We start from the raw sequence: 134,213 nt of genomic DNA on the forward strand, positions 1-134,213 counted from the left end.
TTTAGCTGCTGGGATATTTGCATCAAAGGCCTACAGCCTCATAGCCCCTGGTAGAGGAAATGTCAGTGTCTAAGTTAGGGTTCTAATTTTGGCTACAAATACTGAGTCTGTCTGTGGAGACAGAAGTAATAGCTAGGCTAGGAAGCACTGGGCTTCCTCCAAAAAGATCTGACTAGGTGGTGTAGTGTGGGTGAGGCATTAAGGAGACTTTTCAATCTAGAGTATCTGGAGACTTCAGTTAGGGGCTGGATACAATTTCTGCCCTGTTCCATTCAACAGCTCTCCCTGCCCCCTTTTCATCTTGTCACAGCCCAGTCACCTGCAGGTAAAATCTTTTTTTTTTTTTTTTTTGTCTTTTTAGGGCCACACCCGAGGCATATGGAGGTTCCCAGGCTAGGGGTCAGATCGGCGCTAGAGCTTCCAGCCTACACCACAGCCACAGCAACACAGGATCCGAGCCACATCTATGAGCTACACCACAGCTCATGGCCATGCCTGATCTTTAACCCACTGAGCAGGGCCAGGGATTGAACCTGAGTCCTCATGGGTACTATTCGGGTTCATTAACCACTGAGCCACAATGGGAACTCCTCTTTTTTTGTATGTAAAATCTTAATCTGCCTCATATTCCCTTCCCAGCTTACTTTTTTTTATTCCCCCTGAAACAGTCCCCCTCTCCTGTGAGTTGTTTTTTTTTTTTTAATTGAAGTATACCAGACCTATGGGAAAGTGCACAAATCCAAAGTGTGCAGGTCAACAAATGATGACATAGTGAACATAGATCAAAAATTATATCACTGGAGCTCCTGCTGTGGTGCAGTGGGATTGACTGTGTCTTGGCAGCTCTGAGATGCGGATTCAATCTCTGGCCCACACAGTGGGTTAAGGATCCATCTATGCTACAGCTGTGGTTTGGGTTGTAACTGGGACTCAGATCTGATTCCTGGCCTGGGAACTCCATAGGCCTTGGAATGGCCAAAAAAAAAAAAAAAAAAAAAAAGCATTAAGACCACTACCCACCCCAGAAGCCTCCTTCATATCTTCTCCCAGGCACTACCCCACCCTCATTCCCAGAAATAATGTCTCTATCTAATCCCATAGGGTTAGTTTTGCCTGCTCTTGAACTTTCTCTAAATGAAACCATTCAGTAGGTACTATTTTGTGTCTTGCTTCTCTGACTCAATATTATGTTTGTGAAATGCATGCATAATGTGGTAAGCAGTAGCTCATTCCTTTTCATTACTGCATAGTATGCCATTGCAGATGTTGATGAAAAAAATTAACCAATAGTCAACTGAAGAAAGAAATTGAAACTTTTTTTTTGTTTTTGTTTTTTTGCCACTCCTGCAGCATATGGAGGTTCCCAGGCTAATCAGAGCTGTAGGGTCTAATCAGAGCTGTAGCTGCTGGCCTATGCCAGAGCCACAGCAACTTGGGATCTGAGCTGCATCTGCAACCTACACCACAGTTCACGGCAACGCCAAATCCTTAACCCACTGAGCAAAGCCAGGGATCTGAACCCACAACCTCGTGGCTCCTAGTCGGAATCATTAACCACTGAGCCACGACGGGAACTCCAAGAAATGGGAATTTTATTTGGGCCAGCCTGAGGCTTGTAACTTGGAAGAGTCTTTCAGAAAGCTCTGAGGACTGTTTTGCCCATTGGAGATTAAAACACAGTTATATATGCTTTTGAGACAAAGGTTTATACATCAAATGACGTATTGACAGTTTACACAATTCAGATTTGCAGTACAAATGGGGGTTCCTGTCGTGGCGCAGTGGAAACAAATCCAACTAGGAACCATGAGGTTGCAGGTTCGATCCCTGGCCTTGCTCAGTGGGTTAAGGATCCGGCGTTGCCCTGAGCTGTAGTGTAGGTTGCAGACGAGGCTCGGATCCCGTGTTGCTATGGCTCTGGCATAGGCCGGTAGCTGTAGCTCTGATTCAACCCCTGGCCTGGGAACCTCCAAATTGCCGCAGGTGCAGTCCTAAGGAAAAAAAAAAAAGACAAAAGACAGATTTGCAGTACAAAGCAAGTAATGGGTCATCATGATCCCTTACAAGATTAAGAAGGAACGTTATCTCCTAAGGAGTTCTGGTTAATGCAGATGCATAATACACCCAAAAGGGAAAGGAGGAGGCCCAAACAAGCAGAGAAAAGTTTTAGGTTTAAATTTTTCTTGTTGGAGTTCCTGCTGTAGTGCAACAGAACCGTTGGTGTCTTGGGAATGCTGGGAAACATGTTCAATCCCTGGCTGGGCACAGTGGGTTAAGGATCCACCACAGCTGTGGCTTCGGTCACAAATACCACTTGGATCTGATCCTGGGCCCAGGAACTCCATATGCCGTGGGAGGCCGAAAAGAAAAAAAAAGTTAACTTTTTCTTACCTTGTAATACAATATAAATTTTATTTCACCACCATTAAATGCATATCCCACAATTTTTTTCCATTATTCTGTTGGTGGACATTTGAGTTGTTCAGTTTGGTGTTATTATGAATAATGCTGCTGTAATAATTTTGTTTCTGTTCTTTGATACACTTATATTTCTGTTAGATATATACCTAGGAACAGACTTACTGGGTCATAGAATAGTTTATGTTTATGTCTAGTGTCAGTAAATGTTACTAAATATTTTCTTTTTTAAATTACATTTTTATTTTTATTTCTTATGTCTTTTTTTTTTTTTTTTTTAATGGCCACACCTGTGGCATATGGAAATTTCCAGGTTAGGGGTTGAGTAAGAGCTGTAGCTGCCGGTTATGCCACAGCCACAGCAAGGTTGGATCCGAGTTGTGTCTGTGACCTACACCACAGCTCAAGGCAACACCAGCTCCTTAATCCACCAAGAAAGGCCAGGGATCGAACTGGCGTCCTTGTGGGTCCTGGACGGGTTCATTACCACTGAGCTCCACTAACATGACGGACGCTCCACTAAATATTTCCCAAAGTGCTCATGTTAGTTTATACTCCTGCTGGTAGTGTCTTAGAATTCTGGCTGCTCCTTATCCTTTGTATTGTCAATCTAAAAATGTTTAAAAACTTTAGCCAGTTTGGTGGGTGCACAATGGTATCTCATTGTGGTTTAAATTTGAATTTTCCTAATAAGCATATATTTTCATGCATTTACTGCTAATGGATATCTGTTCAAGTCCATTTTCTATTAGGCTTTCTGTCTTATTGCTTTATAGGAGTTCTTTAGGTATTTCAGATATGAGTTTTTGTTGATTATAGGTACTGCAAATATTTCTTTGAGTATATAAATATGGAGGAGCTCAGTTTGGGTTTTCTGAAACCTCAGGGCAACTGGGACAAGACTTTATGTCTGTTTTGAGCACTACTGTATTCCTAGCACCTAGCCTGCAATAGGTGCTATGTTGAATGAATGATGGATTAGATGGATAAGACTCATCCAGGTAGTTTGCCCTGGGTTGTGCTGATCCCTAGGGCAAACACCAAGAGGGGCTGGAGGGAGCAGATTTCCTTCCAGCCCAGCCAGCTGTGACCTTGGGAAGGAGAAGACACCCAGCCTTTCCCTACTGAAAAAGCAGAAATTAGCTATTAGAGTCTGTGAAGAGAGAAGCACGGATGTAGGGAGCAGAGGTCACAGATGAAAAGACAGGAACTAGCGGCAGGTAGCAAGCCAGCTGGATGCTTCTGGAGAGACTCAGGTGGAGGTGGAGGGGGCGGTGGTGTCAAGGAGACTGTGTGGATCTCTGGGCATCACAGCAGACCTTTGTAGAAGAACCTCCAAGGTCATATAGGTGCTCTTCCTGTTTCTTCCTTTTTTTTTTTTTTTTTTGGCTGCACCCATGGCATGCAGAAATTTTGGGCCCAGGGACTGAACTCACACCACAGTGACAATACCAGATCTTTAAACTGCTAGTCCTGCAAGTAACTACTCCTCATGCTTACTCTTACAGTTTGTTAGCCAAGAGAGTTCTTCTAGGAGTTTCCGTTGTGGCTCAGTGGGTTAAGAACCTGACTCGAATCCATGAGGATGTGGGTTTGATCCCTGGCATTGCTCAGTGGGTTAAGGATCCAGCGTTGAGGAAAGCTGTGGTGGAGGTTGCAGATGTGGATCGGATCCTGTGTGGCTGTGGCTGTGGCTGTGGTGTAGGCTGGCAGCTGCAGTATGGATTCAACTCCTAGCCCCCAAAGTTCCATATGCTGTGGGTGTGGCCCTAAAAAGACCAAAAAAAAAAAAAAAAAAAAAAAAAAAAAAAAAAAAAGAAAAAAAGAAAAAAGGAAAAGAAAGAAAAAAAAGACAGAGGTTTTCTACACTTCTCCTCTCCAAAGGAGATGCCTTGAGACTTTGCAGGGTCTCTTTCCTACCTCCCCATTAAAAAACTGTTTTTTTCAGATCTGGCTTTGACTTCCTCATGGCCTGTATGCCCATTGTGAAGATGGGTGACCAGAGGTCACTGCCAGCCCCTTTGTCTCCAGGAAGTCTCTCTCCTGGCCTGTTGTGTTCTCTAGCAGTATTCTATCACTGTCTTTCTCCCCAGAGTCTTCTCCTTCTCCTTCAGCTAGAGCTGATACCAGATCAGGTCAGAAGTCTGACCAGCTCCCATTACTACACGGGAGAAGTTACCCCCTTGCAGCATCACAGCAAACTCACGGCATCCCCTCCCCAGGTCTTCCCTCTGGAAGACAATGGACTAGCAGCTGCTCCAGAATTTTCTATATAGGATAAGCTTGGGGTAGCAGTTTAGTTGGAGGAGGGTACAAGATGTGTCATGAAATGGCCTTTCTATAGCATGCGCAGTATCTCACTTAGAATAAGAGATTGTTGGTGGGGGTGGAGGATTTGGGGACCGGTGGAGGTATTTATCACTGCCAGGGGCCAGTGGAGGAGCCAGTGAGGGAAATACCTCCTTGGGTAGCCTTCTTCAGTCTTGCTTGGCACGTTTCTTTTCTTTCTTTCTTTCTTTCTTTTTTTTTTTAGGGCCACACCTGTGGCACATGGAAGTTCCCAGACTAGGGGTCAAATCAGAGCCTATGCCACCGCCATGGCAATGCTGGATCCAAGCTGTGTCTGATTCCTATACCACAGTTCACAGCAATGCCAGATCCTTAATCCACTGATACTAATCAAGTTCTTAACCCCCTGAGCCACAAGGAAAACTCCCACTTATCTTATTTTGTTTTTGTTTTTTTTTGTTGTTTGTTTGTATTTTGCTTTTTAGGGCCACACCTGCAGCATATGGAGATTCCCAGGCTAGGGGTCAAATCGGAGCTTCAGCTGCCAGCCTACACCACAGCCACAGCCACACAGGATCCGAGCTGCGTCTGTGACCTACAGCACAGCTCTTGGCAACAATGGATCCTTAACCCACTGAACAAGGCCAGGGATCGAACCCACCACCTCATGGTTACTTGTCAGATTGTTTCCACTGCGCCACAATGGGAACTCCCCCCTTTTCTTAATATGTTTCATGTAGCCTCTATCCTGAGGTCCTCCAGGTCCCCTGACCTTCCTTCAGGGACAGTTGCTGTCCTTCGCCCAGATGCTTATCCTCAAACATCATAAAGTTCCATAGCCCTGTAAATCCTGGATCCTCTAACCAGCATGGTATAGTCACAAGACTAGCCTGACACGGCTGGAAACTTTTCTGTCTTTTGTTTCTGCTGGGGAAGGGATGCCCCCTCCCATTTTTTTCCCCTGCTGTCTCTCTCTCTCAGAGGTCAACTTCTTTCCTGCTGCCCAGGGCTAAGGTGATATCCCCTTCCGGCTTTATTCAGTTCTAGGAGGATGTAGTGATGGGGCGGGCTGGGGAAGCGTGGCCATCTGTGCTCGTTGCTCTCATCATCCTCTTTGCTTCTCTCTAACTGAACCCCCCTTTACCTTTTTAAAAAAATTTTTAAATTTTTTGTCTTTTTTCTAGGGCTGTACCCGCGGCATATGGAGGTTCCCAGGCTAGAGGGCCAATCAGAGCTGTAGCCGCCAGCCTACAGCAGAGCCACAGCAACGTGGGATCCGAACCGTATCTGCAACCTACACCACACACAGCTCACGGCAACGCCAGATCCTTAACCCACGGAGCAAGGGCAGGGATCGAACCCGCAACCTCATGGTTCCTAGTCGGACTCGTTAACCACTGAGCCATGACAGAAACCCCTGAACCCCCCACCCCTTAACCAAAGTCCCCTGTAGACTCTCCCTGGATTCCTTTAAGCTGGAGATTCCAGATATTTTGGAGCTACCATGCTGAAATTACTGGGTATAACCAGAAAGACTTAGCAGCAAGCAAAATAGTCTGGCGAGCTAAAACTAGGGAGATGAAGTAATCTTTGAGAGGCAGAGTTGCAGAGTGGAATGTGCCACAGCTTTGTAATCACATGGGTTTGAATCTATGCTCAGTCACATACAAGGTATGTGACCTTGAGCAAACTCCTTCATCTCTCAGAGCCAGTTCTAAATAAATGGAAACACAGCTCTCTTTCTTAGAGAAGCTGGGAGGTTTAGTGATACCAGAACATTTGGAATATTGCCCACACAGAGTAGGAATAGTATGATTTCACCAAAGAGGAAGAGCCACAAACAAGCATTAGGCATCCGGAAGTTCCTGTTGTGGCTCAGCGGAAACGAATCTTACTAGCATCCATGAGGACACAAGTTCAATTCCTGGCCTTGCTCAGTGGGTTAAGGATCTGGTGTTGCCATGAACTGTGGTGTAGGTTGCAGTCACGGCTCGGATCCCGTGTGGCTGTGGTGTAGGCCAGCAGCTACAGCTCTGATTGGACCCCTAGCCTGGGAACCTCCATATGCTGCGGGTGTGGCCCTAAAAAAAAAAAAAGACAAGAATTAGGCATCTGGAAGGGGCAGCTCAGGCTCTCTCTGGGACTCACATTCAAGTCTAGACTTCACAGAGTATGAGGGCCCTCTCAGCTGCAAAGTGTTAAAGATGGATGGTCTCTGTCACATGGATGTGGGTGGGGGGACAGTCCAGGGGATAGCACCCCTGTGGTAAGTCATCAGCCAGAGATTGAGTAAGTTTTATTCTGCTAGAGACAGGATGCAACAAGGTCAATTTTTTTTTTTTTTTTTTTGCTTTTTCGAGTCACACTTGAGGCATATGGAGGTTCCCAGGCTAGGGGTCCGATCAGAGCTACAGCTGCTGGCCTACACCACAGCCACAGCAATGCAGGATCCGAGCCTTGTCTGTAACCTATACCACAGCTCATGGCAATGCTGGATCCTTAACCCACTGAGAGAGGCCAGGGATCAAACGCACCACCTTATGGTTAATAGATTCATTTTTACTGGGCCACAACAGGAACTCCAAGAAGGCCAATTAAAAAAAAAAAAACATTTATCAGAGTTCCTGTCTTGGCACAGTGGAAACAAATCCGACTGGCATCCATGAGGATGCAGGTTTGATCCCCGGCCTTGCTCAGGGGGTTAAGGATCCGGTGTTGCTATGAGCTGTGGTGTGGGTCGAAGGCACGGTTTGGATCTGGTGTTGCTGTGGCTGTGGCATAGACCTGTGGCTACAGTTCGGATTTGACCCCTAGTCTGGGAACTTCTATATGCCGTGGGTGTGGCCCTAAAAAGACAAAAAGCCAAAAAAAAAAAAAAAAAATTTATGGCCGAACCTGTGGCAAATGGAAGTTCCTGGGCCAGGGATTGAATCTGAGCTGCAGCTGTGACCTACACCACAGCCGCAGCAATGCCTGATCTCATATCTATCTATCTATGTATCTATCTTTCTTTCTTTCTTTAAAGGCCGCACTTGTGGCATATGGAAATTCCCAGGCTAGGGGTCAAATCAGAGCTGTAGCTGGGCTACATCACAGCCACAGCAACACGGGATCTGAGCCGAATCTTTGAACTACACTGCAGCTTGCGGCAATACTGGATCCTTAACCCTGGAGTGAGGCCAGGGATTGAACCCTCATCCTCATTGATACTAGTCGGGCTCTTAATCCATTGAGCACAGTGGGAACTCCAATTTATTTATTTTTAAAAATTTTATTGGGGTACAGTTGATTTAGAAAGTTGTGTTAGTTCCAGGTACCGCAAAGTAAATAAGTTATACACACATCTGTTCCTTCTCAGATTCTCTTCCCATGTAGGTTTTACATTGTATTGAGTAGATTAACCCACTGTGCCAGGCCAGGGATCAAACCTGTACCTCTGCAGTGACCCGAGCTGCTACAGTTACATTCTTCACCCACTGCTCTGTGGTGGGAACTCCAGGGAGATCATATTTTGCAAACCAGATTATCTTTTTTTTTTATTCTTTTCAGGGCCGCACCCATGGCATATGGAGGTTTCAGGATAGGGGTCCAATTGGATCTACAGCTGCTGGCCTACACCACAGCCACAGCAATGCAGGATTGGATCCATGTTTTCGACCTGCACCACAGCTCACGGCAACACCAGATCCTTAACCCACTGAGTGAGGCCAGGGGTCGAACCCAAAACCTCACGAATACTAGTCTGGTTGGTTAACCGCTGAGCCACAAAGAGAACGCCCAGATTATCTAGTTCCAAACGTCTCTCTGTGTTTACTGCCCTTTGATTATCCTCTAGCCCAGGGTTTCCTAAACAGGCCTGGTAATAGGAATCGCCTGTGGGCACTTCTTTCAAAGTACAGATTTCCAGGCCTCTCTCCTGGAAATTCTGTTTCCAAAGATCTGGTGCCAGGCCAGGAAATCCACCCTTTTTATAGTCCCTGGATGACTTCCACGATCTGACCAGTCTGGGGAACAAGTGCCCCAACCTGATGGTTCTCAGTCATGGCTTCATATTAGAATGTTCGGAGAGCGGTAACAATATGCCTTTGTCATATGAAAACAAATACTGAATATTGGGAAGGCTCTGGAAGCCTTCAAAGACATGGAGATGCTTTAATTGACTCTTCCTGTGTGGATTTATATTTTAACTCATTTAATCCTGTTACTCTCTGAAGTAGGCTGTTGCAATGTGACAGATCAAAATCAAGTTAGTGGATTGGAGAAAAGTAGATGTATTAAAAAGTTAATTTGGGAGAGTTCCTCATCGTGGCTTAGCGTTTAACGAGCCCGACTAGTATCCCTGAGGATGCGAGTTTGATCCCTGGCCTCGCTCAGTGGGTAAAGGATCTGACGTTGCCGTGAGCTGTGGTGTAGATTGCAGACCCAGCTCAGATCCTGAGTTGCTGTGGCTGTGGCTGTGGTGTAGGCTGGAGGCTACAGCTCCGATTGGACCCCTAGCCTGGGAACCTCCATGTGCTGTGGGTGTGGCACCCCCCTTCCAAAATAAAGGCAAAAAAAAAAAAAAAAGTTAACTTGGGAGTTCCCATTATGGCACAGTGGAAATGAATCTGACTAGTATCTGTGAGGATTCAGGTTTGATCCCTGACCTCCCCCAGTGGGTTAGAGATCTGGTGTTGCCGTGAGCTGTGGTATCGGTCGCAGACACCACCCGGATCCTGCGTTGCTGTGGCTGTGGTGTAGGCCTGTGGCTGTGGCTCTGATTTGAGCCCTAGCCTGGGAACTTCCATAGACCACGGGCACTACCCTAAAATGCAAAAAAAAAAAAGGTATTTTGGTTGGTTAGGGAAAAGCAAATCAAAACCACAATGGGATACTGATTTACACTCACTAGGTTTGTCATAAAAGAAAAAAAAAAAAAGCAAAACCCAGAAAATATAACAAGTGTTGGTGGAGAAATTGGAAACCTTGTACATTGGCTGGTAGGAATGTAAAGTGGGGCAGCTGCCGTGGAAAAAGCTCAATGTTTCCTCAAAAAGTTTAACAGAGGGGAGTTCCTGTCATGTTGCAGCAGAAACGAATCCGACCAAGAACCATGAGGTTTTGGGTTTAGTCCCTGGCCTCGTTCAGTGGGTTAAGGATCCGGCGTTGCCGTGAGCTGTGGTGTAGGTCGAAGATGTGGCTCGGATCCCGAGTTGCTGTGGCTCTGGTGTAGGCTGGAGGCTACAGCTCTGATTAGACCTCTAGCCTGGGAACCTCCATGTGCCACGGATGTGGCCCTAAAAAGACAACCCCCCAAAAAAGTTTAACATAGAATTACCACGTCACCCAACAATTATACTCCTAAGTACATCCTCCAAAGAACTGAAAACAGAGGAGGAAAGCATTCTAGTTAGAAGAAATAGAGTGAAACTGCAGGCAGGGAAGGGAGAATGAGGGATTTTTCAGGGAACAGCAGAGTTTTCAATATGTGACTGCACCCATATAAAGGGGAGGGTGAAAGACGGAATGCAATCTGATTTGTTACAAAACTTAAAACTTATTTTACATGGACTTATTGTTTAATGTGTTAATTTTGTTCTCCCAACTCAACTACAAAGTCCTTAAACATAGAGTTTTTTTTTTTTTTTTTTTTTTTTTTTTTTTTTTTTTTTTTTGTCTTTTTGCCATTTCTTGGGCTGCTCCCGCAGCATATGGATGGTCCCAGGCTAGGGGTCCAATCGGAGCTGTAGCCACCGGCCTACGCCAGCCACAGCAACACCAGATCCGAGCCACGTCTGTGACCTACGCCACAGCTCACGGCAACGCCAGGTCCTTAACCCACTGGCAAGGCCAGGGATCGAACCCGCAACCTCATGGTTCCTAGTCAGATTCATTAACCACTGAGCCACAAAAGGAACTCCATAGAATTTTTTTATGTGTTTATTTATTTATTATTTGCCACCCAGGCAGCATGTGGGAATTCCTGGTCCAGGGATTGAACCTACACTGACAGCAGCAACCAGAGCCACAGCAGTGAGAATGTAGGCGCCTCCACCTGCAACCTCATGGTTCCTCGTCAGATTGTTAACCATTGAGCCATGATGGGAACTCCTATAGGGCTCTTTAAAAATTCCCATGATGTTTGCTAATGCATTCTACTTTTCAAAAAGACAATTTTGAAAGAGCAGTTCTAGGTTTATAATAAAATTGAAGGATATGGAGATTGCCCATCTATCCCCTGTCCCTGTACGTGCATAGCTTTCCCCATTATCAACATCATTGACTAGAGTGGTACATTTTTCATCAAGGATGAATCAATGCTGATACATCATAATCACCCAAAGTTTAAAGCTTACCTTAGGATTCAATTTCGGTGGTGTATATCCTATGGGTTTGGAAATATATATATATATATATATATATATATATATATATATATATATATATATTTTTTTTTTTTTTTTTTTTTTTTGCTTTTTTTTAGGGCCGCATTCATGGCATATGGAGGTTCCCAGGCTAGGGGTCGACTTGGAGCTGCAGCCACCGACCTACGCCACAGCCAGAGCAACATGGGATTCAAGCCACGTCTGCGACCTACACCACAGCTCACGGCAATGCTGGATCTTTAACCCACTAAGCAAGGCCAGGGATCAAACCTACAGCCTCATGATTCCTAGTCGGATTTGTTAACCACTGAGCCATGATGGGAACTCCGGGTTTGGAAATATTTAATGATGTCTCCCTATCATTAAAATATCATTCAGAATATTTTCTCTGCCCTAAGAAAAAATCTATGCTCTGCCTATTCATAAACCTCTTCTACAACCACTGATCTTTTTATTGTCTCCATGGTTTTGCCATTTCCTTAATGCCATGTAGTTAGAATCATACAGTAGGTAGATTTCTCAGATTGGTTTTTTTCACATAGTAATATGCATTTAAATTTTCTCCATGTCTTTTCATGGCTTGATAGCCATTTTATTATTATTATTATTATTGTTTTTCTTTTTATGGCTGCACCTGCAACATATGGAAATTCCCAGGCTAGGGATCAAATTGGAGCTGCAGCTGCTGGCCTAAACCATAGCCATGGCAGCACCAGATCTAAGGTGCATCTGCTACTTATGCTGCAGCTTGCAGCAATGCTGGTTCCTTAACCCACTGAGCGACACCAGGAATAGAACCTTCGTCCTCACAGATACTAGTCAGGTTCTTAACCCACTGATCTTCAATGGGACTGCCTTCTTATTTTTATTCATTTAAATATTATTTATTAGGAGTTCCCAGAGTTCCCATTGTGGTGCAGTGGAAATGAATTTGACTAGTAACCATGAGGTTATGGGTTTGATCCCAGGCCAGGGGTTGAATCGGAGCTACAGCTGCTGGCCTATACCACAGCCACAGCAATGTGGGATCTGAGCCACATCGGTGACCTACACCACAGTACACAGCAACTCCAAGTTCTTGAGCCACTGAGCCAGGCCAGGGATTGAACCCCCATCCTCATGTATACCAGTCAGTTCATTTCTGCTGAGCCTATGAAGGGAACTCCTTCACTCACTCTTTAGTGTTAATTTACGGTACTACGTTGATGACTCCCAAATATCTTTGTCTTAGACTTTTCTTCTGAGCTCTAGATTTGGATGTCTCAACACTTTTTCACTCGTCATATCTGAAATGGAGATTTGTCACCTCCTAGATATCTACTCCTTCATGTTTCCCCAACTCAGTAAATGTAGTCACTCTCCCATTTGTTCAAGTCACCTGGCTGGATGTCCTTCTTGACTCCTTCCTGTACTTCTCCATCTCCCTGCCACCCATCAGTCACCAAGAGCCATCCATTAACTCTACCTCTTACTAAAGACTTTTTTTCCCCCCGAGATAAAATTCATACAACAAAAATTACCATTTAAAAGCATACAATCAGGAGTTCCCATTGCGGCTCAGTGGTTAACAAATCCGACTAGGAACCATGAGGTTTCGGGTTCAATCCCTGGCCCCGCTTAGTGGGTTAAGGATCTGGCGATGCCGTGAGCTGTGGTGTAGGTTGCAAACGCGGCTCGGATCCTGCATTGCTGTGGCTCTGACGTAGGCCAGAGGCTACAGCTCCGATTAAACCCCTAGCCTGGGAATCTCCCTATGCTGCAGGAGCGGCCCTAGAAAAGGCAAAAAGACCCAAAAAAAAAAAAAAAAAAAAAAAAGGCACGCAATCCATTAGCATTTAGTATATTTAAAATGTTGTACAACTATCACCTCTATTTTTATTTATTTATTTATTTATTTTTGTCTTTTTAGGGCAGCACCTGTGGCATATGGAAGTTCCCAGGCGAGGGGTCCCATTGGAGCTATAGCCGCTGACCTACGCCACAGCCATAGCAACGCCAGATCCAAACCACATCTGCAGCCTATACCATGGCTCACCATGCCGGATTCTTAACCCACTGAGCAAGGCTGAGGATCAAATCTGCATCCTCAGGGATACTAGTCGACTTTGTTAACTGCAGAGCCACAACGGGGACTCCTATCACCTCTCTTTAGTTACATTTTCATCAGCCCCAAAGAAAACCTCTTAACCATTAAGCAGCCACTCCTCCCTCTATCCTCCCTGTAGCTCCTGGCAATCACTAGTCTGTTTTCTGTTTCTATGAATTTCCTCATTCTGGACGTTTCGTAAAAATGGAACCACACAACATGTGACCTTTTGTGTCTGCCTTCTTTCACTCATCATCCTGATTTCAAGTTTCATTCATGCTGCAGCCCGGGGATGACTAATAGTCCACAGTATGGGCACAATGCATTTTACTTATCCACTCATCCATTAATGAACATTTGGGTTGTTTCTACCTTGTGGCTATTGTGAATGGTGCTGCTATGGGCTTTTGTGTACAAACTTGTCTGAATACCTGTTCTCAGTTTTGAGTATATGTTTAGGAGTAGAATTGCTAGCTAATGTGGTAAATCTGTTAAACTTGTTGAGTAAACACTGAACTATTTCCACAGCAGCTGCTCCTTTTCACCTTCCCACTAGCAAGTGCACAAGGGTTCCAATTGCCCCACATCCTCACCAACCCTTGCTATTTTCTTTTCTTTTTTTTTTTTTTTTAATTATGGCTAACTTAGTGGTTATGAAATGTTATCCCATTGTGGTTTTGATGTGCATTTCCCCTAATGACTAACTTAAATAACTCTTGAACACACCTACCTTTCTCCATTCCACTGCATTGACTTGATTTCTCAACGGCTACAACGGTCTACTACACAGGGTAATTATTAGGATTAAATGAATATACACACATGAATCTATCATGTAGATACAGATATCATTATTTAGAACAGGGCCTGGCATGTAGTAAGCACTGTATAAGTATTAGAAAGAAGGAATAAAAGCAAAAATGGAAAGATGGGAGGAAGGAGGAAAATAGAAACTTTCAATTTTTCTTCCTTTTCCTATTATCCTTAAATCAAGTTCCAAAATTCCTATCCCGACTTACAAGGCCCCAAAAGGCCTCCTTTCAGTTTCCTGAAGCCATCACACTTTCATTTGCATACTCTATTCTGTCTGGCACAACATCTTCCATTCCTACCCCCCATTTTTTGCCTTACCTCATTTTGGTTTTTGGCTATGCCCAAGGCATGTGGAAGTTGCTGGGCAAGGGATCGACCTGCGTCACAGCAGTGACCAAAGCTGCTGCAGCGATAATGTCCTATCCTCAACCCAGTGCACCACAAGAGAACTTCTGTCTTTTTTTTTTTTAGGGCCACTTTTGCAAAATATGGAGATTCCCAGCCTAGGGATCTAATCAGAACGAAGCTGTTGGCCTATGCCATAGCCACAGTAACGCCAGACCCCAGCCACATCTGTGACCTACACCACGGCTCACAGCAGTGCCTGATCCTTAACCTACTGAGCCAGGCCAGGGACCAAACCCACGTCCTCCTCGTGGATACTAGTTGGGTTTGTTTCCACTGAGCTGCAACTGGAACTCCAAGAACTCCTTTCTTAACTCTTTAAAAAAAATTTTTTTTTGGTCTTTTTAGGGCCGCATACAAAACATATGGAAGTTCCCAGGCTATGGGTCAAATCAGAGCTGTAACTTCCAGTCTACACCACAGCCATAGCCACACCAGGTTTGAGCCATCTTCAACCATGGCAAAGCTGGAGACTTAACACACTGAGCAAGGCCAGGGACCAAACCTGTGTCCTCATGGATAGTAGTTGGGTTCATTACTGTTGAGCCATGATGGCAACTCCCAATTTTTAAAAATTTTTTAATTATAGTTGATTTACAATGTTCTGTCAATTTCTCCTGTACAGAAAAGTGACTCAATTATATATATATACATGCTGTCTTGTTAAATCTTATTCAACCTTAAAGTTTTAGCTTGTTCATGACCTTCTCACCACAGAGGCCTTCCTTACTTCCCCAACCACACACTAGGGGTACATAAAATAAGACCTTGTCTGTTAGACCTGGACAAGAGAGCTCCTTGCCCTGGGCATCACGGTTTAGAAGGTACAAAGATTACAGCCACAAAGAACTAAATCTAGGAGTTTCCATCGTGGCTCAGTGAAAATGAATCTGACTAGCATCCATGAGGACGAAGTTTCGATCCCTGGCCTTTTTCAGTGGGTTAAGGATCTGGCGATGCCGTAAGCTGTGGTGTAGGTCGCAGAAACAGCTCAGATTTCACACTGCTGTGGCTGGAAGCTGTAGCTCCAATTAGACCCCTAGCCTGGGAACCTTCATATGCCACAGGTGTGGCCCTAAGAAGAAAAAGGACCAAAAAAAAAGCTAAATCTATGAGGTGTTTCTGTCACTTGGGATTCAGCACTCAGTGCTGGCACAGAGCACCTGGTCACCCTAAACATACATTTCTGGGAGTTCCCCTCGTGGTGCAGCGGAAATGAATCTGACTAGGAACCATGAGGTTACAGGTTCGATTCCTGGCCTTGCTCACTGGGTTAAGAATCTGGTGTTGCTGTGAGCTGTGGTGTAGGTCACAGATGTGTCTCGGATCTGGCATTGTTGTGGCTGTGGTGTAGACTGACAGCTATAGCTCCGATTTGACCCCTAGCCTGGGAACCTCCATATGCTGTGGGTGTGGCCCTAAAAAAGACAAAACAAACAAACAAGCAAAAACCATACATTTCTGAGGCTAACACAGTTCAGGCCCAAAGAAGTATTTCTTTCTTTCTTTTTTTTTTTTGTCTTTTTTTTTTTTTTTGTCTTTTTGTCTTTTCTAGGGCCACACCCGCAGCATTTGGAGGTTCCCAGGCTAGGGGTTGAATTGGAGCTACTGCTGCCGGCCTACGCCAGAGCCACAGCAACTTGGGATCCAAGCCGTGTCTGTGACCTACACCACAGCTCATGGCAACACCAGATCCTTAACCTACTGAGCAAGGCCAGGGATTGAACCCACAACCTCATGGTTCCTAGGTGGATTTGTTAACCAATGAGCCACGACAGGAACGCCAAGAAATATTTCTTTACATAAATTGCCTTACATGTCTTCAGAAAAAAAACCTGACAACTAAAATGCCCTGAAGGTTTGTGGGTTGCATCACTGTGAACTTTGGAGACAGACCTAGCTTTGGAGAGCTGCGAGGAATGGAGCTGTCAAAGTGCTTAGCTAAGGGAAAAGAAAATTGACTTGTCAAATCCTTCCTCTCAGATAGCATGACTGCAATAGATTCCTGCATGACATGTTATTTCCCAGGAGTGCTGAGTGACTGTTTTGTTTTTTTTTTTGCTTCTCTTTGAGTTCCAATTTCTGGTTCTGGAGGCACTGATGAATTAGTGTAGTAGTGTTTGCAACATTGCACATAGGGGCCGAGGACCATTTTGTAGTTTAAATCATTTATAGCATTTTTGCATGTGTAGGTTTAGATGTAACATAGGAAAACATGGCACTTATCCTTTTTATTGAAAATGATATGGACACTGAACATAACAATTGCAAAATTTTTTTTTTGTAGCTTTTTAGGGCCACACCTTGTGGCATATGGAAGTTTCCCATCTAGGAGTTGAATCGGAGCTACAGCTGCTGGCCTATACCACAGCCACAGCCACACCAGATTCGAGCTGATTCTGGGACCTACCACTGCCTACGGCAATGTTGGATCCTTACCTCGCTGAGCGAGGCCACGGATGGAACACGAATCCTCATGGATACTAGTTGGGCTCTTTACTGCTGAGCCACAACGGGAACTTCCGCAAATAGGTTTTTTTTTTTTTTTTTTTTTTTTTGCTTTTTAGGGCCACACCTTTCAAAATAAGGAAGTTCCCAGGCTACGGGTCAAATTGGAGCTACAGCTGCTGGCCTACACCACAGCCACAACAACGCCAGATCCAAGCCATGTCTGTAACCTACACCACAGCTCATGGTCATGCTGGATCCTCGACTTACTGAGCAAAGCCAGGGATTGAACACGCATCCTCATGGATACTAGTCAGATTCCTTTCTGATGTGCCACAAGGGAACACCCCAGAACTAGTTTTTAATTAAAGTATTTAATTAGGTTTCAACTTTCAAAAAAAATGAACGAAGCGTCTAATTCTTCAGTAGGAACTTTGTTTCTCTTATTTCCTCTGGAAGAAAAGAATACTTGGTCTAGAACATCAAGTTTTCAGCAATCCAGGTTCAAAATCAAGGGGCTTCAGCCAACATTTACTCTTTTCCTTTCCCACTCTCTTTGCTTGGGAATATTTTGTTTTCTTTCCAACCTCAAGGAGTGAGGTATGAGTAAGAAGCTTGAGCTTGATAGGAGTGCGCGGTATACTTGTGAAATCTGCTGGAGCTCTTTCCAGGTGGATTTGGGGAGTGGTAGATGGATGGAGGAAAGTCCCAGATTCTCTGTTTCATCCTGCCCAGCATCTCGGGATTCGTGTTGCCCTGACCAGCACTTTCAGCTGCTCTTTCCAGAAGCCTTCAAGAGCTATAGGGCTGGAGTATCTGTGTTCTCAGAGTCCGGATTTGGAGAAGTTCCCTCTCAAGGCCTTCCCTCCCACTCCGGGGCTCAGAAGACTATCCTTTCTTTTTTTTTTTTTGGTCTTTTTAGGGCCACACTTGCGGCACATGGAGGTTCCCAGACTAGGGGTGTAATCAGAGCCACAGCTGCCAGCCTATACCACAGCCACAGCAACGCCGGATCCTTAACCCACTGAGCTAGTCCAGGGATCGAACCTTTGTCTTCATGGATGCTAGTCAGGTTCGTTTCCGCTGAGTGATGATGGGAACTCCCAAGACTATCATTTCTGATGCCAGAAGACAGCGGTGAGGCTACATGGGGAGAGGGTCCCCTGGTCATTCTTTCCCCAGTTGTCCTACAGATCATTAGAGACTTGGCTGTCCCCAATTTCAGGAAGGGAGAGCTGAATCCCGAAGCTGAGGGTGGGGCGGTAAGGAATATTGGCAGACAGGGGGAGAGGTGTGACTAGGGAGAGGTCAGCCAGGGGAAAAGAGAGCTTGAACTAAGAACTAAATCCAAGAGTCAAACAGCCTTTGACCTTGAGATCTCCTTGGATCAGAATGAATGAGCCATACACCACAGATTCTTGGGTGCAGGCAGTGTGGTATGGTTGAAAAAGCACTGGACTTGGGGATTTGGGGGCTGCATTTGAATTCTAAGGCTGCCCCTTGAGAACTGCATGATCTTGGGCAAATAATGTTTCTGAACCTCAGTTTCCTCTTCAGTACTATTGCACAGGCTTTGGACTCAGATAAACTCTGCCCTTAACCTTGCATGACACCATCACTTAACCTTTGAGCCTCAGATGCCTCATCTATGTTTGTTTTGTTGTTGTTTTGGGGCCACACCCGGAGCATAGGGAAGTTCCCAGGTGAGGGGTAGAATTGGAGCTGCAGCTACTGGCCTATGACCTATGCTGCAGCTTGTGGCAATGCTGGATCCTTACCACTGAGCGAGGCCAGGGATCAAACCTGTATCCTCGTGGACAATTGTAAGTTTGGTAACCCGATTAGCCACAATGGGAACTCCCATCTCACTTATAAAAACAGGGGCAACCTCCCACTCCTGGGCATCTATCCAGAGAAAACCATGACTGGCAAAGACACATGTAGTCCGATGTTCATTGCAGCACTATTTGCAATAGCTAAAACATGGAAACAACCTAAATGTCCATCGACAGAGGAGTAGATCAAGAAGATGTGGTACATATATGCAATGATATATTACTCAGCCATTAAAAGGAATGAAATACTGGCATCTTTAGCAACATGGATGGACCTAGAAATGATCATGCCAAGTGAAGTCAGCCATACAATGAGAAATGAGACACCAACATCAAATGCTTTCACTGACATGTGGAAGCTGAAAAAAGGACAGACTGAACTTCTTTGCAGAGCAGATGCTGACTCACAGACATTGAAAAACTTATGGTCTCCGGAGGAGACAGTTTGGGGGGTGGTGGGATGTGCTTGGGTTGTGGGATGGAAATTCTGTGAAATTGGACTGTGATGATCATTATACAACTACAGATGTGATACATTCATTGGAGTAATAAAAACAAAACAAAACAAAAAAAAACAGGGGCAACCTTTGGAGTACTAATAAGATAACTGATGGGAAGTTGATTTGATCTATAACAGAGAACCAGGGAATAACAATAAATTTGGGGCAGGTGACATGGGTTTGAATCTGTCCCCGGCTAGATATGTAACCTGTCTAAGAAGCAACTCCTCCTCTCTAAGAGGAGCACTGCCTTCTCACGGGGTTCTTGTGGGGCTCCCACGAGATAAGGTGTGGAGGCACATGTACAGTTCTGTACAAATGTGAAGAGTCCCTTTTGTTCTTTGGCTCACCCTCTCGCAAAGGCTGAATAAGTACTGAATTGGCCAAAAGAGGGAGGGTGAGGGAAGGAATGTGAATCTTAGGGGGAGAAGCAGAAAACCTCCAATAATCCCTTGTGTTTCTCACACTTCCCATTAGGCCTGAGCTCCTAAGGAATGGCTCACAACCATAGTGGGCAGGGGACATGGGGAGGGAAACAGGGCCCACTGCTGTCACACCCCAGCAAGGCATCGAATGTCCTCATCAGGAGAGGAAAAAAAGAGGGAGTCTTTTAAGTCCCAGCTCCCTCTGTGTCTCCCTCTATGACCTCAACTCCCTTGTGAGACACAAAGCACAGCTCCCAGCCATGAGCCAAGAAATGCTGCCTTGCATTCAATGCCCCCCCCGAACCCCCCCACCCCCCCCACATCTGACTGCCACGGAGCAGATTCAAATATGCTCAGGCTTGAATTCCAGAGAAAAAAGACAGGAACTCTGCGGTCCCCTGGGGGAGGGCAGCTGACCCCTCCTCCAGCCCCACCGGCCAGGGCCGAGCCCCTGCAGCCAGTTCCCCCCCACCCCCACCCCGGCCCCATGCCCTCCACGTCCCTTTGATAAGTCTGAACTGGGACAGGATGCCAGGGCCCTGCTGGTCTTGGGCTCCAGCAAGAGCCTGGATCATGAGTGCCCTTCTCTTGGGAGCTCAGCCTGTGCAATGTGCCAGGGAAATGTTTCCACAGATTAGTGCCTCCTGGGGTGGGACAGCCGTAGCAGGTGGCAGGAATGGGGCAGGGGAGGGAGCAAAGCCCAGGGAGCCCTTGGGAGGAGCCCAAGGACAGAGGCTTTCTTCTCCAGGCTCCAACCTCCAGAACCAGGAGGTCTGGGGGTTCCTTCAAAGCTTCCTGTCTCAGCTGCACCCCTCAGTGACCAGCTGATGCTGCATGGATCATTTTATTTGACCAATCGTTGTGGTAATTATGGTAGTATCTTAGTTTGACTAAGTCCTGCCCAGGTATAGAATAAACTGGCAGGTAAAGGGAGGGATGCAGGGGCAGGAGAGGAGAGATGAAGAGCCAGCTTCATGAACAATCCAAAAAAGGGAGTTCCTGTCATGGCACAGCAGAAATGAATCTGACTAGGAACCATGAGATTGCAGGTTCAATCCCTGGCCTCGTTCAGTGGGTTAAGCACCTGGCGTTGCTGTGAGCTGCGGTGTAGGTCACAGACATGGCTTGGATCTGGCGTTGCTGTGGCTGTGGTGTAGGCTGGCAGCTGTAGCTCCGATTTGACCCCTACCCTGGGAACCTCCATACGCCATGGGTGCAGCCCTTGAAAAAAAAAAAAAAAATCCAAAAAAGGAGGGAAGAGAAAGGAAAGAAAATCACACCAAGAAGCAGTGTATAAGCCATGGAGAAGGCAGCCCAATAAGTGTGCCCTAAATAAAATACTCGTAGAAGGTAAAACTTGGTTGGTACTTTTCAAATCTGCATTTACTAAATCAGGCCTTAACGAGTGGAAGACAAACCAGCTATCTTCTAACATATGGACAAGAAGGCAGTAAATGCCCATCTGCTGAAGGATGGCACTGTCGGCAGGAAGGGCGAAGGTGGGTTCCTGGTGGCCTTCACTTCTCCCTGGCCTTGTTCGTGGGTGAATTTAGGGATGATCAAGGCAGGTGGGCAAGGTGGTTTTGACCAGAAGCTTCATCAACACCGGCTTTCCCCTTGGGTTAGTCCTGGCCCAGCATCAGGCACCCCTAAACCAGCAGGCTCCCTGACCTCACAGTTCATGCAGGTGAGGAACTGGCCTGGGGTCTGTGTCAGCATCCTGGATAAACTCGAAAATGAACTTCACTTGCCTCTCGTAGGCTTGGACTGAGATTCTCTCATTGATTCCATGCACGCTGAAGGAGGAGAGTCCATTGCTATAGTACAGGTGTTATTACAGAGCGCCACGCCCCCCACCCCACCCCGGCCCCATTCCCTGAAGCCACTGTCCTTTGACCCTCCAGGGGTAGCATGTGGGCAAGCTGGGAGTGGCTGTTTGTAAGAAGTGAGGTTTCACACGACCTGCTTGGTCATCTGTCCCAGGATCCATGCCCATGGCAAAGAACATTAGGGGAGGATAATAATAAACTCGTAGTTCAAGATCACCGCTTGCTCTGGAATCCATTAGATCATTTCAACATTATCTTTGTAATTCTAAGGCCAGAGTCCCAGCTAGACTTCTCTCTAAGCCAGCTGCCTCCCCCTCATTATTAGGGGCACAAGTGGTTAGGGAGGGCATCTGCCCAGAGTATTACAGGGTTCTCTACTTCACCTAGGAACTCCACCATCAGGTCCACAACCTCCTCCACACAACACAACACAACACAACACAACACAACACAACACAACACAACACAACACCAAACCATACATGTAACCTCAAAGATGAAAGGAAATAAAAAATAGCTCCCTTTCCCCTGTCCCCTCAACCCCATTAAAAAACAAACAAAAAACTGTGAAATCTGTTCTTCTTTTTCTTTTTTGGCTTTTTTTTTTTTTTTTTTTTTTTTTTTGTCTTTTTTGCCATTTCTTGGGCCGCTCCTGTGGCACATGGAGGTTCCCAGGCTAGGGGTCGAATCGGAGCTGTAGCCACCGGCCTACGCCACAGCCACAGCAACGCGGGATCCGAGCCTCGTCTGCAACCTACACCACAGCTCACGGCAACACCGGATCCTTAACCCACTGAGCAAGACCAGGGACTGAACCTGAATCGTCATGGATACTAGTCAGAGTCACTTCCGCTGTGCCACAACGGGAACTCCTAAAATCTGTTCTTAAGCTCATATTCAAATTGTTTTGTTGGCAACTGACTTACGACAAAGACATCAGAGCTGGACGTGGTAAGGAGTAGAGAGGAAATGGACATCATCCCCTCATACCCTGGGACTAAAAATCTGCTGAAGAACCCACAGAGAGTAATTCACACACAGCAGTTGAAATGTGAGCATGTCTTAGATTCCTACAGTATGTTTGCTTTTGAGAATTCAAAGCATGGACCCACCTTTGACCTCAAATGCGTCTGTATTTCACTGACTGGTAACTGCCAACTCTGGAGTCTCCCGTTTTTGGGGAGAAAATGAGATCATAGGGGACGTACTCTCTCAAAGGGAGGAAGGGGTGGGGACAGCACCCATGGCTTCTGATTCTACCAGGTTCCTTTCAATCATCTGATGGTCTCCATCTCTGAAAAACAGTCACCCATTCCCACAAGTTTCGGGGAGTGGTGAGATTGTGGCACTGAGGAATGTTGGCCAGTTGGGTTCTACAGTGTCTTTTAGTTTGTGCAAACCCTGGCTTTCACCCATGCTGTGGACTGTCAAGAGAACAGGGGCGTGGAAGGGACAGGTCATATGTAACTTCTCTCTCCCCCAGGCTGTCCAAACCTGTTCCACATACTCACAAGCGGAAGCTCTGTGGCTGCAGGTAGAGGGGGTTGAACAGGTAGATGCCAGTGGTGAGGTTCGAATAGTGTCTGCTGTCTGTGTTGCCAACACATGTACCTGGAAAGGGAGAATCAAGAAGAGTGGGCTTTTGGAGTTCCCGTCGTGGCTCAGGGGTTAATGAATCTGACTAGGAACCACAAGGTTGTGGGTTCGATCCCTGGTCTTGCTCACTGGGTTAAGGATCCAGTGTTGCTGTGAGCTGTGGTGTAGGTCACAGACTCAGCTTGGATCCTGAGTTACTGTGGCTCTGGTGTAGGCCGGCAGCTACAGCTCCAATTCAACCCCTAGACTGGGAACCTCCATATGCCGCAGGTGGGGCCCTAAAAAAAAAAAAAAAAAAAAAAAATTGAGACCTTTGGGTGACCAGAGAAAATATCTGGCCCTTCCTTGGGAGAATGCAGCTGTGAGTGTTTGTCCTCCAGGCTACCCACTCTCAAAACCTTTCTAAAACACTTTTTCAGCCAGGAACATGGGAACATGGGATCTTCTTCCAAAGGTGTTCATGAGACATCCCTTGAATGGTCCAAAACTAAGTGCCTGCTTTCCGTGATGACCATGGAGGCCAACAGCTTCACTTCGTACCCATAGCCAGTTATTCTAGAAAGCTAGCTATCCAGAAATCCAAGGACCACTTCTTTATTGCTTGAGCTTTCTTGCATATCATCCAGGTCAGAAATAAATACTCCCTGGGGGGAATGTGACTGCTATAAAGTGCAGTCCTCCTAAAGTGGAATGTATTTTCCTGTATCCTTCTTTTTTTTTTTTTTTGGTCTTTTTAGGGCCACACCTGTGGCATATGGAGGTTCCCAGGCTAGGGGTCCAGTTGGAGCTGTAGCCATAAGCCTGCACCAGAGCCACAGCAACTCAGGATCTGAGCCTCGTGTGTGACCTACACCACAGCTCACGGCAATGCCAGATCCTCAACCCAGTGAGCAAGACCAGGGATCGAACCCGCGTCCTCATGGATGCTAGTCGGGTTCGATAACCACTGAGCCACGACGGGAACCCTATTTTCCTGTTATTCTTGTCCTCTGAAAAAGGACTCTGTCTTCTTAGAGTCAAACTTCACATTTGGAAAGTCCTAGGAGACCCTCCTGATGGTAGCACGTCACCCGACTCCCCATCAAGGGCTAGGCCTTGTTCCAGTAGGAGGGTTCTTGGAAAAAAAGACCCCTTGGAGCATCAGTTGAAGTGTGTGGGATGACTTGGGATGGTAACTTGTGTTTTGTTCTACTTTCCACTCTTGGTTTCACATGAGAACTCAGCCCCTTCACCACTTCTTGCTTTGGGGATTTCTGCCAGTTGATGTCTGCCTTTCTTCATTCTGCTGAAAGTCTTAATTCTGCCAATGGGATTATGGCAGGTGCCCTGGAGGGAGAAGGTAAGGTGGGGGGTCTTTGAGGGCCAAGAGAGGAGAATGCGGAATGTGGAAGCCAGGATTCCTAGATGGTGAGGACCCAGGCCCTGCTCTGTGGCAGAAATCCAAGGAGTGGCAAATCTCAGAGAGCTATGCTTAGGGAGGATCTTGGGTCTAGACGGGCCAGGGAATCCGAGGAAATCTGCAACCTGAAGTGACCTTGTGGCCAGGATAACGGATGTCTCAGAGGGAACCACAAGGACTGATGACCATGGGCTAAGGGATCCTAATGCTACACTATTGCATAAGACCCCGAAGGCCTGATTGAAGGTGGGAGTGATGTTTGGAGGCCTCAATAATGTCTGAGGTTGAGGAATTCTCATTGTGGCTCAGCAGTTAATGAACCCAACTAACATCCATGAGGATGCAGATTCAATCCCTGGCCTCGCTCAGTGGGTTGAGGATCGGTGTTGCTGTGAGCTGTGGTGTAGGTCACAGATGTGGCTCAGATTGCACATTGTTGAGGCTCTTCATAGGTGGGTAGTTACGGCTCTGATTGGACCCATAGCCTGGGGACCTTGAGATGCTGTGGGGGTGGCCCTAAAAAGACAAAAAAATAATAATGCCTGAGGCTGAATTTCTGAGGAGTCGTACAGATTTAAGTTGATTAAAAAACCAAGGCTGTTTTTTTTTTTCTTTTTCTTTCCACACCCGAGGAGTTTGGGGATGCAGAATTTCACAGAAATCCCTTTAAGGGCCATGACTAGCACAGGGGTGGGACCTAAGTCTTAGCTTGGGAAATGAGGGCATTCATGATTAAAGCTAGCTAAAAGGGACATGGGCACAGGTCTTTACATTAGAGCATCTCTTCCTCATATCACAGACATGAGATTCTCAAACTGTGGTTAGCCGGCCTTTGGTGTCAGATTCACCTGGGCTATTTGTTAAAAGGGCAGATTCCAGGGTCTTCTCCAGAGCTGGTTAACCTTAATCTTTGGGAGTGGGTCCAGATAATCCGCATTTTATTAATTTCCTTAGGCAATCCTCTTTTCCTCCTAATTTTTTTTTGTTTGTTTTTGTTTTGTTTTTTTAGGGCCACACTCGAGGCATATGGAGATTCCCAGACTACAGGTTGAATTGGAGCTGTACCTGCTGGCCTACACCAGAGCCACAGCCACAGGGGATCTGGCCATGTCTGCCACCTTCACCACAGCTCCTGGCAATGCTGGGTCCTTAACCTACTGAGCAAGGTCAGGGATCAAACCCACAACCTCATGGTTCCTAGTTGGACTCATTTCTGCTGCGCCACAACGGGAACTCCTCCTCTTAAATATTGAGGACCACTGTCTATACAGCGAAGATTTGGAAGGTATGCTGGTGAACTGGGGAAGGGGCATAGGGGCATGCTACTGGGAGAGGTGAAGGGGGTCCATGCAGTTGGTTCAGCCAGGAAGAGTTTCTTGGCTGCGGAGTCTGAGCTCTATTGCTGAGCAGTCACCTAGAATGGATCAGAACCAGATTGGAGGGAACCTGGCCCCTCTCTGTGGCTCCTCCAGAGGAGGGGGCATCTGGGTCTATCCCCTCCTCTGTGCCAGGGTGGCTGGTTTAGGTCAAGCAAGGACCCGGGCTTGGCTGACCTAATTTATTGTTTCTGCTCTTATCCTGTTTGCTTTCTCACTTCCACTCAGAGGGGAAAATACAGTTCCAGTCCCATTAGGAGAGGAAGCAGCCAGCTGTTTCCAGGCTGAACAGCTGGGGTGGGGGTGGGGCAGTGGACACCAGATAGGAAACAGTTCCAGCCCCCGCCTCCCCCCAGCCACAGCCGATGAGGTCATTACCTGGGACAACAATGTTGACTTCCGGGAAGACAGACTGTATGGTCTGGCGGAGCAGCTGGTAGCCCAAGGCCTGATCATCATAGGGGCTAATGGGTGGGGGGTCAAAGGCATTCAATACATGGAACTGGACCCGGTCGTCTGCCACAATGTCCTTGGCTAGTTTTAGGACCTTGAGGGAGGACACAAAGGGAGTTTGATTTTGTAGTGATCTGCTATCCAAGGACCACATGGATTCAAGCAATCCTGATTTCTCTCCAGCAAGGCAGAGCCCTGGGGTTTACAGAGGAGACTCGTTTTTTATTTATTTATTTATTTATTTTTGTCTTTTTGCCTTTTCTTGAGCTGCTCCCATGGCATATGGAGGTTCCCAGGCTAGGGGTCGAATCGGAGCTGTAGCCACTGGCCTACGCCAGAGCCACAGCAACGTGGGATCCGAGCTGAGTCTGTGACCTACACCACAGCTCACGGCAACGCCGGATCCTTAACCTGCCGAGCAAGGCCAGGGACTGAACCCGCAACCTCACGGTTCCTAGTCGGATTCGTTAACCACTGTGCCATGACGGGAACTCTGAGACTAGTTTTTCAGTCTTAGTACCTCAATTTCAGCTGACGGGTTGTAGGAGATAGGAGAGCTGGGTCTTCCTGGAAATCTACAGCGTGGTGGATTTACCTTAAATGTCTGGGGGGCTTGCCTCACAGCCACAAGGCAGGTGCGGGGTAGGGAAATCAGCAAATTGCATCCTCCCCCATGGGTTGTGATCCATGGGCTGGGTGCAAAGGTAGAGGAGACAGCATGGTGATGTCATCCATCTCCAGGCCGGTGGATGGATAAGGATGACCTCACTTCAGCCTGGGAGCCTCAGACAGGTGGTGACAGGGTCATACACTTTCTTCTCTCTGGGCATCCTTGCTTCCTGTTTGTAACCAACAGCAGTGGAGCCAGGAAGATGAGCTCAACAGACAAAAAGTCAGGAGTTGGGGGGCTGGTATTCAAGGTTTCTCTCTGTGCCTCTTTTCCTCAGGAAGGAACCTGAGGAAGCTTCTAGAAAAGTTGGTCTAAAATGACTAGAGTTGAACTCAGCAAAAGTCCTAGTCCCTGGCAGGATGCAGACCAGACCCTGAGGATCAGGTCACATGGAGCCATGTAGGAATGGACCAGAAGGCTAGCTAAGGATGGCTCTGCCCAAACCCACTCAGCCATCCAGGGAAAACCTTAGCACTATGTCGACCCATTCGCGCTACAGTTGCTTTAGAATTATCTCTGCCCTAGAAAGGGGAGCACCTCATAGCTGGGGGGCATTATCTCAAGAGGACCCCTTTTAGGTCAGTGTCCCCTAGAAAAAGCATGCTATTAGCTGAGTCTGGAAAGGAAATGAGGGTTCCTACCTCTGTCTTAGAAACCATCTGAGTCAAACCACATTTCCTGCTGGGGGGGCTGGGGGAGGGGTCAACTTATCAGAGTTTATTTTCACTCCGGCACTTATGTCTCAAATGCTCTAATACAAAAATTAAAATATAGTCTGGATATATTCTTTTTTTGTCTTTTCTTTAGGGCTGTACCCGTGGCATATGGAGGTTCCCAGGCTAGGGGTCGAATCGGACCTGTAGCTGCTGGCCCATGCCACAGTCACAGCAACGCAAGATCCGAGCCACATCTGTGACCTACACCACAGCTCCTGGCAAGGCCGAATCCTTAACCCACTGAGTGAGGCCAGAGATTGAACCTGTGTCCTCATGGATGCTAGTCAGATTTGTTTCTGCTGAGCCATGACGGGAACTCCATTGTCTGGATATATTCTTGATCCACTGGGAGGTTCCTGGTCATCCCCTATAAGGTGGGTTGGGACTGTGCCTTCTGCCCCCTGCCCCAAATTACTTAAAGATTCCTGCCTCCAGAAACTGAAGAGGGCAAAGAGATTGGACTTCCTTCAGTGACAGCCACAAGAGCCCAGGTGTCCCACAAGCTGCTAGGCTAGGTCCAGACTCAAAGACAGGGGTTGTGTCTACCTCATTTTTATATTTCTAGTGCCAAGAACATAAGAGGCATGTAATGGGAGTTCTGCTGGGGCACAGTGGGTTAAGAATCTGATTGCAGTGGCTCTGGTTGCTGCAGAGGTGCCGGTTCTATCTCTGGCCTGGCACTGTGGGTTAAAGGATCTGTTGTTGCTGCAACTGTTGTGTAGGTCACAGCTTTGGCTTGGATTCAATCCCTGACCTAGGAACTTCCATATACATGGGTGTGGCCATTAAAAAAAAAAAAAAAAAAGGCACGCAATAAGTGTTGGATACCCAAAGTTGTGGGGGTTTTTTGTTTTGTTTTTTTCTTTTTAGGGCTTGTGCCTGCAGTATATGGGGGTTCCCAGGCTAGGGGGTTGAATTGGAGCTGTAGCTACCAGCCTATACCAGAGCCACAGCAATGTGGGATCCAAGCCACATCTGCAACCTACACCACAGCTCATGGCAACGCCGAATCTTTAACTCACTGAGCAAGGTCAGGGATCAAAATTGCGTCCTCGTGGATGCTAGTCAGATTGGTTTCTACTGAGCCACGACAGGAACTCCTGGATACACAAAGTTTTAAAGATGCGAACAAGAGTTCCCTGGTGGCAGTGGTTTAAGGATCTGGCATTGTCACTGCTGTGCTGCAGGTTTAATCCCTAGCCCTGGAACTTCCACATGTTGTGGGCATAGCCAAAAAACAAGCAAGCAAACAAAAAACCCCTCAAGAAACAAACCATAAAGATGTGAGCCAATAAAAATAATAATGGGAGTTGTCTTATTAAGGAACTTGCCCAAGGTTGATATAGTTGCTGGGCTGGGTATCTGAATGTGATCTGACTTCACAAGGATGATGCTTTACTGCTTCCAAAGTATCTACAGGTTGAGGCATCATGGAGTAGAGCCAGAAAGAAGGTGGACACTTAAGATGGATTCCTTAGCGGTATGAATTTTGACCCAGGATTGGAAGGAAGGATATGAAACTGATGGAGAAGAGGCAAGAAGACAGTCTGAGCATGGAGGGGGCATGCACAAAAACTGAGGGCTAACACCAAACTTTGTGCCCCAGACAGCCACTTAGAGCTGTGTGACCTTGGGCAAACTCCTCGACTCTGCATCTCAGCTTGCTCATCTGTTAACAGAAGGATAATAGTAGCACCGACCTGGTAAGGTGGCTGTGACCATTACTGGACTATATGTGATGTGCTCAAGCTGGTCCCTGGCACACAGTCAACACTCAGTGTGGGTTAGCTGTTATTCACCTGTTTAGAATAGAGGGACCATCCTAGGCAATAATCCAAGGCACAAGGATGAGACTAAAAGAAGGGACTCATCAATGGTGGGAGGGACCTCAAAGGGCACTTTAGAGGATATTAACCCCTCATTTCTCAGAGCTCCTATAGACCTCCTAGCACATCCCTGTGTTATGTTGTTTTCTGTTTTACGCGAAGCTATACTTTCCTCTCAAGTGAATGATAACTTTAAAAACTGGTAAGGTCTTTAGAGTCAGCAAGACCAGCTTCATCTGGCATTTCTGTTGTGGCTCAGCAGAAACGAATCTGACTAGTATCCATGAGGATGCAGGTTGGATCCCTGCTCAGTGGGTTAAGGATCCGGCGTTGCCGTGAACTGGGGTGTAGGTTGCAGACACAGCTCAGATCTGGGGTTGCTGTGGCTATGAAATAGGCCAGGGGCAACAGTTCTGATTCGATCCCGACCTAGCCTGGGCACCACCATATGCCATGGGTGCAGCCCTTACAAAGACAAAAAAAAAAGCAGCTTTGTCCCGCTGAAAGGACATTAGAACATTCATAACAGGCTGTCATCAGCTTGTGCTTGAATAGTTCCAGTGGCAGAAAAGCTCACCATCATGTGCTTTAATCCATTCCACCTGTGAACAACTCTTACACGAATGTCTTTCTAATAATAAACTGAGATACGGCTTCTTGGAGCATCTAACCTCCCCCACCTCTCTCTCTCTTTTTTTTGATATTCTGTATAGTCTGCAGGATATAATATAGTGCTAGACATATCCGAATTGAGCCTCTGTTGAGATTATAGGTCTGGGCTCTTGCTGCCTGCATGCTGTCCCCAGGTCTTTGCTGCTTCTTGGGTCTCAGTATGAAAACCCCTCAGAGAGGACTGACCACTATCTTTACTTTATTAATTAATTAGTTAATTAATTTCGCTTTTTAGGCCACTCCTGCGGCACATGGAGGTTCCCAGGCTAGGGGTCGAATCAGAGCTTCAGCTGCCGGCCTACACCACAGCCACAGCAATTCAGGATTTGAGCTGCATCTGCAACCACCTCCTCTCCTAAATCACTTTGTGACACATCATTCTACGATTTTCTTTGTGGTTCCTTCTCCTCAAAAAAAGACCACGTTGTTCATTTATTTGATCACTTGCTTATTGCTATTTCGTCCCCACTAGCTCATAAGCACCTTTAGAATGGGAATCTTGGCTGCCTTGCTCACCATTTTCCCAAGTGCTTGGAAGAATGTCTAGCCTGCAGTAGCCACTCAATAAACATTTGAATGAATAGGGAGTTCCCGTCATGGCGCAGTGGTTAACGAATCCAGCTAGGAACCATGAGGACACAGGTTCAATCCCTGGCCTTGCTCAGTGGGTTAAGGATCTGGCGTTGCTGTGAACCGTGGTGTAGGTCGCAGATGCAGCTCGGATTCCGAGTTGCGTGGCTGTGGTGTAGGCCGGCAGCTATAGCTCTGATTAGACCCCTAGCCTGGGAACCTCCATATGCCACAGGAGCGGCCCTAGAAAAGGCAAAAAGACAAAAACAAACACTTGAATGAATAAATGAAGAAAGGAATTTCCTACAAAACACTCAAGCTAGGTGGGCGTTCAGCTTCAGAGAAGCTCATTACCATCTAAGGTGCCATCCTCCAAAGCTCTCCTTTAAGTGGGGGCTCCCTGAAACATCTCCCAGTGGCCTTATTTCTACTTCCTGAGGCCCATTCAGAACAAACTTTCCTTTCTACATGCTTTCCTGATACATTTCTCAAGGCTCTTATTCCTCATAGGTGACTGCTGAAGACCCATCTATACCCACAACATGGGAGAGACCAGTTAAAGGTGGAGAGAGAGGGCATTTGGAGTTCCTGTTGTGGGTCAGTGGTTAATGAACCCGACTAGGATCCATGAGGATGAGGGTTCTATCCCTGGCCTTGCTCAGTGGGTTAAGGATCCGGGGTTTCCGTGAGCTGTGGTGTTGGTTGCAGGTGCAGCTCAGATCCTGAATTGCTGTGGTTGTGGTGTAGGCCAGCAGCTACAGCTCCGATTAGATCCCTAGCCTGGGAACCTCCATATGCCAAGGGTGCAGCCCCAAAATGACCAAAGAGGGCACTGGGGGCCATCTCTGTCCTCCCTGGGTCCATCCCCAAACTCTGCACACTTGGCCCTCTCTATTTCTCTGATGCACAGAATCAGGACATGAGTGACAGGAGTGACCAGGACACAGAGGTGCCATGTACTTTGGGGATGATGGGGGCTTTCCATTCCTCCCCTGGGGCAGGTGTGCAGGGTGGGCTGAGGGATTCCAGAGATTTCATCAGCTAGGCCGGGACGGAAGGCCACTGTGGCAGGCGACAGGAGAGCCGGGGAGCGTGCCAGCACCTGGGGAGATGAAAGCCCCCGCTGGTGGAAAACAGCCCTCGGAAAGGGCATGGAGTTGGAATAAGGCTGGAAAAAAACTGGTGGAAAGAAGCTCAGTTAGGGGAATTCAGTGATTTCCTGGCCCCTGAGCCCCCAGGGAGAGGACAAAGGTTGGCACTGGATGAAAAGCAGCAGAGCCCAGGGCCTACACTGTCCCAGCTCCCTGCCAAAGCTGGGTGACTCTGGGCAGGCTGTCAACTTGACCCCCACCCTGTGTGAGGATACCCGGCACTCCCCAAGGGGAAGACTCTAGGGAGAAAGGACCCCAGAAATCTAAGCGTGGCAGACCCTCGACACATCTGCCCCTTCCCTTAGAACATTCATTCATCCTGCAGTTGTTCGATTGCCTCTTTTGATTTTTTTTTTTTTTTTTTTTTTTTTTTTGTCATTTGTCTTTTTAGGGCTCCACCCATGGCATATGGAGGTTCCCGCTAGGGGTCTAATCGGAGCTGTTGCTACCAGCCAACACCAGAGCCACAGCAATGCCAGATCTGAGCCACATCTGCAACCTACACCACAGCTCACGGCAACGCCGGATCCCTAACCCACTGAGCAAGGCCGGGGATCAAACCTGAAGCCTCATGGTTCCTAGTCCGATTCATTTCCACTGTGCCATGATGGGAACTCCCTCTTTTGATCATTTTTTAAAGGATCAGATTTACCTTTTGAATTGTTTTTAGCTCGCCCTGATGTTTAAGCTGGCCTTTCCTACATCTCTGTGTATTTTTTTTTTCTTTTTGGTCATAGCATCCCACATCAGTGGCTTGATGTGGGATCTCAGTTCCCAGACCAGGGACCAAACCCAGGCCATAGGAGTGAAAGCGTGAATCCTAACCACGAGACCACCAGGGAACTCCCATGGTCTATGTATTTCTTCTCACCCTTAGCTTTCAGCTCAAATGTCACATCCTTGAGGAAGCCTTGCCTGACCCCTAGACAAGGTCCGATTCCTTGTCATATATTGTGCAATAGCACTCAGCCCCCTTTCCTCATAGCACTCTGCATGTTTTGCATTTACACATTCATTTTTATAACTTTCACTTTTTTCTTTTTTCATTTTTATAACTTTTAAATTGATGTTCATAGCAGACCACTGCAAGGCTCTGTCCACAACCCTCTTTTTTTTTTTTCTTTTTTCTTTCTGTCTTTTTAGGGCCATGCCCATGGCATATGGATGTTCCCAGGCTAAGGGTTGAATTGGAGCTATAGCTGCTGGCCTATGCCACAGCCACAGCAATGCAAGATCCAAGCTGCACCTGTGATATACACCCCACAGCTCATGGCAATGCTGGATCCTTAACCCACTGAGTGAGGCCAGGGATCGAACCTGCATCCTCATGGATACTAGTCAGATTTATTTCCACTGAGCCACGATGGGAACTCCCCACAACTCTCTTTTGTCCAAACTTTACACACCATTCCTATGGGATTTTATTAACTGTAGAGGTTTCAATCAATAATACTCCAGCCTCCACCTCTTAGACCTGAGGTATTTATAATTGCCTATTAATATAAGCATCTCAAATTTCTTTTTCTTTTTCTTTTTTTTTTATGGCTGTGCCTACGGCATGTGGAAGTTCCTGGGTCAGGGATGGAATCCAGGCTGCAGCTGTGACCTATCGCCAAAGCTGTGGCAATGCTGGATCCTTAACCCGCTGGGCTGGAACCCATGCCTCCACAGCAACCCAGTCACTGCAGTCAGATTCTTAACTTGCTGTGCCAAAGTGGGAACTCTTCAAATTTCTAAACCATTATGTTTCTGTGTGAATTGGCTCTTCTTCCTGAATTCCCAATCTCAGTTAAAGGCATCAGCACCTGGTTAACTACCCGGGTTTAAAACCTTGGAGCAGTCCTGCCTCTCCCTCACCCCACATCCATTACCCAGGGTGTCCTGCTGGACCCATCCCTCACACCTCTGGTGGTGCCTTCTTCTCCACCTCATGACCACAGCCTAAGTTCAGACCTCCATACCCACTGCCCAGATGTTGCAACAGCTCATCTGTTTCTTCTTACTCCAGTGCTTCCTCAGCATCACCTCTAGCCCTGTCTCCCTGAAAGAGAATCTGAGCCTATCACAGCCCTGTTTGAAGACCTCTGACAGTCCTTGTTTGTCCACAGATTAGAGCCCAAACTCCTTGGCATGGCACACAAGGCCTGGATCCCCAAACTACAACTTCATTTTCATCTCTCATCACTTCTTCCCAGTTTATCCTACACTTAGACTTGACTTTAGCCTTACTCTGAGTGCCTTACTTCTGGCAAAGTCCTATTTGTCCTTTAAGTTCCAGCTCAGATTTCTAGTGATCAGAAAAGACTTTCTTTCTTTTTATTTCTTTATTTTTTTGTTTCTTCCGCAGCATATGGAGTTCCCGGGCTAGGAATCAGATCTGAACCACAGTTGTGACCTAGGATGCAGCTGTAGTAAAGCCACATCCTTTAACCTACTGTGCTGGGCCGGGGATTGAATCTGCATCCTGATGCAACAGAGATGCCATGGATCCCGTTGTGCCACAGCACAAGACCTAGTTGATCCTTAGAGGTAAAAGCATCAGCCCTCTTCTTTGCCCTGGTCCTCTTCTTTGTCTGTCCCTCATTGTCACAATCCTAGTATAGTGTGGTGGCTAAAAGCACAGGCTTTGGAACTTATGCTGGATGTATAATCCTGGGCATAAGTTACTTAACTGTTTTGTTGGTCTGTTTTCCCTTTTAACTGAGGATAATGTATTTCCTACCTCATTGAGTCGTTATGGGGATTAAAAGACTGTGTGTATACCTAAGCAGAGGGCCAAGAGCATAGCAAGCCCACTATATGCATTTGTTACTATTGTTATCATCAATATGTGTCATTTATTATTGTTATCTTTCATCTCCCACCTCCAGACTCCAAGTTCCCCTGAGCCAGAGATCTCCTATCGTAGCCAAGCACCTGGAACATAGGAAGCCTTTGAAAAGTCGTGGAACAAATGAGAGACTGGGCCAGCTATGGGACTGCAGGTACACCCGAGTCCTGGCAGCCACACCTCAACTGATTCTGACCCAGTGGTTGGGAACACATGATACGTACCTCCTGGACAGTCTGTGCGGGGTGAATCCGGAAGTCGACGATGGCCTGGGCCACAGCGGGGATGACATTTACCTAGAGAGAGAACCACAAACCGTGGCTTGAGCTGACCTCACATCCCCCACACCTGATCCCTGCCCAGGAAATGCCAACTATCACCAGTAGAGGGAGAGGAAGCTACTGCGTTTTTGCATTTGGAGTGGAGAAGCAGTGAGATCCTGCTGTGTAGCACAGGGAACTATATCTAGTCCTTGGTGATGGAACATGATAGAGGATAACATGAGAAAAAGAATGCAAATATATGCATGACTGAGTCACTTAGCTGTGCAGTAGAGATTGACAGAACACTGTAAACTAACTCCAATGGAAAAAATAAAAGTCATTAAAAAAATACCAACCAAAACAGAAAAAGTCCAAGGCTTAATTTTTTTAGTCAGCCTGTCTTCTCTGCACCCTTGACATGTGGTCATGTTCAATGCTAGAGGTGTGTCTCAGCTTCAGGCCAGACCATCTTGCTTCTTGGTCCTGGAGGGGCTCACAGAAAGCTGCTCAAAGCACGACGGCTTTTGAAGTTCCCATCGTGGCTCAGTGGTTAATGAATCTGACTAGGAACCATGAGGTTGCAGGTTTGATCCCTGGCCTTGATCAGTGGACTAAGGATCTGGTGTTGCCGTGAGCTGTGGTGTAGGTTGCAGACCTGGCTCGGATCCTGCGTTGCTGTGGCTGTGGTGTAGGCTGGTGACTACAGCTCCGATATGACCTCTAGCCCGGGAACCCCCATAAACTGTGGGAGCAGCCCAAGAAATGGCAAAAAAAAAGACAAAAAAAAAAAAAAAAAAGCAAGACAGCTTTCTCTGTGACCGCTCAGTCACCTGTGCTTTGGCCATGTGCAGTGCCACTGGCAATCCTCCTTGTGTGCTCTTTCCCAGGGCACCTGGGACATTTTTGCAGCGGTCAAGCATTAGTGCTTCTCAGGATGGGGCACCCAGAATCTTTGCAGGCCCGGTCATGGCATGTTGGATCCCTCAGGGGGTGATCGTGGTGTTGGTGATGATGGTGGTGGTGGTAGTTTCCCAAATCCAATTGCAAAATTTAACTCTAGTCTCTGCCCAACCAGGAAGAACCAGGACCGATTGGAGGAGAGTTAAGCTATGGACGGAATTCTTCCTCAGAGGCTGAGGGACAACAGATTCCCCAACTGCGTATCTTTCTTTGAACTGGTAGGAGGCAAACAAGCACCAGTCTAGGGAGACAGGCGAATGGGGCTATTACAATTTAGCTCTGTGATATTGCCTTTTTTGGTTTGTTTGTTTTTTTAGGGCCACACCTGTGGCATATGGAAGTTCCAGTGGCATATGGAAGTTCCCAGGCTAGGGATTGAATCAGAGCCACTGCTGCCGGCCTACACCACAGCCATAGCAACTTGGGATCCAAGCCAGTCTGTGACCTACACCACAGCATCGCCGGATCCTCAACCCACCGAGCGAGGCCAGGGATGGAACCTGCATCCTCATGGATCTTAGTTGGGTTCATTAATCACTGTGATTCTGAATAATGACCATCTCTTTGGGCCTCTGTCTCTTATAATTGGGACAAGAACACTCAAAGTGCTGGGAGGAGGATCCAATGGAGTAACAAAGGTGAAAGTATTCTGAAGAGACAAGGACACCATTCAAATGCAAGGACACGGCATTGTGAGTTTGGTGAACACTCCAGGCAGCTGGTGGAGATGGCTCGGGTCTGGCTGACACGCTGGACACACCAGTCCATTATGCCAGAAATTCATTCTAAGGCACTGTTCACTTATCCTCATCCTGGGCTCCAGGTCACCAGAGCTCCACAAGGCCACATTGTACTCTAGGTGAATGGCGCTCCTCGAAGTTGTGCTGGTGGAACTGGTAGAAATGGGAGCGGTCCGGCTCCTTTTAAGATTTCAGAAAGGCCGAGGCCCAGGTGAACTAGCATGGCTGTGCTTGTTCCTTTAAACAAGAGTAGCCCCTTAGTGGGCCAGCCCAACCGGAAGCAGACCAATTTACTGAAAAGTAGTTCTTGGAAAAAACATTTATCAAAGTATTGGTTCACCTGAAACTTATTTCTCTAAAAGTAACCCTCAGATAGAATTTATGTTTGCTGGAGTTTGCGTTGTGGTGCAGCGGAAATGAATCTGGCTAGTAACTGTGAGGTTTCGGGTTGATCCCTGGCCTTGTTTGGTGGTTTAAGGATCCGGCATTGCCATGAGCTGCGGTGTAGGTCGCAGATGACGCTGGGATCCTGCATGCTGTGGCTGTGGCATAGGCCTGTAGTTGTAGCTCTGATTTGACCCCTAGCCTGGAAACCTTCATATGCTGCGGGCTTGGCCCTGAAAAGCCCAAAAAAAAAAAAAAAAGGGATTAATGTTTGCTAAGGCCACCCAATATTCAGTGTGTCTGGGGGAAGGACAATGTATACGTTTTAAGTATTGTATATATCACAAATGTTATCGATTTTAAAAATGGCAGGTGCATTTCTCTCATTCTACTCAGGGTAACACTAGGGGGAATATATTAATCATTAAAGTTGTAGGTGAATAAATATTTCAAAATATGAGGTAGAATAATAAAAAAAGGTGGAATTTCCTGGTGGCTTGGCATTGTCACTGCTGTGGCATGGGCTTGGTCCCTGGCTTGGGAATTTCCACGTGTTGTGGGTCCTGTACCAAAAAAAAAAAAAAAAAAAAAAAAAAAGAATAAAAAAGGTAGAAGAGAGGTTGGGAGTCTTTTGTGTACGTGATCAAAGTGCTAAGTAAACATATTACATATTGAATCAGAATAGATCACAAGAATTGACTCCCAAATAATGCCTCTTCACATCAGTATAATTTTTTTTTTTTTTGAAGGGGTACAGACCCAACGAACCTGAGGGAGAATCCTAAAACAAACATATATGAAACTGGGCCAGCAATTTCAGAGGGTTTATAGATGTCCGCTAGAACCCGGCTCTTGAGGCCTACTCATCTGACACAGGACAGTTCAGCATGGGCCTTTCTACTATTCAGATAATAACCACAGAAGGAAGGAGGAGCCAGGAGATATAGCCAAGGGATATAGGCGTGCCTAGGCAGTGAGGAATAGATACGTGGGAGGAACCAGGGGGAGTGTTACCTTGATTCCTGAGTTAAACATGGTGAGTGCCGTGGTGGTCCGGACCAGGGCATTGGTTATGTAATTCCTCTCCATCAACCTAAAGCAAAAGGACCAAGGTCACTCCTTGTCCAATGGGAAGAAAGAACAGGTTATAGGATTCACCCGTTTCCTAAACCTTGCAGATCTTGAAGACCAGGAGGGATGTCCTATATGTGAATTAGAGGTAGTGTCTGGTGGCTGAGGGATGGTTAGTTTAATTAATTAATTAAACATTAATTCCAGTTAAGCCAAGGAAAGGAGACTGGAGAGGGGGTGGGTGTGGGGTGGGGGGTGTGAGGGATGGAAAGATAAGACTTTACCTGCTTACAAGGGGCCGAAAGAGCCACATGTTGCTCAAGAATAAATTGGTAGGGAAGGAAAACTGAAAGGGAAAGAGGCAGGTCAGCAGGATTCCAGAGGGGTCAGCATAACAGGGTCACTGTTTCTGAGGCCCGGCTCTCTACTAACTTTATTAGTTTTTTTTTTCTTTTTTGGTCTTTTTAGGGCCACAACTGTGGCATATGGCGTTCTCAGGCTAGGGGTTGAACTGGAGCTGCAGCTGCTGGCCTGCACTATAGCCATATCAACACAGTGTCCAAGCCACATCTGCGACCTACATCACAGCTCATGGCAATGCTGGATCCTTAACCCACTGAATGGGGCCAGGGGTCGAACCCATGTCTTCCTGGATACCGGTTGGGTTTGTTACCACTGAGCCACAACGGGAATGCCTCTCCCAACTTTAGAGCTGCTTTGAGGGCTCTCAGCAGTAGTCTCAATGGGGAGTGGGAAGCAGCTCCCTCCAGGTGCTGGGTGTTAGGTCTCAGCTTCTCAGCCCGAGCACCCAAATCCCCAAGGAACAAGCCAGGTCCTTGCATCGTGGCTCATCCACTGGCTGGGATGGGCAGGGCGCTGGTCAGCAGTGGGACCATTTCATTATTCTAAAGGCAACTTCTCTGCCCCCCTTTCTTCCTCTTCCACAGCTGACCAAGGGTCTATAGGACTCCTCACACCTCATTTGCCAGTTCCTGCAATGCCATCTTCATTGGTCCATCTCCAAACATGTTTGGCATTGGTGTCTGTTCCAGTCTGGAAGAGAAATGGAGTTCCCAAGACTTACCCAACTCAGTCAAAGACCAGAAGTCTGGGAGTTCCCATTGTGGCTCAGTGGAAATGAATCTGATTAGGAACCATGAGGTTGAGGGTTCAATCCCTGGCCTCGCTCAGTGGGTTAAGGATTTGGTGTTGCCGTGCGCTGTGGGGTAGGTCACAGATGTGGCTCAGATCCTGTGTTGCTGTGGCTGTGGCGGAGGTCTCCCGTCACCTCCCCATCACCTCCACCAATCCAACCATTCCAAGATCTCTAAGCACAGGTGGGACTACCTTTACTCCACCAGCAAGAGCTGTCCCTGTCTAGCAAGTCCAAGGTAGGGAACCCCCACTTATCACACCTACCACTCTCTGCAAAACTGTCAGTCTCTTCTCCTAACAGTTGAGTTCCTGGAGGAAAGGGACTGTCTGTTTTTTCTACCACTGTACGCCCATCACTTGTATGCCCAAAGCCTTGATCATGGTAGAGAGAGAGAGTCAGTTACATATTTAAGTGAATGAATGTAATTCTTCTTCCCACTTTGCAAGAAAACCAGCCAGGGTCTGTTACAGACCCTGCGGTCCTTACCCAAGCCAGTAGCTTTTATCTTGGTCCTCTTGTCAGGACAGGGGAGAATTTAGACAGTTCTTTTCCAGCTTGTGATCTCTGACTTTGGGCCCAAATGCTGGACTATTCCAGCGACCTAACTTAGTTTTTGTCTGCTGGTCCTTGCTTGCTCTGTGGATAGATCCTCTTCTGACCTCTCACTCTCTGACCTCCCCGGCTCCCCCTCCCCTCACCCCCATCGTGGCTTCTCAGCCCAGCTTCGGGACAGGAAGCTTAGCCTCCTCAGATACAAAGTGGGAAAGTACCGGGTCTTCCAGGCTGAGTCTGGCGGGGGAGCAGGCCTGGGAATTGCTTACCGGTTGACAGCGGCTGCAAGGATACCAATGCTAGTTTCCTTTGGAGGAGCTGAAGAGTGGCCTGGAGTTGTGTTTACTTGCAGCATGAGGTTAATTAAGCCCTTCTGGGAGACTGCAACCCTGTAGGAGAGAATCAGAGAGGGCCCTCCTGACTTCCTCCTGCCCTGAATGATCCCATAGGCCCCCAGGTCCACTTGTGCAGTGGTCTGGTGGGCCAGGAAATCAGTTTCACGCTGCTTAAATTTTTTTTTACGGAGTTCCCGTCGTGGCGCAGTGGTTAACGAATCCGACTAGGAACCATGAGGTTGCAGGTTCGGTCCCTGCCCTTGCTCAGTGGGTTAACGATCCGGTGTTGCCATGAGCTGTGGTGTAGGTTGCAGATGCGGCTCGGATCCCGCGTTGCTGTGGCTCTGGCGTAGGCCGGTGGCTACAGCTCCGATTCGACCCTAGCCTGGAACCTCCATATGCCGTGGAGCGGCCCAGAAATAGCAACAACAACAAAAAAGACAAAAGACAAAAAAAAAAAAAAAAATTTTTTTTTACACTAGAGGAAGAAGGGAAAGAGGAGCTCAGATCTGGTCAAAGCTCAGGATGATTAAAGCAAGAAGAAAGAGCTGTCCATGTGATTTGACAATCCCATTCCCAGGCATATATCCAGACAAAACATTCATTCAAAAAGATACATGCGGAGTTCCCATCATGGCTCAGTGGCTAATGAATCCGACTAGGAACATGAGGTTGCAGGTTTGATCCCTGACCTTGCTCAGTGAGTTAAGGATCCGGCGTTGCCGTGAGCTGGGGTGTAGGTTGCAGATGTGGCTCAGATCCCACATTGCTGTGGCTCTGGCATAGGCCGGCTACTATAGCTCCGATTAGACCCATAGCCTGGGAACCTCCATATGCCACAGGAGTGGCCCTAGAAAAGGCAAAAAGACCAAAAAAAAAGGAAAAAAGATACATGCACCTCTATGTTCATCACAGCACTATTTGCAATAGTTAAGACATGAAAACAAATGTCCATTGATAGAGGAATGGATTAAGAAGTGTAGTACATACATACAATGGAATACTACTCAGCCATAAAGAGGACAAAAGAATGCCATTTGCAGCAACATGGATGGAACTAGAGACCCTCATACTAAGTGAAGTAAGTCAGAAAGAGGAAGACAAACACCATATGACATCACTTACATGTGGAATCTAAAATAAGGCACAAACAGTACTATCTACAAAACAGAAACAGATCATGGATATGGAGAGCAGACCTGTCGTTTCTGGGGGGAAGTGGGAGAGAGTGTGATGGACGGGGGGTTTGGGGCTGGTGGACACAAACTGCAACATTTGGAATGGATGGGCGATGGGCTCCTACTGTACAGCACAGGGAACTCTGTGTGATTGGGTCACTCTGCTGTACAACAGAAACTGAAGAAACACTGTAAATCAACTTTAATTAAAAAAAAAAAGTTGGCTCAGCACGGCTTATAGATATCAGGCTGAGGTCACCTCTAATGGAGTGAGAATACCTTCCAAGATGAGGGGGTGGGGTACTTTACTTACATGGCAAAGGGGTTCTTAAGGCCGGGAATGAAACCATCAAAGATGAAACTCCCCTCATCCACAATGAAGGCTAGCTGGACGCCCCTTGCCTGTAGAAGGGCTGAGATCTTCTGAGCCCCGTTGACCCCCATCACCTGCAGACAATGAACCAAGGGCCACAGTCCTTCTCAGCTAGACCACCAGGGATAGCTCATGGAGCCCCATTCAGTGAGCTGGGGGCTCCAGAGCCACCCCGCCCAGTCACAAAACTGGAGTGTCAGACCCCGAAGGGCCCAACTCACCTGGGGTGTCTCACAAATGAAAAAACTGAGACCCAGAGTGTGAAGTGATTTGCTCAGGGTCAAAGTTAAAGTTAAGTGGTATTGGTGGAAATAAAACATACGCTTTTTTTTTTGCTTTTCAGGGCCACACCTGTGGCATATATATGGAGGTTCCCAGGCTAGGAATCTAATTGGAGCTACAGCTGCCAGCCTACGCCAAAGCTACAGCAACGCCAAATCCAAGCCTTGACTGTGACCTATATCACAGCTCATAGCAATGCTGGATCCTTAACTCACTGAGCAAGGCCAGGGACCTCATGGTTCCTAGTTGGATTTGTTTCTGCTGCACCATGACGGGAACTCCCTAAAACATGTTCGTTGATCTTCCTGTTATTTCTCTTTCTCCTTCATGGCAGTGGTTTTCAGTATTTAGTTGATGGACTCAGTGCCTGCCTCAGATACTACCAGGGAATTTGTTAAAAATTCAGATCTATGCATATGAAAGAAGCCAATCTGAAAAAACTACATACTATAAGATTCTACTGTATAACCTTCTAGAAAAGGCAAAACTATGGAGGCAGTAAAAAGATCAGTGGTTACCAGGGTTTGGGGGAAGGAGAGAGGGATGAACTGGCAGACCACTGCAGGGTTTTTTTTTGTCTTTTGTTTTTTTTAGGGCTGCACCCGCAGCATATGGAGGTTCCCAGGCTAGGGGTGGAATCAGAGCTGTAGCTGCCAGCCTACACCACCGCCACAGTGATGCCAGATCTGAGCTGTCTGCCACCTACACCACAGCTCACAGCAATGCCAGATCCTTAACCCACTGAGTGAGGCCAGGGATCGAACCTGTGTCTCATGGATATTAGTCTGGTTCATTAACCACTGAGCCATGATGGGAACTCCCACAGTGGCTCCTTAGAGCAGTGAAAATACCCTGTATGATACTGTAATGATAGCATATATGTCATTATATATTTGTCCAAACCCATAGAATATACAATACCAAGAGTGAACCCTAACGTAAACTATAGCTTTGGGTGCTTATGATGTGTCCAGGTAGGTTTATCACTTATAAGAAACAGGCCACTCTGGTGGGGGATGTTGATTTTGGGGGGGGCTGTGCATGTGTACGGGTTGGGAGAATAGAGGAAATCTCTGTACCTTTTTCTCATTTTTTCTGTGAACCTAAAACTACTCTTAAAAAAAAAAAGCCTTAAAAAATCCAAATTCAGGAGTTCCCGTTGTGGTGCAGCAGAAATGAATCTGACTAGTAACCATGAGGTTGCGGGTGATCCCTGATCTCACTCAGTGGGTTAAGAATCCAGCTTTGCCATGAGCTGTGGTGTAGGTCACAGACATGGTGCAGATCCAGCCTTGCTGTGGCTGTGGTGTAGGCTGGCAGCTGTAGCTCTGATTTGACCCCTAGCCTAGGAGCTTCCATATGCCATGGGTGCCTCCCTAAAAAGAAAAAAAAAAAAATCCAAATTCAGGGCCTAGGCATCTGCATTTTGGTCAAAGTCCTTTAGTATTTCTGGCTACAGATAAGTTGGCAAACCACCATGCCATATCCTGGAGACCATGCAGCTGGGGAGCAAAGTGGACCATGGTAAAAAATACTCCCTCCCCCAGATAGGATGAGGGGGCTCTACCTCCTCATCATGGCCCAGAGCAATGAAGAAAGATCTTCGAGGGATGTAGTTTCTGATGAGCAGAAGTTCCAAGGCCTGCAGGATTCCCTGGGGTACAGAAGGGCAGTGGAAGAGAAGAAAGGCTTATTACCCAAGTGGGAGTACTAAGGCATCAGAGACAATCAGCTGCCTGCAACAGGGCTGGTGGGACTAGGATGGGATAAACTCTTATTTTTTTTCCATTTTTCTTTTAGGGCTGCACCTGCGGCATATGGAAGTTCCCAGGCTAGGGGGTCGACGAATCAGAGCTGCAGCTCCCAGCCTACACCACAGCCACAGCAACACCAGACCCAAGCATCTGTGACCTATGCCAAAGCTTATGGCAATGCCAAATCCTTAACCCACTGAGTGAGGCCAGGGATTGAACCCACATTCTCATGGATACTAGTCAGGTTTGTAACCTGCTGAGCCACAGTGGGAACTCCAGGAGAGGCTCTTTAGACAGAACAAGTTAAATGGTCCCAGGGTGGAGTTCCTTGGTATCTCAGAGGGTTAAGGATCTGTCATTGTCTCTGCTGTGGCACAGGGTTCTGTCCCTGGCCCAGGAACTTCTGCATGCCACAGGTGTGCCCCCCCGCCAAAAAAGTCCCAGAGGATGGGATGTAAGGATGCAGAGCTCCCCATAAACCTTTACCACCTGGAGAAAAGCATCCATTTATCAATGTGAGAGCTGAAAGGGATCTACTCGAATCCCCATTTCACAGTGGAGAAGTCAGGGCCCAGAAAAGGGAAGTGACAAACTGATGGCTGGAACCCAGGTCTTCTGGAGTCAGGGTTCTTCCTGCCATAACCTCCTGCCTCCCAGAGGTTAGCTGAGCTCCCCATCCTGGGTTGATCTTTAGGACCCCAAGGCATAAGGAACATAGCATTTCAGACCATAAGAGAGTTCTTGTTGTCTATTGTGCCTCGACCGTAGATAAAGCCATTACGTTCCAGCCCAGAGAAAGGGGGCACGTCCCAGCCTTCATCAGGGGCAGGCACCACATCAATGTGAGCTAGGAGCATGTAGGGCTGTAGGCTGGGGTCCGAGCCGTGGACAGTGAACAGGTGGCTATACTCTCCCACGACTTCATGCCGGATGAAGCTGGTTTTGAACACAGTAGGGAAGACTAGAAGCAAAGGGATGAAAAACAGTGAGAGAGAAAGCCAGACTCAAAAGGTTTTCTTTTTTTTTTGGTTTTCTTACCATTTGGTCCTCCCTGCCTCCTCGCCCCCTTAAAACATGCAGCCTCCTTTAGGAAGCCATCTGGGACAAAGCCAATCTGATTCCTGATTTGCCTAGACAATCTCTAAAACACCTTTTCCCCATATTTTCATGCACTATTTTTGTAATAACATGCAGATCAAGACCCCATGATTATGACATTCAGGAACTCAAGAGCTGGCTTGGTCTGACCTCTAATGTCCCAAATACATGTTACAGGGCTTTGCAAACTAGGACTATGTTAAATTTTGTTATTTGTTTGTTCGTGTGGCATACAGAAGTTCCTGGGCCAGGGATTGAACCTACACCACAGCAGCAATAGTGCCAGATCCTTAACGCACTGGGCCACCAGGGAACTCCTATTTTTTTTTTTTTTTTGTCTATTGTCTTTTGTCTTTTCAGGGCCACACCTGTGGCATATGGAGGTTCCCAGGCTAGAGGTCTAATCGGAGCTGTAGCTGCCAGCCTACACCACGGCCACAGCAATGCAGGATCTGAGCCGCGTCTGTGACCTACACCACAGCTCATGGCAACGCCACATCCTTAACCCATTGACTGAGGCCATGGATCAAACCTGCAACCTCATGGTTCCTAGTTGGATTCATTTCCGCTGCCCCACGATGGGAACTCTCTAAATTTTAAATGTAGTAGGCCCCAGTATTCAAAGTACTAGGAATTAAACATGACTTTCATATATATATACATATTTATATTTCATATTTCACATATAGATTATATATATTATATATTTATTTATAAATCAGAGATATTTTTCTTTTACCAAACAATAATCCTTTTCAATTACCAAACAATAACATCCGTGTTATATGGAGATAAAAGATTGTTCTGTCTAGCGCACAGCCATACTTTGGCGCGCAAGTGTGAGTTTTCCCAAGATCAAGTATTCCGGTTTAGATAGGTATTTATTCAAGTGGCCTTAGATACACAGGAGAAAGAACTCTGATTGCTATCTGGACTGTACTGGAAGAATCCACATAGTCCTCTGTGGACACCTGAAAACAAACATACCAAAAAAAAAAAAGCCCAGAAAGAATATGCTTTTACCATGTCGGCCAGCTTATCTAGCCTATTGTTACTGTACATTTCTTTCTTTTTTCTTCTTCTTTTTGCGTTTCAGGGCCGCACCTGCGGCATATGGAGGTTCCCAGGCTAGGGTCGAACTGGAGCTACAGCTGCCAGCTTACCCGACAGCCACAGCAATGCAAGATCCAAGCCGCATCTGTGACCTACACTATAGCTCATGGCAATGCCGGATCCTTAACTCACTGAGAAGGCCCAGGGATCAAACCTGAGTCCTCATAGATACCAGTCAGGTTGTTACTGAGCCACGACTGAAACTTCTGTACATTTCTTTCCTAATTTTTACCTCCTCCTCAGCGAAGACTTCCAACTGCTGGGGGTTGACCCCAAATCCTCTGGTCCCAGAGTACTAAGAGGTGGCTACTTGCTGTGCCTGTGCCAGCCTCTCCTGCCCCTTATACTTTAGAGGGGCTGTTTTTTTATTTGATTTAGGAAAATGGCCTCACTATTCTCCCTGAGCTCTTTATACGGGGAGTGGGGTGCTCCAAGTCCCCCTTTCCCCCTTAAATCATCCTTCTTTAGCTCATGGGCCGTAGGGTGAGGAGAGAAGGCTGCTGTGATAGTTTAAAGCTGTTGACTGCCAAGAAGCTCAGCATGCATTAGCAATAAATCTGGAGCCGGGCCTGGGTAGGTGTGGGGGTGAGTGTACGGAGGCGGGGTAGAGGGATGAGCATGGCCATTGTTCTGGAAACTTGCACAGGAGAATTTCTAGTCCTACCTTCTGATTATATATTTACTGACTGACACATATTCAGGGCAAAGATTGAGAAAGTTCAAACTCCAACCCAACAGCTACGTGCTTTGGTTCTTCAAAGTGCAAACCTATAGTTTCACTCCGCATCCACTCTAACTCCCTTCTATCCTCCCATCTCCCGCCCCCTCCTATGTACAAACTTTTGTTAAAAGAGGCCCCATGGAGGAGTTCCCGTTCTGGCTTAGCAAGTTAAGAACCTGACATAGGGAGTTCCTGTTGTAGCTCAGCAGTTAACGAACCTGACTAGTATCCATGAAGTTGTGGATTCGATCCCTGGCCTCGCTCAGTGGGTTAAGGATCTGGCGTTGCTGTGAGCTGTGGTGTAGGTCACGAGACAAGGCTCGGATCTTCAATTGCTGTGGCCGTGGTGTAGGCTGGCAGCTACAGCCTGTGAACCTCCATATGCGGTGGGTGCAGTCCTAAAAAGACCAAAGCCCAAAGGAAAAAAAAAAAAAAAAAAGGAACCCAACATAGTTTCTGTGAGGATGGGGGTTCAATCCTTGGCCTCGCTCAGTGGGTTAAGGATCCCATGTTGCTGCAAGCTGTGGCGTAGGTCACAGACATGGCTTGAATCTGGTGTTGCTGTGGCTGTGATGTAGGTCAGCAGCCATAGCTCCAATTCCACTCCTAGTCCCGGGAACTTCCATGTGCCTTGGGTGCAGTTGTAAAAAGGGAAAAAAAAAAAAAAAAAAAAAAAAAAGGCCTATGGAAATTAATTTGTCCTCTGGTCAGTCACAAAATCAACTTCCTCATCAGCTGTAAAAGAAGGGTCTCCAGTGCTCCCTCTCCTACCCCTTGCCCACAGTTTGTGGCTGACCTTTACGAATGTATTCTCCAAACTCAGCCAGGGCTGTCGTGTTGAGCTCCTTGGGGCTGAAAGACACTGTTGGAATCTGGATGGCACCTGTCAGAGTGAGAGATGGAAGATTACAGATGGTAACAACCATTGGTATTTCCACAGTCCTTGGGACCAAAAAAAAAAAAAAAAAGTTCTTTTGCATTCATTGTCTTCTTGTGGAGGGCAAAAGAATCCTTTGAGGTAGGCACTGCCATTTTCCCTAATTTGAAGGTGAGGAAGCAAGCTTAGAGGCGGTAGGTGAGCTGCTCAAGATTGTCCAGAAACAAGCAGTAGAGCTGGCATTTAAACCCAGGTGCTTTGAGTTTGTTTTGGCTAACATGGCTCTTAAAAGAAAGCCCGAGGAGTTCCCCTCATGGCACAGTGGTTAACAAATCCGACTAGGAACCATGAGGTTGTGGGTTCGATCCCTGCCTTGCTCAGTGGGTTAAGGGTCTGGCGTTGCCATGAGCTGTGGTGTAGGTTGCAGACGTGGCTCGGATCCCCCGTTGCTATGGCTCTGGCGTAGGCCAGCAGCTTACAGCTCCAATTGGACCTCTAGCCTGGGAAACTCCATGTGCCGAGGGAGGGGCCCTAGAAAAGACAAAAAAAAAAAAAAAGGCTAAATAAACTGCCTATGGGCGATTGAGAACCAGACTCAAGATCTGAACTCAGATGTTTTGCCCCCTGCTCAGAGTTCTAAACCATGTTGTTATGAGGTCCCTATTTTAGGGTCTTACCTAGCTTTTCCTTTCTTTTGTGCAAAGAGACTCTGGTGAGCGGCTGCCTGATGCCTTCAGAGAACTGTTTATACTTTGATGCTGTGGGAAAGCCCTGCTCTGCCTCCCAGGCCTATCACTCTAGCACAAGCACAATTATATTTAACCACAAGGGTTGGCTTTTGGTCCCTGCATCTGCCTGCACATGTTTATGTAGGCAGTTTCTTTTAATCCATTACTTAATGGAAGGGAAAGACTGAAGCTAAGCCCAGTGGTGAGGAAGGATCTCATTATACCACCCGATGTAGCACTTAGCAGAAACGTTCCTCTTTTCTCCTGGAAAATGCAGATTGAGGAGGTAAAAAAGTTTTTAGCCTTGGTTTGAGGTCTACAGGAGAGATGCCCCTTAGGAGAGGAAATTAGGAACATCTCACACCCAGTAACACCCCCACCCCTCTTTTTGAAGCCATCTAGAACCCACATGATCCTACAGGTAATAGATGTCATCCAGTACTTGCTCTGTGAGGTGGGGTTCTGGGGAGTATCTTTTAACTGACCTAAACTCCCAATCTCCCTCGTCTGTGAATAAGATTAAGCTCATTAGGTCTTAACATCAGCTCATTTAACAAGTGAAAACTAACAAAGGTTAAGCACTGTAAAGCTCCAGGCAATTGGAGGAGGCGTTGGTTGGGTGGATGAGAGCCAGGGCAACGCGGGCAAAGTTGAAGCTTCTGGGGTCAGCAGGGAATGCCAGAGTTCCCAGAAGCCAGGTCTAGGAGGAGAGTGGGATCTTCAAGCCGGGCACGAGGTGCTGGGAATGAGGGCTAGGGCTCAGCTGGGGGTTGTTGCTGAGCTCAAGTAGCTGATCCCTGCGGCGGGAGAGAGGGGTCACGGGTTGGCCAGAGGAGACAGGGACCTGTATCTGAGAATAAGTGGGCGAAGGGGACCCAGGCTCACCTTTTAGCGCTTCCTTCATCGCGACGCGCTCTTCTTGGCTGAACTGAGAAGGTATTCGCGGCGCACTCTGATGCGCCTTGTCCCGTAGGCCCCTCGATCTGGAGATGGTGGCAATACCTAGCAGCAGCATAGCCGCCAGGGCCAGAAGGCAAATGTACGGCCGAGCCATGTTCCACTCAAGTCCTCGCTACCAGTCAGCGGCTGCAGCTTGGACCTAAACGCCCAGCGCCCGTGTCCCTCGCCCTGTGCCTACTCCAATTCTCTTAACTGCCTTAGCCCCACCCCATTCCCAGAAATAGCCAATCACCGCTTGCCTGGGGATGTGGGCCAACCAATCCAACGGGATGGCCCTGTCCCTGGCCCGCAAGGCCTTTTGGGAGTTGTGGTTTCCCACTCTGTGGCGAGCAGCGGTAGGAGCAGAGGTGAAGCAGGGCCCCAGGCAATTGGCAGGGTTTGTCTGCACTTGGTTTTCTGCTTAGAGATAACCCCCTTTCTAGACGACAGCAGATCAAATTAAAGGGGGAAATGTCAAAATAAGTGAAGGAATTTTTTCGGGTCTTCATCTTGCTTCTCACTTCATCTGAAGCTTAGGGCCTGACAACCATTTCACTAGATTCCTTTGAGGAAGCTCTCCCGCCCCAGCTTGATTTCTTTTGAAATTGAAACAAGATTGATCTGTCTATAGACAGTATTTTGAAGTAATAGATCATAGGGTTCGCTTCTGTGTAGGAATTAGCTGAAAGGTTTTTTTTTTTTTTTTTTTTTGTGAACACTGTATTTTGCAACTCTAGGCAAATCCTACTAAGACTGAAGAACTTTGAGAAAGATTATGTGTTAATAATTTCAGTGTATCCAACAAACTGAAATTTGATAGCTATTCAGTGTAGAGGATCATTTTTGAGGAAAAAAAAAGCTCTCAGGATACAGAGATATAAAATTAGATTTCCTGGAGCCAGAAGAAACCTCTCCTTCCAGATCCCTTGATGCAATTGAATATGGTACTGCTCTTACATTTTATTATTTTATTTTATATTTTATTTTATTTTTTATTTGCTTTTTAGGGCTGCACCCGTGGCATATGGAGTTTCCCAGGCTAGGGCTGGAATCAGACCTACAGCTGCTGGCCTACACCACAGCCACAGCAACATGCGATCTGAGACAGGTCTGCAACCTACACCATAGCTCAAAGCAATGCTGGATCCTTAAGCCACTGATCCTTAACCCAATTGTCATGTACTGTTTGATACATAAAGAATATATGCAATGAATATGTAAAGCAAACAATAACATAGACAACTGTGACCCCCCCCTCCCATGAAAGGTCAATAACATTGAAGGTGTGTATGTCCTAGTGCTTCTATCTCTTGCCCAAGTAAGCTCCATCTGAAATCATGTATCTGTATGTGTGTGCTTTATTTATTTATTTTTTTTTTGTCTTTTTTGTTGTTGTTGTTGCTATTTCTTGGGCCGCTCCCTCGGCATTATTGTTGTTGTTGTTGTTGTTGCTATTTCTTGGGCCGCTCCCGCGGCATATGGAGGTTCCCAGGCTAGGGGTTGAATCGGAGCTGTAGCCACCGGCCTACGCCAGAGCCACAGCAACGCGGGATCCGAGCCGCGTCTGCAACCTACACCACAGCTCACGGCAACGCCGGATCGTTAACCCACTGAGCAAGGGCAGGGACCGAACCCGCAACCTCATGGTTCCTAGTCGGATTCGTTAACCACTGCGCCACGACGGGAACTCCCATGTATGTGTGTGCTTTAAATGCTATATATATATATATACATGGGACTTTTTTTTTTTTTTTTTTTTTTTTTTTGCTTTTTAGGGCCACACTCGCGGCATATGGATGTTCCCAGGCTAGGGGTTGAATTGGAGCTGTAGCCACTGGCCTCTGCCAGAGCCACAGCCATGTCAGATCCGAGCCATGTCTGTGACCTACACCATAGCTCAGGGCAATGCCGGATCCTTAACCCACTGAGTGAAGCCAGGGGCTGAACTCGCGTCCTCATGGTTATCGTTTCCGCTGTGCCACAACGGGGACTCCAGATGCTTTATATATGTGTATGTAAGGAGGAGAGTTTGGTTTTGCTTGCTTTTATGAAAATGACAGCATGCTGTAAGCAATAATGTGCAATTTGCTTCTGTCACTTAGCATGATGTCTTTGAGATTTGTTCATACTGCTATACCTAACTATAGTCTATTTGCATTTACTATACATGATACTGCATTCTGTGCATATATAAGCATTTATTGTACATGTTTCCTGGACCACAGGTGAAGGAGAGACTCGTGTATATATCTAGAAGTGGAAATGTTGGGCAGTACTGCCTGTGACTGTTCCACTTTATAAGACAAATATTTTCCAGAGCAACTGAACCAGTTTATACTGCCATCACTGATCTATGCATGGTATGTAGGTTCCTCTTGTTCCACTTTCTCAGCAGCACCTGGCATTTCAGATGTCTTAAGTTTGCCTGCTTTGTGGCTGGCCAATTATAACTCTTTGTGGTATTAATTTGTACTTCCCGTGTTACTAAGGAGTTTAAACATCTTTTCACATACCTATTGGCTATTTGTGTTTCCCTGTAAAGTGTTCATTTCTTTTGCCCTTCCTCCTTTTTTTGTTTTGTTTTATAGGGCTGCACTCATGGCACATGAAAGTTCCCAGGCTAAGGGTCCAAACTGAACCACAGCTGCCGGCCTATACCACAGGCACAGCCATGTGGGATCTGAGCCATGTCTGCCACCTACAACACAGCTCATGGCAATGCTGGATCCCCAACCCACTGAGTGAGGCCAGGGACAGAACCCCCTTCCTCATGGATACCAGTTGGGTTGGTTCCACTGTGCCACAATGGGAACTCCCTTGCCCATTTTTGTTTTGAGATGTTTGTCTCCTTACTGTTAGGAGTGTTTATTTATTTATTTTTCTTTTTACAGCCAAAACTATGGCATAAGGAAGTTCCCAGTCTAGGGTAGAATCAAAGCTACAGCTGGGTCCTATGCCACAGTCATGGCAAAGCTGGATCCAAGCTGCCTCTGCAACCTACCCTGCAGCTTGTGGCAACGTGAGATCCTTAATCCACTGAGCCAGGCCAGGGATTGCTCTCCTATCCTCACATATACCAGGTAGGGTTCTTAACCCACTGAGCCACAACAGGAACTCCTTAGGAGTATTAAATATTGTGGATACTAATATTTTGTTGGTTATATTTATGTTGCAAATGTTTCTACTTGTGTCTTGTTTTTTCACTTTCTTTATGTTTTTGCTTTTGTTTTGGCCACACCCGCAGCCTATGGAAGTTCTCAGGTCAGAGATTATACCCACACCACAGCAGTAAGTGACCCAAGCCACTGCAGTGACAATGCCAGATCTTAAACCCAGTGAACCACATGGGAACTCCTTTTTTTTTTTTTTTGGCTGTGTCTGTGGCCTGTGGAAGTTCCCGGGCCAGGGATGGAGCCTATGCCACAGCTGCAACCAGAGCCAGAGCAGTGACAAAGCCAGATCCTTAACCTGCTGAGGCACAAAGGAACTCCCTAAAATCTAATTTTAATGCAGGTGAATTTATCAAACTTTTTGGCAGTTTTTTTTTCTGTTTCAAGGTCATAAAGCTATTTTGATATGAATCTTTTTATTTTATTTTATTTTTTATATTTTTGCTTTTTTAGGGCCTCACCCACAGCATATAGAGGTTCCCAGTCTAGGAGTCTAATCGGAGCTGTAGTTGCTGGCCTATGCCACAGCCACAGAGACACAGGATCTGAGCCGTGTCTGCAATCTACATCACAGCTCATGGCAAACCTGGATCCTTCTTTTCTTTTTTCTTTTTTTTGTCTTTTCTAGAGCAGCACCTGCACACCTGCGGCATATGGAGGTTCCCAGGCTAGGGGTCTAATCAGAGCTGTAGCTGCCAGCCTACACCAGAGCCGCAGCAACATGGGATCCAAGCTGCGTCCTCAACCTACACCGAATCCTTAACCCACTGAGCGAGGCCAGGGATCAAACCCAAAACCTCATGGTTTCCAGTCAGATTCGCTAACCACTGAGCCATGACGGGAACTCCAGCAACACTGGACCTTAACCCAATGAGTGAGGCCAGGGATCAAACCTGCACCCTCATGTTTGCTAGTCAGATCTGTTAACCACTGAGCCATGACAGGAACTCCCTTAATATGCTATCTTTTTAAAGGTTGAAACTTTTGTTTTCTACATCAAAGATATTAATCCATTTGGAATTGGTTTTCTATAAATGGTATGAGGTCAAGTCCATTTTTTATCAACCAGATAACCAGTTTTTCCAGTACCATTCATTAAAGAGTCCATCTTTTTCTCTGTGACCTGCAAGGACAACTCTCATTTACTAAGTTTTCATGTGTCATTGGGCCCATTACTGGACTCTACTTTGTTCCGTTGGTAGCTTTGTTCATTCCTATGCTAATATGACTGTTTTAATGATTATAACTTGAAAATACATCTCCATATCAGGTAGAGCATATTTCATGAAATATATTAAATAAGAAAAAATGTAAACCACCCTGAAATTCCTGGGATAAACTCGCCTTGGATAAGCTCCTTGCTGGCTTGATTGAACCCGAAACCTCATGGTTCCTAGTCGGATTCATTTCCACTGTGCCACAACGGGAACTCCCTCCAATTCTATTTGTAGTTTGATTGGCCTGTACTTTTTCTTCTTTGGGTGTGGTATCAAGTATATAGTAGGAGGGGGATTAAGATGGCAGAGTAGAAGGACTGGAGCTCACTGTTTCTCACAGAAGCAACAAAATTACAACCAACTGCTGAACAACTTTCAATCAAATAGGCTGCAAACTGTCAAAAAAGTCATCCTACTCCAGAAGACAAAGAGGAGGCCACATCAAGACTGTAGGAAGGGTGATGATGTGATATAAGCAACCCCATACCCACCAGGTGGGAAGCCCACAGACTGGAAAGTAACTGTATCACAGAGACTCACCTGTGGGAGTGAGAGTTCTGAGCTCCACAACAGGTCCTCATGCCTGGGGATCTGGCATTGGGAGAAGGAGGCTCCGGAGCATCTGACATTGAAGGCCAGTGGGCTTGTGTGCAAGAGCTCCATAGGGCTGGGGAAACGGAGACCCCATTCTTAAAAGGTGCACACAGGTTTTCATGTGTACTGGGTCCCAGGGCAGAGCCGAAACTCCATAGGAATGTGGGTCGGACCTGACTGCAGTTCTTGGAAGATCTCTTGGGAAAACAGGGGGTGACAGTGGCTCATTGTGGGGTAAGGACATTGGAGGCAAAAGTCTCGGGAACATTCATCAGCATATATTCCTCTAGAGGTGGCCATTTTGGGAAAACCTGGCCTTACCTGTCAGCACTGAGAAGCCCCAGGACAAACAATAATCCAGGTGGGATCACAGCCCAACCCATCAGCAAACAGGCTGCCTAAAGACCCCCAGACCCACAGCTGCCTCTATTCTCACCCAGAGACACAGCCCCACCCACCAGAGGGAAAAAAAATCAGCTCCACCTACCAATGGGCAGGCACCAGCCCCTCCCATCAGGAAGCCTACAGCAAGCCCCCATACCAACGTCAGCCACGAGGGGGCCAGACATCAGAAACAAGAGAGACCACAGCTCTATACAGCTCTATAATCTGCAAAAAGGAAACCATGCGGGGAGTTCCTGTCGTGGCTCAGTGGTTAATGAATCTGAGCTGAATCTGACTAGGAACCGTGAGGTTGGGGGTTCGATCCCTGGCCTTGCACAGTGGGTTAAGGATCTGGCGTTGCTGTGAGCTGTGGTGTAGGTCACAGACGCGGCTTGGATCCCGCGTTGCTGCGTCTCCGGCAGCTACACTACCTCCATATGCCACAGGAAAATGACAATTAAAAAAAAAAAAAAGGAGTTCCCGTCGTGGCGCAGTGGATAACGAATCCGACTAGGAACCATGAGGTTGCGGGTTCGGTCCCTGCCCTTGCTCAGTGGGTTAACGATCCGGCGTTGCCGTGAGCTGTGGTGTAGATTGCAGACGCGGCTCGGATCCCGAGTTGCTGTGGCTCTGGTGTAGGCTAGTGGCTACAGCTCCAATTCGACCCCTAGCCCGGGAACCTCCATATGCCGTGGGAGCGGCCCCAAAGAAATAGCAAAAAAAAAAAAAAAAAAGCAAAACAAAACAAAAAACACCACCACCACCAAAAAGCCCAATATGTCTACTATTTGGGGGAGAGGTTTCGAGCTACTCCCCCCAAAGACGAGCTACTCCCCCAAAGATTGTTAAAGCCATACAGTAGTTTCATAACTAAGGGTACAAATGGGTTTTAAAGATGAGAAGTCAAAGAAATGCATCTGATTTAGATGGTTCCTATGTACTGCTTAAAACTCTTCTGCAAAACCTCTTTTGGATAGCAGCTCTGAGCAGTCTTAGCTGCTGGCTTCTCCCCGGAACCATGCACACCTCTTCCTTTCTGCTCTGGGGTCTTCCATGATACCACAGCATGGGACCCCTTGGGAACTGCTCTGTGCTCATGTCCATGCAGCATGTACTTATAGAAGAGTGAATACCCAAGGGATCGCTCTTGACCAGTAGAAGATGAACTGATAGTCAAATGTTCCTCCAGCACAGTTTGGAGATGCACTTCACAGGGCTCCTGGGAAGGCGCAGAAGGGTGGAGCCCTAGTTGCCCCCCCCCCACCCCCGCAGTGGCTACCTCAGTAACTCCTCCCTTTTTTAATTAAAAAAAAATTTTTTTTTTGTCTTTTTGCCTTTTCTAGGGCCGCTCCCATGGCATATAGAGGTTCCCAGGCTAGGGGTCGAATCGGAGCTGTAGCCACCAGCCTACGCCAGAGCCACAGCAATGCAGGATCCGAGCAGCATCTGCAACCTACACCACAGCTCATGGCAATGCCGAATCCTTAACCCCCTGAGCAAGGCCAGGGATCGAATCTGCAACCTCATGGTTCCTATTTGGATTCATTTCCACTGAGCCATGACGGGAACTCCCTCCCTTTTTTAATTTAAAAAAATTATATATTTGGCCGTGCCCATGGTATGCAGAAATTCCCAGGCCAGGATGGTACCTGCTCCCCAGCAGCAACAGAACAAGAGTTGGCCCTGGAGACTGGTCCTGAATGTGAGGATCCCTTAGTCCAGTCTTCTTGCCCTGGCCTCTATTCTTCAGCAGGATTGTGGAGGTTTATTTACTCCCAGGAGCAGAAAACCAGAACTTACAGAGGAGCTGGCGGACTCACAGAGAAGTCTCAGCTCCCTGTTGCTTGCTCCCGGGACAGGGCAAAAACAAGGCCATCTTGGGGAAGTGACTTGTCTTGCCTCTCTGTAAAACACGTGCATTGGTGTCCATTTCAAAAATCACTTTATTAGCAAAATGAACAAAAGGAGAATGGTGTTTAAGTTAAATAAATTACACAAATATCTCAAGAGTCCCGGTCTTCCCCGAGAACCACATTATCACAGGTCAGTATCACTAAGAACATTCAAAAGTATTGAAATTCTGGATTATTTTATGACCTTGCCTTGCCCTCCTTTCCTGCCCCGGTCACATCCAGTGAGGGGTGTGTGTGAATCTGTGTTCTTTTCAAAGTATTCCCACAGTGAAGTTTTCTTCAAGGTCTCCCTCCACTCCAGCTGTTGCTCATCTTATGTCCACCGAGGGCTCCGTGAGTACTTGTATCTTTGGACATATTGCAGGACCCCTCCTTGAGCCCCAGCGCCAGGCCACTGTGAATCAGCAGTCCCCTTGAGCTCTGGGGCTGGCCTGGGGGTTAATGATCACTTCATCAAGTCCTCCAGTGTTCTAGACACTCGGTTCAAAGGGCACCTCTGGTTTAGGATGTCCCGAGGCCCTGTGACCTTTCCCCACCTCTTGGACCTGAGCTGGAGTTTGCAGGAGATGGAGCTGGGGAGGGTGTGTTTTCATTGGCTAAAGTTCTTGTCCTCTCGACATTTGGCACTTCGGGTGCTGGGCACGGTGAACCCCAGATAACATGGTCTCTTGCCTTCCAAGTTTTGAGTTCCATGGTCAGCCAGATGGAATAATGAATTCACAGAGAAGCAATGCTTGTAGGCCAAGAATCCGTTGGCTCTTCATCAGGGTTCTCCTTTAACTCTAAGAAGACTTGCTAGCTGACCAGCTCACTCAACACACAGACATACAAGGCCGGTCAAACTGAAGTGTGGAATTTGGACATTTCTGCAGGCTGGGCCAGCCCAACCTGTTGGGTGGGTATCATTAAATTGGAGGAGTTTGGGAGAAGCAGTGGGGAGAGGCCAAAAGGGTTTCAGTGCATGTCTATGGAAAATCTTCCAAACACTTGCACGTGCAACCCATTTATTTTCAAGTCAACCATGGGATTGCTCTGCTTGCTTGTGTATATGGAGAACATAGTGCTTCTTCTCATCACTCCAGAAGAAGAAGGCCTCGGGCGCTGAGTTTGTTAAGGAATCCCCGTGGAAGGAGACTCAACCTGGACCAGCTCTTCCCTGTGTTCTGCACCCAGCTGGGCTCTGCCCTTGCCTGACTGAAGGATTCCAGCCCCACACTGAGAGGGTAGAGTTAAAAATCATTGGCTTTTTGCCAGGTGAAGAGGACAAGGCAGATTTCCCGAGGGGAGGCATTTCTGAGGTCAGGGAAATGGTCAGGATGCAGGTCCAACCAGTTTGCCCTGGGTTGGCACCAGCACACCTCCTCCCCCTCCCCCCACCATGTCTCCTGTACCAAGAGGGATTCCCAAAAGCTTTTATGCAGAAAGTGGTATCTGTGGCTAGGTTGCCAGAGGAGTCTGCCAGCCCCCCACCCATCTGTCTCTTTTGTGTTCCTACCTGGTCTCAAGTGGAAGGGAGCCACCCTTGGAGGCAGGGGCAGTGATGATGTTTCAGGAGGCTGGGCCCTCTACCTTGGTGGCCTGCCCCTGGGGAGGTGGCTCTGTTGGCCACCCCCCAGGCTACGGTCTGATGTGCTAAATAACAGTGGAGGTCTCAGCAGACTTGAGATGAGGAGGAAAGAGACGCTGTCACCAAGACGGAGATTCCTGGGTTGTGGCAACTCACGGTCCCAAGCAGTACAGAGCTGCCAGGGCCAGACGTGGAGCAGCTGGTGGGGCAAGCCCCAGAGTCCTAAGCAAGTTTGTCCCTGTGTCCTGTGACAGCTTGACACCCCCTGACGCCAAGCTGTGCTGGCCCCAAGACCTCTTGGAAGCTTGTACTCCACATCAGCACATGGCTTCCTCTCTGTTCTTGGCTTGTTCTTAAAGGCTGGCAGTGGGGTGGGGGGGTCCCCATGGGCTGCCACAGGCAGGGCATGGGGGCATACGGTGTGCTGGGCAGGAGGCTTGCTCGTTGCTGGCCGGGGCCCTGAGGGTCAGCAGAACGGTGAAGAGGTGGCTCTCCCTGCTGCTGGGAATGGCTTGCTCCAGAGATGCCACGAGGGAAATAGGGGCAGGAGAGAGGACGGGGCCGAGGGTGGGGAGAGACCGGAGTCCAGATGGAGGTGCTCTCCTCTCCCCTCCACCCCCAGTGGTCCCGGGCTCAAGCTTTGTGGGAGTCCCAGGTGCCGGGTGCTCCGGAGGCAGCGCGCGAACCAGCTGGGCCCTCACAGGGCCGTCAGGGTCTCTGTGTGAAACATGCTTCCGAACATCTCCTGTGGGGCCGCAGGAAGGAGAGGGGATGGGGAGAGAGAGAGAGCGTTAGACCCGTGGGGCTCACGGTGGTCACAGTCAGCGGGTGGCCCTGCGAACCTCTGGAGAGAAAGAGGCATCCTGAGGAAGTGTGGGTGCGGATGTGTGCACATGTATGTGAACAGCGAAGAGGCAGGGCCAGTGCAAGAGATGAACTGGTACTGAGGTGACAAGAGAGGATGCTTTTTTTCCCCTTCTTTTTTTTTAACAGCTAGGGGTCCAATCGGAGCTGCAGCTGCTACCTGTGCCGCAGCTGGCAGGGACACTGCACTGGGTGAGGCCAGGGATCCAACTATGTTGGGTTCTTACCCCACGGAGCCACAATAAGAACTCCATGGAAGGCTGACTCTGAATCCCCTGCGGTGTGGTGTCTGACCTCCTCAGGCCCTTCCCTCCTTTCTCACTCCACTTTTCTTCATTAGGTAAAACGAGGGTTGTGATCAGACAAGCTCTGAAGTCCTTTCTTGCTCTGATAAGCTGTTTTGGTTCTCTCCAGGTTTGGGGAATGTGCTGGAGATTCCCTGGAGGCCCAGAAATCAGTCTGCCAAATCTTCGTTGTCCCGGCCCTATTTCATAACACCCCCCACATGCCATCAGCCCTCCCAGAGAGGTGTTCAGAGGACCATGGGGCAAACAGAAGGGGAAGAGGTAACAAAGTGAGATGTTATATCTGTTAGATGCAAAGCTAGATTCCTCTAAACCTAGTCATCTGGTTTCTTTTGATTCAGGGCATGGGGCTGGGAATCCTCTTCATGCCAGGACTGCAGGCTCTATGAGAAGTAACACTTCACATCTCCATAGTGCTTCCCCCCGCCCCCATTTTTTTCCTTTTTCTAGGGCTGCACCCATGGCATATGGAGGTTCCCAGGCTAGGGGTCCAATCAGAGCTACAGCTGCTGGCCTACACCACCGCCACAGCAACCACAGTTCTGAGCTGCGTCCGCGACCTATACCATAGCTCATGGCAATGCCGGATCCTTAGCCCACTGAGCGAGGCCAAGGATTGAACCTGCAACTTCATGGTTCCTAGTCGGATCTGTTTCCTCTGCACCACGACGGGAACTCCCATAGCTCTTAACTCTTAAATTCCTTCCACATACAGTCATATTTGTATCCCTTGAATCCATCGGATCCTACCAGAATAGAAGTTTTCCAAGGGCAGGGGTCTTTGTTTTGTTCACTGCTGTGTGCCTACCCTTGAATAGTGTGTGGCAAGTTGTGGGCACTCCATAAATACCAACTGAATTAATGAAAAAAAAAAAAAAAACACCAAAGGACTCTCCCACTCATCTTGTTAGGAGATGGGACAGGTATTTCCCCCATTTCCCTTATTTTTTACAAGATAAACCCTGGGGCCGTGTGGTGTTACTTGGCTTGCCCCAAATCCGTGGCCTGTGCGTTGGAGAGTTAAGAATAGATATGAGTTCTCCAGGACTTGGTCCAGTGACTCTCCCCTCCCCCAGGATGCCTTTCCGGGAGTGAGAAGAATTAAGATCTGCTATTAAAAGAAAGATGAGAAAGAAACGTTGTTGCCTTCAAGGTGACTGCTCTGGCTTGGAGGTGGAGGAGTCCAGCCAACACTGTGGGTTTGAGAGGCTCTTCCTCCATCAGCTCAGCTTACCTGCTCCAAGTCCCAGTAGCTGGGGCCGTCCTCCTCTGAATCGTACAAAGAGAGCTCAGGGTCCACTGGAGCCTGGACGGGGGCGGGGAGGAAGGAAAGGGGAGCAGAATGAGTGCCAGTGCCTGAATGACAGCCTGGCTCCAAGGGCAGGCTCCAGGGGAGAGGGAGAGGGGGGACCACATGTTCTTTTTTTTTTTTTTTTTCTGTCTTTTTGTCATTTGTTGACTGCTCCCACAGCATATGGAGGTTCTCAGGCCAGGGGTCTAACTGGAGCTGTAGCCGCCAGCCTACACCAGAGCCACAGCAACTTGGGATCCGAGCCGCATCTTCAACCTACACCACAGCTCATGGCAACGCCGGATCCTTAACCCACTGAGCAAGGCCAAGGATCGAACCCGCAACCTCATGGTTCCTTGTCGGATTCACTAACCACTGGGCCACGACGGAAACTCCGGGGGACCACAGGTTCTGACACAACTCACCCTCTTGCCCCTTCCCTCGCCTCCCTCATTTGCCTCTCAAAATACAGCCCAGCTGTGCTCTTCTTCCTCACAGCAGACAGGTGTGCATCGGGGGCGGCCTCTGCAGTGGGGCTCTCAGAGGCAGGGAGGGTTACCTAGCTTATGGGGAGGACTGGCTAGCTGCCTGACCTGGGGGTCTGTTTCCCCGCCCTGGAAGTCTGTTTCCTCATCTGTAAGAGGGTACTCGAACTCACTTTGCTGGTTCTCCTTCACTGCACTGTTGAAAAGGGTGTGTGTGTGTGTGTGTGTGTAATTCGTATATGTGTATATATTCTGTAACATGTAAATGTACAATGGGTATAATATAAATTTTTAAGAATATCTACACCGTAGCGGAGTTCCCATCGTGGCTCAGGTGTTAACGAACCCAACTAAGATCTATGAGGATGGGGGTTCAATCCCGGCCTTGCTCAGTGGGTTAAGGATCCGGCATTGCTGTGGCTCTGGCGTAGATTGGCGGCAACAGCTCCAATTAGACCCCTAGCCTGAGAGCCTCCATATGCCACAAGTGTGGCCCTAAAAAGCAAAAAAAAAAAAAAAAAAATCTACACTGTAGTAACTGGACATTATTTGTGCAATAACGGATGCTGAGGATTCTTCCAGAATCTCCCTCTTTGCTCTGGCGACGAGGTGCATGTGGCCAGAAAGGCCTTTGCTCTCACACAGTTTCTCTCTGTGTGCCATGGGCTGGCGCCAGGCCCCGTGTTTCCTTGGGCAGGCTTTCAGCACTTAGAACAGATGGCTTCACCTTTATCAGTCTCTTAAAGCAAAGAGCAAGTGGTTGCCCTGGGGCCAGAAAAGACTTTCTGAGGACCCACAGAGGGCAGAAGAGTTTTTTTGTTTTTTCGTTATTGTTTTTTGTTATTTTATTTTTTTATCATGGGCACAGCACAGAGTCTTGGGAGGTCAAGGGCAGCATGAGCTGGGAGGGCAATCTTGGAGGTGGGGTTGGCTGGGGAGGCCTGGGCAAGGACTCCAGCAGGATGGGATTTTTCTACCTCCCGGGCTTTCTGGAGTGTTATTTGTAGACAGTGTTATTTGTAGCTCATTTGCATACCGCTTACTGAGCTAGGAAATTAAATGTCAAGAAGCTGAGACAAAACCCTGAGCCATACTCTTCATCCATCACCAGTCTGAAATCTCTAAGCTCTGCTAAATTAAAACGGGCAGGCTTACTCCCCTCCCTTCTCCAAGGCTTCTTCTAGAAAGAGGGAAGGAGCAGGAGAGGGTCGGCTGTGCCAGAATTCTGGGCATAACCTACTACGCTTTGGGTGTTTGTGTGATCTGGAAATTAATGTTGGTAAAGAATTTTATAATACAAAACTCTTGAAAGGGACATAAAAAATATGATCAGATGATCCTAAAGTCAAAATAAAAGAAAAATCCTGTGAGTTAGGTAATATTACCTTGGGGTAGCCATTCCACAGATAAGAAAACAGCTTCAGAAACATTTATCTTTTCGCTTTTTTGGTCTGCACCTTTGGCATTTGGAAGCTCCCAGGTCCAATCAGAGGTGCTGCTGCCAGCCTATGCCACAGCCCCAGCAAGGCAGGATCTGAGCTGTGTCTGCGACATACACCACAGCTCATAGCAACACCGGATCCTTCACCCACTGAGCAAGGCCGGGGATCAAACCCGCATCCTCATGGATCGTAGTTGAGGATTGACGGGAACTCCCAGAAAAGTTAAACGACAGAATTGGTGTTGGAACCCAAACCGTCCTGCTATTTCAGTGCCCTGGGGCCCAGGGTTCTCTAAGCACAGACATCTTACCCCTCGGAAAGCATGTCCTGGGGCCACTTCCTGGGCCTTTGCCTGGGCAAAGAGGACAGCATCGTGTATGCTGGGAAAGACGTGATCGCGCTCTAGACACCCATCTTCAAAGACGCCTCCGTGGCTAATGTCATTGTACACCTGGGCTGGAAAGAGGGAAAGAGCACCTTCAAAAGGTAACCCCGTTGTGGACTGGAGCTGGGGGCAGGGGAAGATGGTGAGAGGGAAGGGGAGAGCAGGCTTTGCAGTATCAGTTCTGGACAGCAGGGGGCAACTCGAGCTCGAGGATGCTGAACATTCAACCCAGGGCAGAAGGAAGCAATTGGATTCAGGGAGTTGGTAGTTTGCGGTGATTCCAGAGGGAAAGGCTAAACGATCTGGGGGGTGGTGTCCAGTGAGGGGTGGGGGGGAGAGCCTCTGCTCTAACTCCAGAGCACACACAGAGCAGGTCACTGCCGGTACAGACGCTCACCCTGAGCGGAGCTGCAGCTGCCTAGGCCTGCTGGCAGTCGCTGACCTCAGAGGGAATCAGGGTGTGTGTGGGCCCCTTCCCATTCCCTTGTGTGTCTGTGTGCACCTGCTGTGTGTCCACATCCCTGCACTCTGTATACATGCTAACAAGGCGAAGGTCCACTGCCACTTGGCATGTCCTTGAGGCTGTGTATGTGTGCCCCTTGGAGGCTGTGTGCCTATAAAATTGTGTGTCTGAATCTTCCCCAGATAGTTATGGTATATCTAACTATACTGTAGAGAAGATACCCAAATTCATCTGGTCCACCCCCTCATTTTATGAAGGTGGCAACTGATCCCTAGATAGATGAAGTGACCTGACCAAGGAGATATGTGGCAAGTTACTGGTGGGGCAAATTAGAATCCTAGTTGCCATACCCGTGACATGTGGAAATTCCCAGGCCAGGGATGGAAGCTATACCACAGCAGTGACAACACTGGATCCTTAACCCACTGAGCCACCAGGGAACTCCCCTAGCTGTCCTTTTTTTTTTTTTTTGTCTTTTTGTCTTTTTGCCTTTTCTAGGGCTGCTCCTACGGCATATGGAGGTTCCCAGGCTAGGGGGCGAATCAGAGCTGTAGCCGCCAGCCTACACCACAGCCACAACAACGCCAGATCTGAGCCGCGTCTGCAACCTACACCACAGCTCATGGCAACGCTGGATCCTTAACACACTAAGCAAGGCCAGGGATCGAACCTGCAAGCTCATGGTTCCTAGTCGGATTCGTTAACCACTGAGCCATGACGGGAACTCCCTTTCTTTCTTTTTTTTTGATATTTTTTGTCTTTTTAGGGCCACACTCATGGCATATGGAGGTTCCCAGGCTAGGGGTCCAATCGGAGCTGAAGCCACTGGTCTATGCCACAGCCATAGCCACATCAACTCCAGATCCAAGCTGCATCTGCCACCTACATGCAGCTCATGACAGATCCTTAATCCACTGAGCAAAGCCAGAGATCGAACCCATGTCTTCATGGATGCTAGTCGAGTTTGCTAACCACTGAGCCACCACGGGAGCGCCATCATTGTCCTTAACTCCACAATCCCCACTCTGTTTTTGAGACCCCTAGGATGTTTATATACTCTAGCTGTGGTCCCTTCTGACTCGTGCCTGAAGCTCTTACAAGCAGGCAGTAGTTTGGGAGAACGTTTGGGTGTTCTCATTTCCACCCCCCTGGCTATTCAGCATCCCCCCCCACCTGTTCCTACCCTACTCCCTCACCAGCCTCCTGGTCTCCTAACCATCCGCCTTCTCTTACCATGAATGTTCACCAAGAAGACCTGCACACCAATCTTCCTGTAAGTGGAGCTCAGCTGGGGGGTGGGGAGGGGGGTGGGGTAGGGAGACAAAAGGAAAAGAATGTTCTGAGTGGATCTCAAAAGTAATTCACAAAATGCACTTCAGAGGGGAAGCCAAACAAATAAGCAGCCCTGAGAGCCCTGGCAGCCAAAGATAAAAATAGCAGCAAAGCACACCACTTCTCCCTGGAGTGTTGGCGGATTGCTCCTCTGGAAAGCGGGGAGGACATGGGGCTTTGCCAACCAGGCAGCCACTTAAAGTCCCCGAGGCCCCTTCGTATGGGGCCAGATCTTTTCTTTCTGTAGCTGAGAGTCCCAGACTCCATCTCTCCCGTGAATGTGTGGCTTCAGGCAGATCATGCAGAGGAAGACTGAGGCCCGGAGAGGCCAGGGCTTTCCCTGAATGGACCCCAGGTCCAGGCTAGGGAAGCCAGCTGAGCCCACAGCTGGGGATGGAGCCTCTGTGCACCTGGCTGATGATGACAACATCAGCCTGTGTGCCCTCTGGACCGGCTGGTTTCCCTGAGCTGCCTCTCTATGGCCCAGCTCTGAGGTTTGCTGACTCCTTGCCATTGGAAATGGCTGCTGAGAAGACATCAGATGGATACATTTACTCAAGGTGTTCAGTGAGCTGCCTGTTTGGCGTAAGGATGTGGGGCACTGATGTTATTTCTTCTCCTTTCCTCGGTTGGCCAGAACCAGCGGATGCTAGTGTCTGGGTGAATGTAGGAAGGAGCAACAGATCATGCATCAGGACCCAGTTGAACTCTCCCCAGGGGTGGGTTCCTGGCAGCCCGAGAGGGAACTTGGGTGCTAGGACAGGTGACCCAGCAGAGCCTGGCTCTGGTACTCCTTCCCAGGCACTCATCGTCTTGGACTGCCTGGGCCTGCTCTGCAGTGGCATCTGGGGAAAAGGATCCTAGGAGCTGGTAGCCTCCTCGCTGAGCTTCCTGGCTCGGCTGGTGGAAATGAGGGCTGGTGGAAGAGCAGGGAGGACCGTGTGGGGGAGAAGAGCTGGCATCCCTCTGCCCGAGGGCCTCACCTTGGCCAGAGCTTTGATTCCCATCAGGTCCACAAAGCTGATGCCACTCATGTCCAGGATGAGGGTGTGGAAAGTGACAAAGGGTGGGACGCTGGCCAGCATGTCCCTGGGCTCAGCGGAGGCCAGGGGCTCACAAGGGACAGCTGTGGAGCTGTCAGGGCTGAGGGTGATGTAGGACACGCTGGCGCCATTGGCAGGCGTCTGGTTGTTGTTGGGGTCGGTCGGGGAGGCATTCTCAAAGTCCTGCTGCAGCTCCTGCAGGGAGACAGTCTGGAGGGTGGGAGAGGGAGGGCAGAGTCAGGAATCATCAAACTCCATCACAGCAGCAAGGAACGTGCAAGTGGAGGTGAGTAACTCAATCTGATGGTCGTGAATACAAGCCACGAAGAGCCCACAGACCTGGTGTCTCCCCACACCCCTTCTTTAGGCAGGGCCTGCATGTCTGATCTCCCACAACCCATTGCAATTTGCAGGAACCATCCAAGAGAGGCCCTGAAGCCTCAGCCCCTTCTGCTCTGTGAGGAAGCCCTTTTGGGAACAATTGAGGTCATTTTCGCATTTATCTGTGTCTGCCTTCTTGTCCCCGGGATTCCCACGCCCACCTCCACCTTGCTAATGCTAGGTTGGCTGGGTACCCTGAAAATTCATTGCTCCTCCCTATCTGGGGTTGTTCCATGGGTATGTCTTAGCCAGAAAATGAAGAGGTGCCATGGGAGTTCAGTGATTACCCCAGGAGCTGGCCGCTCCTCACCCAAGGAGAAGATGCCCACCAGGCAAGGCCACCAGCAATGGCTGCAGAGACCTGATGTCTTTGCCTTCAAGGGTACTGGGAGGTGGGGCACCGAGTGGCAAGACCAGAGAGGGCCAGGGAGAGGGCGTGGGCTCTTTCTAGCCTCACTTCACCTTGGTTTTCATAAATAGAGACTTCCTCTGTTGCGTGGGCATCGTTCTCCTCTTCTCCTGCTTCTTGAGGTATTTCTGCTTGGCCAGCAGTACTTTCTGCGGGTCCACACCTGTCTGCAGGGAGAGAGCCCAGAGTAGTCTTGATTCCACCCTCTTTGGAGGTGGCCTGTTCTCAACTCCCAGCTCCCTTTAATGCATCATCTGGGCGTGCTCTGTCCAGCCCCTCCGGTCACCCGAGGACTGAGCCTTACCTTGGCAATGACCTTTTGCCTGAAGATCTCTGAGTTGGCAAAATAGAGAGGGGAGCAGTAAGTGACAATCTTAATCCCCTGGATTTCTTGGACCTGTGAGACAGGGACACTCAGCTCAGGTAATAGCAATATCATTATTGGCTTTTTTGCTTTTTTAAAAAACTTCTTATTTGGGGTGGGGATAGGACAAAAGAAGAGATTATAAGCTTGGATTACCCACCCTATTATAGGTCTTGGGATTCACATAGATGTCAGTGTCCATGACTTGAGCCAAAGCATAGCCATTTCGACTGGATGAAGAAGAAAAAGAAAAACAGAAGAGAATGCTCTTAGTGGATGTTTCTGGAAGGATTCTGGGGCTGGGGACTGGGCAGAGGCAGAGCAATTCCCTTCCTCACTCTAGGCCTGTTATGTTTGTCTTTCTGCACTGAAGACCCGTGCCTGGTGGCCTGTGGCTGGGCTATAATTAGAGAGATGACAGGTAGCTCCAGAGTTAGCTCTCAGACTGGGGCTCACTGGGGAGAAAGAGTGCGGGTACACACAGCGACCAGAGTAAGTGGCCCTGAAGTTACCACATGGTTCTGCATTCTCAAGAAGAGAAAACAGGGCTTCCCTAACATGTGGCATCCTTCCTGCCTTGCCCTGAACATCTGGTCTGCTCTATTTGATTTTTTTTTTTTTTTGGTCTTTTTAGGGCTGCACCCACGGCATATAGAAGTTCCCAGGCTAGGGTTGAAGTGGAGCTGTAGCCACGGGCCTACACCACAGCCATAGCCACAGCAACTCGGGATCTGAGCCACATCTGTGACCTACACCACAGCTTACAGCAATGCTGGATCCTTAACCCACTGAGCGAGGCCAGGGACTGAACCTGCAGGGACTGAACCTGCATCCTAATGGATCCTAGTCAGGTTGTCAACTGCTGAGCCACAAAGGGAACTCCTCTACTTGATTTTTTTTTTTTTTTTTTTTTTTTTTTTGTATTTTCTAGGGCCGCACCCGGGGCATATGGAGGTCCCTAGGCTAGGGGTTGAATTGGACCTGGAGCCACTGGCCTACGCCAGAGCCACAGCAATGCCAGATTCGAGCTGCATCTGCAACCTACACCACAGCTCACAGCAATGCCAGATCGTTAACCCACTGAGCAAGGCCAGGGACCGAACCTGCCCCCTCATCGTTCCTAGTCAGATTCGTTAACCACTGAGCCACGGTGGGAAATCCTAAGTGTTTTCATAGGAAGGAGATATCTATTCTCTGCCCTTGTATTCCTCTGGGGTGAGGACCCATTCTGTCTGAGGTCTGGCAGTACCCTTGGAAGGACACTAAGCTCACCCACCTGCTCATCCTCTACTTTTTCTGAGCCCCCAGCCCTTCAGGACCATGACAGCCTGGGTATTTAGCATACAGGAAGTCAGCTCAGCCTGTGATGACAGTCCTGGCTGGGCTGGGCTCTCCTCGGGCCTGGCAGCACCTCCAGAAGGCACAGCAGGCTGGGCCAGGCCTCGGCAGGGGAGCCCTTGGCAGACGGGCCCAGGGGCATCCGCTGCTGTGCCTTGGGGGGAGGGGCTGTTACTTACAACTGGGTCTGGAAGACCACCACCAGGACGGAGAAGGCGACTCCCACCGCCACACCATACGGCAGACTCAGGAAGAAGGCGGAGAGGAAGCTCACCACCCAGATGCACTGTGAGGAGAGAGATGTCAAAACAGGCTTGGGAGGAGTTCCCGCTGTGGCGCAAGGGGATTGGCAGTGTCTCTGGAGCCCAGCACAGTGGGTTAAGGATCGGGCTGCAGCTGTGGCTCGGCTCTGATCCCTGGCCCCGGAAACTCTCTATGTTGCTGGGGTGGCCGAAAACCAAGCAAGCCTGGGGAGAAAACTACCCTATTGGGAATTTTCCTGGATCAGCTAAGGCCACTCCCTGCTAGCACAACCCCAGGCCCGCCCTGCCCTTTTCACAGCATTTCCGCACCGTTTTACATTATTTATGCTTTGGTTACACTTGCCCAGTTCCCTTGGGTTGAGTGTGACTGCCTGATCATGGCTAGTTGTCAGCAGACAATCCCGGCACCCACAGGGAGGCAGCGTGGCGAAGTGACAGGAGTGTGAGAACTGGGTCAGATATGCAGGGGTTCTGTTTCATTCTCCTGTTTACTAGCAATGTGAGCCTCAGTTAGTTAATCCACAAAGGGGGAATGATAATACATCAGCTTCATGACAGCATCAGAGAGTTAGGAAGATAAGGTCCCAGCCTAGTGATGGGTGCTTAGTGGGTGCTCAATAAATGTGAGTCCCCTTCCTCCACCCAACAGTAAACGGAGTATCTGAGTTTACTGAGTACATGAATACCTGCTTATCTACACTTCCTGACCTGGGTGGGGGCAGGATTGGATGCAGTTTTTTTTCTTTTTTGGCCACACCGTGACATATGGAAGTTCCTGGGCCAGGGCTTGAATCCTACACTGTACCTGTGGCAATGCCAGATCCTTCAACTTGCTGTGCTGGGCTGAGGATGGAAACTGTACCCTCTCAGTGACCTGAGCCCTTGCAGTTTTTTAGGGCCACACCTGTGGCATATGGAAGTTCCCAGGCTAGGGGTCAAATCGGAGCTACAGCTGGCAGCCTACACCACAGCTATAGCAATGCAGGACCTGAGCCACATCTGCGACCTACACCACAGCTCATGGCAATGCCAGATCCTTAACCCACTGAAGGAGGCCAAGGATCAAACCCACACCCTCATGGATGCTAGTTGGATTTGTTTCTGCTTCCCCACAATGGGAACTCCCTGCGGTTGGATTCTTAACTCCCTGCCCCATAGCAGGAACTCCTGGATGCAGTTTTGATAGTTGTCTCCTATGATACTTGAGAGTCCCCCGAGTTCTTCCTTTTTTTTCGGCCACGGCATATGGAAGTTCCTGGGCCAGGGATCGAACCCACGCCACAGTAGCAACCCAAGCCACTGCAGTGACAACATCAGATTCTGCACCACGTGGGAACTTCCTCTAAAGGAAATAAATCTGCCCACATTCCTGTAGGGAATTGTGAAGATCAGATGCAAACCCCAAACACTATGTGAATATCAGGGACTACTGTTGCAGTGGGGAGATTGCTGAGATGTGGTAAGATCTTTGGGGGTGGGAATTGGGACATTATTTTTTCTTTCTTTCTTTTTTTTTTTTGTGTGCCTTTTCTAGGGCCGCACCCGTGGCATATGGAAGTTCCCAGGCTAGGGGTTGAATTGGAGCTGTAGCCGCTGGCCTACACCACAGCCACAGTAATGCCAGATCCTACACCACAGCTCACGGCAACACCGCATCATTAACCCACTGAGCAGGGCCAGGGATCAAACCCGCAACCTCATGGTTCCTAGTTGGATTCGTTGACCACTGTGGGACTCCAAGGAACATTATTTTTCTTACTGCCTTCATCACTCATTCACTGTGGGACCCCAGATGAACCATTCACTTCTTTGGCTTTAAGGACTTCCTTCCCGTACCATGCAGGCGCGCCTCCTCTCCTGTGAGACGGAACAGCCCAGAGGTTTGGAGTCTAACTAAGACTTGGAGTTCCAGTCCCGACTACCACTTATTACTTCTGTGGCCTTTGATGAGTTACTTAACCTTTCTCTGAGCCTTGGTTTCATCATTTTGAAAAGAGGTTAGTAAAGCCTCTCTCCCAGCTTATGATGGGGCTTAAATGGGGATGATACATCGCAGCCTCATTTCTGCTGCCCAGCGGAAGATACACTGGGGATGTGATTAATCAAAACAATAAGTCATGTTTGCTGAGTGCTTATGGCTACAGGGTGCTTTCCTAGTATGATCACGCTTAATCCTCAGAATCAGTATGTGACACAGCCATGACTCATTCTCATTACAAATGAAGAAATAGAGCTCCAGAGAAGTCTGCTAACCTGGCTGGCTGCCGGCTTTATGTTCCAGATTTTAAAATTTTTTTATTTTTGTCTTTTTTAGGGCCACACCCATGGCATATGGAAGTTCCTAGGCTAGGGGTTGAATCAGAGCTGAGGCTAGTGGCCTACGCCACAGCTACAGCCATGGCAACTTGGGATCCGAGCTGGATCTGTGACCTACTCCACAGCTCATGGCAACGCTGGATCCATAACCCACTAAGCAAGACCAGGGATCGAACCTGTGTCCGCATGGATATTAGTCGGGTTCATTACTGCCGAGCCATGACTTTTTAAAAAAATGATTTCATTTTGCTTTCCTTGGAACTATAAATCATAAAAATAACAACAGCTATGTTTTATTGAACACAGGTACATGTTTAGACCATGTGTTCCTTGCTCGTATTATCTCATTTCACAGATGAGGAAGCCAAGACTCAGAGAAGTTAAGGGACTTGCTATTGGTATAGAGTCAGTGAATGGTTGAGTTAGGATTTGAACATAAGATGTCTCACTCCAAGACCTGAGCTCTTAGCCCTCAGCTATGCTAAATAGGGAGCAGCCGACCAGAGGGATTGTTGATAGCAGAACGGGCTGTGGGGTTGGAGGAGGCGGCAGGGGCATGATGGGTACCGAGAGGCCACAGATACCTACACAGTCCAGCTTGCTTTTCCTCCACAGGTAGTAGGGGTCGGTAAGTTGCTTGAGGGAGTTCTTGAGGTTGACAGCAATCAGGGCTCCTAGCACAGACTGGGGAAGCAGAACATTGTTCCTTGTCACCTGAGTGTCCCCTTCTTCCTGTCCTTCCTACAAACACCTGACCACCCTGGAGCCTGGCAGGACAGAGTTGCAGTTCTAGAACTTTCTGGCTGATAGAACCCCCAGATCTTTGCCCTCAATCTTAGGGCTGGAGAGTGCAGATGATAGCGCCACAGGGCCCATCGTGGCCCTGTCTTTGCCCTTCCCTTCTTCCCTCATCCCCAAACGGCCCGTGCCGAGAGCCCTCCTATGGGTGCCCACAGGCACTTGTCAACACTGACTGGGGCCTGGACTTTGACGTCTGAAGGCTGGAGTTTGAGACCAGCTCTGCCCTTGCGAGCCTTGTCGTCACAGCCAGATCACCTAGATGCTCTCAGCCTCAGTTTCTCTCACCTGTAAAATGGGGAGAGGAAAACCTGCATTGACTACCTTACAGGTTGTGATTGGGACAAAGTGTGACAAGGACGGCACTTGGTAATCTGTAAAGTGCCACACAGCTCTTAGGGCCTGCTCTTACTGGAGTCTCTCCCTGGCCTCTACTCTCATGCTGTGCTCTTACCTTGGGGAGAGGGTAGAGGTAGGACCCCAGGACCAGCATCGTGATCATCACCACCAGGGACACGCACAGGCTTGACACCTGTTCAGAGAAAGAGTTGGAAACAGGGTAGAGGTGGGAACTTCTTGTTCTTGATTTCTTGCCAGTAGATGCCTTGGGTCAAGTAGAGGAGAGAGGAAGGCTGGAGAGGCAGCTAGCCTGGCTTTTCCAGAGCAACTCTTCCACTACTTTTCATCCCCTCCCCTCTCAAACCTCTGGTCCAGCACTCACCTGCGATTTTCCTCCAGCTCCATCCACAGCCAGAGTGACAGAGAGAGCACAGCAAATGACATGGATTTTAAAGAAGGAGCCGAAGAAGTTGCTGCAGCCCAGGGCGATCATCTCCTGTGGGTACCGGGGACAAGATTGGAAGCTGGGGGTGGGGGTGGGGGTCGGGCACAGGGTACAGACCAGACATCATCGTCATCCCCGCAAGCTGGATCTTGAACGTGAGAGTGATCCTACTGCTATAAAGCCCGGGAAATCCCGGAGTTCCCGTCACGGCGCAGTGGTTAACGAATCCGACCAGGAACCATGAGGTTTTGGGTTCAATCCCTGGCTTTGCTCAGTGGGTTAAGGATCTGGCGTTGCTGTGATCTGTGGTGTAGGTCACAGATGTGGCTCGGAGCCCAGGTTGCTGTGGCTATGGTGTAGGCCGGTGGCTACAGCTCCGATTAGACCCCTTACCTGGGAACCTCCATATGCTGTGGGAGTGGCTCAAGAAAAAGGCAAAAAGACAAAAAAACCAAAAACCAAAAAAACCATCTAACCCCCATAAAACTGAAGTCAGCCTGTTGGCAATTGCGTCCCCCTCCCCACTGGCAGGCAGCCTTCTTCCTCCCTCTCCCAGAGAGCCCCACGGTGCCTCTTGCCAGGCCTCTGGGGGCCCCAGCCCATCCTGCTCAGTCCTGCTGTGGTGGCTGGACTACCTGGTTAGGATCCACATCATAGCCGTGCTTGTTGGCCAGGGTCCGGCCCATGGCCAGGTTGATGACATAGCCCACGATGGCCAGGGAGAAGGCTGTGCCAATCATGTCCTTCCACTGCGAAACCACAGGCGACACGGGAGTAGGGAACCTGCCGAGGAGCCAGAAGGGAGGCAGGGCCCAACGGTGTGAGGAGAGAGAGGGCACCTCGTCCTTCAGCCACCCACAGAGACCCCATCTGGGCTTCGTCAACCCCAATGGGGCCCCACTCTGTGCCAGGGCCTTACACGTATCACCCCTTGCCGTCGGAATCCTCAGAACCTCTGCAGGGCCACTACCACCACTCCCCTCGACAAAGCACAAATCCGAGGCTTAGGGAACATAACTTGTCTGAGGGCACAGAGCCAGGACATGGTAGGGCCTCATTTGTTCACATCCAGATTCTGGACTCTCTGAGCTCCCTGGTCCTCTGATCCACAGCCCCCAGTGCTCTGAAGCCTTTTCCCCATCGCCCGCTCCAATTCTGAAGCATAAGCACTCCCTCTCCCCTCCCAGGGCCCAGGGTGATCCCGGACCCAGAGGAGAGGCTTCATGAATTTGGTTGATCCTAATAGCTTCCTTTCCACATGGATAAAAGAGTCAATGCATTAGAGCAAGGCAAAAAAACCAGGGGAGGGCTCATCAGAGAGGCTTTGCTTTCATAGCATCTGTTGAATGTGACTTTTGGGGGAGTGTGGCAGGGAAGACTCATAGCTCTTCTCCATGACAATATATACCATAATAGTGCCCTAGAATTTACAATGTACTTTCATAGAATTCATCTCATCTCCGACTCCAAGCCTAGGTAGGGGTACAGTGGGAGTGGGATCCGGCTTTCCCACCACCTGGACTCACCCAAGCTGGATCTCTCCCACGATCTGCATGTGATACTTTTTGGGCATCTTGCAGCTCCCGGAGATAGCTGTTGCCACCACCACCTGCAAACCCCGACGTGAAGAATGGGGATTGGCCCCAAGTGGGGGCCAGGGCAGGGGTTTCTCTCAAGCCTCCCTTTTCTCTGGGGACCCCAAAGCCCACTCCCCTGCCTCCTTGAGGGCAAACAAGCTGAGGAGCAGGAATGGCAGCCACATGCTGGGGATGAAGTGGATTCAGTCTGTTCCACGGGCTGACAGTGGGCAGGTCAAAGGGCCCCCTTGGCTCTATCTGGAGCTGGATTCCTTTTTTCACAGGCCTCCCAGCCTGGACCCCAACACCCCAGCCCTGGGCAAGGTCCTTACCACAATCATCTCTGTAGGGATGGGGAAGCGGATCTTGTGCATGTAGCGGGCATTAAGCTCCTTCACCAGCACCAGGACGATGCCGCTAATGATGGCGAAGATGAGTGAGGCGATGTTGGTGTGGGGGAGGTTTTTGCAAATGTCGATGAAGGTCTGGGGGAGAGCGCATCATGCTCATGAGCTCCTACCGCTTCTTCCCCTCCCACCCCCACCCAGCATCCAACCCACTGAAGCGGTATCTTTCGGCCCTCTCAGAGGTGCCCCAACACAGAATCCAGATCCTGCCCAGGATCCCACCTTCCCACCCTCTCCCAGAGGGCGTGTCTAGAGCTTATGCTTCCCATCCTCTTTCTCTACAAAGAGTTCAAACTAAAGGAGGAGGGATGGAGATTAGGCATAAGAAGAGACTTCCCAGAGTTCCCATTGTGGTGCAGTGGTTAACGAATCCGACTGCGGTTGCAGGTTCGATCCCTGGCCTTGCTCAGTGGGTTAAGGATCCAGCATCGCCATGAGCTGTGGTGTAGGTGCAGATGCGGCTCGGATCCTCGTTGCTGTGGCTGTGGTGTGGGCTGGCGGCTACAGCTCCAACTGGACCCCTAGCCTGGGAACCTCCATATGCCACAGGAGCAGCCCGAGAAATGGCAAAAAAAAAAAAAAAAAAAGACTTCCCAGGCAGGGAGGGGTTGAGGCACTGGGATGAGGAAGTGATGAAGAGTGTATGTCTTCTTTTCCGTAGGGATTAACCTCAGCGAGCCCTCAAGGTCATGTATTTGACCCTCCCTTCCAAAGTGGGACCCTCTTGGAATCCTCTCTGAACAATGGGTCCCCGGGCCCTTGCTTGGGAACATCCCGTAAGGAGGAGCTCACAACTTCTTAAGACAGTAATCGCTACTCCTGTGTCGGCGCAAACCCCACTCCATGCGCAGGATGTGCTCCTAAGACTCACGAAGACAATGGACCCAGGGCCCGCGTAGGAGGGGACGGTCAGTCCGAAGATGTACTTGAGCACGGAGATCAGGATCTGCAGGCCAGCGGCTGTCATGAAACCCCGGATGAAGGACTCGGAGAGGTAGATGGCCACAAAGCCGAACTGCACGAAGCCCAGGCCCATCTGAGAGGAGAGGGGTGGTGGGGAGAGACCAAGATGGGTCAGCGGTTCCCACACCTGCCTGACCCAAACCTAGGGCCCGGACTTCCATGCAGCCCTGGGACCGCAGTAGCTCCAGGAAAATGAGTCCATCGTGACCTTGTCCTGCCCTTTCTGCCAGCAGACCTTTTAGCCCCTCGGGACACAGGCCTCTGACACTTCACCTGATTGGTTCCACTTTCCTCATTGGTTCCACCTTCCTCATCTGCCGGAAGAACTTGGTACTCACCGGTATGTCCTCTCTCAGTAATTGACACCCCCAGCCACCCAGCTGGCCATCAAAAAGCTGGGGAGTCAACCTCCCTCACTCCCCAGCTCCAATCTATCACCAAGCCCTGTTCATTCTGTTCTTGGCAAAATGCCCTTAAGGTACCCCCCACCCGCACACCCCCCATCTCCATGGCCTAGGCCCTATCCCTCTTCCCTGGCCTCTGCATAGTCTCCCAACAGGTCCCTACTTTGATTCTTTTTTTTTTTTTTTTCTTTTTTTGGCTGCCCTGGGGCACATGGAGTTCCAGGGCCAAGGATCAGATCCGAGCTGTAGTTGCGACCCACCCCGCAGCCGCAGCAACACGGGATCCTTAACCCACTGTGTTGAGCCGGGGGTTGAACCTGCATCCCAGTGGCCCCAAGGACACTGCTGATCCTGTTACGCCACAGCGGGAACACCCCTGCTTTGATTCTGATCTACCTCCCACCCACTATTTCTCCATCGTCTGCGGGATCCCATCTGAGTGCTAATCAGACCCAAAGCCACTGTTTAGGGGATGGACTTAACACTTCACTGTCTGGCCCTACCTGCCTGTCTGGCCTCTTTTCTGGCTCTTTCCCCAAAGGCCTCTTGCTTTCCGGTCACACCACACCCTTTGTCTTGCCAGTCCCTGGCCAGTTCACAGCTCTCTTAGGCCTCAGTTATTTGGGTGCTCTTCCCCTGCCTGGACTGTCCTTCGGTGCTCTGTTCATTTGGTTACTGGTCAACTTCTACTCGTCCTTTTTTTTTCTTTTGCTATTTCAGGGCCGTACCGGTGGCATTTGGAGGTTCCCAGGCTAGGGGTCTAACTGGAGCTACAGCTGCCGGCCTACGCCAGAGCCACACCAATGCCAGATCGGAGCTGCGTCTGCGACCTACACCACAGCTCATGGCAACGGTGGATCCTTAACCCACTGAGCAAGGCCAGGGATCGAACCCACAACCTCATGGTTCCTAGTCAGATTTGTTTCCGCTGCACGCTGACGAGAACTCCTACTCATCCTTTTTGACTGCGGTTAAATGTCACCTCCTCTTTTTATTTATTTACTATTTATTATTTATTATCTTTTTGCTTTTTGGGGCCACACCTGCGACATTAGAGGTTCCCAGGCTAGGGGTCTACTTGGAGCTGTAGCTGCTGGCCTACGCCACAGCCGTAGTAGCAACACGGTATCTGAGCCGCCTCTGCCACCTACACCACAGCTCATGGCAACGCCAGATCCTTAACCCACAGAGAAAGGCCATGGATTGAACCCGTGTCCTCATGGATACTAGTAGGGTTTGTTAACCACTGAGCCATGATGGGAACTCCACCTCCTCTCTTTGAGGGAGGCCTTCCCCAACTATCCCTTTGGTGTTCCCGCAGCAATTGGTACATAGCTCCATTATACTGCTTATCTCACTGCCTACTCATTTATCTGTTGACATGGCTACTTCCTCTGCTGGGCTGTGAACTCCTTGAGAACTGAGCCTCTTTCTTACTTATCTTTTGTCCCCAGAGCCTAGCCCAGTTCCCGGCACAATGAAACAACCAAAAAACATTAACTGAATGAATCAATGCATGAAAAGTGCCCTCTGGGGTTGCTTCATACTCTTGCATTCTGTCCTGTTGCGTTTGTCTTCAGAAAACCTAGCGGAGTCCTTTGCATGTGGTGGAAATGCAATTTATGTCAAGCAGGTGATGCTGTGGCTTGGGGCAGAAGAGTCTGGGGTGGGGGGGATAAGGGATGTCAGAGAAGCTGGCAGACTGTGCTGGTAGAGAGCTGAGCACTGGAAGGGGTGGTGGAGAGAAGCCCTGAGTCCCTTAGACAGTCCTTAGCTCAGGACAGTTTCATTAGGTGCAAATGCTGGTCTAACGCACCTGCTGGAGGCAGGTGAGAAGATAGATACTCTGACTTTTCAGTGGCTTTTGTGGGCTCAAAATGGAGAAGAGGGAGGAGGTAGAGCCCTGAATCAACTTAAATGTCCAAACTGGGACTCGGGGAGTTCCTGTTGTGGCTCGGTGGAAACAAATCTGACTAGCATCCATGAAGACACAGGTTTGATCCCTGGCCTTGCTCAGTGGGTTAAGGATCCGGGATTGCTGTGAGCTGTGGTGTAGGTCGCAGACACAGCTCGGATCTGGCGATGCTGTGGCTGTGGTGTAGGCCAGGAGCTACAACTCCGATTTGACCCCTAGCCTGGGAACTTCTTTATGCCGGGGGTGAAGCCCTAAAAAGAAACCCCCCAAAACAAAAAACTGGGACTCAGAGGCAGGGGCAGGGTGGGCAGGGGCAGAGGTGGCTTCCTGACGTGGCCCTGGCAGAGATGGAGGTCGTTCCCCTCACCTGGATGATGGCAGTCAGGCAAGCTAGTGTCGCCGACACGTGCAGCCTCTCGGCCTCCATGGCTGCCGTGTCCACGTAGCTCTCATTGGTGGCATTGTTGAAGACCCGGAATTTTGACTCTGGTGCCAGCTGCAGACAGATGTTACCCACCAGGATGCTGATAACGGCAAAGGTACCTGTGGTGCCCCACCCGGCCAGCAAAAGTCAGATGTTTGGACCATACCCATGGAAACCAGAAAGGGGCCCCGGGAATGTTCCCCGACCCCCGCTGGGATGGATCCCCACGCCTCCAAGGAGCCTCCCTGGCATAACAGCGATTACTTACACCTAACCGTGACCCACACTCTTCAAGGGGCTTTTACCTCAAATGTTATTTTGATTTATTTGACTCTTCAGGGCCACACCTGCAGTATATGGATGTTCCCAGGCTAGGGGTTGAGTCGGAGCTACAGAGGCAGGCCTATACCACAGCCACAGCAACGCCAGATCCGAGCCGTGTCTGTGACCTACACCAAAGCTCACAGCAATGCCGGATCGCTGACCCACTGAATGAGGCCACGGATTGAACCTGCATCCTCATGGATACTAGTTGAAATCGTTTTTGTTGTGCCACGACGGGAACTCTGATTTTTTTTTTTTTTTTTTTTTTGGCTGCACCCAGGGCATGTGGAAGTCCCCAGGCCAGGGATCAAACCTGCACCACAGCAGCGACCTGAGCTGCAGCAGTGACAATGCCAGGCCCTTTATCCGCTGCTCCGCAAGAGAGTGCCCCTCAATTGTTAACATTATTTTATTGGACACATGAGGACATGGGCTTGGAAATGTAAGCAGAGCCTGAGTCAGAAACAGGCCTCGTGACCTTTTCCCCCACCTCACTTTGTATCGGAGAACTCCAAATGTCCCTGGAGTGGCCTGCTGGGACCAGCCTGGGAGGTGGATGAGAATTTCTCATGTCTGTCAAGTACTTTATGGCACATGTCATATCTTGTTCAGCCAAGTCTCCCGCACACTCCAGGGAGGGAGACTGAGCAGGTAAAGCTAACTGAGCTCACAGAAGCTAAGTGGCTTTGCCAAGGTCACAGATGACATGGGACTGACACTCAGCGTGACGCACCTCCCCTCCTCCTCCCGAGCACATGCGCCCCCCACCCCCACCCTGGACAAGTAGCACCAACTAGAGGAAAATGCAGATAGGAAATCACTAGAATTCCCTCTGCCCCCTCCCCCATCTTTGCAGTCCCGGTCACCTGCCTGCCGAGAGGGGAGAAGCCTTACCTGGCACCATCTGGTGTATACCCCCCAGGAAGAAGTAGGTCAGGAGGGGGAAGAAGGAGGAGTAGAGGCCATTGACTGCAGGTAGGTTGGCCAGCAGAGCGAATGCCATGCCTGCAGAGGACAGAGAGAGTGAGGGCCTGGGGGGCGGGCAGGGATGGGTTAGGGAGGTCACGGAGGGTAGGGGCTGAAAGGGGAAGAGGCCTGGCTGAGGGGACCCTCTCACCTTGTGGCACCTGGATGGTTCCACCGCTGAGGCCGCCCAGAAGGTCGGGGATGATGTAGTCTTTGATCTTGTACTTGGGGAGCCAAGAGAGTATGGGGAAGAGCCCAAACACGGTGCTTTTGATCTTGGCCGAGGAACATCTGGAGGGGGAGGGGGCAGGTTTCCAGTCAGCTCTGCCCAGCTCCGACCCTCTGAGTTGGGGAGGGATTGTAATATCCTGTTCCCGGTCATCCATTCATTCACTAATTTATTCAAAATTCATTCAAAATTCAGTGGGTACCGAATGTAACTGAGCTAGTGCCCTGTGGGGCTCCTAAGCACACAAGCATTTCTGTGCCCTCTGTTTCTTGTTTTTATTTTTATTTTATTTTAATTTAATTAATTAATTTATTTGCCTTTTCTAGGGCCGCTCCCGCAGCATATGGAGGTTCCCAAGCTAGGGGTCTAATCAGAGCTGTAGCCACTGGCCTACACCAGAGCCACAGCAACACAGGATCCAAGCCTCGTCTGAGACCTACACCACAGCTCATGGCAACGCCAGATCCTTAACCCACTGAGCAAGGTCAGGGATCAAACTTGCAACCTCATGGTTCCTAGTCGGATTCATTTCCGCTGTGCCACGACGGGAACTCCCTCTGTTTCTTGTTTTTAGGCAATAAGCCTTTGCCTCCATACCTTCCCTGAGTTCCAAAGGGCAGTTGCTAATCAGGGAAGGGAGGGGATACAGAGACCAGGGGGGAGCTGTCAAGAGACAATAGTGCAGCCTTGGGACAGGGTCCTGGTTCCTCCTCAAGTAGGACACGTAACAGTATCTTTGAGCCTTTGTATAGAACTAAAACCCCCAGCAGATGGAAGAAGCATTCTTCATTCCTGGAACAAGGAGGACCACCAGATCCAGTCCTGGGGCCACTAAACACCAGCTTTGAGAAACAATGCAAACTCGCCTCTAGCTTGGATCCTTATCTGGGGCCTTATTTTCCACTCCCCAAACTGTAAAACCACCTCCTAATCTCTCCCAAGGGGGGCACAGTCTTTAAAGCATTAGTCTGCTGTGGCCCCCTTTGCCTGGCAAAGCAATAAAGCTATCTTTTTCTCCTTCACCCTAACCTCTGTCTCCGCATTTCTTTTCAGCCCATGGCAGGCAGAGGCTGAGTTTCAGCAACACTACTACATGTAGTGTTCTCAAAGATATTGAGAAGAAAAGTCAGGGACTTTCCCTTGAGAGCCATCACCATGCCCTGAGTGGGAGCTGGAGAGCTTCTGATTGCTGACTGCTTCCCTGGGAAGTGTGTCAAACTCTAAAGGCTAAAGGCACGGATTTTGTCATGGCTTAGCCTTCCGAGGGGTCAAGTCTAGCCCCCATTTCAGATAGCCTTTCTCTGGCCTGACTGAACACAGGCCCAGGGACCCCCATCCCCATCTGGACTCCTGTAGCATGGTGTATATGTAGTATTGTAATTTCTGTTTTTCTTTTTTCTTTCTTTCTTTTTTTTTTTTTTTTTTTTTTGTCTTTTTGCCTTTTCTACGGCTGCTCCCACGGCATATGGAGGTTCCCAGGCTAGGGGTCTAACTGGAGCTGTAGCCGCTGGTCTACGCCAGAGCCACAGCAATGCGGGATCTGAGCCGTGTCTGCAACCTACACCACAGCTCACGGCAACACCGGATCCTTAACCCACTGACCAAGGCCAGGGATGGAACCCGCAACCTCATGGTTCCTAGTCGGATTCCTTAACCACTATGCCACAACAGGAACTCCCTGTTTTTCTTTTTTCTTTCTTTCTTTCTTTTCTTTTTTTCTTTTTGGTTTTTTAGAGCCACACCTGTGGCATAGGGAGGTTCCCAGGCTAGGGGGTCTAATCGGAGCTACAGCCGCCAGCTTAGACCAGAGCTACAGCAACGCCAGATCCGAGCCAAGTCTGTGACCCCACCACAGCTCATGGCAATGCTGGATGCTTAACCCACTGGGCGAGGCCAGGGATCAAACCTGCAACCTCATGGTTTCTAGTCAGATTCGTTTCTGCTGTGCCACGATGGGAACTCCTAATTTCTGCTTTTCATCAGTCTCTCCCATTATACAGTAAACCCACCATGGACAGAAGTCTGGCTCTTTTGTTCAGCTTTCTATCACACCTTATGTATTGTACTGGGGTGCTTAATAAATATCTGTTGAAAAAAAAAATGAATGAATGAATAGGAGTTCCCTTCATGACTCAGCAGAGAGGAATCTGACTAGCATCCAGGAGGACGCAGGTTCGACCCCTGGCCTTGCTCAGTGGGTTAAGGATCTGGCATTGCCGTGAGCTGTGCTGTAGGTTGCAGATGTGGCTCGGATCTGGTGTTGCTGTGGCTGTGGTGTAGGCCAGCTGCTACAGCTCTGATGTGACCCCTAGCCTGGGAACCTCCACATGCCATGGTGTGGCCCTAAAAAAACCAAAAAAAAAAAAAAAAAAAAAAAAATGAATGAATAAGTGAAAGAATGGGCCTGAACGAACCTCCATCTGAGTGAAATATAGCTGCTGTCCTATTTCTTGGAGCTTCCTCCAAAAGGAAGGTTCTATTGTCTCTGCAGGTCCACCTCTGCTCCCCACCATCCTTATGTGTGACGATGCCAATGTTGGAGTTCTTGCCTCTGTTAATTCATCAGGAGAAGGAAGAGTGGGGAGCTGTTGGTTGGTCAATGCAGGGTGGGGACAGTTGATCCCTCCCCTGTTTGCTGAACACCTTGAAGTCCTTGCATAGACATTCAGGAGGGTAGGAACAAGGGCCTTCAATCTCAAGGGTGACAGCCGGTGGATTGATGACTGGAAGGAGGTGGGAGGCATTTGCTTTTCTTTTCCCAGATGAGGGAACTCAAATACTCTGAGCCCATCTGGTGACTCACTACCTGCTCTGATTAGACCTCCTTTCCCACCCAGCACTAATTCCTGCTCTTTGCTGTTGCTTAACAATAGTTTCCCTGACACTGGGTCCCCTGGATGTCACCCCAAACTGAAATCTACAGAGACAATGCTTTGTATACCCTGTAACGTCTGGGTAGATTTTTTTTTTTTTTTGTCTTTTTGCCTTTTCTAGGGCTGCTCCCACGGCATATGGAGGTTCCCAGGCTAGGGGTCTAATAGGAGCTGTAGCCGCCGGCCTACACCAGAGCCACAGCAACGTGGGATCCGAGCCGCATCTGCCACCTACACCACAGCTCATGGCAACGCTGGATCCTTAACCCACTGAGCAAGGCCAGGGATGGAACCCGCAACCTCATGGTTCCTAGTCAGATTCGTTAACCACTGAGCCATGACGGGAACTCCTGGGTAGATTTTTCTCTCCTACCCAATACTTTGTGGAAGAGCATCACCATCACCATCTGACTCCCCAGTCTCCTCTGGGGTGGGCTGTGCCTTTCGTATCCCTGGGATGGTGGATGAGGAGTTGCACTGGTGGCAAATAGCCTAAAGCATCTCTAAAGGCTTGTCCTAAGGGAGAACCAGGCCCTCAGGAACTCTCTCAGGTTTATTCATGGAAGGAAAAACTGGACCTATGAATGGAGAGGTGTCTACGGGAAGAAAAACGGCCCACCTGAGGGCTTGGACCTGCCCAGCCTTACTTGCAAGCCTGCTATATTATTATTATTATTATTATTATTTTTGCTTTTTAGGACCGCACCCACAGCAAATGGAGGTTCTCAGGCTAGGGGTCAGATCGGAGTTCCGACCACAGCCACAGAAACGCAGGATCCGAGCTGTGTCTGCAACCTACACTACAACTCACAGCAATGCCAGAGTGTTTACCCACTGACTGAGGGCAGGGATCGAACCCTCAACCTCATGAGTCCTAGTCGGATTCATTTCGGCTGTGCCACAATGGGAACTCCAAGCCTGCCAAATGTTGAGCAAAGCTATCTGAAGCCCGAGACAAGAGCTGGAAACAGATGCCAAATACCTATACAGAGGTTCCAGAAGCCAAGCGGGAAGTGGACAGAGGGATTAGCTTTCTAGACATTCATCCATTGATTAAACAAATATTTATTGGAGCACCTTCTGTGTGCCACGCACCGTTCAAGGCTCTCTTGCCAGCCTCATGGGACTCGTGAGTTCCCTGCATCCCTTTGTGATTTCCATCATCCTCCTCTCCTTAGGACAACAACAGGTGCCTTCATCCCTCCAACCCAGAAACAACCCCAACTTAAACTCTTTGGACACAAAGACTGGCAGAGCCCACCTATCTGAGTGGAACAGCTGTGCATTTGGTGCCTGGACACTGGCATTCAAGGTCACAACTGTAACCAGGCAGAGATGCAGCCTCCCAGGAGAGGTGGGGTTGGGCCGGGGCTTTGAGTGAAGACTCGAGTGGGTGATTCCCCCAGCCTGAACCAGTTCCACCTGCATCTCCACTTCGCCCATTGCCACTGACCTCAATCCAGGTAATTGAATCAGCTCTTTCCCCAGGGGACTGAGGAAGAGCATGCCGGACCACAGTGAAGCCTGAGGGAGGTCTGCCAGACGTCTGGAAAGGGGGAAGGTGAGGCTGGTAGCCTCAGGCTCCTGGAGTGCGGTATAGATCACCTATCGGAGCCCCCTCCCTATAGGCGGGCTCCACTACCTGCCAGAGCAATTCCAGGGATCTGAGAAGAGCCCAGGGACTGGTGAGACCACATCCTGGTAAGTACTGTTTAGGAGAGCCCAGGAGTTTAGGGGCTGCCTTTTGGGCATTGTCTGGACCAGGGGAAGGAAGGAGCATCTAGGAGGGAAAGAGGGCAAAATGCACAGGTGGGGGAGGTTTCAGATTTTTCCCCATAAGAAAGTGACAGGACATGGAAATAAAGGCTCTGCAGCTCCCACCCCTGTATTGTGGCAGCATGCCCTTCTCCAGCTCCCATAAAGAACCCAGGAGGGACTTAAGCGGACTGAGAACTTGCCAAGACCTCATGCAGGGGCTTGGAGATGCCTCCCAACCCTTCTCCAGCTGAGGCTGGTCCTTGCTTCCAATCCCCATCCTCCATGAGGGTTTCAGCAGAGATACGGTGTAAGATCTCAGATTCAGGGTTCAGAACCTCCCCTCCCCAAGGCTTCCCCCAATCCCGTCTTAGGGACGCTGGTGCAGGAACCACGCCCTGGGGCAAGAAGACTGCAGTGGGGAGCAGAGGAAAGAAGAGTCTGGGCTCCGGGCCACGTTACCTGAAGGCATTGCGAAGTTTCTCTCCCACTGGGTATGTCCGCTCCTTCTTCTCAAACTCATCATCGAAGAGGGTGAGGGAGTATGCAGCTCTGTCTATCACGTAGCGGGGCCTGGGCTGGCTCATGTCTGGGGCATTTACAAGCTTTAGGAGAAGCAGAGCAGGGGAGATGGAAGGGGCATCCCTTCCCAGCACTGGGCCTTCTCTCTCTGGTCCTGGCTCAGCAGAGTTTTATTCTGCCTTCCCCGCCCCCAGCCAGCAAGGTGCCTCCCTTCCCTCTTTCAAGTCTTTCCACCGGACTCACTTCTTTTGGTGGCCTTCCTTCCCAGGCACTGATGATGCATACACTCGCCCTGGCTGTTTTGCTTGGCGCCCAACACGTGGCTATGCACTCCACACCTGTGACATCACTGTCACCCCCGCCGAACCCCAGGCAAAGAGGAGGTGGGAGTGCGAGGGCAGGAGTCACAGCCAGGATTCAGCAGGTTGCTCCTCTCCCTTCTCCCCCCTCCACCCCCTGGTGCCCCCCACAGGTCCCTCTACCTTCCCAGATCTCAGCTTCCCTGGCAGAAAGGCTCAGACCATTCAGCCAGTCAGCTTAGAAGAAAGAGAGAAAATAGCTTGCCTGGAGGCAGGGGGATGGCCCAGGTGACATCAGAAGGACCCTTCTTAAAGTCACCTAGGACTTCACCAACAGGTTTGCCCAGGGGGACAACGACAATGTCTTTTGGGAAATCAATGTCTGCACGGGCTGGCCCTCCCACAGCTTCCCGTGTCTAACCTTTCCCCCACCCTTGTGTACTGATGTCTCTCTCCTCCTTGCTTTTTGCGCAACCTTGCTGACGTTCCAGAGCTGAGCAGGGCAGAGCTGGATGCCAGGGCGCCTGAGGCCCAGAGGAGCTCCCTGCAGCGATCTTTCCCTCCTCCTCTTCCAGTGGCTCATTCCCCCATCCTGTCCTGTCCCCCGCCCCATCATGCTGCCGAACTGGCAGAAGTCTGCTTGGAGGAGGACCTCGGAGAAAGAAGGAGCGAGAAGAAGAGATGGGACAGGTTCAGAGGGAGATTTATGCCTGGCAGGTGGGGAGTGTGGGAAGGTCTGTGCCCAGCTTGGCAAAAAATTCCCGACGGAGTTAAAACTGAAAAACCACCCAGGAGGCTTGGAACACCCCGCCACCCCAATGACATCTGAAAGCAGAACCTGGGTGAATGAGAGGTTTCAGAGCAGGCTGGTTGATGCCTGATGGGGAGAAGAACACAGAGGGAGGGGTGGAAAATGAATTAACTAAGGGCCCAGTAACCTGGGTTCTAGTTCTGTCTTTATTGGGGAGGAAGAAGGGGCAGCATTATCTTTCTGAAACTGATTCCTCATCAGTAAAAGTGGGGTACTGTATCCACCTCACAAGGCTGTTTGAGGATCAAATGAATAAGCAGACCAAAAATGGTTACATAAAATGTAAGGAGTGATGCAAATGTGAGCTGCTATTGTGGATAAGACGGTGCCCATGATGGAGTTCCCATTGTGGTGCAGCGGAAACGAATCCGACTAGTAACCATGAGGATGCAGGTTCGATCCCTGGCCTGGCTCGGTGGGTTAAGGATCCAGTGTTGCCATGAGCTATGGCGCAGGTCCCAGATGTGGCTAGGATTCTGCATTGCTGTGTCTGTGGCATGGGGTGGGAGCTGCAGCTCTGATTTGACCCCTAGCCTGGGAACTTCCATATGCCATGTGTGTGGCCTTTAAAAAAAGCAAAAAAAAAAAAAAAAAAAAAAAGAGAGAGAGAGAGACTGTGCCCATATTAATGAAAGTTGGGTTGGTACATTCCATTCATTTGCTGACAAGACCTCAAGGTCCACTAGGCTGGGTGCCCCAGCAAACCCCCACGGATGCCACCCAACTGGCAGGGAATGAGGGGAATGAGCCTGTTAACAGCGCCTGTGCTCAGCCCCTCTCCTGGCACTTCGTATGCACCCAATAAATGCCTGTTGAGTGAATCAAACTGCTGTTCTGGAGAAGACCTGGGCAGAAATGAGTAAGAGCAATGGCATGTGACACATCTCAGTGGGAGAAGTGAGAGACTGCATGGCATAAGGAAAACAGCCCAAGTTTGGGAGCCGGAATGACCTGGGTTCAAAGATTCAGTTTCTTCATCTGTAAATGGGGATAATAACAGCCCCAGGTGGTTGCCATGAGGATTAAATGAGATCAGGTGTGTGAAGTGGCTGGTCGTTGGAGGGCACCCTGTAAATGGTAACGGCGATGATTACTGTGATTAAGATGGGAGGGTGCTTCCTTCCTCTTGGGAGAGACTATTCAGAGCGACAGGGTGGCCTCGCTCCTCCTTCCCCTCCCCGTCCTTTCCAGGGTCAGGAAGCGTCCCGCTTTCCAGGTGGTTTGCCTGGTGGGTCCTTCGGGAGCAGTGAGCCAGGAGCGTGATGCTCTGGAGGAACCCAGCGCTTCAGCCCAGCTTCAGAAGAAGGCATGTGGTTTGGAGAGTCTATGCCCGGGCCCCCTACAGACTGCTTGTAAAGGAAGAGCCAAGCATTTAAGGGGCAGAACCAGCAGGTGGAAGAGGGGGTGATGGGAGATCTTGTTTCCCTGCCAGGCAGCAGGCAGTGATACCCAAAGACCCTTCGCAGGCTGTTCTCAAAGGCTCTGAGTTCTAGTGGTGCCTTTGTGGGAAGGGGTTGTGAACATCGGATCCTCCTGACCCGCCCCGTTCCCCCGTTTCCTCAGGGGCACGGTTCCCCGCCCCATACCCTTGTCCTTGCCCTTCCCTCCTGCCAGCCTCCACGTTCAGTAGGTCATCAAATCCCATTGCTCTTTCCTTCCGGTGTCTCTCCCATCCCTACCCTCCCAGGGCTTATCTCACACCTGGATGATTGCATTAGTCTTCTGACCGATATCCCAGCCCACACCCCCTACTCAGAAACCCCCAGCTTCCTTGTTTCCAGGAGGACCAAGCCCAGCTCCTTATTTTGGCACGTTTGTCCTTGCACCACCTGGACCTGGTTTGGTGGACTCAGTAGATCTGTTGGCTGGGTCTGCCCGCTCCATCCAGGTGGTCCACCCAGCATCCCCCAAGCAAACTTCCTCAGTTTTCCCTCTGAGGCTCTGTCCACACTTTCCTCCTTACATGAGATGCCCTGACTCATTCTGTCTTTCTAGCCCTGCCCATCCTTAAGACCTGCTTAGGTTTCTCCTCCTCCTGCTCCGCCCTCTCTTCCTTCTCTCTACCCTCCTTCTCTTCTGTGAAGCCTTCCTGACCACCCTGGTCTGGGACCTCTTTCCCCTTGGATCGTCTTTATTGGGACTTCTCCAGCCTGTTCACCACTGTTGGCTTTGGGGCTGTCACTTCCAGGGAAAGGAGGCAAGAAAGGGGGTGATGATGTTGGAAATCCTTCCGAGAGCACAGGTGGACGACACAGGATTGTTTCTGCCCCTGTGATCAGGCTTTAGACAGATGGGGCGGGGGTTAGATGCTAGGAGAGTTCCCACTTCCCCAGGCTGACAGAGGAGGGAAGCACCCTTGCTTTACTGGAAGGCAAAATCTGCCCCTTTCTCCATATGCTCTGCTCATTTCATCCCAGAAATAGGGTGTTGAAAGGGAGAAGGCTCTGGGAGCTTTTCCAGTCCTGAGTTTGCCTTGCACCCCAAAACGAGAACCCAGCAGCTGGCCGGACTCAGGAAGTTTTGTCTGAAAGGGAACCCGAGAACCAGGCAGGGTCCAGCCCTCTCACTTTGTGGACGAGGAAACTGAATTGAGGCAGGAGGGGATTTTGAACCAGGCCTTGGACTTCAGCTCAAGGGCTCCTGTTGAAAGGACCCCAGACCTTCCAGAGACAACCCTGATCCTGCTCTCTGGGGATTGGCCCTGAGTGTCATGGGACCACCCTGGGGACTCTCTCATCACAGCCGGTGATAAAAGACTTGTGGGTTCTGCTTCTGCTCCTGAGGGCTCTGCTGGGGGTCCTGACTCCTGTCCTGGCCCCAGCTCTCCCAGGACAGGGCCAGACGGGATCCCAAGTGTGCAGCCACGCGACCTGGCCCAGCTCCTGGTGAGGAGCTGCCCCAGTCTCACTTCCTAATTCCAAGAATAGGGGTTGAGGCAGGGTGGGGCTTAGGAGGGGAGGTTACTTCATCCCCAGCCAGTCCTTCAGGCCCAGGAGGAAGGAGGGGATGGGAGGGAGAGGCGGGAAAGAGTGAGCTGGTGGTGTGGTGGGAGGCACCGCCTCTCCTCCATGGCTCCCCGGGTTCTCAGAGAGTTCAGGGGCTCCCAGAGATCGTCCCCCCTCCGCCCCCGCCCCCGCCACGGAGGGCTCCTACAATGCTCAGGTAGGGGTGACAAGGTGAAAGAGGGAGCAAGAAGGGGAGAGAGGTAGAGGGAACGCGAAGACTTGATCCCTAACTAAACAAACACACAGCCCTGCCAAGTGATGTCAGCATCGCTGAAAAAAGCCCAAGTGCTCTGGTGCCACAGGTGTGTATCACAGAGCCCTGCCTCCCATCCAAGGTGTCAGCCCCTCTGCCGCTTCCCAACCCCCACTGGATCAGGGATAAATAGCAGGGGCCATGTGACAATATTGAGGAACAAAAGGTGCCCTGCCCCCTCCTCCCACTGTGGAGGTAAGGAGGGCGGGTCCTGAGTTGCTGGAGGGACCTAGAGGGGGGCTGCCGGGCTTTAGGGAAATAGAAGGCGAGAAGGGAAGGGCAGCGGGTGGGAGAGGTGGGTGTCTGGACAATTCCCAAGGCTTGGCAGGGGACTGGGGTCAGATCTGGGCCAAGGGGGATCCGGAGGTCTCGCAGAGCTAAGGAGCTGGGGATGGGGACAAAGGGGGATGTGGACTCCACGGGGAGGACACAGGTTGGGACAGACCCGCCCCTCCTGGGCTTCTTTGGGACCCTCATCGGAATCTTAATTCCCCCCAAAGGAAGCTCATTCAAAAGAAAGCCCACTGGACCCTCCTCCCAGTCGTATTTCTGACGGTCTGTTTTCAAAGCCCCACGAGGTTACTGTGGGCAGAGATGGGCTCGGGCACAGTGCCCGGGGCAACGCATAGAAAGGCTTGGAATGGTGCCTGGCCACGGTACGTGCGCGGCAAAATCGGACTGTTGAGATTATTATTCTGATTACTCTGGAGAGTTCTCGCCCCTGCTCCTCTGCTGCCCCAGGCAAGTCCCTCTGCCTTTCCCAGCCTTCCTTTTCCCATCTGCTCCTACGTGAGCCCCACCTGCCTTTCCCCTCAGCCTTGTTCCTCCAAAATTTCCCCAGACTGGTGAGAGGAGGAGCAGAAACACTTTTCAGAAGAGGGCGGGACATCTGGGCAGCAGGGAGGCAAGGAGCCTGTCTGTGGGGTTTCGATAGGTCTGGAGGTGACCCCGTCATTGTGGCCCAGGTTGACTTCCTCAAAGGGTGAGCATGTGTGTGTGTGTTGTTTCTTTGATGTGCACGTGTGCCAGGCACAGGAGCAGCCCCGGCGCTGCCAACCCACCCTGGCATTCTTATCACTGGTCCCTACCTGGGCAATCGCTGTGTTCTGGGCAGAGGAAAGGTCACTTTGAGGTTTCCCCTTTGCTCTAGGGGCTGGTTCCTCCCTGCCTCATCCAGGTGGGAGCCAGAGAGAAAGGGCTGCCTTCGAGTGACAGGGTGGGTGGGGTGGGAGGTGGGGATGGGACAGGGTGGTTCTTCGCTGGCAACTATGTCCTTGGCAGGAAGGAGGGTGTTTGTAGAGGCCTGTGAGTTTCCAAGGTGTTTTCTCAATACTCTTTATTTCTATTGTCCCCATGTGTCTGGGGCAAATTTCCCAACCCCTCTTGACCTCAGCCTAACACGATGGCCAGTGTGAAATGTTGCCGAGTTGCTTACCTGCTCTCTGGCTGTTCTAGGGACTGCCTTCCCCTCTAAGGGAGGGAGCCACTGCTAACCCCACCCCCACCCCCCAGCCCCAAATCCCCGCTCCGTGTCTCTAAGCCCCCTTGCCTCTCTGCTTTCCCTGGGGGATGGCTGCTGGGCTGAGGAAATAAGCTCCAGCTGAAACGACTGAGGCCAGACTTGGAAAAGCACTTTCCAGCAGTGGGACCTGATCAAGGTCATGGGTCCTTGAAACGGACACTTAAAGTTAGACTCCCAGAGGTCTGTAAGGAGACTAGGGTTAGTCTCCCTCAGAAGCAGGTAAGGGTACATGGAGACCAGTGAAGCACCTGCTGCTCTGGTTCAGGGAATCCAGAGCTTGCTCCTCACCGAGCTTGCTCTTTCCCTCGGGGAGTTCGCTGGGATCAGCTCTGGTTGTTTGATTCAGTTCAGCACACACTTGCTAAATACCTGCTATGGGCCAACCTCCTGAGAAGATATTTGACATCAAGCAGTAAAAGAGGGTTTTCTACAAATTAGCATTCGGGCCAGGCGGCCAGGCTCTGGGAGGTGCCCGGGAAGGCCGTCCTGGTGGTGGAGCAGCTGGGCTCAGGGCTGCCCAAGGAGGAGCTTGCCGGGCTCTGAATGCCAGGGCTGAGGGAGGGATGGGGAGGATGGTGGGGTTCTGGGAGTCTCTGTGAGGGAAGACATGCAGGAGCACAGCCCTCCCTTGGTCTGTCCTCCTTGGGATGCTCTGCCACCCTGAGGGGCACAACCTTAAACCTAACCTTCCTCCTGGTGCTCAGAGTCATGGAGCCAAGGGTAAGTGGGTGGGTTGGGGGGTTATGCTAGAATGCTAGCTTTGCTTGGCCTTGCTTGGGCTGATTTTGAGGAATGGGGGTACCCCCGGATAATGACTTGGGACCCCTCAGGGCTACAGGGTGACGAGGCTGGGAGCCAGTGGAGCTGACCCAGACCCTCCCATGTTGAGCAGTCCCCCGGGAGGCAGGTTGCTGGGTCCTGTTCCTACCTGCCTGACGGAGCTGGTCCCAGGCTCGCCCTCTCCGAAGGCTCACTTTCCCCTCCTCCCGCCTCTTCCAACCTCTCAGCACCAATGTGGATAAGTGGGATTCCATGCAGCCCGTGCAGGTGCACCGAGCTGGTGAAGAAGCAGATGAGTGAAAGGAGGACCTCTGGGGGGCAGAAGGAGCGGGAGGCAGCTGCTCAGGGCAGGCCAGTGAGCCAAGCATTGAGTCTTTTCGCTTCCAAGACTTGAAAAGAAAGTGAGAGGTACAGCCAGCAGCTTCCAAGGCGGGTGCCCCAAGGAAGGTCCGATATTTTTGTTCTTTTCCTCTGCAAAGGAAGGGAGCCATTGCGGGGGAGCGGGCTGTTTCTCCTCACCCCGTTTTTGGGTCTGGCACACCTCCCCCACCAGAGCTGTGACCCACAAACACCCTTCAGCTCCGCGCCCCCCACCCTACGCTGCAGGTGCGATCCCGACCTGGAAGTGAGCACCCAGCACGGGCTTCTCAGAGGTGAAGGGCTGGGGGCTGTTCTCAGAGTCTCTTTCCCACTGGTGGTCGGTTTGGCAAACAGCCACTGCCATGATCGGCTGGTCCCTGTCATCCCCCTTCTCGCAGCCCCCCGTGTCCACGCTTTTCCAGGGATGACCCCCAGCCCCGGAGGGTGGGCTGGGTGGGGCTTACCGGTGGGTGAGCAGAGCTGGCTGGGCAGGGCTGCAGGTGTGTCTGGGGAGCGGGCAGCCGAAAGGTGTTCCTGAGGTGTGCGAAAGGGCTCTGCTCAAATAATCCAGGGAAGCGTTTATAAATAACTTTACCTCAGGGCCACGGGGTGAGCCCCGGCTTCCGATTGGCTCAGAGGGGAAGTGGTTTTGAACACTACACCGTAGCTAAGCCTGAAGAGATAGGAAAAGGAGATAAGGGAAGAAAAGTCCCAAATGAACAGCCCTGTTTTTGTTTTACCTGAGGAGCAGGGCTGTTTGATGGGAGCTTGGCACTTCCTAAATCCACCCCGAAGACAATAGGTCACATTCAGCGGGGCCCCAGCCCCACAGGCTCCCCCAAGGCGGACAGCCGAGGCTGAGGAGGGGACAAGGCAGACCCCTCTTCGAGCTTGCTGTCCTGCTGTTTATGGGGCTGGGGTCAAGCCACTTTGCCTCTTGGACAATGGGACCCATTGAGGCCACCTGAGGGGTGGGGTCCTGGGGCCGTTTGCTTTGAAGTTTGGATAGCAGTGGCGGCGGGGGCGGGTGTTGAGAGGGACAGCAGACCTCTGAACACCCCTGAGGAAGGGTACAAGCCTTGCCTGGGAGGCCTTGAGGGCCCTTGGGAGATTTGGGGCCGTGGTGGAGACCCAGTTCCCGGTTCTGTCCCCAACCTTAAGTCATTTGTTAGCTCTGTGCATTGCTCTATCCACCAGTGAGATGGAGAAAGTATTCCTTGTTCCCTAACTTCCCAGGGAGGGTGCAGGGGGAGCATGGGGGTTGGGGACCTGGTAAAAGAGCTCAAGAAATTGGACTTAGAGCCACTATATGTAAGGTGATCTGCAGGCTACCAAATCTGATCCACAGGCTGCTGTCACTTCCAGAAATGAATGAACCACTGGGTCGTGGTTCTGCTCAGGCTGCGTCCTGCCTTCCGGGTTAGAACAGCCTGCCCATCCCCTGCCCACTGAGCTCTGTGGGAGGACCTCGGAAAAGGGAGATGTGTGGGTTGGGGAAGCTTCTTGACTTATTTCCTGAGAGGGGGAGGCCCTGGCTGGTACCAGGAGCCCCTTCCTTCGTGACATCTGGGGCGGCCCTGCCTTAGCCTGAATCATCCTCCCATCTCTCCAGAAGACAGTAGAGGCTCCAATGTGGGCTGGAATCAGTACGTGGGGCTTCCGTAAGGCACCCTGGAGGTTAGGGGAAAGTCCCCCTCAGAAGGTCAAATGAACTAGTTTCAGCACATAATAGGGATTCAATAAATATTTGTTGAATGAATGAAAGAATGAATTGTCTGCAAGCCCAGCCCAGGGGAGAGTTTGTAGATGCATTGCTTATGGGGACTAGGGAAACACCCAAGTTCACTCAGAGTTGTCAGGGTGTAGCCAGGGGCCTGAACACAACTGAAGAAAGCTGGAAGGCAAGCCACCCAAGCGTGCCTGGCCACCTGCCGAAGGCAGGATATGTGCGTGGATGTTTCCTCCAGCCGCCCTTCCCCTTGCACTGGCTTCACTGCCATGTTCCCACGGCTCCCTCTGCTTCACCATGGTAACCATACACTGATCACAACCGATGGTAATTATGCGTTCAATTGTCAGTCTTTCTCCAAAGCCTCTGAACTTTTCAAGGAGGGCAGGGCAGGGCATTGCCTGTTTAATTCACTTCTGTTTCCCTACCACCTAGCCCAGTGCCTGGCGCTTGGTAGAAAAATCTCCGTATATGGAGTTCCCGTCGTGGCGCAGTGGTTAACGAATCCGACTAGGAACCATGAGGTTGCGGGTTCGATCCCTGCCCTTGCTCAGTGGGTTAACGATCCGGCGTTGCCGTGAGCTGTGGTGTAGGTTGCAGATGCGGCTCGGATCCCACGTTGCTGTGGCTCTGGCATAGGCCGGTGGCTACAGCTCCGATTCAACCCCTAGCCTGGGAACTTCCATATGCCACTGGAGCGGCCCAAGAAATAGCAACAACAACAACAACAACAACAACAACAAAAAAAAAAAAAAAAAAAAAAAAAAAAAAAAAAAAGAAAAATCTCCGTATAGATTTGTGGAATGGGTGAATGATTGTGTTGGAATCTTCAGGCAAAGTAGAGGCAGAGGGCTGGGGCTTGTCCATGCATCTCCAGCATTGTCCAGTGGCATGGGTAGCCTGACCTTTTCTAAACTTTGGGCAGATGGGTTATCGGCCTCTCCCTATAGCCAGGTGACATGGCCACCAAAATCCAACAACTAAGTCCCCTTGCTGGGATACCATGCCTGCCAAGGAAACTTTTGATTGTGATTTGGTTTCTTTAGTGCAGAGCACACACTAACCAATTGACTGGAGCATCAGGGGCTGCCTGCGAATAACCTTCTCTCTTTTATTTATTTATTTGTCTTCTTGACTTTTCTAGGGCTGCTCCCACAGCATATGGAGGTTCCCAGGCCAGGGGTCTAATCAGAGCTGTAGCTGCTGGCCTATGCCAGAGCCACAGCAACACGGGATCCGGGCCTTGTCTGCGACCCACACCACAGCTCATGGAAACGCTGGATCCTTAACCCACTGAGCAAGACCAGGGGTCGAACCCACAACCTCATGGTTCCTAGTTGGATTCGTTAACCACTGAGCCACGACAGGAACTCCCCTTCTCTCTTTTAAATACTCACGGACATTCTGGTCTATTGATTGGTCTTGTGTGAGTTTTGTTAATGTGAGTCAGCCTCCCTGAGTTCCATTGACTTTTGATAGGGACACTAGGCTTTCACACAGGTTATCTGGTTTAATTCTCATAGCAACCACATGATATAGGCATATTACTCTCATTATCTGGAGGAGGAAACTGAAGTTGGCTAAAGTAAAATAACTTGCCCGATGTCACAGAAACATGGATGGAAAAGGAAGGAATCTGATTTAGATATTATGGCTTCAAATCCTATGCTTAGTCCATTGTATCAGTTTAATCTTCAAACCTGCAAAGCTGAGGATGAAACCCTATATAAGGCTCCACCTTTTATTTTATTTATTTATTTAGTCTTTTTGCCTTTTCTAGGGCCACTTCTGTGGCATATGGAGGTTCCCGGGCTAGGGGTCTAATTGGAGCTGTAGCCAAAGGCCTGCACCAGAGCCATAGCAACACGGGATCTGAGCCATGTCTGCCACCTACATCACAGCTCACGGCAATGCCGGATCCTTAACCCACTGAGCAAGGCCAGGGATCGAACCCGAAACCTCATGGTTCCTAGTTGGATTCGTTAACCACTGCGCCACGACGGGAATTCCGGCTCCACCTTTTAGATACGTTCTGTTCAGCCTCCTCATCAGGTGTATCTCCCAAGATAGCTTGGATGAAGATGGCTGAGGCCTCCAGAATATGTTCTGGACCTGGGAACTTGTAGATGCTCCTCCCCAACTCTTTCCCTACTTTCTCAATAAAATTCTGGGGAAGTAAATCTTGCATAAAGGAAATGGGAAGCATACATGAGCCCAGAGTGTTCTCTGAAGTCACCAAGGGAGATGGACAGGGGACTGGCCATGGGAAGGAAGCCCAGGAACGTGGAAGCAGACCAGGGGCTGGAGAAGCCAAGGACAGGCGGGAGAGACACTGAGAGCTCAAGAGGGTATCTTGGATAGAATTAAACTATGAGACAGAGTTAGGGCTGATGGAAAGAAAACAAAGACCCAGAGGTATAGACAGACAGTTGGCAGAGATGAAAACACAAAGAAGAAGAGGCAGATTCCTAAACAAAGTGGAGGAGTTCCCGTTGTGGCATAGAGGAAACGAATCCGACTAGGAACCATGAGGTTGCAGGTTTGATTCCTGGCCTCGCCCAGTGGATTAAGGATCCCGCGTTGCTGTGAGCTGTGGTGTAGTCACAGACATGGCTCAGATCTGGCGTTGCTGTGGCTGGGGCGTAGGCCAGTGGCTACAGGTCCAGTTAGACCCCTAGCCTGGGAACCTTCATATGCCGTGGGTGTGGCCCTAAAAAGACAACAAACAAACAAAAAACAAAGAGGAAAGGGCAAAGAGCACCTCAACATCCCAACAGCTCACTGTCTTGATTCTTGTTAAATCATTGTGTATTTTTCATGGTGAAAGCAGGTAAACATCAACTCTGTACCTTTCTCTGAAGCATGTGGATTCTCCTTTGATAGCAACCCATTCATTCCACCCCCACTTCTAGGGCTGAAAGCTGTATTCATTCATTCTTTCATTCATTCATTCATTCACTTCAAAATCCTTATTCAGGGCCAGGATGCTGCCCTCAGAATACTGAGATAAATAAGGCCCAACTGTTTTCCTGAGAAGATCCCAGTCTGGGGGAGAAGGCAGGGACTTGTCACATCGGAACAGAGAGCACTGTGGCTGGGTGGAGGAGAGGCTGAGGGGACAAGGGACATGGGGGAAGGCTTCCTCCAGGTGAGGACACAGAAAGGCCTGCCACGTCCAGAGCCCAAGACCTGAGTTCAAAACCCCAGGTGGCTGCTCCAAGGAGGAAGTGGGATGGGGCCACCCCTGGAAGCAGTTTTTATCAGGGGTTTCCAGCTTGTCCCCAAGCCCTCTGACTCCTGACTCCATCCCAGCTTCTCTCTTTAAAGCCCATCCTTGTGCTCCAGCCTGATTCTGACCCCCCGGGGCTCCATCCCTATTCTTCAACACGTCTTAGAATGCGTGTGTACACGCACTCATGTGCTCACACCAAACAGGACTCGGGGATTTACTGAGGCATGCAGATAAAGCCAAAGTATTCACCAAATACCCTCCTGACCTATGTTGCCTTTGAGCTAGTCCAGCCAAGGAACAGCTAGCTTTCAGATGCACAAACGGAGACTAGACCTCCCCAAGAGGGAGATGAATTCTTCCACCTCTACCCATCCTTGGGCCTCTGGCCTTATCTGCACCTGCTGGCTTCTTGTACCTGTGCCCTGCGTGGGGCCTGTGCCAAGGGTGTGGGCACGATCATGTTTTAGGCAGAGCAGCCCAGTGACTTAAGCAAACACCTCAAGGCTGGAAACAGAAAAACCTTCCACACCTTGCCCTGCAGTGACAGGATCTGACCTGGCCTTGCGGCTGCTAGTTTCCTGAGTGCATGGGAACTGGCAGGGCTGCAGAGAGACCCAAGGAGAAGCCAGTTCTCCTCTCTCTCCCTAGGGAAACCAGGGGCTCAGTGCCCCAGCAGTGAGCATCTCAGGCCCGTCATGAGACGGGAGGCGAAGTGAGTAGCAGCGATGCCAATCAGTGTTGGCTTAAGGAACCCAAGCTCCTGCCATGCGCCTGTGCTTGGTGCTGACAGCTAAGACCCATGAGAGCCAGTTCTTGGGGTACCAAGACTAGTACACGGAGGGGGGCTTTACAGAACACACATGGTCACAGGGCTGGGGGACAGTATGTTGGAAGGAACCCAAGGGTGGACCCTGAAGGGTAGAGGGTCAGGACAGGACCCATCTGGAGAGAGATCAGAGTTGACCAAGACCCCCAGGGAGCTGAGACCAAAGGAAAGGGAGGGTCACTGAACCACAGGATGGGGAGAAGAGGAACGGGCCTGAGGGTTCTAAGTCACCTTCTGCATTTTACAGATGAGAGACCTCAGGCCCAGAGATGCAAGAGAGCGGCCCAAGGTCAGGCAGAGAGACAAGGTCAGAGCTGAGCCCGGCGCTCAGCCCAGGGCCCCAGCCTAGCCCTCCAGCCTGACGCTGCAGCACCAACCAAGCTCTCTCCACAGAGAGGGTGGGCGGTTACTTGGTGACACCCTCCCCCTTCTCAGGATCACTCAGTCGCCATCCAGAGACCCTGTGGGCCTGTGCCAGCTGCAGAGGGACTTCCCTGCTCGCCCGACCCCAGCCACCTTTGTTAAGGGAGAGCTTTGGGGGAAGTCGGTCTGCAGTACTGGGGCCTGGAAGCCCAGGGGGTGCAGCTCCCAAATGGACTGATCCTGTAGCCTCCAGACAGAGGAAACTCGTCTGCTCAAAACTAGAAGCTGGTGGACTAGGGGAGTGTGTTCAGGGCAGTTTGCGCTGCCCTGGAAATGCTCAGAATGAGGCTGGAGGTGGGGACAGGGTGAGTTCCAGGCTATGAATGTTAACTGCAGTGCTGGCTTTGGGGCCTTGAGGGCTGCCTCCTCAAGGGTGGGGTATAGAGGGACCTAGACCCCCCAGTGCTGGGGGAATCAAGCTAGCTGGAAGCATACGGAATTGATAATCCTGGTTCCAGGGCCTTGCTCTCTCGCCAGGTCTAGCTTGGGCAGCCACTTAGGCAGAAGGTGGTGTGTTTGGTTGACCTTGGAAAGTCATTGGAAAATGACGCCTCCCACTTCTCTTCTCCAGGAAAGAGTAAAACTGGAAGGTACCGATCACTGTCATCCTGTCCAGTCCTCCCAACTCTTCCTCCCCGTCCCCTCCCACCCCCACCCCCCACCCCCTGACCACACGGGCCTCTTTTCCGAGTGCTGACGGCTATGCTCTCTGAACCCCGACGGGTCAAAGGGGAGGTGTTCCAGGTCTTCTAGGTGTTGTCTCTCCCACAGCAGCTTGAAATCAGGGTACTTGAGAGGCATCAGGGCTGAGTGGGAAGACTTTAGGCTGAAATCCTGACTCTCAGTTTGCTGGTCATGTGATCACAGGCAAAGGGTCAACCTCTCTGAGATTCAGTTTGCTTATCTGTGAAAGGGGACACTTGGCAAAAAGGAACTGCCTTGGTCAGGCAAGTTCCTTTCCTTTGGGTGTGACTACACGCCACCTGGCCGTTTGCCCATCTTTATGACCTCTCCGGTACCCGCCGCCCTAGGCCCTTTGGCTGTGCCCCAGCCAGGTGATACCCTTTCTCACCCTGCACCACGAATGTCTCTTTCTCCCTTGTCCAGGAACCAGGAGCGCTGAGCTCCCACACAGGTCTTGCCCTCTTGGTCTCCCAAGGATGCAGCCCAGTGGCAGACTGGGTTTGAGACAGCACTTCTCCCAAGTTGTTTCCAAGTAGCAGAACGAGCCTCGGGGCATGCCCTGAGCCTGGGCCTTGGAGTCCCTGCCCGTCTGCCCCTTCTGCCTCTGGGAGGTGCCGAGCGAAGAGGGTGCAAGTGTACACATGCGTGTCTGCAATGGGGGTGCTGAACGAGAAGAGAGGCGCTTTTCTAAAAGGGAGTGGAGGAGTTCCCAGTGTGGTTCAGCTGTAATGAACCCGACGATATCCATGAGGATGCTGGTTCGATCCCTGGCCTCGCTCAGTGGTTTAAGGGTCCGGCCTTGCCGTGAGCTGTGGTGTAGGTCACAGACGTGGCTTGGATCCCATGTTGCTGTGCCTATGGTGCAGGGCAGCAGGTGCAGCTCTGATTCGACTCCTAGCCTGGGAACCTCCATATGCTGCGGGTGTGGCCTTAGAAAGACCACACATATAAATAAGTAAATAAATAAATAAATAAAAGGGCATAGAACTCGGGCCATGTATTCACCCTTTGTCTTGTTCCTTCCTTACCGTGCACGCTCCCTGATGACCCTCTGCCAGGGGTCTTTGGCCTTGCCCTGCCGCAGCTGGCCAGCTGGTGGGTTAGGGTGAGTTCCCTCACCCTCTAGGTCCTGGAGCCCCCCCGCCCCACCTGAGGAATAAACCAGACTCTTCAGGACGTGGGCAGCCTTTGCAAGAACAGACTCCTGCAGCTGGAACTCTCCTCAGTTCCTGTTGGCAAGAAGGGTGGAGAGCAAGGTCCCTACCCTGAGTTCTTCTACAGGGGCTGTGTTTGGGGGACAAGTCCAGAAAGGTATCCCCAAAGTCAGCCTCCTTTGCCGTTAGTCTTCTCACCTTCTCAGGTCAGGGCACCTAGCACCCTGCCTGAATCGCCCCTCTCTGTCCCCAGAACCACTCCTGAAGGGCTGTGCCGAAGTGGGAGCATGGTCTGGAGGAGGTTTTCATCCCTAGAGAAGGGGCTTGTCCACTCTGGCAGGGGATTGGGACCATGCCAGGGCTTCAGCCTGGGACATACTCAGGGTCCCTCAGCCTGGTCAGTCTTGACCAGCCTGAACCCCGCTCTCCCTCTGGGATTCAAGGGCATAAGCGACGTGCATGGAATTCCCCAAGAATGCGTTTCCAGCGTGACAGTGTGGGAGGGGGCCAGGGGCCAGCCCATCGGACTCAGCCGGGGCCACTTCACTAGGTCTCCTGGCACGGCGGCAGAGGTGGGTACGAAGGAAGGTGGCTGAGGGTCTGGGGTCCTAGGCTCGGGAAGTGCAGAGAAGAGGCCACAGCACCAGCGGGTGCTGAGGAGTCCTTGGGACAACTTGGTCAGCTGGGGCTTGTTCCTGTCAGCCCTCCAGGGCTGTGCCCCAGCCTGGGCTGCTCACAGAGCTGCATTGTTCCCCTTCAGTCTCTTGAACATTTTGCTCGTCTCGTCCTGCTGGTACATTCATTGGCTGTGGCTTCCACAGAAGACATCTTCAGGGGCAGGCAGGGCGCCAGGCTTGCGGGCAGGACTGGACTGCTCCACCGATCAGGGAGCTCAGAGCAGCGGGGGCTCGTCTGTCTTCGATGTGGCTGTTGGGGCGGTTTGCCAAGGGCAGCAGCAAGCCTGCCTGGCACGTTCTGACACCATTGCTGGCCCTGGTGAGGAGATCGAGAGCAGATTCTGCAACCGGAGTGTCCTAGGATTGGCCCTGGCACCTTAGGAACAAGCTGTGTGGTTATGGGCAAGCTCTCTGAGCTCTCAGTTTCCTTATGTCCAAAATGTAAATAATACGAGTTCCTGTTGTGGCTCAGTGGAAACAAATCTGACTGGTATCCATGAGGACGCAGGTTTGATCCCTGGCCTTGTTCAGTGGTTAAGGATCCAGTATTGCCATGAGCTACGGCATAGGTCGCAGATGCAGCTTGGATCTGGCATTGCTGTGGCTGTGGTGTAGGCCAGAGGCTACAGCTCCGATTTGGCTCCTGGCCTGGGAACCTCTATATGCCACAGGTGCGGCCTTAAAAAGCAAAATAAAAATAAAAAAAAACAAAAAATAGAGCTCCCCTTGTGGCTTAGCAGTCATGAACCTGACTAGTATCCATGGGGATGCAGGTTCAATCTCTGGCCTCTCTCAGTGGGTTAAGGATCCAGTGTTGCCATGAGCTGCGGGGTGTAGGTCACAGAGGCAGCTCTGATCCCATGTTGCTGTGGCTGTGGCATAGGTTGGCAGCTGTAGCTCTGTTCGACCCCTGGCCTGGGAACTTCCTTATGCCACAAGTATGGCCCTAAAAAGGAAAAACAAACAAACAAACAAACAAACAAAAAAACCCCACCCAAAATGTAAGTAGTAACAGCACTTATTTCAGAGTGATATTGGGAAGACTGAACAAGCATTTAGCACAGGGTTTGGCACTCTGTCCCCATCCAGTTTGAAAGGTTCCCCCTTCCCTTCTCAGTTCTCCAAGTCCTTCAGCTCCAGCCACACCTCCTCCCTGAAGCCAGCCCTGCTTGCTCTGACTGCACCCACACTCCTGTCATTCTCTCAGGGGCCAACTGCACCTACACACTGGACCACGTGCTCTTAGGGATGTGCCTCTAATGGTTTCCAAGAGGCTACCTTCCTGGAGCATAGCATTTGGGTGTTTTGCTTCTATTGTGTCCTTCACGGACCAAAATGTACTAAGCATACTAATACGATTGCTTACCTATTGACCGAGCACCCATCCTGGGTCCTGCCCCAGGGCAATTACAGAAGAGCCATCATGTATTGCGGTTTCAGCCCTGCTCTGTGAAGGTCCAAGGGTTCCAAAGAGGTGCAACATTTGCAGCCATGCCCCACCAGCTGGTGAGCCCATGTTATCTTGACTTACCTACATTTTTGCCTGCCTGTGCCCCCTCCCTCTGACTCGGGACCTGGATCCCCCCTCCCTGGCTGCACTTTCTTATGATTAAGCTTGGGAGTCTCCAGGGGGTCTCTGGATAGGTTTTTCTGCTCCAAACTCATTTTTACTGTCTATTGCCCACCTGCCATGGAGAGAGGGCCCCTCCTGGGAGTTCTGCTCGGCTGTGTCCCGGAGCTCCAGCCCTCGAAGGTCCAATGTCTCAGTGCATGCTACGACCGGTGGCCTCCCTGTGTGTCCCACTGGACTCATGGGGTGGCTTTTATCCAGTCTGAGTCACGTTGTGTTGGCCCAACTCTATTGATGCTGTGCTACAGACTGCTAGTTCTCTGCCACCAGTGACAGCATTACTGTGAGGCACCTGGTAGCAAGCTGGACTTCATTTCCCAGGCTCCTTTGCCACATGACCGAGGCCTCTCTGTTGTCACGTGGAGTGAGGTGAGCCTTTCCAGGTCTGGGCCTTAGGAGCTGGGTGCATCTCCCCCACTCTCTTTGCTTCTCTTGCCATGCTGGTGACCCAGCATCAACCATGCATGATGACAAATGGCCTGGCACATGGGAAAGCGACAGATGGAAGGGATCTGAGCCCATGACCTCAAGAAGCTGAGGGCTCTAGCTGCCTGGACTGTTCACCTCGAGACTATTGTAGGAGAGAAAAACTCCCAAATTCTGCAATCCGCCGTGTTGGGGTTCTCCCCACTACATTGCAGTTTAGTCTTTGATGCACACGTGGGCTCTGAAAGTGCTGAGAACACTGCCTGTAGGCCTGCATCTCATCTCTCTAAGGGCTGGACTGATCCTTAGGGCTTGGCTCAGGTGAGAGGACCTAAGAAGCCCATTTCCTGGGTTTTGCTTCTCTGCTCCAGAGACGTGACCTCAGGAACTCGTCCTCTCCTGTAAACAGATGTCTGATTCACTGGTCAGCAGACATACCCAGTCCTGGATCCCAGTTTGGGTCTGCTGGGACTCCCAGCTCTGTGCCTCTCCAACCACAGATTTTTGTTTTTCTTCTCTCTCTCTTAAAATTTCATTGAAGTATAGTTGATTTACAACATTGTGTTAATTTCTGCTATCCAGCAAAGTGATTCAGTTACACATCTACATATATATTCTTTCTCATTTTCTTTTATTTTTATATATTTATGTATTTTTGCTTTTTGGGCTGCACTCGCGGCATAGGGAAGTTCCCAGGCTAGGGGTTGAATCAGAGCTACAGCTGTCCGCCTACACTACAGCCATAGCAATGCTGAATCCCTGACCCACTGAGTAAGGTTGGGGATTGAATCCACATCCTCACGGATACTAGTTGGATCTGTTTCCACTGCGCCACCACAGCAGGAACTCCTTTTTCATTTTCTTATGAATATTCTGTATGGTTTCGCAGGATATTGAATCTATAGCTCCTTGTGCTATACAGTAGGATCTTGTTGTTTATCCATCCTGTATATAATAGTTTGCCTCTGTTAATCCCAAACTCCCCATCCTTCCCTCCCCACCCCTCCCCCTTAGCAACCACAAGTCTGTTCCCTGTGTCTCCAACAGCAGAATCTTCATAACTGATGCACAGCTGCCCACCACCCCCTGGTCCCCACTGCCCCAGATAGGGTGAGCCTCCTGTGGGGCTCACTTCTGTCTCCTGCTTAGAATGAGAAGATACAGGTAGGGTTGGGGTTTTCAGGATCGGGAAAGAACCCTGTGTGTTGGTAACTTCTAGTCTCCTAGGGTCTTCCTGGGAATTGCAAGAGAGAGAAAGTTGTGCTATTTACCGACGTTAAGAAAAAATGGAGTTCCCATCAAGGCTCTGCAGAAGCGATCTGACCAGTATCCATGAGGACGCAGGTTTGATCCCTGGCCTCGCTCAGTGGGTTAAGGATCTGGCGTCGCTGTGAGCTGTGGTGTAGGATCCTGTGTGGCTCTGGCTGTGACACAGGCTGGCAGCTGCAGCTCTGATTTGGCCTGTGAACTTCCATATGCTGCAGGTGCAGCCCTAAAAAAGAAAAAAAAAAGTGATGTAAGCACTCCTTGCATTTGTAGAACCCTTACAGTTTATATAGGGTGCTTTCACATGCACCATCTCACCTAATTGCTGGCCTCAGCCCTGTGACGTGGCTGTTTATGCATCCTGTTTTATCCCTGGTTTACAAACTGAGGATCAGTTACTCAGACCTGGGAAATGCCCAGACTTGAATCAGACCTCAGGGTTCCTGACTCTTCAGCTTCTTGCTTTCATTTCTACACGCTGCCAGGCTGAAAAATGTTGTGGTTTGACTTATGCCCAGAAAGTGCTGGATGCTGAGGATGACATCGAGAAGCCGGCATTGTATAGACTTTGGGTGAGCCGTTTAAGCTACCCAGGACTCTGGTTCTTTTCTTTCTTTCTTTCTTTCTTTCTTTCTTTCTTTCTTTCTTTCTTTCTTTCTTTCTTTCTTTCTTTCTTTCTTTCTTTCTTTCTTTCTTTCTTTCTTTCTTCTTTCCTTCTTCTTTCTTTCCTTTCTATCTCTGTTTCTTTCTTTTCTCTCTCTGTTTCTTTCCTTTCTCTCTCTCTTTCTTTCTTTCTTTTCTCTCTCTGTTTCTTTCCTTTCTCTCTCTCTCTTTCTTTCTTTCCTTTCTCTCTCTTTCTTTCTTTCCTTCCTTCCTTCCTTCTTTCCTTTCCTTTCCTTTTCTTTTCTTTTTAGGTCACCATATGGCATACGGAGTTCCCTGGCAAGGGATCAACTCCGAGCCACAGTTGTGACCTATGTTGCAGCTGTGACAATGCAGGATCCTTAACCCACTGTGCCAGGCCAGGGATCGAACACACATCCCAATGCTCCCAAGATGCCACCCATCCCATTGCGCCACAGCAGGAACTCCTCTGTTTCTTCTTCTGAAAAGGGGAATGACATCCCTGAAATTCTCAGACCAAGTGGAGGGTTTGATGTTTTTCCCTTGCTCACATCCAAACTCCCGTCCTTCCTCTGAGACTGTAAGGCCAGTTGATCTATGGACTTCAACTTGTCTGGGGGAAGGTGGGGTCTGGGGAAGAAGAGGCATCCCAGGCTCCTGTCCCCAGGTGGGCCTGCTTGGGGTGAACCACACAGGGCTGCCCCTGGGATGTCATCTCAGAGAGTTCCTCAGCCCAGAAAGACAGGGTGGGATGGGGGATGGGGTGGGCTTGGGAACGCGCTCTTTCACCTCCAGTGGCTGAGCCACACCAGGTGCTTGGGTGGAGTGCAGGATAAAGGCCAGTGGGGAAGAAAGGTTGGTTTGACCCCAGTGTTCCTGATTTTGCTGCCCCACCAATTACACAAACACAGCCCTGTGCACCTGACACACACACCCACAAGTCTAGAGCCATAGACCCCAGGTTCCAGGTCATTGGCTCCTATAGTAAAGCTTGCAGGTGTTCACCATTAGGGTGATACTGCATGCAGGGTTTAAATTAGACACAAAGGAGAACTTCCTGCAGTGAGGATATTAGATCAGAGACTGGGCAGTGTGGAATATTTCTTTTTTAGGGCTGTACCCGCAGTATATGGAAGTTCCCAAGCTAGGAGTTGAATCAGAGCTACAGCCACTGGCCTATGCCACAGCCACAGCAACTCCAGATCCAAGCCGAGTCTGCAACCCACACCACAGCTCACGGCAACGCCAGATCCTTAACCCACTGAAGGAGGCCAGGGATTGAACCCACATCCTCATGTATCCTAATCGGGTTTGTTAACCACTGAGCCGCGACAGGAACTCCAGTGTAGAATCTTCTGAAGGAAATTTGATAGTTTCTATAAATGTGAAAGAAAGACTTATCCCCTCTGATTTTCGGGGTGAGGGGGCAACTTAAACCGGATTGGTGAATTCCTGTTGTGGCTCAGCAGAAAGGAATTTGACTAGCATCCATGAGGATGCAGTTTCTATTCCTGGCCTCACTCAGTGGGTTTCAGATCCGGCATTGCCTGAGCTGTGGTGCAGAGCACAGATACGGCTCAGATCCTGCATTGCTGTGGCTGTGGTGTACACCAGTGCCTACAGCTCTGATTCAGCCCCTAGCCTGGGAAACTCCATATGCCATAGGTGTGGCCCTAATAAACAAACAAACAAACAAACTGGATTGGCCCAGAGACAACCAAGTGAATAAGGCATGCAGTCCCTACAGGTGACTACCTGTAAGCCCAGGCAGAAGGAGAAGCAATAAAAGAATAAAGTAAGAGGTGTTTAGAAACTATACCTCCAATTTATTTCTGTGCCTGGGGAAACAAAGAGGGAATTCTGGGCTTAGAATATTGCAGTGAGGGCGCTACTTGCCTGCTGGGCATAAAGGGACCAAGGAAGAAGAACACTTTTGGAAATGGTGAGGAGTCTGAGATGCAGCATTTCCCTGTGTCTAGCAGGGTAGCATCTGGAGTGGTCTGCCTGGGCACCTGAACTTGGGACAGAGCAAGAGGGAATCGGGGCAAGGAGGCTGGACAAGGGCTGCTGGCCCCTCTGCTTCCTCAGCCAGATTCCACCAAGTCAAGTGAATCAAGACCTGTGAGAGGGGCCCAGAGGGTCCTAAGGAGGAGGATGATTCCCTGACGCCTTAAATCCTTTTATTTCCACATTTGATTATGAAAAAATTTAAACATCCAGAAAAGTTGAAAGGCTTCTCCAATGAATAAAATATATCCACTATACATATATATCCATCATATATCTAGCTTCTACCATTAACATTGTTATATGTGTTTGGAGTTCCTGTCGTGGATCAGTGTTTAACGAATCCGACTAGGAACCATGAGGTTTCAGGTTCGATCCCTGGCCTTGCTCAGTGGGTTAAGGATCCTGCTTGCCGTGAGCTGTGGTGTAGGTGGCAGACGCGGCTCGGATCCCGAGTTGCTGTGGCTCTGGCGTAGGCCGGCGGCTACAGCTCTGATTAGACCCCCTAGCCTGGGAACCTCCATATGCCGTGGGAGCAGCCCTAGAAAAGGCAAAAAGAAAAAACAAAACAAAACAAAAAACATTGTTATATGTGTTTATCATGTCTGTCCAACTATCCTTCTCTCTGTCCATCCATCAATCCCTCTTATTTTGGGAGTATTTTAAAGTGAGATGCAGACCACCAAAAGATGCTCCACATCACTAATCATCAGGGAAATGCAAATCAAAACCACAGTGAGGTATTACCTCATATCAGAATGGCCATCATCAAAAAATCTGCAAACAATAAATCCTGGAGAAAAGAGAACCCTCCTACACTGTTGGTGGGAATGTAAATTGGTGCAGCCACTGTGGAAAACAGTATGGAGATTTCTTAAAAAACTAAAAAATAGAGTTGCCATGTGATCCAGAATCCCACTCCTGGACATATATCCAGAAAAGATGACAATTCTAAATGAAAAAGATACATGCACCCCTATGTCCACAGCAGCACTATTTACTTCAGCCAAGACATGGAAGCAACCCGTATGTCCATCAAGAGATGAATGGATAAAGAAGATGCGGTATACATGTATTATGGAATATAACTCAGTTCTTAGAAAGAATGAAATAATGCCATTTGCAGCAACATGGATGGACCTAGAGATTTTCATATTACGCAAAGTTAAGTGAGGCAAAGAAGGGCAAACATGTGAAATCACTTATACGTGGAATCTAAAAAATAATACACATGAATGTCTCTACAAAACAGAAACAGAATCACAGACATTGAAAACAAACTTATCGTTACCAAGAGGAAACATGGAGGGGGAGGGATAAATTAGGAATATGGGATTAATGGATACATACATACCACTCTATAAAAAGAACTATAAAGATTGACTGTATAGCACAGAGAATTATATTGAATATATTGTAATACCTACAAGGGAAAAGAATATGGAGCTGCACACCTGAAATAACATAATATTGTAAATTAACTATAGTTTAATGAATAAATTAAATTAGAAGAACAACTAAGTAAGGTGCAGGCATCAGCACACATCTAGGCCAATATGTCATCATCATATCTTGAAGATCACAGAATTTGTTGCAGTTATTTTTTTCTTCTGTGATAAGTTTTACATAGAACAACACACAGATCTCAAATGTGTCCTGGATGAGCTCTGACAAACACATACACCCATACAACTCAAATCCCTCTCAAGGAGTTCCCGTTGTGTCTCTGCGGTTAACGAACCCGACTAGCATCCAGGAGGAGGCAGGTTCAATCCCTGGCCTTGATCAGTGGGTTAAAGATCGAGTGTTGACGTGAGCTCTGGTGTAGGTCGAAGACACAGTTCAGATCTGATGCTGTGGCTGTGGCAAAGGCCGGCAGCTAAGCTCTGATTCGATCCCTAGCCTGGGAACTTCCATATGCCACGGGTGCGGCCCTAAAAAGACCAAAAAAAACAAAAACAAACAAACAAAAAAAACAAAACAAAACCCTATCAAGCTGCACAAGACGATGATGATTCCAAAAAACGTCCCCTTGTGCCCCCTCCCAATAAACTCCCAGCCCACCCCCACTCAGCAACTCTCCTGATTTCTTCCTACAGCCGACTAGTTTGCCCTTTGTGTGACTTCACTCGTATCAGTGAAATCGTACGATAGCTGCTTTGGGAAGGCTTCTTTGCCTTAGCAAAGTGGGTCCCACATTCTTTGAGGAAGAGTCTGTTTTATATAAAGTCAGGCTTTTTTTTTTTTTTTTTTTTAACCATCAAAAACCATGTCCCCAAATCTAATCTTCATTAAGTGCAGGGACGCTGTGTTGACAAAGCCATGATCAACATCTCGGTGCCCATTCTGTGTGCCCTTGACCAGCTGAAAGTAAACACGGCTGCCCCCACCCCGCCTTTGGAGATCTATGGTGGAGGGGCGCCTGCAAGGTTTCTCAGCCCCCAGCCCCCTCCCCCTGGGCGAATTGAACTGCCCTTTTGAGCACCCCTACCCCTTATATCGTCTTCCCCTTCCAGGCACGTAGGGCTCACCCTCCCCCACCTCCCTGACCCACAGCGCAGGGATCTGATAACCAGTCATTTACACTAGATAACTGATAGCCCAGTTACACTGTAACTGGACCGCCTTCCACTGAGGTGCTGCCTCTACCGGTATTGACTTGTTCCCGCTTTTATCTCTGAGTGGGGCGCCCGGCTCCTGGGGCTTGTGCCTCTCTGACTTCCACCAAGGCTCCCTAAGGACAGGGAGTCCTGACTGCTCCCCACAGGGGCCTGATGTGCTCAGTGGGCGCGGCGTCTTTAAAGAGACGTCATAGAGGTTTAGTCATTCTTACATCACCCCATGGAGACAGCACAGAAGGCGTTATGCCTTTGATGGTCTGCTGTACAGCAGAGATTGGCACAACAATGTAAATCAAATATACTCTAATTAAAAAAAAAATGTTTAGGAGTTCCCGTCATGGCGCAGCAGAAACGAATCTGACTGGTATCCATGAGGACGCAGGTTCGATCCCTGGCCTAGCTCAGTGGCTTAAGGATCTGGCATTGCCGTGGCTGTGGTGTAGGTCGCAGACACGGATAGGATCCTGAGTTGCTGTGGCTGTGGTGTAGGCTGGTGGCTGTAGCTCTGATTCAACCCCTAGCCTGGAAACTTCCATATGCCTCAGGTGTGGCCCAACAAAGCAAAAACAAACAAACAAAACAAAAAACAAAAAAAATTAAAACTTCCCCTGCCCTAGGGGAGTCACTACCCAGAGCCAACATGTAAAAGAAAAAAAAAAAAAACTTAAAAAATAAAGTTTTAAATATTTAATACGTTTAAACATGTTAAGAGACCCAAAAGTAGCAGCCAGAAGACTCAAAATGACAAAAATTAGGAAAGAGGGGAAGGCGGAGAGGGACGGTTTCAGGAGGTCATTGAAAAATTGTGTATTTCCTCAAAAGTGCATATGAATGAAGCACCTGACTACAGGGGATGTTCAGGTTTATTTGTAATAGACCCTCCCACCCCCACCCCACCCCAACCTCGGAGTAAAAGCAGATTCTAGGATCTGCGGGGTGTTTCCCTGGGCTTGGGTTCTCTGACTCTTTCTGCCCCCCACCCCACCCCAGCAAGCTCTGTGACTGAGACTTGAGCCACCAGCAGTGTCACTGAATAAGACACGTCCCTGTCTTCGGGAGCTGTTCCACATCTATTGAGGCTTTGAAGGCAGACTTCCCCTCAGGGGACAGAGAATAGCTCTGCCTTGTTCTGGTCAAAAGGGAAAGGGTCAGATTGGAGATTGGCCCTGAACCAAGAAGCTTTTCCGAGGTTTCTTCTATTCTTTTCTTGGGAGACGCTCCGTAGTCCCCAACTGAAGAGGGCATGGATAAGGCATCCCAAACCGTACTCCTGACCCGTCGCCAGGCACCCTCCCATTTCTGAGCTCTTTAAGTGATGGAACCAATAATATCATCTTGGTTTGTGTTCTCCACACCAACAAACCTGCATTCAGTGGTTGAGATCTAACCTAATCCTAACCTTCCCAGGCATTTGTAGGGAGTGGGGGAAGAAAGGAGAAACTCTAGGGAGAGGATGGGAAGTGCCCAAACCTAAAATAAAATTCCAAGCACCGGTGAAGGAAAGACTCTTCTGGATTGGAGACATTGTTAGCGCCCCTCGAACTGCAGCCACTTCCTGCAGCCCCCCGTTGAATGGATGAAGAAGTTCTTAGGGGTGAGTCTGTGTGTTTGAATGATACACCTGAGTTACAATTTATAAGTTACCTCCTCCTTCTCTGGCAAAGGATAAATAGAAAAAGATCCTACTAATACTGAGGGTGTTAAAAAAAAATGACATCTATAGAAAACTCCTTTGGAAGGTCAATAAGATCTTTTTTTTTTTTTTTTTTTTTTGTAAATGACCTTGTTTAAAAGAACTTCAGACATTTTGTCCTTCACTGGTTTAGTCTAGTTCCAGGCTAGGGAGTGAGGTGGTGGAACAGAAATGGGGGCCAAGAGAAACACCCTGATTAGGAGACTAGGATCCGCTGATGTTGCCAGTGGAACCACCTCAGGGCAGCACGGTGCCCAGCCTAACGGAGAGAGGGAGCTTTAGCTGGTGAGTTCCAGAACCCCAAGGATCTGCTTACTCCTCGGAGCTCTGGCTGGAATACATCAGCTCCAGCTTCCCTGTGGCTTCCCAGGGAGGGACTTGCCCCATAAAGGAGTGCTGTGGTCCCTGCCTGTGGGCTCGAGCCAGACCCACTGTGGCTCCAGGCCCTGGGGACTTTTGACAGCTCCCTGCCTTTTCTCCTCCAATTTTACACTCCTCAAACCCCGTGCTTTTTCAAATACACAAAAATTCTTAGTGTATTAATTTTTTTTCTGCTGATGAAAGTAATTCCTGCTCATTGTAAAAATTTCAGACAAAACAGCAACATGCAAAAAGATAAAAAAAGTACTGCGCAAATGAGAAAGCAAAAGTCTCCAGAATCTAATTTTCTGAGATAACCAGCTTTAGCAGTTGAGACTACACCCTTCAAGATCTTTCTAAGTGTGTACAAACAGCTTACGCATGCTGTGCAGCTTTGCTCCTGCCCTCTGCACCTGCTTTCCTGGAATTGCGTTTCTTCTCTCTTGTCAAGCTTACATACTCCTGGACTCAAGCCACTTTCTCTGTTGTCCCCCACCCCGGACCAGGTGGCCCTCCCTGAGCTCTTTGAGCCCCTGCACAGCCTTAGCAGAGTTCCCACCACAATGAATGGTCAATTTTTTGTGGATGCATCTGTTTCCCCCCACCCCCTACCCCACCAACCACCCCACTAGCATAAAAGTTCATGGCCAAGAGGTGAGGGCCAGCGATGACCCTGATCCCATTTGGGGCCCCATTCCCCCGACTCTGCAGACTGTCCTAGTCACTTGAGCAGCCTCAGTGCCTAGCACACTGCCTGGCACTTGGTTGGCACTCAGTAGGTGTTTGTTGAATGAGTGAGTGTGTGAGTTCTGGAGAGTTCCCTGGTGGCCAAGTGGTTAAGGATTAGGCATTGTCATTGCTATGGCTCATTGTCACTGCTGTGGCTTGGGTTCAATCCTTGGCCCAGAAAATTCTGCCTGCCATGCCATGGCCAAAAAGAAAAAGAAAAAATAAGATCTGGGTCAAAGCAGTTGTCTCTACCATTGGACTTTTATGTCTAGATGGAGGGCTACAGAGAGAGGCAACTGCCCAAGAACAGAAGAGCCCCACGTTGCCTGTTTCTGAGAGCTACTGCTAATTTACAGTGGTCGTGTAACTTTGGGGACAGTCCCCTAAGGAAACTGCGAGGGTGAAGACTTATGCAGTGAGGTTTCCTCCCACCTCCTACAATGGCTACTGTCCCACTCCCATTTAGGGGACACAAGACCTTTTTCCCTTAAGCCTAATGAAGCGCAAAGCACTTAGGTCTCTCATACAGTCTCATGATGAGCTCCCAAAGGACAGAGCTGCGGATGTGTCTGCTGGGTGACCTTAGGCAGGTGAGTGCTTTGTGCAGTTCATAGTGCTTTATCCTGCCCTCCCCCCGTGGATTTCTGAGTAAGATCAGAGTGCCAGGAGATCTGGACTTTAGCTCTGTCCCTGTCACCCAAGGTGACCTTTGGCTGGACACTTCCTGTTTCCTCATCTGTAAAGTGGAGGTGGGGAGGGATGTGGGACCAGATGGTCCCTGAGACTGGAACCGAGCAGACCCCGTGGGGCTCCTGCACACAAGCCTTTTTGTGTTCCCCATTTCTTGTTTTTAGTGAATGAGCTTCAGCCTCCGTGACCTTCTCTGAGTTCCAAAGGGCAAGTTCAAACAGTTGCTGATCAGGGAAGGGAGAGGATGCTGAGACAGGGAGGAACAGTCAAGAAACAATAGTGCGGTCTTGGGCAGGGTATTGGTTCCTCTTCAAGGAATACACATAACAACATTTTTTTTTTTTTTGTCTTTTGTCTTTTTAGGGTCACACCCATGGCATATGGAGGTTCCCAGGCTAGGGGTCAGATCAGAGCTACAGCTGCCGGCCTACACCAGCGCCACAGCAACACCATATCTGAACAAAGGCCAGATCCTTAACCCACTGAGAGAGGCCAAGGATCAAACCTGCAACCTCATGGTTACTAGTCGGGTTTGTTAACCACTGAGCAACAATGGGAACTCCTACATAACAATATCTTTGAATTCTTCTGCAGAACTAAAACCCCCAACAAATGAAAACCAGAGAGGAGGAATATCAGAACAAGTCCTGGGGCCACAAAACACCAAATTTTATTTATTTTTAAATTTTTTGTCTTTTTGCCTTTTCTGCTCCCGTGGCATATGGAGGTTCCCAGGCTAGGGGTCGAAGGGGAGCTGTAGCCACCGGCCTACACCACAGCCACAGCAACTCGGGATCTGAGCCGCGTCTGCAACCTACACCACGGCTCATGGCAACGCCGGATCCTTAACCCACTGAGCAAGGCCAGGGATTGAACCTGCAACCTCATGGTTCCTAGTCGGATTCATTAACCACTGAGCTATGACAGGAACTCCACACAAAACACCAACTTTGAAGAAGAATGAAGGCTTGCATCTACTCTGACCCTTATCTGCAGCCTATTAGAAAAAAGAACAAACTATTTTCCAAACTATAGAACTACTTTCTATTATCTCCCATGGGAGGTACACAGGTAGGGCATTAGCCTGCCACGGCTTCTTTTTTTTTTCTTTCTGGCTGCCCTGCAGCATATGGAGTTCCAGGGCCAGGGATCCGCAACCTAAGCCACAGCTGCGCAATGCCGGATCCTTAACCCACTGTGCTGGGTTGGGGATTGAACCTGCATCCCAGTGCTCACAAGATACTGCTGATCCTATTGCACCACAGTGGGAACGCCTGCTATGGCTTCCTTTGCCTGGCAAACAAGAAAGCTATTTTTTTCTCTTACACCCCAAACTGTCTCCGTATTTCTATTTGGCACCAGTGGACAGAGGCAACATTTCCCAGAGGTTCTTTCTCACCAAAGCCCCTGAACAGGAATGGTGAGCAGTGTGGCTGGCAGGCCACCACCTGGGACGCCCCAATCCTGAATTTCTGTGCTTGGTCACCATGACATCATCTGCTACTACAAAATCCTCAGCTAGCGTCCAAGGCCCCAGAGAGGGATGGATTTGGGAAGGGTTTGTATGCTGTGTCTTGTGACACTTGACTTCTTTGGGATCTGCTCATTTAAGGCTGGGATTAAGCAGGGAGCACAGGGTCTAGGTGGGGAGAGAAGATGGGCAGGTGGCCCTGATTTGGGGAGCAATGGAAGAACCCCGTGCAGGCTGGGGTTGGCAGGCTTTGGGAGATGCTTAGAGTCTAGGTATATAAAGGGAGGGTGTGGGGTTGGTGCAGCGTGTGTCTGAGGATGAGTGACAAGGCCAGGCCAGTTGAGGCTGAGCCAGGGATGTCTGGTCAACCGAAAATGCATTTGATTGATCAAGCAGCTCTCTTTCCGAGAGTCCCAGGTACCACCCAAAAGGAGGACAGCAGTGAGGACGTCTTTATTCAGAAGCCACCCCTTGAGCACCAGAGAAGCTAAAGAGTTGTCTCTCTTTATGGTTTTCCTGGCTAAGACTACGGTGGGAACACAGAGAATATTCAAAGGGAGGGTTTCATTCATACTACGTGACCACACATGGTTGATCTCATTTGATCCTCAGGGCCACTCGGGTGGGGCAGGGGCGGTTACTGGTCCTACTTTGCAGATGGGAAATGCCAGGAGGCTGTCCCAGCTCATAAGCCTAGTCATCGGACCAGGCGTCCCGGCTCTAAATCTGGAACCGGATACCTGGAAGGCCTGGAGCTCCCCTGGGGTGGGGTGGGGTGGGCTTGCACACAGCCTGATGGAATTGAGGAGTTGATGAGGAATATAAGACTGGGATGGGAGTCCGGAGACCGATGGGGTGAAGGGGTGCAGGGGGGATGTTTACTCCTTCTCTGTGGGCTGGTGGGGGTCAGAAAGCTCAGGAGCCTTGAGCTGGGCTGTCAGTTTCAGGGGCTGGGATGACTCCAAAAGACAGAGAGGCAGAGCCTAGAGGGACAACTGGACAGCTTTAACGGGTCACGGAGTGGCCACTCACTCAGGATGGAGGTAGACCATGGCCCTGTGCTGCCCCCTCACCCAGCAGTCAGACTTCTTCATCAGCCAGGCGGCCGTCTCTGCTCGTTCAGTGTCCGGGGGCTGAGGGAAACTTCTGTCATTGCAGATGTGGCCTGCATTTCTTCTCCTCTGGGGTCTTTCTTGCTCCTCTTTCCACTGGCTTCCCTGTGCTCTAGGCCCTTAGTTCGGGATGATGGGAGAGGGTTTCACTTTCCTGAAGCGGCCAGCTCCAAAGTCGTGGCTGTTATCCTGCCTCCACCTCTCCTGTCTCCTGCCACCCATGGGCAGCAAGACCAGGGCTCTGCCTCCTTACAGGGGCTGCCCACCTCCCATTCAACTCTTCGGTCTCCTGGGGAGATGGTCCATGAACAGTAATGCCTGGACCATCAGCATCTGGGGAGCTTGCTAAAAAGATGCTGGTTGGGGAGTTCCCGTCGTGGTGCAGTGGTTTACAAATCCAACTAGGAACCATGAGGTTGTGGGTTTGATCCCTGGCCTCGCTCAGTGGCTTAAGGATCCAGTGTTGCTGTGAGCTGTGGTGTAGGTTGCAGATGAGGCTCGGATACCGAGTTGCCATGGCTGTGGCATAGGCCAGCAGCAACAGCTCTGATTCGACCCCTAGCCTGGGAACCTCCATATGTCGCGGGTGCTGCCCTTAAAAGACAAAAAGACAAAAAAAAAAAAAAAAAAAAAAAAAAAAAAGGAAAAAAAAGAAGAGGCTGGTCGGGCCTCACCACCAGATCCCTGGAATCAGATTTTTTTTTTTTCTTTTTAGGGCCACACCTGCGGCATATGGAGGTTCCCAGGCTAGCAGTCAATTCGGAGCTGTAGTAGCCGCCGGCCTACGCCACAGCCACAATAACACCAAATCCGAGCCGCGTCTGCTACCTGCACCACAGCTCATGACAACGCCAATCCTTAACCCACTGAGTAGGACCAGGGATCAAACCCGCAACTTCATGGTTCCTAGTCAGATTCATTTCCGCTGCGCGACAACGGGAACTCCTGGAATCAGAATTTTTGAGGATGGAACACAGGAATCTGCATTCTCTCAGGGGAGTTCTTAGGAATATAAAGGTCCAGAGCCAAGAGCCAGGGCATGAGATCATCACATTGTACCCTGTCGGGAGGGACCTGCCTCCCAGGATGCCAGGAAGGAGTCTGGGTTGGTGGCGGTAAGATAAGACCGGTGGAATAAACAGAGTTGCAGAAACCCAGGCAGGGAGGGGGTTCCCTGGCTGGAGGCCCTTGAAGTGGAAAATCGCTCTCACCTCCAGGTCCCCACCCCCACCCCACTCCACCCCCCATCTCAGGCTTCTTTACAGGAGAGCTCCCTCTCTGGCGGTGCTGGCCAGGAATGCTCAGGTTTGGGGCCAAGGAGGAAATTTGAGGAAGGGCTTGGAGATGGGCCAAGAGGAGAGCCGAGGAAGTGATGAAAGATATTTTTAGGATTACTTATTCCAGAAAAGGCTGAGGGGGCACCTTATCGCCACCCAAGAACTTGGAGAGGCTTATTGACTAGACTCTTGACCCAGCCATCGGAGATGAAACGGCAGCTGAAAGGACTCAGGGGAGATGAGAGGTAGGGCCTGTGAGGTCCTGACACGGGTCCCGGAAGAGGCTCTGGAAGCTTCTATCTGGTGGCTTTTGAGGACACTTGGTTCACTCGTTCCTTAGGTATGTTTTCGTGTCTGCTGTGTGCCTGGCGCTCGATCGGCATGGTGTGTGGGGGGATCCACCAGCAAAGAACGGCCCTGCCCTCCTGAGCTGCAGGTGGGGTGGAGAGTTCCTTCTGTCTGGAAAGCCTCTCTCGTTGTGGAGCAGACTCCTGGGGGGCGGTGCCCTCTTCCTCGCCGTCTGCCCCCGTGCTCTTGCAGGGAAACATCTAGAGAGCTGACTGGCTGCCAGTGTTCAAGCATATCCCCACACTTCCACAGAAGCCTCCTTGCATGTGACTAAAAGAGCTGTGAGCCGAGCTCCCATCGTGGCTCAGCAGTTAACGATCTGGACTAGCATCCATGAGGATGCAGGCTCAACCCTGGCCGTGCTCAGTGGGTTAAGGATCTGGCATTGCCATGAGCTGTGGTGTAGGTCACACATGCGGCTCGGATCCCACGTTGTTGTGGCTGTGGTGTGGGCCAGCGGCTATAGCTCTGATTGGACTCCTAGCCTGGGAACCTCCACTTGCCGAGGGTGCAGCCCTAAAAATACAAAAAATAAAATAAAATAAAATAAAAATAAAAGGGCTGTGGGCAAGCTGAGCCACACATGTGGCCCTGGGATCTGGTTGTCCTGTTGGGGAAAGCTCCTGTCTTAGAACAAGTGCCCCCGGCCCGGCTTGCCCTGACTGTCAGGTACCCTTCTTGAGCCCCTGTGGCTGCCAGAGTCTCCTGGACACGGCTACTCACCATTGGACACCTGGACTCCCAGACACCCCTGGTCAGCACTGGACTCCTCTGGGGGAGCCTGGAGGGTTCAGGGAACTGCTTTGGCTTTGCTATCTGTCTCTCGATACATCAGCCATCCCACTGTTTATTTTTATTTGAAAAAACATTTTTGACTGCACCCATGGCATGCAGAAGTTCCCAGGCCAGGGATCAAACCCATGACAGAGCAGCAGCCTGAGCTGATGCAATGACAATGCCAGATCCTTAACCTACTGCGCCACAAGAGAACTCCCCCATTATTTATTTTTTCCAGGGTCTCTATAGGCCCGAACCACCAAGAGGGTAGGAGGGACAGAGGCAACACCTCTGCTGCTGCCTCATGGGGTGGTCTGGTGTTGTACACACGAAGTAATGAGAGAGTGATTCAAGTCCCAAACCACACGGAAATAGGAGTAGAAACTGGGACACCCTTGGTCTGTGTCCAACTCCCATTCCTGAGTCACTGGTAACTTCTAGTAAGTTCTGGAACCTCTGTGGGTTCTCCCTCTGAAAAATGGGAGGATCGTCTCTGTGCTTCCCTGAAACGCGGTGAAGGACTGACAGGACCAACAGCTCATGTTTACTGAGCACTTGTGAGCTGCTGGGAGCAGTTTTCTGAAGTTATCTCATTGACGCTTCCCAGCCACTTCTGGAGGTCGCTCTGTTATTATTTGTTTTATAGAGGAGGAAATTAGGCAAAGAGAAATGACTAACTTACCCACTAAGTGGTTGGATTCAGCCCCTGGCCAGTCTGACAGGCTCCTTCCTTACGGTAGTTGGGAGAGTGAAAGGGCGGGTGGAAAAGCTGGACCAGCTGCTTTCAGGCTCCAGGGTTGCCTCCTGAGATTCCCAATCCCAGAGATGCACACTCAGACCAGGAAGCAGGACCTCGTGTCTCCAACCAGCACCTGTTCCAGGGTGGCTGCTGAGTGGCGGCCTGAAGCACCTTCGGTTTCCTCTCGTGAGGTGGTCCCCTCACCCCTCACCCCCAGCCAGGGTCCTTCACAGCCTCCCAAGCAACGCTCGTGCATCAACTCCTCTGTCATTTGCGCAACAATCTCCCGCTTCTCTTCCCAATATTATCCTTCCCATTTGCCAGATGAGAGGACTGAAGCTCTAGTGAGACAGACACTTGCCCAGCGTCTCCTGGTTGGTGGACTCTGTCCAGGGCTCTTTATGGAATGGGGGAGTCTCCATAGAAGGCCGTGAGAGAGTCTTGGTCCTTCCCTGCACAGGCCCCTATGAGGCTAAAGTACCATTTTAGTCTGAGGACTCAAGAACCAGGGAGTTCCCATCGTGGCTTAGTGGTTAACGAATCCGACTAGGAACTATGAGGTTGTGGGTTTGATCCCTGGCCTTGCTCAGTGGGTTAAGGATCCAGCGTTGCCATGAGCTGTTGTGTAGGCCGGCGGCTACAGCTCCGATCAGACCCCTAGCCTGGGAACCTCCATATGCCGCGGGTGCAGCCCTAGAAAAGGCAAAAAAAATAAAAATAAAAAATAAAAATAAAAATAAATAAAACAAAACAAAAAGAACCAGGCATAGCCCACACTTGCTGAATTCATTCAATCATTCATTTATTTGGCAGTATTTATGTTGTGCTCTAAGAGTTGTGCCATATGAAAGTGCTATCATGAACTGCCCTGGGGACATCGGAGGGAGTCAGAGGGACAAGGGGAGCAGACGTGAGCAGGGAGTTATAATGCTGAGTATCAGTACTGAGGAAGGACACCTAAGTGTGGAAGTCAGGGATGGCTTCCTGGAGGAAGTGATGAAGCGGTCTAGGTGAGATCAGATGGATGAATGAAACTAGCCCATGAAAGTTTGGTTGGGGAGCTGGAGGGAAGGATGTTTCAGGCAAAGGAAGCGGCATTTGGGAAGGCAGAGGAGCCCAAGGCACACCTGCTGCCATGTCCTCAGCTCCCCTTAAGGCTCCTTCACTCCAGATCCTTCCATCTCCCAATGCCTGCGACCTCCTCTCACCCCCAGCTCCCCACTTCCCCTCTGATGGGCAAGCCCAGGCATGGGCACCATTGCGTGGTGTGAATGTGGATTATTTCCCTTTGGGGGTAACTGGAGAAGACACGGCAGGTGAGGCAGCAGGTACAGTATCGTGGAACACCCTGGCACTGGCTCTGTCCTGGAGACCGTGGAAAGCCTTTGTCCTGATGGCCCAAAATGGGTTTCAGGAGAGAGCTTCAATATTTGCAGCAAACAGAGACACAAAGGATGTGGAGGGCTATTGTGGACTCTCCAAAGAGGAGCTAATCCTCAGGCAAGCCGCCTGGCCCAGAAGGGGTTCAAGTGCTGGGCGGGCCCCTGGGGGCTCTTGTCATTTATGAGCAATTGTGGGAGATAATGGCAGAGACGGACACAACCTCTACACAGGTGGGGGTGGTGGTGAGAGGCACTCCCCATGGGGGAGGAAGGGGGGACAGCACCTGTCCTGAAAGCTCAGGGCACAGGTGATACTCCTGCTGTCCCCGCCCATCTGAGCTCCGTGCTTCCTCAGGCAGCCTGGGCAGCTTGTCAACTGTCCTTTGCCCAGTGGTCAGTTGAGTCTGGGAGGGTGTCAGGCAGGGCTCTCGGCACTGGCCTCTCTTTCTTCCCATTCCTTCTCTTTAGCTCTCTCTCTGGGCCTCTTTTCGGTCCACTGCACATAGACAAGTCATTTCTTGGCTCCAGGGGGCCAAGGAAAGAAAACCAGCTGTATTTGCATATAATTAGCATAAAGACACTCCGTTGGCACGAGTCTATTTTCAGCTCCTCCCTTCTTCAAACTCGCCCCATCATCTCTCATTACGGTACATAAATGTCCTATCCAGTCATTAGGACGAGGGGCGTCTTTGGGGATGGGGGTTGGTAAAGACTTTCCCTAGGTCCCTTCCGAGGACGGCTTGTGGCCTGAATGGAGGAAAACAGAATCAAAATAAGAAATCTGCAGTCCTGGGAGTAGGAATGGTTGGAAAATTCAATTCTGCAGGTTTTGCGTTAGCACAGGGAGTTCTGCCAGGATCCCCTCGCCCCAGACACCTGCACAAGTACAAAAACTTGAGCTGGAAATAAGAGGAGGAAACATGACTGGGCACTGATTTACATTACAATTTGCATAATCTTAGGTTGTTTATGGTTGAGATTATTCAGTTGTCCAGAAATTTTCAAATTCAATCTTTTTGCATCTTAAAAGTTCTTCTTTCTTGGAGTTTTCCTTCTTTTGCTTCTTGTCACCTTCCTAAGATATGAATCCACTTCCTTTCCAAGAGGGAGAAGAGGACAGGGTAGGAGCATGGGGAAGGGGAGGGGGACAAGAAGACAGGCAGTGTAGACAACTGAATTGGAGAGGAGGTGCTGTGTAGACATCTGAGGCCTCTACCAGGTCCCAGCAGTGCCATCTCCCTTTTCCATTGTCTCTACTCCATGGGATCTTGTTTGCCATCACAAATTCCTGGGAGTGGAGAAGGAATCAGGCTGGATTTGTCTGCCCATTTCCCAGAGGGCAACCAAAGCAATACAATAGAATATATATATATATATATATATATATATATATATATATATATATTTCCCATTGTGGCTCAGTGGGTTAAGAATCCAACTAGTATCCATGAGGATGCTGGTTCAATCCCTGGCCTTGCTCAGTGGGTTAAGGATCTGGCATTACCACAAGCTGTGGCTTAGGTCACAGATGTTGCTTGGATCTGGTGTTGCTGCGGCTGTGGTGTAGGACAGCAGCTGTAGCTCTGATTCCACCCCTAGCTTGGGAACTTCCATATGCTGTAGGTGCAGCCTTAAAAAGACAAAAAGAAAAAAAATGGGAACCCAGAAGGCCCGAGTCCCAGACTACATTCTGGCTGAGGCTGAACTGTATCTAGACACCAAGAGCGTGGATCCTGGGAGAAAGAGCTGGAATCATCCTCCTGACTGCTCAATAGACACCTTGCTCCAGACATCAGCAGCTGGGTCCCCTCAGCCCTGAGCTCTGGGCAACCTCTCTCCTTGGGATGGAAAGAGAAAGAGGAAGAAATCTGATCCTTCTCACAGGGAAGCCCCGGCAATTGATTCAGTTACTTCCACTTACAGCCCATTATTATTATATATGAGATAAATGAGGCTTAATTCTGCTAACACGAAAGGAAACATTTGCAAAAGTCATTTTCTGACCCACTGTCCCTACTCCAGCCTACGTCCACTTTCTCTAACCCCTTCTACCCTCCCCTCTGTCTCCTATCTTCTGAATGTGTTTTTAAAAAACCTGGTTATGTAGTTCCTACTGTGGCTCAGTGTGACGTTGTCTCTGTGAGGATGCGGGTTTGATTCCCGTGATCACCTGATGACAGCTCGGAGGTGGTGACAGATCATGGAATTTGCAGTCAGGGAGATGCCAGTTCCCATCCTGGTTCTGTCACTCACTGGTGAATGGCCGAGGGCAAGGGGGTCGCCTTTCTGGGAACAGTGATGATAATTCATATATTGAAGATGCAGTGTGTGGCATTAGCAGGGGCTCACTAAATAGAGATTATTATGAGTAGTCACATCTTTGTTTCTTCTTTTCTTTTTTTTTTTTTAGGGCTGTACCTTCAGCATATGGAAGTTCCCAGGGGTTGAATTGGAGCTGTGGCTGCCAACCTGTGCCACAGCCACAGCCGCAGCCATGCCAGATCCCAGCCGTGTCTGCAACCTACACTGCAGCTCACGGCAACCCCGAATCCGTAACTCACTGAACAAGGCAAGGGATCCAACCTGCATCCCCATGGATACTAGTCAGGTTCATTCACTGCTGAGCCATGGTGGGAACCCCTCCACCTTTGTTTCAGACTCACCCTGCCCATGAATCTGTTCCTGCCCTCACACTTTCAGTTTCTTGAGAAACACAGAGGCCTCCATGGCAAACTATGAAACAATGGTAAGTGTAACCATTCACAGAGATGGGAACCAAGTACCACAGGAACAGAGGCAAGAACACCAAATGCTATGACCCCTGTATTGGAATAGCATTTTACAGTTTGCATACCAAGTATACCTCCTTAGTTCATTTGATTGGCTCCTAGACTTTTGAATGAGGCAAGGCCTCAGTAGCTCCGTTTTACTCTAAGAGGTCAGAGACTCAAAGAGGTGACATCATTGGCCCACAATCCCCTTGCCCTGCTGTTTGGGTCCCCCCCAGATTTACATGCTGACTCCTCACCCCCAAGGTGGGGGGAGTGGGGCCTTTGAGAGGTGATTAGGTCATGAGGATGGAGCTGTCATGCATGGGATTGGTGCCCTTTTAAAGAGACGCCAGAAAACAAGGCTGGTCCCTTCCAACCTGGAAGGACACAGGTGGCCATCTGCAGTCCAGAAGAGGGTTCTCAGTAGACCATGACTATACTGGCACCATGGTCTCAGACCTCCTGTGTCCAGAAGTGTGAGTGAGAAATAAATTTCCGTTGTTTATTAGCCACCTCGTCTGGTATGTTATTACAATAGCCCAAACAGGGAGTTCCCGTCGTGACTCAGTGGTTAACGAATCTGACTAGGAACCATGAGGTTGCGGGTTCGATCCCTGGCCTCACTCAGTGGGTTGAGGCTCCGGCGTTGCCGTGAGCTGTGGTATAGTTCGAAGACATGGCTCGGATCCTGTGTTGCTGTGGCTGTGGTGTAGGTCGGCGGCTACAGCTCCGATTAGACCCCTAGCCTGGGAACCTCCATATGCTGTGGGAGCGGACCAAGTAATGGCAAAAAGACAAAAAAAAAAAAAAAAAAAAAGCCCAAACAGACTCAGACACCTGCTCTATTCCCCCACTGCACTCACTCCTCTTGACACCTTATATGATTATCTCTGTGTGGTCCGTCTCCCCCGCTAGAATGCAAACTCTATAACAGCATGTTTTGTTCACTGCTCCACCCCCAGTTCCTAGAACAGTGCCTGGCATGCCATGGAATGAATGAATGGAAGATAGAAGAAAGAATTCATGAAAGGCAGAGGTGGGTTTCAAACCTATCAAGCAGGAGGCAGAACATCTGGCCAAGAGCCCAGCTTCTGGAGGCTGTCAGCCTGGGATTTGGATCTCAGCTTTGCCTGCGACTCATACTAGTCTGCGACTTGGACCAGCGATTGAACCTCTTTGTGCCTCAGTTTCCCCATCTGTCTAATGGGGATGATAATATCACATCCAGCTCATAGGATAGGTGTGAGAACTAAGTGAATTAACACTCGTAAAGTGCTCAGAACAGTATGTGGTACATCATAAGCCTCAATATATACTTGGTAACTTCAAAACAGCCCAGCAACCAACCAAGATATCTTGACTTTAAGAACAAGGAAATCTCGTACAGAGTGAGAGATCCAAGGCTGCAAATTTATGGGGGCTCCCTGCTGACCAAAGGCCTCTCCTCCCAAAAAATCAGCTGTCACAGGGCCAGCAATTTCCTCCCACGGGGTCCTCTCTTTGGTCCGATTTGGAGGAGGGAGGCAGAATCTTCCTGGAGCTAAACTTGCCAGCCACCTGCTTCCAGATACTCAGAGTAGATGTGAGAATTGGATTTTTTGTGTGTCTTTTTAGGGCCGCACCCGTGGCATATGGGGGCTCCCAGGCTAGGGGTCAAATCGGAGCTGTAGCTGTTGGCCTATGTCACAACCACAGAAATGTGGGATCCAAGCCTCGTCTGTGATTTACACCACAGCTCACGGCAACGCTAGATCCTTAACCCACTGAGCAAGGCCAGGAATTGAACCTGTGTCCTCATAGATGCTAGTCTGATTCGTTTCTGCTGAGCCATGACGGGAACTCTGTGAGAATTGAATTTTAAATTTTGCTTTAAGTAACCACAGTGCTAACCAGGCAACGTGAGTCCCAGAATTCACTGTAGGGAGGCAGTGTGGAGCTATGAATAGAACGAATGTGTTCTTTCATTTGTTCCCTCAGTCGTTTATTCAGTCAGTCCTCATTTATTGTGCCTGTAACCTACAGTGGTAATCCCAGAATCCTATACCTTTGTGTGTGTGTGTGTGTGTGTGTGTGTGTGTCTTCTAGGGCCACCCACGAGGCATATGGAGGTTCCCAGGTTAGGGGTCTAATCAGGAGCCGTAGCCACCAGCCTATGCCAGAGCCATAGCAACGTGGCATCCAAGCTGCATCTGCAACCTACACCACAGCCCACAGCAATGCCAGATCCTAACCAACTGAGCAAGGCCAGGGATTGAACCCGTAACCTCATGCTTCCTAGTTGGATTCGTTAACCACTGAGCCACGATGGGAACTCCCCAGAATTCTGTACCTTTATTCACAAAGAGAACACTTTGCAGCTCTTCCTACGCCCTTAATAACCACTCACATTAATTTTTTTTTTTTCTTTTTAGGACCATGCTTGAGGCATACAGAAATTCCTGGACTAGGGATTGAATCAGAGCTGCAGCTGCTGGCTTATACCACGGCCACAGCAAACCTGTGACCTACACCACAGCTTGTGGCAATGCCTCATCCTTAACCCACTGATCAAGGCTAGGGATTGAATTTGCATCCTCATGGACAATATGTCGGATTTTTAACCAGCTGAGCCACCATGGGAACTCCAGTAATAACCACTCTTTATTGAGCATCTACTGTGAGCGAACATAGCATATGCATAACCCTTTGAGGTAAACATTATTATCTCCACTACACTGATGAGACCATGGAAGCTCTGAGAGGTCAGGTGACAAGCCCAAGATCACACAGCTATGGAAAAAAGTCAGGATTCAAACCCAGGTGGGCATGATGCCAAAGCTCAGGCTGTGGTTAAATTATTTATTTATTTATTTATTTTTGTTACTTGAAGTTTTATTGTTACACATCAGTATATAACAAAACAAAGTTCTCATCATTACAGAGACTACAGAGAGCTCAGTGTCCCCTCCTGGGTCTCATGGACAGAGAACAGATAAAGTTTGTTGACTGGTTGCAACCGCAGGGAGCAGATATAAAGACAATCGATGGTTAAATTTTTTAAATTTAATCTCTTGAGTCATTAAAAAGAACACCTATAACATACATCTAAGAAGTGGCATCTTAGATGTGTATTATGTGCACTTAAAATTACTGCTTATGGCCCCACAACCCAAGTGGAGAAGTAGAAACTTCTCTGCATCAGCCACACACCTTGCCTGACCGGCCCTGATTGCATTCCTCTGCTTCCTCCCACCCCGGGGCCCCATACAAAGTAGCCACTGTTTAAATTTTGGGTTCATTGTTCCATTGTTTGCATGCCTCTTGTTGCTTTATGTTGTTTTACCACATGCGTTTGCAATAAATGTGTATGAAGATAAATGTTTAGTTTTGTTTGTTTGTTTGTTTGTCTTTTTAGGGCCACACCCATGGCACATGGAGGTTCCCAGGCTAGGGGTCTAATCGGAGCAGTTGCTGCTGGCCTACACCACAGCCACAGCCACAGCCACGCCAGATCTGAGCTGTGTCTTCAACCTGCACCACAGCTCACGGCAAGCTGACCCCCTGAACAAAACCAGGGATGGAACCCACATCCTCATGGATACTAGTCAGGTTTGTTAACCACTGAGCCATGACAGGAACTCCAAAACCATCTAGTTTTGGACTTTACACAAATGGTATGTAGTATGTGTTCTTCTGTGGCTTGCTATCTTCCTTAAGCTTCTGAGATTCACCCAGTATGTGGCTTTATTTATTTCCACCACTGTGAAATTCCATTGTTTGGATATACCACATTTTATTTATCCGATATCCCATAGGTAATTTCCAGTTTCTTTCTTTCTTTTTATTTTTTGCTATTACAAACAGCACTACAAAGAAAGTTCTTTTTTTTTAGATTGAAGTATTGTTGATTTACACTATTGTGTTATTTTCAGGTGTATAGCTAAGTGATTCAGATATATATATATATATGATTCTTTTCCATTACAGGTTATTACAAGATATTGAATGTAGTTCCCTGTGTTATGCAGTAAGTTCTTATTCTTTATATCTTTCTACACAGTAGTGTATATCTGTTAAGAAAATTCTTTTTTTATCCCTCCCCACTCTTCCCCTTTGGTAAACATAAGTTTGTTTTCTTTGTGAGTCTATTTCTATTTTGTAAATAAGTTCATTTGCATTGTTTTTTAGATTCCATATATAAGTGATATGTAATATTTGTCTTTCTCTGTCTTACATCACTTAGCACGATAATCTCTATGTCCATCCATGCTGCTGCAAATGACATTATTTCATTCTTTTTTATGGCTGAGTAATTCTGTGTGTGTGTGGGGGTGTGTGTATACCACATCTTTATCCATTTGTTACAGCAGATAGGTAGCTGTCTGATAGGTATGAGCATAGAAAGGGGACATGGGCCAGATGGCAAGAAACCATGCATCTTATTAACCTCAGGACAAAGAGAAGCAGGAAACTCCAGACTGACAAGATGTCACATACTTTGGGGTGATAAATGTCCTGGAAGCAGACAAAGAAAGGTGGAAAAGGCGGGAATCTCCCATGTCCAAATGTAACCTGTTGCTCATTATGCCCTCATCACAATAAAATTAGCCTTGCAGATAAGAAGTTCCCATCATACTTCTGATCAAGGCTAAATAAGGACAAAAATCCCTCCTCCCTTTAGGAAGGTGGAGTGGAATGAAAATCAGAGAATATGACCCCCAAACACTTTCTTCCCAATGACTATTCCACCTATTCATTTGTATGCTCATCGTAACCAGCTTGCCAAAGAAAGCAGGACAGCTGCTCACTTCTGGGAGTGTATTTTTCACTTAAATAAACCCTCACTTGACTTTCTCAATTTCTTCTGCGATGAGATGAGAAGTTTTGGTCTCATCTGTTGATGGACTCTTAGGTTGCTTCTATGTCTTGGCTATTATAAATAGTACTGCTATGAACACTGGGGTGCATATATTTTTTTGAATTCAAATTTTTTATTTTTCTGGATATGCACTCAGGAGCAGAATTGCTGGATCATATGGTAATGCTACTTTTTGTTTTTTAAGGACCCTCCATACTATGGAGAACACTCCATAGTGGCTGCACAAATTTACATTCCCACCAACAGTATAGGAGGGTTCTTTTCTCCACACCCTCTCCAGCATTTATTATTTGTAGTCTTTTTGTCATGGCCATTCTGACTTGTATGAGACGATACTTCACTGTAGTTTTTTGTTTTTTGAGGTTTTTTCTTTTTTTGCTTTTTAGGGCTGCACCTGTGGCATATGGAGGTTCCCAGGCTAGAGGTCAAATCAAACCTGTAGCTGCTGGCCTACACCACAGCTCACGGTAACTCGGGATCCGAGCTGTGTTTGCAACCTACACCACAGCTCATGGCAACGCTGGATCCTTAACCCACTGAGTGAGGCCAGGGATCGAACCTGCAGCCTCATGTTTCCTAGTCGGATTCATTAACCACTGAGCCATGACGGGAACTCCTTCATTGTAGTTTTGATTTGCATTTCTTTAATAATTAGTGATGAGCATATTTTCATATGCCTATTGGCCACCTGTATGTCTTCTCTGGAGAAATATCTATTTAGGTCTTCTGTCCATTTTTTTATTAGGTTTTTTTTTTATATTGAGCTGTATGAACTGTTCGTATATTTAGGATATTAAGCTCTTGTTGGTTGCATCTTTTGCACATATTTTCTCCCATTCTATAGGTTGTCTTTCCATTTTGTTTATGGTTTTCTTTGCTGTGCAAAAGCTTATAAGTTTGATCAGGTTCCATTTCTTTATTTTTGCTTTTATTTCTTTTGCCTTGGGAGACTGACTGAGAAAACATTGCTACAATTTACATCAGAGTATGTTTGCCTATGTTCTCTCCCAGGAGTTTTAGGGTGTCATGTCTTATATTTAAGTCTTTAAGCCATTTCAAGTTTACTTTTGTGTGCAGTGTGAAAAAGTGTTCAAACATCATCGATTTACATGCAGCTGTCCAGCTTTCCCGTTACCACTTGCTGAAGATAGTGTCTTTTCTCCTCTCTATATTCTTACCTCCTTTGTGGATGATTCATTGACCATAAATGTGTGTATTTCTGGGTTCTTTATTCTGTTCCAGTAATCTATATGTTGGTTTTGTGCCAATACCATGCTGTTTTGATTACTGTTGCTTTGTCATAATGTCTGAAATCTGGAACAATTATGCTTCCAGCTTTGTTCTTTTTCCTCAGGACTGCTTTTGCAATTCTGGGTCTTGTGTGGTTCCATATGAATTTTAGGTTTATTTGTTCTAGTGCTGTAAAAAAAACAATAATTTAATAGGAATCGCATTGACTCCGTAGATAAGCGATCTACCACAATGGGTAGTACGGCCACCTTAACAATATTAATTCTTTGAATGCAAGAACATGGAATGTCTTTCCATTTCCTTGAATCTGCTTTGATTTCCTTTATCAGTGTTTTATAGTTCTCAGTGTATAAGTCTTTCACCTCCTCAGTTAGGCTTATTCCTAGTTTGTTTTTTTTTTTTTAATGAAATTTTAAAGGGGATTTTTTTTAACTTTCTCTTTCTGATATTTTATAGTTAGTATAAAGAAATAGACAGATTTCTGTGTATTAATCTTGTATCCTGCTACCTTGCTGAATTCATTTTTCAGTTATAATAGTTTTTTTTTTTTTTTTTTTTTTTTTTGGTCTTTTGTCTTTTCAGGGCCGCAACTGCAGCATATGGAGGTTCCCAGGCTAGGGGTCGAATTGGAGCTACAGCTGCCAGCCTATACCGGAGCCACAGCAATACCATATCTGAGCTGTGTCTGCGACCTACACCACAGCTCATGGCAATACCAGATCCTTAACCCGCTGAGTGAGGCCAGGGATCGAACCCGCAACCTCATGGTTCCTAGTTGGGTTTGGTTCTGCTACGCCATGACGGGAACTCCCTAATAGTTTTTGTGTGAAGCCTTTAGGGTTTTCTATGGAGATTACCATGTCATCTACGTATAGTGACAGTTTTACCTTTTCCCATCTGATTTGGATACCTTTTATTTCTTTTTCTTGTCTGATTGCTGTGACTAGGACTTCCAATACTATGTTGAATACTAGTGGTGAAAGTGGGCAACCTTGCTTGCTCCAGAATTTAACAAGAAGGCTTTCAGCTTTTCACCATTTAGTGTTATGTTGGCTGTGGGAGAAATTTCTTGATCACATTCTCTGGTGCACCTGTAAACATTGCATAAGTGCAAGGGTGGGATTGCAGGGTCAAAGGGCCTGTGTATGCAATATAGCCACAGACTTGTTCTATAAGTTTACTTTGGAGCTTATAAGCTAGGGCAGTGTCTTTTCAGAGGTCAGTATTGGGAAAGGAGGTCCAGGGTGTTGACAAACGGGTAAACCCTGAGATCAACCTTAGGAAATTCCTACCCTTAAGTGTAGTCATTCACATGGTAATTCACAGAGCAGTGCACAGACTTGCCAGTTAACTCCAGAGTTGAGCTTCTGAGGTTGGAAATATTTGCTCAGTTATTAGCTAGCATCCCTAGAGACAGGATCCTCCTATAGGACAAAGCAGAACCTATACTTGAAGGGATCTCCCCACACCCCAGGAGCCTTGGAGTCTTGGCCAGAGCATCTGGGCTTGGGGGATTTCTCTGATGTTTACCGTCTGGGAGCAGAATCCAAGTTTGTCAGTCTTGGATTCAAGACCACAGGGCGTGACTAACTGGATGCAGCTAGTTTCTGGTTGGAGCTTTGCTTTTCTCCCTGTTTGTTCTTTCTTCCACCAAGATTCATGTTCCTTCTTTTAAATGATTGACTGTGTAATACATTCAAAGACTTCAAAATTCGAGGTGTAAAATTATACAAAAAAAAAAAAATTCTTGCTCCCACTCCTGACACCACTTGCCCAGTCCCCCTTTTGAAAGGTAACCACTTTTATCCATTTCTTCTGCATCCTTCTAGAGTTTTCTTTATGTACAGTGTATAAGTAAAAATGAACCTAAAGTCTTATTTAAGCCTCTTGTTATAGAAGAGTTAGCATATTTTATCCATGATTCTGCCATTGCCTTTTCACACAGCAGTACATCTCAGATATCTGTTCCATGTGATTACATAGAACTTTTCATTGCTTTTTTTAAAAAGAGCTGTGCTGTGTTCTATTATATTCTGCAGTATTTATTTATCATCTACTATGCATCCATTTCTATGCTGAGGGCTGGTATTAAAATGATGAGTCACAACAAGTCCTGCCACTGTTGGTGGGAATGCAAATTGGTACAACCACTCTGGAAAACAGTATGGAGGGTCCTCAGAAAACTAAATATAGGACCACCAGATGACCTAGAAATCCCACTCCTGGGCATATATCCAGACAGAACTATGGTTCAAAAAGTCACTTGCACCCATGTGTTCATCACAGCACTATTTGCATTAGCCAAGACGTGGAAACAACCTAAATGTCCATTGACAGATGAATGAATGAAGATGTGGTACATATATACCATGGAATACTACTCAGCCACAACAAGATGGAAATGATGCCATTTGCAACAACATGGATGCAAATGGAGAGTCTCATACTAAGTGAAGTAAGTCAGAAAGAGAAAAACAAATGCCATACCATATCACTTATATGTGAAATCTAAAATATGGCACACAGAGTTCCCGTCGTGGCTCAGCGGAAATGAATCTGACTAGTATCCATGAGGATGCAGGTTTGTTCCCTGGCCTCGCTCAGTGGGTTAAGGATCCTGCGTTGCCATGAGTTGTGGTGTAGGTTGAAGATGCAGCTCGGATTTGGCATGGCTGTGGGTGTGGCGTAGGCCAGTGGCTACAGCTCCGATTAGACCCCTAACACGGGAACCTCCATATGCCGTGGGTGCAAATCTAAGAAGACAAAATAAATAAATAATAAATAAATAAAATATGGCACAGATAAACCTATCTACAGAATAGAAACAGACACACAGATATGGAGGGCAGACTTGGGGTTGCCAAGGGGGTAGGGGGAGGGAGTGAAATGGACTGGGAGATTGGGGTTAATAGATGCAACCTATTCCATTTAGAATGGATAAGCAGTGAGGTCCTACTGTAAAGCACAGGGGAGTATATCCAGTCTTTTGGGATAGACCATGATGGGAGATAATATAAGAAAGGGAATGTGTGTGTATATATATATATATATGTATGACCGGGTCACTTTGCAGTGCAGCAGAGATTGGCATGATATTGTAACTCAACTACACTTAAATTAGAAAAAGAAAGAAAGAAACAGGAGTTCCTGTCATGGCTCAGTGGAAACGAATCTGAGATCTGAGTAGGAACCATGAGGATGCAGATTCGATCCCTGGCCTTGCCCAATGGGTTAAGGATCCGGCATTGCCGTGAGCTGTGGTATAGGTCGCAGATGCGGCTTGGATCTGGCATTGCTGTGGCTGTGGTGTAGGCCGGCAGCTACAGCTCTGATTAAACTCCCAGCTTGGGAACCTCCATATGCCTCGGGTCTGGCCCTAAAAAGACAAAACAAACAAACAAACAAACAAACAAAAACAAAAAAAAACAAAACCAAACAAGCTCTGCCCTTGGGGAGACTACAGTCTAGGGACAAAAAGACAAACAATTATGATAAAATCATGTAGGAGCCATTCCTTCCAAAAATAGTTTTCGAGTTCCTACCACCTGTCAGGCATTGCTCTGGGCACAGGGGAAGTGATGGTGAATAAAAACCAAGGAAAACCCCTGCCCTGTGGCACTTCTATCCTAGCGGAGCTGACATTCTGGCACCATGATCATGGGGGCGGGCAGTGGGGGACATGTGGCCTTGGGATCAGGGCAGCCTTACCAGAGGAAAATGATGCTTTACCTAATAACTAATAGCTAAGGGGGAGCTAGCCTGGTGACAGGTCAGAGAGGGGCCAGTGTTCCTCCAGGTGGGGGAGGGAGGGTGAGAGACCTACCTGGGGACCAAGAGAAAGTCCTCTGTTGGCAGCATCAAGAGAGGCTGTGGCTTGGAGTTCCTACTGCGGCTCAGTGGAAACGAATCTGACTAGCATCCATGAACCCTGGCCTCACTCAGCGGGTTAAGGATCTGGCGTTGCCGTGAGCTGTGGTGTAGGTCGCAGATGCAGCTAGGATCTGGCGTTGCTGTGCCTGTGGTGTAGGATGGCAGCTGTAGCTTCGATTGGACCCCTAGCCTGGGAACCTCCATATGCTGTGGGTGTGGCCCTAAAAAGACAAAAAAAAAAAAAAAAAGTCTGTGGCCAGAGCTGAGCTCTGCTGAGCAGGCAGTGGCCAGCCATGGAGAGCCCTGTAGGTCATGGGAAGAACTTGTCCCTCCTGGTGCCATTGCAATGACTGCCACATGGAGTGGCTGGGAAAGGGACAGGAGGGCAGGCAGGAGGCCAGAGGGAGGGCCATGGGGTCCAGGCAAGGCCTGTGTTGGGCTGGCCCTGTTGCAGCCGAAGATGAGGGGAAGAAGGGGTGAATTCAGGAGAGTAACGAGGGGGTGTTGGGACTCAGTGGGGTGTGGCTGGGGGGGGGCGAGGCAGCCTCAGTCCCTTCATCTGAAAAATGGGGTGAATGTCCTCCTCTACGGGCTGTTCTGGGGATCCATGGAGATGAGGAAAGCTCTTAGCAGTCTTACTGTCCCCTCGCCACCAGCGCCCACTCATTTGTTTTTTTTCTTCTCCCTTCCAAACTTATGAGTTTATTTATAATTGTTCAGTACTTCAGCAAGGGAAATCTACTGTCTGATCTTTGAAGCCTTTGCTCCCTTCCCCACCACATACACACACAGGCACATGAACATACAAAGACACACACACACACACACACAGAGTCCTGGTACTGAACATACAAAGACACACACACACACACACACACACACACACACACACACACACACACAGAGTCCTGGTACTGGCTGCTGCGTTCTACTGGGACTAAACTTCCCACCTAGCCTGTCCCCTGCCTCCTGCCAACCCCAGATGGCGGCTCCAGGTGTGCCCACAACTGGCATGGCTTCACATTGGCCCACAGTCGCCGCTGGGTCTGCTGTGCCTGGCCATTATTTTGGGTGTCGCTGCCAGGACGGCTGTTCTGTGGCTGCCTTTGGACTACGTGCTCCTGGGAACAAGACCGCATCCTGGGTGCCTGCCACAGGCCTGCCTGCGGGAGTTGCCTCTGGCCGGTGGTCTGGGCAGTGGGAGACTCCAGAGCAAATCCAGAAACAACTAGCATTTCCTCCAACCCCTTTGGGCGGTACGGCTTCCCCCCACTCCCCCGTGGCCCTGTGGGGCCCAGACAGTATTATTTGGTGATAAGATTTGTGTTTGTTTTTTCCAAGCCCCAAGGGCATGTGTCACCCGGACCCCTAGCCTGTATTCTATGCTCATTGGTAGCCTGGAGTCACCCCTCGGGCAGGGCTGTGGTGGGGAGAGGAGCAGTCTGGTCGGAGCAGTCTTTGTGTGTCTTTTTAGGGCATATAGAAGTTCCCAGGCTAGGGGTGGAACTGGAGTTGCAGCTGCTGGCCTCCGCCACAGCCATGGCAATACCGCATCCCAGCCGCATCTGTAACCTACACTGCAGCTCACAGCAACTCTGGATCCTTAACCCACTGAGCGAGGCCAGGGATAGTCACGAGAGGACCTATGCCGTGGGCCTCAGCCCTCCACTCCCCACTCCCACGTGGACAGGACTAATCCTGGCTCCTGACTCAGGAGAAGATTCAAAAGGTGTGGTTTGGACCTGGGGTTGAATCTCCACGCAGCTCTTGCAAAGGCAGAACCTTCAATCTCCAAGCTGCCCAGGTGGGCCTGGCCAGGGCTCTGTCATTCTGGAGGGCACGGAAGACATACTGCTTACCCAGGCACGGCTTCCCTGTGTGTGCCACCTGCCC

At 49.3% G+C, this 134,213-nt stretch overlaps 2 protein-coding genes across 5 annotated transcripts; both read right to left on the reverse strand.

Annotated features, from left to right (window-relative positions):
* PM20D1 (peptidase M20 domain containing 1) lies at positions 20,942-49,438 on the reverse strand. 4 transcript variants are annotated; one of them, XR_002346929.1, is made up of 14 exons: positions 49,143-49,438; positions 47,449-47,535; positions 44,449-44,681; positions 43,534-43,620; positions 41,625-41,758; positions 40,068-40,187; positions 39,068-39,143; positions 38,375-38,436; positions 38,034-38,112; positions 34,897-34,968; positions 26,163-26,331; positions 22,925-23,024; positions 22,526-22,707; positions 21,252-21,380 (listed from the first exon to the last, which is right to left on the reverse strand). XR_002346929.1 is itself a non-coding variant. In NM_001243465.1 (13 exon segments), coding segments are annotated over 13 exon segments (1,512 nt in total). In that variant the 5' UTR covers positions 49,312-49,410; the 3' UTR covers positions 20,946-21,256.
* On the reverse strand, positions 56,487-92,249 carry SLC26A9 (solute carrier family 26 member 9). Its single transcript, XM_021063285.1, has 21 exons — positions 92,158-92,249; positions 84,604-84,746; positions 79,436-79,575; positions 79,213-79,323; positions 77,938-78,113; positions 75,160-75,324; positions 74,214-74,366; positions 73,831-73,913; positions 72,940-73,087; positions 72,242-72,355; positions 71,975-72,052; positions 71,311-71,406; positions 68,323-68,429; positions 66,966-67,035; positions 66,746-66,838; positions 66,495-66,608; positions 65,592-65,861; positions 64,510-64,564; positions 62,739-62,884; positions 60,445-60,516; positions 56,487-58,786 (listed from the first exon to the last, which is right to left on the reverse strand). The coding sequence occupies exons 2-21, from the start codon at positions 84,726-84,728 to the stop codon at positions 58,739-58,741; spliced, it is 2,364 nt and encodes a 787-aa protein (XP_020918944.1). The 5' UTR covers positions 84,729-84,746; positions 92,158-92,249; the 3' UTR covers positions 56,487-58,738.

Source organism: Sus scrofa, chromosome 9 (genome assembly GCF_000003025.6).
Source record: "Sus scrofa isolate TJ Tabasco breed Duroc chromosome 9, Sscrofa11.1, whole genome shotgun sequence".
Classification (NCBI taxonomy): domain Eukaryota; kingdom Metazoa; phylum Chordata; class Mammalia; order Artiodactyla; family Suidae; genus Sus; species Sus scrofa.

Bases quoted from the DNA above. Each gene is read 5' to 3' on its own strand.
- PM20D1 (XM_021102138.1), bottom strand. From the start codon at position 49,311: ATGGCTCGGCCGTACATTTGCCTTCTGGCCCTGGCGGCTATGCTGCTG. The intron at 47,536-49,142 runs GTGAGCCTGGGT...TCACTCTGACAG, and splicing joins GATGAAGGAAGCGCTAAAAG to GTGCCATCCAGATTCCAACA. The intron at 44,682-47,448 runs GTCAGCCACAAA...CTTTGCTTCTAG, and splicing joins TGGAGAATACATTCGTAAAG to TCTTCCCTACTGTGTTCAAA.
- SLC26A9 (XM_021063285.1), bottom strand. From the start codon at position 84,728: ATGAGCCAGCCCAGGCCCCGCTACGTGATAGACAGAGCTGCATACTCC. The intron at 75,325-77,937 runs GTGAGGGGAACG...CTCTCCTCTCAG, and splicing joins GCCTGACTGCCATCATCCAG to ATGGGCCTGGGCTTCGTGCA. The intron at 71,407-71,974 runs GTAAGAGCACAG...CTGCTTCCCCAG, and splicing joins ACCTCTACCCTCTCCCCAAG to TCTGTGCTAGGAGCCCTGAT.